General features: G+C 50.7%; 2 protein-coding genes and 2 long non-coding RNA genes across 9 annotated transcripts; 2 read left to right on the top strand and 2 right to left on the bottom strand.

Moving 5' to 3' along the window:
* Positions 1 to 9049: 9049 nt before the first annotated feature.
* Positions 9050 to 32549, top strand: PEDS1 (plasmanylethanolamine desaturase 1). 2 transcript variants are annotated; one of them, XM_072801406.1, is made up of 6 exons: positions 9050 to 9235; positions 16983 to 17102; positions 26131 to 26222; positions 27362 to 27506; positions 28839 to 29051; positions 31061 to 32549. In XM_072801406.1, exons 1-6 carry the CDS (start codon positions 9112 to 9114, stop codon positions 31180 to 31182), a joined length of 816 nt encoding a protein of 271 aa, XP_072657507.1. In that variant the 5' UTR covers positions 9050 to 9111; the 3' UTR covers positions 31183 to 32549. The 2 variants fall into 2 exon arrangements, with proteins under 2 accessions (XP_072657507.1, XP_072657508.1); XM_072801407.1 differs by lacking the exon at positions 9050 to 9235 and adding an exon at positions 12335 to 12466.
* Positions 22572 to 41318, bottom strand: LOC140618621 (uncharacterized). The gene is made up of 2 exons (XR_012018685.1): positions 38649 to 41318; positions 22572 to 26313 (listed from the first exon to the last, which is right to left on the bottom strand). It is a non-coding gene; the product is annotated as an uncharacterized lncRNA (long non-coding RNA).
* Positions 41319 to 41445: 127 nt separating this feature from the next.
* Positions 41446 to 72531, top strand: UBE2V1 (ubiquitin conjugating enzyme E2 V1). 4 transcript variants are annotated; one of them, XM_072801411.1, is made up of 5 exons: positions 41496 to 41552; positions 59322 to 59403; positions 60103 to 60251; positions 69354 to 69479; positions 70728 to 72531. In XM_072801411.1, exons 3-5 carry the CDS (start codon positions 60207 to 60209, stop codon positions 70872 to 70874), a joined length of 318 nt encoding a protein of 105 aa, XP_072657512.1. In that variant the 5' UTR covers positions 41496 to 41552; positions 59322 to 59403; positions 60103 to 60206; the 3' UTR covers positions 70875 to 72531. The 4 variants fall into 4 exon arrangements, with proteins under 4 accessions (XP_072657511.1, XP_072657512.1, XP_072657510.1 ...); XM_072801410.1 differs by lacking the exon at positions 59322 to 59403 and having other exon boundaries at positions 41446 to 41552; XM_072801409.1 differs by lacking the exons at positions 41496 to 41552; positions 59322 to 59403 and adding an exon at positions 41847 to 41977.
* An 8207-nt stretch (positions 72532 to 80738) lies between these two features.
* Positions 80739 to 90778, bottom strand: LOC140618615 (uncharacterized). Of its 2 annotated transcripts, none has more exons than XR_012018683.1 (4): positions 90381 to 90778; positions 89752 to 89922; positions 88537 to 88625; positions 80739 to 80843 (listed from the first exon to the last, which is right to left on the bottom strand). It is a non-coding gene; the product is annotated as an uncharacterized lncRNA (long non-coding RNA). The 2 variants fall into 2 exon arrangements; XR_012018682.1 differs by lacking the exon at positions 80739 to 80843 and adding an exon at positions 85920 to 87953.
* Between the last annotated feature and the right edge of the window lie 14471 nt (positions 90779 to 105249).

Below are 105249 nucleotides of genomic sequence, written 5' to 3'. Positions count from 1 at the left end.
CTTCAACTGGCAGCTTCCAACTCATGGCCCAATGTGGCTGCGCTACCACTACCATCACATCGACATTCCTGCCAGTGGGAAGTGGAGAAAAGGAAGCAGAAGTCGACCTCTTTAAGGGCACAAACCCAAATGTTTTGTGCCACTTCCACTCTCATTCGATTGGCCAGAATTCGTCACATGTCCTATACTGTTGTGCAGGAGGCCAGAACAGTAGTCAGTAGCTCACAGAGCTGGGCAGCTATGCTTTCTGCTAAATTCGGGGTCCAATAGCCAATGAATATATTGTCCACTCTGCCACCCATTCATTGCCTTTTTTTAAAATATTTTATTTATTTATTCATGAGAGACAGAGAGAGAGAGAGAGGCAGAAACACAGACAGAGGGAGAAACAGGCTCCATGCAGGGAGCCCAATGCAGGAGTCGATCCCGGAACTCCAGGATCATGCCCTGGGTCGAAGGTGGTGCTAAACCGCTGGGCCACCCGGGCTGCCCTCATTTTCTGAGCACCTAGCACGTATGAGAGAAGTTGCAGCAGGCTAGAAACAGCACAGACTTTGGAATTTGATTCATCTTGGGTTGAACCACAATTCTGTCTTCCCGAGCTATGTGTCCTGACCTCTCTGAGCCTTAGTGCCCTCTTGTATAAAACGGAGATAAGAAAGTGTGTTTGTGCCACACGAAAGCATGTGGACTTAGCATTGGGCCCAGTGTGCAAGTGGCACCAAAGGAAAGGTACCTGCTTTTACAATGAGCTAGACCCTGAGCTGAGCTCCCAGAGGCCAGGGGTGACTCAGCAGAGGCCCTGCCCTTGATTCCAATGGGGAGACATTCCAGGACAGCTTCCTGTAAATAAAAGCCCAGAGACCAGTCAGCACATAATCCCGATGCGTCCATCGTGCATGAGTCAGAAACAGTTATGCCCGTAGGTCATAAAGTAGCAGGTAGACCCAAGATAACTGGTATCCTTCCAATCCCACCCCCCTCGGCCCCGGCCCCGTTTTACAGAACAGCAAACGGAGCTGAGGGAAGAGCCGTGACCGCAGCATGACTACACAGTTTTATTTTATCAGTCTCCTCCTAATAGGACATGTGGGTTAGTTCCAGTTTGGAACGATCATAAATGGCCTTGGCTGCGCCTCCCTAGGCCTATAGGAGCAGGGGTTTTCCAGGGAAGCTGGGGAGAAATAGAATTGCTGGGGTGAATTGTAGACCTACAGGGTGCTCTGATGGCAGCAAAGGGAAATGTCTCTTCCCAATTTACTTTTCAGATCAGAGTTTCTCAACCCCAGCCCTATTGACATTTTGGGCCAGAGAATTCTCTGTTCTATGCGCGTAGGAAGTTTAGCAGCCTCCCCAGCTTCTCTAGCTGTGAGATGACAATCGCATATCACCATCCCCAGTTGTGACAACCACAAATGTCTCAAGACATTGCCAAACGTCCCGTAGAGGTCAAAAGTATCCCCAGTTGAAAACCACTGCTCGAGATATACAGAGCCTGCAAGTAGGATTTCCAAGAACAGATTCTCTAAGCAGATTTATGGATGTTAGTGATTTTTGTCCTTTTGGGGCAGGTACATGTTTTTTTCTCTTTGAAAGGGGTATGATGACCCAGATAGTCACTAAAGATATCAGGTTATTATTGGTACAGTTAGTGGCATGTGAATATGGTGAATATGACAATAGTGAATATGGACAAATAGAAATTATATCAGAACATTCTGTGGACATTAAATTTCCTGATGTTGAAACCTGTTTCGAGCCTATGGATGTGTGTGAGCATGTTCTTGTCCTCAGGAAACACACACTGAAGTATGTAGGGGTAAAAGGACATCATGTCTGTAACCAGCTCTCAGATGGTTCAGAAAAATCATATATGCAATAGAGAAAATGATCAATCAGGTGTAGTAAAATCTTGATAATTGGGGGATCTGAGGGAAGGAGATATGGAAGCTTACTACCCTGTTCTTACAACGCTTCTGGAAAATTAAAATTATCTTAGAAATTATTTTAAAAGGATTTTACCACAATCATCTATGTTTTGTTTTAGTTTTTAAAACATGGTTTCAGGGGCACCTGGATGACTCAGTGGTTGAGCGTCTGCCTTTGGCTCAGGTCCTGAGATCTCGGGGTCCTGAGATCGAGTTCCATATCCGGCTCCCCGCAGGGAGCCTCCTTCTCCCTCTGCCTGTGTCTCTGCCTCTCTCTGTGTCTCTCATGAATAAATAAATAAAATCTTTAAAAATGAATAAATAAAAAAAACATGGTCTTAATCTTATTGGACTCCAAATTCCTCTTGTCCCCTGAATAGTACACCAAGTACTTTTACACCACATGGCCCTTGATTTGTCACACCTACTGCCCAACATATCCTTCCTCACCTTTTCTCCCTAATTAAGTCTTACTCATCTTTGTTAAGTTAATTTTTCTAAGCCTCGTTTTTTTTTTCCCCATAAAATGAGGCCAAAGAGCAAGTGTAAGTAAAATATCCAGCACACAGAAACAGCCACCTTCAAACACCAGTCCCCACACCTTTCTCCCCAGTCCCACCCTGATCTTGATCCTTACACTCTATAAGAAAGAAGACAAAAAATAATAATAATAATAATAATAAAAGAAAAAAGAAAAAAAAAAGAGGATGTACTGGTTTCCTATAACTGCAAAGTCCAGAAGAAGATCACACACAGATCAGGTAAGGTTTGCTCTAGGTGTTTAATGCTAATAATAATAATCGCTAAAATTTATTGAGTGCTTCCAATGTGCCAGGCACTCTTCTAACCACAATATATTTATTAGCTTATCTTCACAACAACCCCATGAGGTAGGCATACGTTGATTATCCCCATTTTCCACATTAGGAAACTGACATCCTGAGACAATAAATTATTTGCCCCTGGTCACACGACACACAAGTGGTGAGGCTGAGACTTAAACCTAAGTCTGACTAGAAAGGGAGCACTACTTTCAGGTAAGGCTTGATCCAGCCAAACAAAGATCTCACCAAGGAGCTGGTTTCTCTTGCTCTTTCCTCCTTGCCTTCTCCAGGAGACTCTAAAGATGACCCCCTTGTGGCTGCCAGCAGATTCTGATGAGACTTGCTTTCTCATTTATGTCCAATGGGGAAAAAGTATCTATGTCTCAATTCCATGCCAGGATCCTGAAATTCACTCCGACTGGGCCATCTAAAGTCACACACCCATCTCTGAACCAAACACCATGTCCCAGATATCTGGACAATGTTGCCTGGCTTATGTTAAAGAGGTGGAGTCTGCTCCATACAAACTATAGGCTGAGAAAGCAGGCCACAGAGATTCCTCCAAAAAAGTCAGGGCATTATTTCCATGAAGGAGGGGGAATGGGTGTGGGCAACCAGAAACAAATGGCTACATCCCCATGACTCATACACACAATAAAACACTTTAACATGTAGAGAAGACGAAGGCTTAGTCTGAGGTTGGCTGTGCCATAGCCCAGGCACGCACCATCTGGGCAGTCTAGTCTGGCCATGACCCTCCACAGAAGGAGGATTTCCTGTCCATAGCCACACCCTGTGGTGGTAGCAGGGTCAAGAGGTAGGCGTTCAGGGTGTTGGCAGATGGCCTGCAGCAGGGCCAGAGCACAGCCTGGGCCACTTCCTTCCGGGTAAAAGGCCCTGCTGGGAACAGGGGAGATGGGAAGGAGGGGGTCCCACGGAATGACTTAGGGAGCAAGCAGCCCAGTTGGGCACACAGAGCCTCCAGGGGTAGCGGGCAGGGATACCTGGCATCCTGACATCACAGTGCCTCCCTCCTGTGCCTCCAAGACTTTTTTCACAATCAGGGAACGACCTGAACCTTTTAAGGTCCCGTAGGCCCCAAGCCCACTTTTTCTTAACAGTCTCCACATTCAGTCATTAAAAGCCAATAAGGCTCCTTCCCACCTCAGGGCTTTTGCACTGGCTTTTTGCTCTGTCTGGAACACTATTCCCCTACAGTCCCACATGGCTCCCTCCATCCCCTCTTTTGGTCTGCTCACCTACCTTTAGCCTATCACCTTCCCAGTGAGGCATTCCCTGGCTACCCTGGTTAACAACTCAACCTGCCCTCCATCCTCCCAGCTTCCAATCCTCCTTACCCTGCTTTGTGTGTGTGGTTTGTTTGTTTGTTTCCCAAAGCAGCCATCACCTCCTGGCATGTCAGCATAGTTTGGTACTTAGTGATCATTGCTCATCTGCCCCATCACTTCCCCAGGTATCAGCTCCAGGAGGCAGAGATATTTGTCTTTGTCTCCTTTCATTCCTGTTACGTTCCTAGGACCTAGAGCAGGTCCTGCTTCATAATACATGCTCAATAAATATTTGCTGAGTGAAAAAACGGATGGTAAAAATTAAAATTACAGTGAAACTCATTTTTGCAGTCAATTTGTGTTGTTTGGAGCCTAGGTGAATATGCATGAGGCAGGACTGTAAACATTCTCCTCATGGGGGGGAGGGGGGACTGTGTGTCACTAAGGAACATCTCTTGGGAATGAGACTCTGTCCCCCACAGGTCCGTCACCCCCCAGCACAGGGCCGGCTTGGAGCAGATACTGAAAATGTTCAGCCAGCATAAGCACAGTCAGATGGAGAAGTCTGCTGGCACAAGCCCCCATCACAGCCTCTCTGAGCCTCCAGCCCCCTCACGCATCATTCCTGTGGACCCTCCCTACTCATTGCACTGCCCTTCCCTCTAGGTTCACCTCATTCTCATCACCTCCTCTCAGCAGCTGACGGGACATTCTCAAAGCACAAATTGGAATCTCAACTCTGCGGGGCTCTCCGCTGCTGTCCTTGGAAAGGTCTAGATTCCTATGTAGGGCACCAAGCATGCTTTAAAATATAGGGAGGATGAAGGCTTAGTCTGAGGTTGGCTGTGCCATAGCCCAGGCATGCACCATCTGGGCAGTCTAGTTTGGCCATGACCCTCCATGGGAGGAGGACTTCCTGTCCATAGCCACACCCTGTGGTGGTAGCAGGGTCAAGAGGCAGGTAGATGTTCAAGGTGTTGACAGACAGCCTGCCCCCAGGAACTTCCATTTCTCTATAACTCTCCTCTCATGCTATACTCCAGCCTAGTTGATTGATTTTTTTCCTCAATTTGGTGAGTACAATAATCTCTCATCACTGGATCTGTGCACATGCTTTTCCTATGTTTGGAAGCCTCTCGTACCTCACCTGACTCCCTTTCCCCAGCCAGTTCTTACTTAACTTCAGATTTCAGCTCAGTGATCCCCTCTTCCAGGAAGCCCGCCCTGATTTCTCACCCTGAAGTAAGTAGTCTTTACGTATATATTCCCATAGCTGTTTGCCTCTTTCATTCACACATTAATTCAACGCTTATTTGGCTTAAATGGCACCAAATGAATGACCTGGGTCCTTCATATCTCTGATCCCACCTTCCCCCTTTTCTCCTCTCACCCTCTGCTCCAGCTCCATAAGCCTCCTTGCTGTCCTCTGAGCACACCAGGCATTCTCCTGCCTCAGGGCCTCTGCACTTCCTCTCTTCTGGGTATCTTCATGGCAGCCCCTTCACTTCCTTTAAGTCTCCACTCAAGTGCCACATCCTTAGAGAGGCCTTTCTGACACCTTCTCCTTCCCATCTGGTGAAGCACTCCCTGACATTCTCCACCCATCTCTGCAGCCTGCTTCATTTCTCCACATCATTGGTCCCTTCCTGAAATGAGATTATCTTTTTTTTAAGATTTTATTTATTTATAAGAGACAGAGAGAAAGAGAGAGAAGCAGAGACACAGGCAGAGGGAGAAGAGGCTCCATGCAGGGAGTCCGACATGGGACTCAAACCTGGGATTCCCCAGGGCTGAAGGCAGGCACCAAACCACCGAGCCACCAGGGTTGCCCCGAGATTATCTTTTTATCACACTCCTTGCCTGTCCTTCTTGCAACCCTGAGGGCAGGGCCCTTATGTGTCTTGTTTGCTGCTGTACTGTCAGCATTTGGCACAGGATCTGACCCACAGCAATTCCTGGTAAAAGATTTGATGACTAAATGAACAGAGCAATCCAGATCAACATTACTTGGGGCAAGCCAGTGGAGGCTCCAGGTCCCAACACTGTGACACCTTGAGGGTGTCTGTCTCGGGCAGCTTTGCAGCCTGAGTCTCAGAGCTGGGAAGAACCAGAGAACAGAGACCTGAAGGAGGAGAAGGGGCCAGCCACATGCCTCTCCAAGGAGATGGTTGGCCAGGAAATAGGTATAGCAAGTGCAAAGGCCCTGCAGCAAGTGGGAGATGTTGGGAGAAAAGGCTGGAGAGTCAGCAAGGCCCAGATCAGCAGGGCCTTGACTGTCAGATGAGGGTGTGGATCTTATCCCAACACTTTCAAGTCAAGTGTAACACACAGGGAGGTGATGAATGTTTCTGCAGTGTCTCCTGCCTGCCAGGTACTCTACCTCTTATTGTGCTCACTGTGAGCCTTACTAAAGCCTATGAAGCATTATCTTTCCATTTAATGAAGGAAAATGGACCTACATTAGCTTAGAAACAGAGCTGTGAGAGTTTCAAAGGCTGGGCTCCTTCCATTGCCCATCACTGCCTTTGACCTTAGCCCCTCCCACTCATCCCCATCTCAGGCAGGTGATTCCCACCTCTTCTCTCCTTCCTGGCCTTTCTCTAACTTGGTGATCAAAAGCACATGTCATTTTCTAGGCCAGAAAGACAACTTGATGCTCCCTCAACATCTCTGCTTGGAACATCCAGCATGCACCTCACATGCAATATGCCCAAAACAGAACTCCTGGTCTCCCCCCTCCCCAACATGCTCCCCAGCTCAGTCAACAGCACCTCCATCCTCCCAGTGGCTCAGGCCAGGGACCTGGGAGTCATCCTGGACTTCAATTTCCCTCACCCCCACATCTCCTCGACTAGCAAATGCAGGCCACTTCACCTTCAAAACACATCCAGAATCAACCATTTCTCCCACGTCCATGATCACCCTCGTCTGACCCTCCATCCGCTCCTTCCTGGGCTATCGCAGTCACCTCCTCCTACTGTCCTTCCTCTGCACAGTCCCTGAATCCATTCCCTGCAGGCAGCCAGGGAGACCCTATTAAAATGTAAAGCCCAGGTTACTGTACAACTCTTTGCCAGAACTGCCCAACAGAACCTTCTGTGAGGATGTACGTGTTCTACAGCTGTATTGTCCAATTCATTTGCCACCTGCCACATGGGCTACTGAAATGTCCTTAGTGTAACTGAAGGACTTATAATTTTTTAAAGATTTTGTTTATTTATTCATGAGAGACACACAGAGAGAGGTAGAGACACAGGCAGAGGGAGAAGCAGACTCCCTGTGGGGAGCCTGATGTAGGGCCCAATCCCAGGACCCTGGGATCATGACCCGAACTAAAGCCAGATGCTCAACTGAGCCACCCAGGTACCCCCAAAGGACTGAATCTTTAATCTTAAATAGCCATACTCTGTTGGGAAGACTATGGAAAACAAGCACTCTCGAACACAGCTGTGGGAATATAAATTAGCATGTGATTCTAATCCCAGTATCCACCTACCTCACGGTGGTTTGTCTGTTATCTTCCCAAATGACAAAGGCAGTTAACGTTTATTCCAGCGACCCCACTTCGAGTGTGGCCTCTTGATCTACCTTCACATGCAACCATGACATTACATAGAATGTTCACAACATCCAAAGACAGGAAACAATGCAAATGTCCATTCAATAGGCAACTGCAAAAAGTGAAAACACAACAAACTGAGAAATAAGACTTGCAAATCATGTATCTCATAAGAGGCCAGTGTCCAGAATACATAAGGAATTCTTACAGGGGTGCCTGGTGGCTCAGTGGGTTAAGTGTCTGCCTTCTGCTCAGGTCATGATCTCAGGGTCCTGTGATCAACCCTGCTAAGGGCTCCAGGCTCAGTGGGGAGTCAGCTTCTCCCTCTTCCTCTGCCCACCCCCCAGGTGCTCTCTCTCTCTCTCTCTCTCTTAAGTGAATAAAATCTTTTTTAAAAAGAACTCTTACAAAAAAAACAAAAAGAACTCTTACAATTCAACAATAAAAAGACAATCCAATTTTTAAATGGAAAAAAGATTTGAATGAAAGCATTGGGCTGCGCCGTAATTCAGTCAGCAAGCGTTTTACTGAGCTTCTACTCGGTGCCCTATGCTGACCCAGCCACGGGGATTCGGCTGTTTTTGAACAAAGCGAGTCCGGGTCCTCGGGAGCTGGTGGTTTTCTGGTGGGTGACACATGAACTGCAAGTTCACTGCCCGTGACAAGCGCTGTGAAGACAAAACGGGATGATGTCACAGTGACCGGAGGAGGGGGCAGCTTGGAGCAGGGAAGTCAGGAGGGCCCCTGAGGACACCGCGGGCAGAGGCTGCTGCTGGCTCTTGGCCCGGCGCCTCACGGGTACGAAGCGCTCACCAAATCTCACAGCGACGCTCAAGGTCCTCGTCACCAGTGTAGTGTCCTCTCCCTCGGGAGGGCGGGAGGTCCTGGGGGTCGGGCTCGGCACGCTCCACACCAGCCGGCGCACAGTAGGTGTACGCACGGCCCTCGGCACCTCTGCACGCGGGGGCTGGGGGAGCTCGCCCGGGGACCGCGGACCCAGCCGGCAAGCGCCCTGCGAAGTGCCCACCGCGCGCCGGCTCCCTGGCCCGCGCCCGGCGCCCTCCACTCGCGCCCGGGGCGCACAGGAGGCGCTTGACAGTGCGCGCCGAAGAGCCGCCCGTGTCTGGGTCCGGCGGCGCAGCACCTCGGCCCATTGCACAGGCCGGCACACCGAGCGCGAGGTGGGCGGGGCCGGGGCCCGCCGGGGGCCGCCCGCCGCGGGGAGGGCCGCGCCGCCGCCCCGCGCTTCCGTGCCCAGCTGCGCCCAGCTGCGCTCCTGCCCCCCGAGCGCCGCGGTTGGCTGCGGCTCGGCGGCCGCTGATTGGCCATCGCGACCCCGGCGCGGCCTCCGATTGGCTGTGACGCGCGGCCGGGCGAGGCCCCCGCCCGCGCCGCCGCCGCGCCCGGCGCTGAGCGGTCATTGGGCGGCGTGATCTCGCCGCGGTGCCGCGGCCCTGCCGCCGCCGCCGCCGCCGCTAGCAGAGCGCACCGGGCGGGCCCGGCGAGCGGCCATGGCGGGCGCCGAGGACGGGCCAGGTCAGCAGCCGGAGCTCGACGAGGATGAGGCGGCGTATTGCCGGCGCTGGGGCGCGCAGCACGCCGGGGCCCGCGAGCTGGCCGCGCTCTACTCTCCAGGTAAGACCTCCGGGCCCCCCCCCGGCCCCCGCTCCGGGCCTGCAGCCACCAGCCCGGGCTGCGGACAGCGACCCCGGGTCCCCCGATCTGAACCCCAGCCTCGGCTTCTCAACTTGTAAATAGCGCCCCCAAGTCCGGGGACCCCACCCCAGCGCCCCGTCCAAGCTCGAGCCGGAGCCCCAGCCACGGGGCTTTCTGGACGCACAGACAATCCCTATATCAGGGAACTGCCATATCAGCTCCCCGGGCCACGTACGGAGCTCCCATGGCACCCCCGGATCCGGATCCTAGCCTCAGAGCATCTGCGGCTGCAAAGAGAGCCCCTGGACTTAGGGACCCCCATCCAGGACCCTGTCCGAGCTGGAGGCAGCCCGTCAGCTACATGCACGCTCCCCCCTCCCCCCACGGCCTCTTAAAAGTCACATTCCATCCCAGGTCTCCCCGGTCCGGAATTCACAACCTAGGGCCCCATCTGTGCCCCAGCCAGGGCCCTGGGCAGCAAACAGTGACCTCACTCCCCCCCCCCAAAATCTGAGCACACCAGCCTCCCTGCTCTAGGAACCCCAACTCAAGGATCCCCTCGGCTACCTAGCGCCCCAAACGCCGCCCTTCCCCCAAGTCCCATTCTAGTTGTAGCTTCGGTGGCCACAGACCACCCCCTCCCCCAGCAGAGAGGAGCCTCATCTCTCACTCTATTCGGGAATCCCGATCGGTGAGGGCACTGTAAATCTTCCAGTTTAAGCTCCTCCCATATGCAAGCCCCAAGTCCAGCCCTTACTCCTTTCCCATTGCATATATTAGCCCCCTCCATTAGGACTTGGGGCCAGAGCCCCCCTCATTCTCCAAACCAGACCACAGTTTAGAGACCCTTACCCCCGTTCTGCCCTCAGACCATGATTCTTGGCTCCTTCGTGCTGTGCCTACTATTTATGCTCCAGCAAACACCAGCTTCCCCACGCCTCTCTGACTTCCAGTAGGGCCCAAGGGATCTCAATGCCTGGGCCCTCTGCCCCCAGGGGTTAAGGAAGTGCCGTTGAGAACTCCAGAGTCAGGTGACTGGAAGCTGCACAAGGCCCCTCTGCCTGGATGTCACCATCACATCAAGCTTTGTTTGTCAAATATTCTGACATCTTTCCTTATGCCGGGGGGACAGCCACCATACACAGCCCTTGGCCTGGAGTGGCCATGGGTTCACTGTCACCAGTGAGGCTTTCTACGCTGGCCAAGGTTTGCATACCATCTCTGCCATCACTGGATGTGTGACCTTGGACCATTTGCTTTCTTGTTGAATCTTAAGTCACCAGAGGCCTTTCTGGATTTGTAATTCTATGCTCTGGGTGTTATTATTTTCTTAAAAAAGACTTGGGCACCTAGCCCATGATGCTATGGTTTCTTTAGCCTATTCCCAAAACACCTAGCCTATGGACTTAAAACCTCCTACACTCCCTGGAACAGGCGGGACTTGGCATCCTGACTGCTTTTTGCTGCGTGACCTGGGCCAAGCCACTTTCCTTCTCTGCGCCTCAGTTTTCTCACCTCTCACATGGGCATAAAGTAAAGTTTACCTGTTCCTTAGTGTTTTGGGGAAGAGGAAACGAGTTCATCCACTTTGTTGCAGTGCCTGGCATATAGTAGGCACTCCGTATTGCTGACCCAATTGTCTGGTGTTTCCCTTGAGTCTTGGAGTAAGCTTTTCACCTCTCTGGTCCTCAGACTCACCACCTGAGGTTCCCAGACTGAAGAGTAAGAATTCAAAGGCCTCCTCCTTTGGTGTCCAGCTCTGCCCACCTGGGTAAACCTTACCCATTTTTAACCAATCATACTCAGTCCTTCTAAGCTCCCCCAGGAGACTCCCCTTTCTTCATTCCACCGTGATTGCATAGTGGTTCTGATTTCCCCAAATACCCTTCACCCTCTGAAGAACAGCCACGCAGGGATCTGAGGCTGCAGACAGCCTCCTGGATGCCCCAAGCGTTCAGTAAAGGCCTTACTTCTCTTGACTTGGGGCTGAGAGGAGGCCAGGAGGTGAGGAGTAAAGACTGGAGAAGCGGGAGGTTGGCCAGACTGATTTCTTCAAATTTCATAGGTCTCCCTTCCCCTGTCTCTCTTGCTCTCCTGTGTGGCCTTGCTGAAGTGCCTGGACCTCTCTGGACCCAACTTATGAAATGAGGAACCAGGCTCAATACATATGGAGCACCATCGTCATAGTCCCTGTTCTAGGCCCTGAGAGCAAAGCAGTGAATAAGACAGGAAACAAAAAACAAAAAACAAAAAAAAAACAGCTGGCATCTTACTAAACCCAGTAAATAAAGAAAATAGCTCACATGCCCAGTGGTGGCAAGCATTATGGAGCAAACACATAGCAGGAAAGGAGGAAGTGAAATGTTGCTGGAACAGTAACTTATTAGAGAGGGAACAGTTAGGGCCTCACTGAGTGAGTAATATTTGAACATAGATGTGAAGGGAGGGAGACCTGAAGATATTTCAGGAAGGATTGATTGCCCCAGACCAGGGACCCAGCAAGTGCAAAGGCCCTGAGGTGGGAGCATGCCCGGAGTGTTTGTAGAACACCAAAGAGTCCCATGGGCTGGAGAAAAATGAGCAAGGGGAGAGTAGGAGAAGCTTCTGTGTTCCAGGACTGAATTCTTGATATTCTTGGGGCCAGATGTGGATTGGCACCGTGACAGTTGGCAGCAATAACAAGGCAGTTAACATAGTTGACATTTACCAAGCACTGCCTGTGCTGCACATTCTCTTCAGATGCTCTCCTTTCATCTTCACTGCAGCTGTCTGAGGTGTCCCCTCAGTATTAACCCCATTGTCCCCACCCTGGCACCCGGAGTCTTCTCAGAGCCCAGCCCCTCCGTGTGTTCTTCCTCATGCTTGTCCTGTGTGAGATCAAGCTTGTATCTGCCCCTCCCAGAGGGTAGAGCAGTGAGGCCAGAGGCTGCCCTCGTGTGATTCGCCTGGCACTTCATGAACACCCTGTCCGTCTCGAAGAAATTTCCCGAGGCAGAGCAGAGTAGGCCCTTGCGCACAGTCACACAGCCGGTTAGCAGCAGAGCCAGAACCAGAACACTGGCGGAAGGAGGGGGATGTTCCAGGTTCCGTGTTCTTGGTCTTCACTGTGGAAGTGAGGCAGCCCTGGGTGGGTGTGCCAGAGGGGACCAATGTTCCAGGTCACTAGAGGGCCGGTGATAGAGAGAGCAGGCCTGGTGTCTGCAGGAAGCTGTGAGTAGCCTAATGGGCGCGGCACCGGGTGGTGGCACCAGCGAGGGCCACCAAGGGGGGTGGCCTCGGCCCATCCCTGGGGCCTGTGGGTCCCAGGAAGCCACGGAGGGTCCCACAGTCCACCGCACTCCGGGTTTGGGGTTTGCAGCCTGCCCCATGCCAGGATCTGTGAAGGACCTGGGGCGCTTGGTAGGCCTCTTGGGCCACCCCCGGGGTAAGACTGGCCTCTAGCTTCCCTGCGGGTACCAGCTGACACCTTGCAGTGTGCATGCGCCCGGGGCTCTGGGGGTGGCTCCAGGGAATCACTGGGGCCGGCTGTCCAAACCACCCTGGCTTGACTACGGGCACCTCTGGCCCCAGGGGACACAAGGATCTCTTAGCTTGGGGTCAGGGGAAAGTCCCTCAAAGTGGGCCCGACTGAAGCCAGAGACATGGGCCCCTTCCCTGGCCAGGCCTGGTCCCTGCCATTCCGGGCCGAGCTTTGTCCCTGTCTCCCACAGTCTCGTTCTTTTTCCACTTCTTTGTCTGTCCTCTCCGGCCATGCTCTTTGTCTTTTTTCTTTGTCTCCCTATAATCTCTTCGTGTCTCTGTTTTTCTCTCTTCCGGTCTCTCCATTTCTCATTTCTTCATGTCTCTGATTCCTGTTCTCTGTCTCTGATTATCTGTGTGTCTCTCTTCCTCTGTCTTCCTCTGGTTCCTGCCTTCTCTCCACTCCCGATGCCGGGAGCCATCAAAAGTACAGGTTATTCAGGGCTTGCCGGACCGAAACATGAAGAGGTGGGCCTGATGCCAGCCCTTGGCCGCTGTGGCCTACCCCCAGGAAAGCAAAGATGGCCGAGGCCTGGCGCCTGGCCTCCCTGACTCCTCCCAGCCCTCCACAACCACCGCACACAAGCCTGATCTCCCCAGGCCAGCAGGCATTCACTGCCATAACTCAGAGCCCAGATCATGGACCCAGGCCAGGCTGGGGGCCAGCTCCGGAAAACAAGGCCCAGCGCTCTGCCAGAGGTGGCCCGAGTGCTTGTGTCCTTCTCTCCCCCAGGCCTTAGTCTGCCCATCTGTAAAGTGACACCACTGAGACCATCTGACCCAGCAGACCCTGCCAGGCTGACTGTCCGTGCTGTGACTTTGGACCAGTCATTTCATCTCTCAGGCCTAGTCTCTCCCTCTGAAGGACAGGACAGATGGTCCCCAGCCCACGGTGTCTGGCAGGGGCTGGCTCAGCTCATCCCTGGCTTTATTCCTGGCCTACAGTAGATGCTCCACCAGAGACGTTGGGGGCCCCAGGGATGGGCCGAGTCCACCCCTGTTGGTGGCCCTCGCTGGTGCCACCACCCGGTGCAGCGCCCATCAGGCTACTCACACCTTCCCGCAGACACCAGGCCCACTCTGTCACCAGCCCTCCAGACAGATGCTCTAGTGAAACTCCAGATGCTTACTTCGTACCTGGCCTACAGTAGATGCTCACTTATTATACATGGATTTTTTATGGATCAAAGTTGAAGCACTTGGTCTGGGAAGGATCCAGATTCCAGAGGCCAACGACAGAAAGCATTTAGATGGGAAACTATTCCAATTTAGGGGACATTCTCCAAGACACGGGGAGAGAGTTGGGGGCTCTTTAGAACCAGGACACCTCAGAACATCCAGGCTAATGTGTCCCATTGACAAGCCCAGCATCCAAACCCAGCTCTTCATTTTCACCCACTGAGCCTCAATTTCCCCACCTGGGGAGTGAGATCATATAGCTCATCCCTGGAAGGATTGAGACTTAAATGAGGGACTGTGCTTCCAGCTCAAAAATGCAGATGACTGCAGGGCTGCCCCAAAGGTAGCCACCCAATAGGAGGTCGCAGGGGAAGTTGGGGACTCGGCTGAACCAGGAGCTCTCGCCCCATCCGGTGGGGGCAGGCAGCCACTGCTGCTCAGGCCTGGGGTGCCCAGAGCCTTCTCAAGGGAAGCAAGAAATTAGGAATTGTGTGTGTGTGTGTGTGTGTGTGTGTGTGTGTGTGTGTTTAAGCTGAGAGCAAAATGTGCCGGGAGCTGATCTGCGGCATCTCTGCTGTGGGCTATACCCCGCACCCCACTGTGCTAGGCCTTGGTGTGTGTCACCCCCACATATTGCTGGCTCTGCAGGCTAGGGGTCAGGCAGGCAGGCTGGCTTGAAGAATCACTTTTCCTTACCCCCCTACCTGTACCCTGCAGACTTCTGCTTCTGGGTCCTACGTCCGGGCCACAAACAGGAACCAGAAAGGGGAAGGCCGCGCTGGGCCAGATTACAGTGACCCCAGGTAGGGGACGCTGGAGCAACAGGGTCACGTGAACCAAGAGAAACAGCCACTGACCAAGAAGTGGGATGCAACAGGTTCTAGGCTCGCTGCTGCTGCTGTGTGACTGCTGCTGGGGCCCTTGCCCTTGCTGGACCTCAGTGTCCTCATCTGTGCAAAAGAGGGCCAAGGGTAGACAGCCCTGAACATGCCCCTTCTCCCCTCTGACCCTCGGTCTTTCATATGGCAAAGGGAAGACAGCTGTTCTGATTCCAGCCCAGGGCACAGTATGATAGCATGGCTATCATGATAGCATGTGTACGTCCTGGCTACGGCCCTTCCTTCTGAGGTGCTTTGGTGAGGGGCACCCAGAGACAAAGCCTGGCAGTTGTCCTCTAAGATGATGTTCAGGAATTTGTTCATTCTGTGGGCATTTATTGAGCACCAGCTGTGTGCCAGGGCCCTGGTAAACAAGCCAGACGTGGTCCTGGGCCTCCTGTGAGTTCACATTTGGGTAGGGGCAGATAGATATCATAGGGGCAGTGACAATCCCTCATGACGGGCCCCATGTTGGGCGAGTCCTAAGAGGAGGCATCATGGATGGCCTCCTGGAGGTAGAGGTTCCAGGCTGAGATCTGTAAGGGCATTGCCAGAGACACTCCAGGTGAGAATGGAGTGAAGGAAACCGAGAGGACAGACACAGGAGGAACCCTCTCCATTTGCCACGTCCCCTTCGGTGGTTAATCACACATAAGGACCTGCCTGGCCATAGGATCCTAGTGTGTCGCTGGCTAGCTCTGCAGCCTTAGGTTACTTACTTGCTTGGGACTACTCTGACCCGCCGATCTCTCGTCTGCAAAAAGGCATCGCCTCAGCAGATACCTGGCACATAGCAAGTGCTCAGTAGATGTTAAACACTAATGATAAGGAAATTATTATCATTAAAGGTCTTCCATGCCCTTGGGACCAGCTGCCTGGGAAAACATCCCCAGGGGCCCTGTAGCACATTCTGTGTCACCCACGCAATGTTTTCCTTCCCTTTCGTTTTTTTTAAGTGTTAATTTACAATTACAAGAAAAGATTTTTGATAGAGGAGTACATTCACAAATATTAAATTCCAAGGGGAGGAAGTGAAAGCCAGTCTTGACTAGATAGCTTTTTCCTTTCTTACATAAATGGCTGCTGTTAGCGCTTTGCTTTTTTGCACTTACCTGTATGTCCTGGACATCCTCCATGTGCACATATAAACAGCTGCCCAGGCTTTTTTTTTTTTCTTCCTGGCTGCAGAGATGCCGTGGACCAAATTAATTTGGCTGATCCCCCAGGCGTTGGATGCTTCCGTTTTTTCCAGTGTAGATACCCCAAAAGACACCTCAAACAGAGCTGCAGTGAGTGAATCAGCTTGTCTGAGCTCACATGCCTTTTAAAAATATGTGGCAGGAGATTTAAAAAGATTTCACACCCATGCCCAGATTTCTAGCTTCTCTTGGGAATGAGAAGCTTGAGCACCCTGGGCCTATACTCCCACCTGGCAGGAAGATGCTGGTGAGTGACCGTCCTTCCAAAGGGCTTGTGCTGCATCGCATGGCTCCCCACCCAGCTCACCTTACTCCACATCACCTGCCTGGCCCCCGGAGGCTTTGGGAGTTTGCAAACCTTCATCTGCACTGCCTCTTCTTTCCAGTGTCATGTTCCTTGACCCCCTGCTTCTGGCAGGAGCCCTAGAAGTAGTCATCAAGGCCCATTTCTCCTAAATCCCTGACTCGCTGGAGCCCTGCTTGCTGAAAGTTGGGCAGGATCTGTTCCTCTGGGGTTAAAAAGTGTTGGTAGCCTCCACCTCCAAATAACTACATACAAAAGGGGACAAGTGATGCCACCATGTCAGTTTAAAAAAAAGAAAGCACTCATTGAAGTTCCCTTGGGTGTCCCTGGAGTGAACCCACAAGAGCCCAGAAGACAAGTTCTGGTCCCGCCTGTCAAAGAATTAGCGTACGTAAGGCAAGCTTCATGGACCAGTGTCTTGGGCAGACTCCTCCCCTTCTTTGGGCTTCAGTGACATGATCTGTGAAATGGGTAGGCTGAAGCCTTTTCTACATGGCAGTCCCAGCGTTCAGCCTGTGGTTAGCACTTCAGACTCACTGAACACGGCGGAAGAGCTCGTCCTGGTCCAGCTCTGCCTGGCTTTGGTCCTCAGCCCCTTGGCCTTCGCCACCAGCCCTGCACTCACCTCTGGCCTCCTGTCCCCACAGGCAAGCGCTTCCAGGAGTGGTGCTGTGTGGTTTTGTGCTTTGGCCTCATTGCCCACAACGTGGCTCATCTCCTGCTGCTGGCCCGCTGGGAGCACACGCCCCTCGTCATGCTGGGTGTCGGTAAGTGCCTGTGGACCCTCTGCCTGCCTCGGTTTCCCCTGGGGTCAGGGACCTCCCTGGTGTCTGTGCCACCCTGATGGCAACTTGCACACATGTGTAATGGTGTGTGGCTGTGTGTGTGCATGCGTGTGCATGCGTCTCTGTGCACGTGTGAATCAAGTACATGCTGTGGGAACCCCGCCTCTGGTCCAGTGATGCCTCTCTTCTTCCTCTCACTTGGGCCAAAACCCTGGACATCATCCTCAGTTCCTTTTTCTTCTGTTCTACATCCAGACTCTCAGCAGGTGCCCTTGGCACTACTTTCAAAATGCACCCAGAATCCAAACATTACTCTCCACCTCGACTGTCCTCACTCTGGTCCGGCCACTGACTTCTCCTGCCCAGACTCTCGTGGGAGCCTCTTCCCTGGTCCCCACCTTCCCTTTGCCCCCACTGTCCATTCTTCGCTGGTAGCCAGAAGGATCCCATTAGATCCTTGATGAGGTCACACTATACCCCCATTCTCTGTATACATAGAATAAAACACCAACTCCTCGGTACAGCCTGGCCTCGGTTCCTCCTCAGACCTCATCTCCCTTCCCATCCTCTGGGGCCTCCACTCCCTCCACGCTGGCCTCTTCATTATGTCTCCACCATGTACTGTTAGACACACTCATATTTCAGGGCCTTTGCACATGCTGTTCCTGTGCCTGGAACTCTCTTCCCACAGATACCTGCCCAGTTCACTTCCTCCTCCAGGTCTCTACTTAGAGGTCACCTCCTCAGGGAAGCTCTCCCTGATGACCCCTCAAAAATGGCAGCCCTGCCACGTACCATCGCCTCAGCATACTCTGCTATACAATATATTTCTTTGCTCAGTATCTCTCCCTCCACTCAAATCTCAGATCCCTGAGAGTAGGCATGCTTTGTATTCACTGCTGCAGCCCCAGCCCCAAGCACGAGGCCTGGCACACAGTAGGTACTCAATTAATGTTTATTGAATCAGAGTGAATGAATGAGCAAGCTGTAACTACAGTACCCGCTGAGTGTTTCCCATTGGTCAGTCCTCCCCCATCCACAGCCAGGGAGGTGGGTGCTACACTGGTAATCATTTTCCAGATGAGCAAACTGAGGCTAATAGAAGGGCCAGCCAGTGTCCACCTCAAGCCAGAAGCACAACATAGTTCTTCATTCAGCATCTCCACTCCCAGGTCCCAGGGTGACTCCTTTTCTTCCTGTCCACGCACCAGCCTCCCCTCTGCCCTCGAACTCAGGCACTCATCACCTCCTCTGGCCCCAGGCTCCCAGGAGGAGGGGGCAGCTGTGCCCTTGGTCTGTCCGCCTGGGCCTCCCTAAGTGTTCAGCTCCCACAATCTCATTAAAAGCACTCTGGCCGCCTAAGCCAATAGTGCTCAGGCTGGCTAATAGAGCCATCTGGGTCTGCAGTGGGGTGGGCCTGTGGGGGGGGGGGCGGGGGCCGGGCCAGCTGGAGGAGAGGGAGTTAACCCATCCGATGCTGGGGAGCCTGGGCCCCATCTGAGGAGCCACATGTGCCCCCTCGCCCAGGCCTGAGCGGGTCCCCACCTGCAGTGTCTCTGCCTCAGAGCATCACATTCAAGGGCAGGAATGCGACCAGCCTGAGCCCTGTTCCCCCATCTGGGGGTGGTTACCGGCAACCCCTGGGTTCAGGTCCCAGCTCCACAAGCTCATGGCTTGTGGGGCCAAGGTTGTTGAGTTCCTCAGCCTTGTTTTTACACCTCTACAAATTGAGGCTGATTGTGAGGGCAAAATACAGGTGTGCGTAGCAGCTGAGGGGCCAGTGACCAAGTAGAGGTGGGGAGGAGGCCCCACCTGACGTGTGCCGCTCTGCTTCACCATGTTTCCCAAGTGCCTGCTATGCACCAAGCCACACGTTGGACACTTGTAACTCCTAGTGTCAACCTAGTGAGGAGGTTTTGATCACTATCCCCTGAGAGGCCGAGACACTTGCCCGTTGGCCCTCCCTGGTGCAGCAGCAGAGTCTGGAATCATACATCCAGACCTGCCAGCTCTCGAGCCAGACTCTCCCAGCAGGGCCCCGTACAGTCTCCAGTTAGCACTGCTAGGAGACTATGTCAGAGCTCAAGTGGGTGTTGTGTGACCCAGGAGGATGGGTGTCCCAGGCAGGTCACCACCTTCCTGCCCTGGTCGAGATTCGAGCTTCCAGTCCCTGGCTCAGGAACCCTCTAGTTGTCCAGTCACGGCGTGTGACACCACTTCCCCCATCCCACACCTCTGCCTCTGAGCTGATAAGAGCAGACAATCTCCTGATAGTGGTATTTGCACAGTCCCTAATCGATTTAAGTAGCCACCCTGATTTGTGTGTTAACACGCAGGAGGCCAGGCACCGTGCCAGTCTGCAGAGCCTACCTCTAGCCAGGCACTATCTCCCCAGAGGTTCCGGTGCCCCTGGCAGGCCCTGGAAACCAGGGGAGGCGGAAGCATGAAAAGGTGCCCAGTTAATAAACACGGACAGATGATGCAATGCTGGCAAGCAAAATCAAGATAAGCGAACAGGCAGGAAAGAGTGAAGAGGTCAGGGAAGGCTCTTCTGGAAAAGTGAAGAAGGTGAGAGAAGAGGCCAAGCAGATGTGTGGGGGAGGGGCAGCAGGGAACAGCAGGTACAGAGGCCCAGAGGCTGGCGTGTGCCCAGTGAACAGCCGGGAAGCCAGTGTGGCTGGAGCAGATTGATCAAAGGGGGTTGGGGGGCCTGGGTGGCTCAGTCGATTAAGTGTCTGCCTTCTGCTCAGGTCATGCTCCCAGGGTCTTGGGATCGAGCTCCATATCTGGCTCCTTGCTTGGCAGGGAGCCTGCCTCTCCCTCTCCTGCTCTCCCTGCGTGTATGTGCTGTCTCTCTCTCTGTCAAATAAAAAATTTTTTAAAGTTTTTTTTTTTTTTTTTAAAGAAGATTGATCAAAGGAAATAGCCGGTGGCAGCTCGAGAGGCAGTCCGAGAGGGGCGCAGCCTCTGCAGGACTGTGGTCTGGACTTGGGGTTTTGTTCTACAGTCCATGAGGGGGCCACTGGTGAGCTTCCTGCAGGGAGCTGCAGGCGGGGAAGGAAGGGGGCAGGGAGGACCAGAGAGGCTATGAGGATGGTGGCCCAGACCCGGTAAGGCGGTGGAGGTGGTGAAAAATCATTAGATTCTCGGTGAGCTGTGTGAGGCAGGCAGCCAGAGTATCCCATCAGGTCAGCTGTGGAGGTGAGAGAGGGCCTGTCAGTGGCACCTCTCAGGCTTTGATGCAAGGGGTGAGGTGGCCACTAACTGAGGTGGGAAGAGGTGGCTTGAGGGGGGATGCTTGAGCTGCCTGCCTGGGAGCCAGGGCGAGGTACCGTACCGAGCAGGAAATTGGAAATCTGAGTCTGGAGTCCAGGGAAGGCAGCTAGAGATAGAAATCTGGGAGTGTTCACAGTAGAAGAGGTATTTGAAGCTCAGATGCTGACGGAGCGCCCCCAGGGGCTGAGTGCAAGTTCAGAAGAGGCCACAGGCCCCTCTGCCTCCATGCTGGCCGGGAGGAAGGACCGCCAAGGGGTTGGGCGGGGTTGCAGAGGGCAGGAAGAGAATGTGTCCCCAGAAGACGTGGGGGTCAACTGGGAGTGGTCCCTGAGCAGACCAGCAGGATGGGGCAGCGAGGGGACCACTGGATTTGGCCACATGGAGGCCATCAGTGACCTTGACAAGGGCAGTGTTGTGGTCAAGGAAGGTGTGAAGAAGTAAGTGTGCCTGGGAGCCTTGGCTATTTGCTGTACTTGAGGAAAGTGCCTGTGAGTTAAGTTGACACTCAAGGAGTCCGTAGGAATTTTCTGGCAGACTGGTAGAGGGGAGGGTGTTCCAGACTAGGGAGCCCAGGGAATGCAAAGACTGGCGATGAGGATAGAGGTCACATGGCCTCAGGTCAGGTGAGGAGTCAAGCTGAAAGCTGGTAAAAGGTGGTAAAGCCAGGATTTGGCCCAGACCCCCATGGAGCAGCCTTCAGCAGATAGCTCCTGTCTTAGCTGCTCTCGGAATGGGAGGGGCCTTGGAATGGGAGGGGGCTAACAAGTCACAGCTGGGTGACCTATGGCCAGATGAAGGCCCCAGGGCGCCCAAGGACTATGTCAAGGTCACCGGTGGGTTACGGTAGCCTGGAGTGAGTTATTTACTGTCCCGTACCCTGTTCCAGTGTCCCGCACATGGGGTGCCCCCAGGATGAGCCCAGCCCCAGCTGCTGCCACCTGCCCTGGGACAAAGACGCCCTGTGTGCTAGCCTCTGCCACCCCCGCCACCCCCCCCACCCCCCCCACCCCCCCCCCACCCCCCCCGCCATGAAAGCCTCCTCAGGCAGCAGGCCAGGAGTCCTGGAGTCACTGCTCTAGAAACAGCTGCTTACAGAGGCCCAGGGATCACAGAGCCCAAGGAGGGGGGTGCTCCTTCTCTCCAAAAATAATTCTTGACATCTGTTCAAAGCACATATCCCTCCCTGTTCGGCAGCCTGCTAAGGCCAGGTGCTGGTCATTTGACAGATGATGGGACTGAGGCCTGGGGAGGGGGGTGATAGTTAAACTACTAACTGGAGCTCCCCCTGGGAGCACTCACTGTGTACCAGGGACTGACTTTATTAACCAGTTTATTAACCAGTTGTAAGGTAAGTGCTGTTAACATCCCCATTTCTCAAACCTGGACACAAAGGCTTGGTGTCAACGTGAACCAGCCTCACCATGGTCCCCAGCCCCACTTGCCAGCAGCCACGGCTGCCCTCACCATCTGAGTCTCATTCCTCCTCTGGAAAGTCGGCATATATGGGGACCCATCACTAGGGATGTGAAATAAGGTGATGCAGTTTTTCAAAAAGAGACTTTATTTACAGAAAACAAGCAGATAGTTCAGCGATTTCCCATCATATGTCCCCTGCCCCCACTTTCCCGTATTGTTAACGTCTTATATTTTACACTAGTGTCATACATTTGTTACAATCAATGAATGCACTGATATGGATACATTATTATAAATTAAAGTCCATAGTTTCTTCAGATTTCCTTAGTTTCTACCTAACATGTCCTTTTAATGCTCCCAGATCCCATCTAGGATCCCACTCACATTTATTTATCATGTTCCTTTAGGCTCCTCTTGGCTGTGACAGTTTCTCAGACTTTCCTTGTTTTTGGTGACCTTGACAATTTTGAGGAACCCTGGTATTTCATAGGATGCCCCTCTCTGGGAATTTGCCTGGGGTTGTTTTTTTTCTTCTTCTTCTTTTCTTTTCATTTTTTTTTCCCCAAAGATTTTTTAATTTATTAGAGAGAGAGAGCACAAACAAGGGGGAAGAACAGAAGGAAAGGGAGAAGCAGACTCACCACTGAGCAGGGAGCCAGAAATGGGGCTCAATCCCAGGACCCTGAGATCATGACCTGAGCCAAAATCAAGAGTCGGGCGCTTGAGCAACAGAGGCACCTAGGTGCTCCTTTCTGGTGCTTTTTTTTTTTTTTTTTAAGATTGTATTTATTTTATTCATGAGACACAGAAAGAGAAGCAGGTTCCCTGGAGGGATCCCAATGTGGGACTCGATCCCTGGACTCCAGGATCACGCCCTGAGCTGAAGGCAGGCACTAAACCACTAAGCCACCCAGGGATCCCTCTGGTGCTTTTCATAGACCACATTCTGTTTTGGGGAGAGGAAGAGCTCAGAGGTAAAATACCATTTCCATCACATCGTAGCTAGCGAATGTACTATCAACATGACTTAGACTGTGATGTTGACCTTGACCACTTGGCCCACGGAGTGTTTGTCAGCTTTCCCCACTGTAAAGTTACCCTCCTCCTCTTTCCATACAGTATCTTCCCTGGAAGGAAGTCATTGTGAAGAGTCCATATTTAAGGCATGGGAGTTATGTTCCCCAATAATGCATTTTTAACACCTTTTAACACCATGTGCCTGGCACATGGGAAGTGCTCCGTAACTGTTAACCACTATCATACATATTGTTTTTATTATCATTCTTGTCATCTACCAGGATTAACTGCTTAGGACGATTAAGGAGATAAGATGTGTAACCGGCTTAGGAATGGCCGTGGTACAGTTTAGGGATTAAGAGAGATAAAACATTTAAGGTGCTGGCACAAGGTCTGTTACCTTTAAGTGCTCAATAAATGTTGAGTGAGAACAAATAAATAGCTGTCATCTTTACCCAAAGGAAATGCAAGCATATGTCTGCCTACAGACTTGTGTGTGAATGTTCACAGTGGCTTGACTCCTAGCAGCTGCACCTGGAAACCACCCAGACATCCAACAGCTAAATTGATAAACACACCGTGGTACATCCAGACAATGGAATACTGCTCAGCAATAAAAAGGATATGCCATGATGGAGATAAAGCAGGGAGATGCTACCAAGAGCATCTGCCTGAGAGGATGGATGTGCCAGGGGTTTTGGGTGATGTTTGCCCTGAGCTGAGGAGGAGCTGGCCACTCAAGGATCTTCAGGGAGGGATAGAGTGCCAGGTAGAGGAACAGCAAGTGCAGAAGACGCCCCTTGGCTTGGGGCGTCTGGCTGGCTCACCAGTAAAGCAACTGCCTTAGTTGAGCTCAGGTCATGATCCCAGGGTCTTGGGATTGAGCCTTCCATTCGGGCTCCGTGCTTAGCAGGAAGGCTGCTTCTCCCTCTCCTTCTGCCCCTCCCCCCTGCTTGTGCTCTCTCGCTCACTCTCTAATAAATAAAATCTTTTTTTTTTTTTTTTTTTTTTTAGTTTTCATCCATTTATTTGAGAGATATGACTGAGTAGGGAATAAGATTCTGGGATCATGACCTGAGCCAAAGGCAGTCACTTAACTGACTGAGGCACCCATAAATAAAATCGTCTCCCCTGTTCCCCTAGCCCAGGTCCACTCTTCTAGCACTGTCACCGAGGGGCAGGACTCCCAGCCTGGTTAGCATCCAGGGGTTTTTTCTGCAGCCTACACAGTGTCCCAAGGCCCTGGTCCCCTGTCACCAAGGAGCTGAGGACCCCAGCAGAACACAAAGAATCCTTAAATGGCCCCAGCTGGGCCTCAGAAGATTTCACAGGGAGAAACAATCTGTGCAGGAGAAGGGAAAGGGTTTGCCTCAAGTCCTGGGACTCAGAAAACTGCACTCGAAACTGCTTTTGTAACCTGCATGGTTCACAGCCTGCCCCCACCCCATCCTATCACTCTGCCCTAGTGGACAGTGAGCTCAGTGTCTGCTGCATCTCTGGCTCTAGAGTTTGGCACCCAGTAGTCCTCACAGAATGTTGCTTGATTGACAAAATGACCCCAGAACAACAATAATACTGTGTACTGAGTGTTTGCTATGTGCCAAGCACTGTACTCAGTGGTTTACATTGATTAATTCAAGGAGTATTTATTGAATGCCTACTAAGTACCAGGAACTGGGATGCAGCCATAAACAAAAGATTAAAACCCCTGCCTTTGTGGAGCTGACACTCTTGAGTGGGGAGATCATGAGCAAACAAAAGTGAAGCCCGCTGCCTGTGCACCAGGATAGGTGCTTTGGAGAAAAAGAAAGACAGGAGACAGGAAATGCTGGAAGATGGGGGTGGTTTTAATTTTAGATCAGGTGTTCCCAGCAGATGTTTGAGCAAAGACCTGGAGGAAGTGAAGGAGTGAGCTGTGCTACATCTGGGGAAAGAATATTCTGGGCAGAGGGAACAGCAGATGCAGAGAGAGAGATGCAGAGGTGTGTGAGGGTGTACAGGGGAAAGGGAATAAGCCAGAAGGGCTGAGATGGCAGTGAGCAGGGGGACTGATGCCAGATAGCACTGGGGTGTTACCTTGCACAGGTAGCTGGCCACTCTGCCTCAGTTTCTCCACTGTACAGGGGTGGTGGCGCATCCTGCTGTGTTAGATTTGGACCTCCAGGCAGGTTAAGAGCCAGACTGTGCCACTTGCCATCTTTGTGGCCTCTGCCCTAGTCACCTCTGTTCTCCAGGCTTCCTATTTCCACCGCTATAAGGGGAGCATGAGGACGGTCCCAACTTGGAACAAACTGAAAATCCACTGAGCTCAAGTGTGGAAAGCACTTGTGTCTAGCACTGAAACTGCTCAATAAATGGCAGCTGCTTCCTGTAGCTGTTTCCCGTAATCACCATTCCCATCTACCTAGAAGAAATTAGGGCACAGAGAGGTTAAGTATTATGCCCAACGTCACACAGCTAGTGAGAGACACCTAGGATTTAAGTCCAGATCTAACAGCTCTCAGCCTCTGTCTTATACTGACCCCCTCAAGTGAGTGAATGGTGTTGGGGTCTTTGAGGGAACCTCAGCCCAGTTCAGAATACATTGGGAAAGTCAAGAAGGAAAAGGCTGCCAGAAACCAAATCATGACATTTATTGTGATAAAAGCTAGGTCGGGGCATGCCTGGATGGCTCCGCAGTTGAGTGTCTACCTTCGGCTCAGGCTGTGATCCTGGGGTCCTGGATCTAGTTCCACATTGGGCTCCTGGCAAGGAACCTGCTTCTCCCTCTGCCTGTGTCTCTGCCTCTCTCTGTGTGTCTCTCATGAATAAATAAATAAAATCTTAAAAAAAAAAAAAAAAAAAAGCTAGGTCAGGGAGGAAAGCTCCTGTCTGCACCAGAGGTATTTCCCAACACCAGACCCCAGAAGGACATTTCCATCTAGTCACTGGCATCAAGAGCGAGCTTCCCTCTGTGGAGTGCTTGGGGGCCAGAGAGAAGGGCACGGTCAGCTCCTAATGGGGAAAAGCTGAGTTGGTCTGTGCATGCCCAGTTTATTTCCTCCAGACCCACCGAACAGATGAGTCCCCACAAATCCCCTGGACAGAGCAAGTAGAGGGACAGGAGTGTTGTGCCTCAGGTTCCATTCACAGGGAAGCAAGCAACCCAGGTAGAGAAGGGACACCCCCACCTCCCATAACAAGTGAGTGAGTGAGCCAGCCAGCAGGCGAGGGAAGGCAGACGCCCTGCCTCGGGGTGGAGGGTGAGCAGGACCGCCCCCTCTGGGTCCCCCAGCCCCACCTCACCCTCTCTTGTCCACAGTTGCAGGCGCTCTCATTGTTGACTTCTTGTCTGGCCTGGTGCACTGGGGAGCTGACACTTGGGGCTCCGTGGAGCTGCCCATCGTGGGGAAGGTGCGTATGCTGACCCAGGCCTGCAGTCCAGCAGGAGCTTGGGCTGGCTCACCTCGGGTGAGCTCCCGTCCTCTCCGAGCTTCCTGCTGCCCTGTGCGAAAGAGGGAAACCATTGTTCCAGTCTGATGTCATCTCCCACCCCATCCGGGACCCAAACAGTCTAGAAAACCCCCTGGGACTTTCTGGACGCAAAAGCATCAGGCATGGGATAATCCGAAAGCTTTGAAGCCCTTGAACTTGGGGGCGACGCCTTGTTCTCCTTTGCCAGCCCTGCTGCGCCTCACTGTGCGCTTGAATCACACTTTACCTTCTGTCAGACTTCTTGGGAGGTGACAGAAAGCCCAGTACAAGCTGGCTCACCCAAACCCAGGTACTGGTTCATGAAACTGGAAAATTCAGAAGTAGAGCAGAGGTGAAGTGCGGCGGCGTCCGGCAGCACACATAGTCATACCACGTTCTCCTGACTCCCTCTGGTCTCTCTCCGTGTCTCCGTCTGCTTTCCTCTCTGTTGGCTCCACTGTCACGTAGGCTTCTCCTTCACCGTCCTGCCAGGTCGGCCCTGGCAGTGGAGAGCCAGCTCTCCTTTCCCACGGTGAGAGCCAAAGTCCCATGGCGCTCTCCCATTGGCCCGGCTCGGGTCATGTGCCCATCCCTGCCAGCCACTGGGGCAGAGAGAGGGCCTGATTGGCCCAGCCAGAGTCACGTGCTCACTTTAAACTAGCAGGAGGCGGTCCGCCCCAGAGGAACAACCTGTACCTACAGAAGAGGAAGAGGGGGGAGGCTGTTCCCAGGAGGGGTGGGGCACTGGGGAGAAAGAGAGAAGGCCCCATGCCACTGTGCAGGGCGTCTGCGGCTGTGTTAGGGTGGAGTGGGTCTCCAACTCCCCTCACACCCCTGATGGGGGGACTGCGGCCCCAAGTGGGGCAGTAGTATCCCGAGGTCCCCACCAAGTCATTTCGACTGGCTTCTGCTAGAGCTGCTTAGACTGGACCCTGAAGCCCCGTGGGCTCTGCATCAGTAGCCTGGTGGCTTCTGTCATCCCAGAGGCCGGGAGGCGGTGGAGAGAGGCTGGCCACACAGGCTGACTGGGCCGATGTATCCCTTCTCCTCCCCCACCCCCTACCCCTGCCCTCACCCAGGCTTTTATTCGACCCTTCCGGGAGCATCACATTGACCCCACAGCCATTACACGACATGACTTCATCGAAACCAACGGGGACAACTGCCTGGTGACGCTGCTGCCTCTGCTAAACATGGCCTACAAGTTCCGCACCCAGAGCCCTGGTGAGTGTGCCCACTGGTGGTGGGCTGCAAGGGGTCTGTGGGGGCAGAGTCCCCTCACAACGTCATAAAAAATGTTTTAGTTATCAACATGTAAAATTGGGCCATTTGACATAAAAATCTGTGCTCCCAGCTTCTCTTGAACCATCCAATCTGGCCATCCCAGGCCCTTGTTCCTATTTGGCTTCACTGGGCGGGAGCGGAGCTGCAGCCACCACCTTTAGGCAGTCCCCAATGCTCCCTGCTGCCCTGCACCTGGACCACCTTGTGCATCTGCATTACCTGCCTGGCCCTGAGGGCTGCTGGCTTGGCTGCCCTGGCTCAGGAGGAAGAATGCCGGCTGTGAACTCAGGAAGCTCTGAGTTCTGATCTCTGCCCTCCCTATCTTGGAGAAAAAGCAAGTCATTTCACCTCTGTGAGCCTCAGTTACCTTATCTGTCAAGTGGGCAGAAGATGGAGGATATGCATTTCCTCTGTACCAGGTCTTATTCTAACAACTTGACACCTCATTGATCCTGAAAGGAGCCCCGCTCTGGTTAGATGTGATGAGTTTCTGTGGTATCATGGGTGCTGCAGTACCCACCTATATCCTCTCACTCAGGTATGCACCCATCCCCTAGCTGCCGTGAGTGGTGGCTGCCAACTACTCCCAGCTGTCCCCTCTGAGAACTGCCAGAGCAGGTTCCACCTCTCCCCTTGGGATAAGCCCAAAGCCTAAGCCCAAAGTGAGAGGGAAAGTCTACAGAAGACCAGGCCTCTTACCTCTGGGTGGGATCAACTCTGTAGACCCACTAACCCTCCAGAGCTGCCCCCTGGATCAGGCTGAGACAAGACTCCCCCCAACCCCATCATTGCTTAGTTCTCCCACTGCTTCCCTCACTCCCTGAGATGTTTTACTGAACAGAGGATGCGCCCCCCCCCATTCTCCCACGGATAAATTATGAGCACATGAACCCTTGTCTCAGGCTCTGCTTCTAGGGAACCCAAAGACTTACTCCCATTTTACCGATGATGAAGTTGAGACTCAAAGAGGCAGAGGCACTGACCCAAGCTCATATAGCCAAGAAGTGTTAGAGCACAGACCTGAACCCTGCTCTGCCTGACTCCAGAGCCAACATTTATAACTATTTCTTATGCTTACTCCATTATCTGCACACTGCACAGAAGAGAAGACTGAGGCCCAGAAAGGAGTCTGAACTTGCCTAAGACCATGGGGGAGGGTGGAAGGAGGCCTGGGATCTGCCCAGGAACAAGTGGTGAGGGCCAGGCCTGCGGAGGCCCTGCCCTGTGACAACTTTGTGGCCCTGTGGGCACCACCCTCTCCCCACCCTGCAGAAGCCCTGGAGCAGCTGTACCCCTGGGAGTGCTTCGTCTTTTGCCTGATCATCTTCGGCACCTTCACCAACCAAATCCACAAGTGGTCACACACGTACTTTGGGCTGCCACGCTGGGTCACCCTCCTGCAGGACTGGCATATCATCCTGCCACGCAAACACCACCGCATCCACCATGTCTCTCCCCACGAGACCTACTTCTGCATCACCACAGGTTCGGCTACAGGGTGGCGTGGAACAGGCTGTCCCCACCTCCAGCTGTAGCTCCATCCTCAGGGTCATAGGGCAGAGGTCACAGTAGGAGGTCATGTAATCCTTGCCCTGCAAGAACATGCCCTTACAATACTCGTGGACCTACTATGTGTCAGGCATTCTCCTAGGTGCTGAGGACACAGCAGTACAAGGGAGACAACCTTTCCCACTCCCACTGCCCACATCACGGAGTTATGATTCCACCCACCCATCCAGCAGATGTTTTTTGAGCACCTACTGTGTGCCATGCACAGTCCTGGGCTTAGGACACAGCACTCAACAAACAGGCACAGATCTCTGCCTTTGTGGCATTCCCACTCTAATAGGGGACATTCCAGACAATACATGAGTAGTACATTTAACAATGCTAACTGCTGTGGAGCAAATGAGAGCAGAGGGTAGAAGGAAAAGGGGGGAGACTTTGCCCTTGAGATAAGGTGGTCACCAAAGGCCTCACTGAGAAGGTGACATGTGGACTGAGGGAGAAGGTAATGCAGATCTGAAGGAAGAGCCCTCCAGGCAACGGGAACAGCAGGTGCGAAGTCCCTGAAGGAGGAACACACGTGCCTGGTTGGTTTGAGGAACAGCAAGGAGGTTAGTGTGGCTGGAGTGAAGGGCATTAGGGGCAGAGTAGAGGGGAGATGACAAAGTCAAGATGTGAGAAATGTTATAGGGGACAAAGCAGGGTGAAGGGCAGAGAGTCCTGGAGTGGGAAGGCAGGAGTCACTGTTCATATAAGGAAGTCAGAAATCTAAAAAAAGAAAAGTGAAGGAGGCGCCCCATAGCCAAGTAAGGAAAGACCAGTTCAGACAAAGGGAACAGCAAGTGCAGAGGCCCCGAGGCAGGAACATGCCTGGTGTGACTGAGGAACTCTAAGGAGACCCACATGCCATTGGCAGTTAACGAACCAGTACCAAAAGTAAATGGAGGTTTTCCGGGGCCAGCTGGCATGAAAATTAAGTGTAGCAGAGGTGCCGACGACACTGACAGCAAGCTAGTCCAGCTTGTCCAACTGGCCTCTCTTCCACAGGGGCCTTTCGGGGTCTCAGACCTCGCTGGATGTCCTTTTTCTCCCCCAAGGAATGGGGCTGCAGCCGCCTCCTTACAGACCACCTCCCCAGGGCCAGGGTGTGAATAGCATGACGGCAGATGCAAATTGCTCGGCATGTAATATATACTTGATGAGTTACTGCCCCTGGTTTTTACAGGGGACAGAACTGAGAACCACAACAAATATTTTTTTTGTATGTCCTAAAGTCATGTTCTTTGAGGGCAGGTGGAGGGATGCGAATTTAGGCTGTTGAGGAGCTCAGCTAACTAACTGCTCAGCCAGGCCAAGGGTCAATCCTAGTTTGGCCACCCACTCATTGGGAGACTCCCATCCAAGCCTGTCTTCACCTCTGGAAAGTGGGACTCATAGTACCTACCTCATGATTTGGGGGAAAAGCTGTAACAGAGGAAAGAAGATTGTAAGCAATGTTAGTGAGCATCTACTATGTGCCGCAAGATCAACAGTAGAAAAACATGGGTTTGGTTGGGTGGAGCAGGACATTCTAGTTGGGCATTGGGGAGAAAAACTAACACAAAACAGGAAAGTGGTGGATTAATGAGAATGGTTACAGGTCATCATAAAGGTTATAATGAAACAAAAGTGAGTGATGGGGTCAAGGAAGGCTTCCTGGAAGAGGTGGCAGGTGAGCCCAATGATAAGAAATGCTGCCACCACGCCTGATGCATAGTAAGCCCTTGGTGGGAAAGTGAGTGAGTTAGGGTATGGAGACATGTGTGAACAGCCCCTAAGCCCATGGGTGGGAGGGCCCCATTCCCAGATCCTCAGTCCACCCTTGTCCCCTGCCCCATACAGACATACGTACCTGGTTGCTCCTGCCCCCAGCCAAGCCAGAACTTTCCTTCCATCTCCTCTATTACTGCTCTCCCATTCAACCCTCCGATGCCCTGTTTTTACTGCAGGCTGGCTCAACTACCCCCTGGAGAAGATAGGCTTCTGGCGACGCCTAGAGGACCTCATCCAGGGCCTGACTGGCGAGAAGCCTCGGGCAGATGACATGAAATGGGCCCAGAAGATCAAATAACTCCTCCGAGCCTGCCACCTTATTGCCAACCTTCCCCAGCCCCTGTACCCCCAAACCGAAGCCATCTGCCAAATTCCAGCCTCCTTGTGCTGGCCCCCTCCAGATGGAGAGGACGCCTCCTGGGCTGGGCCCGGGCACCCCCAGCCCACCCCCTCGTGACACAGAATACTTGAGCCACTGATTTTTTCATTTCCTCTTTTTCATTTTCTTTCCTGGGCCCCTTCCCAGCCACCTGAGCTGCTCTGTCTCCAAGCCTGACTGCAGAAAAAGGAGCCCCGCTGTGCCAGCCCTTCCTTGGGTAGAGGGGAAACTCACCCACTCCCTGCACCCCTACAGCCCACCCCTACCCCTTCCTCACCGGGCAGCCCTTCAGCGTGGCTGGCGTTGGGACCACTGAGTCGTCTTAGCTGTCTCTCCTTGCTTGCCCCCAGTGGTTGAGGAGCTCCCAGGCATATCGGAGTGTCCCTGGAGCATTGCCCTGCCATGGCCCTGTGAACTGACCCTGAAGGCCTGGATGGCTGGACAGCCCCAGGCACCACCTGCATCCTAACCTGTTCACCCAAGAATGGCAAAGTGCAGCAAGGGTCTGAGGGCAGCCGGCCAGAAGAGGCAGGAATCCCCCTCCCCAAGCCCGGACCCCCTCTCTCCTCCACCTCCCCATCTGCCCATGTGATTCCAGCCAGAGCTGATATCTCTAATCAGAGGACGTCTTCACAGAGTGCAGCCCCTGCAAAGGGTCGTGGTCATTTGGAAGGGGACATGGTGTCCCCTCTGGCTAGGGGAATGTCAGAGAAGGAAGAATGGGGCTTTTTTTTTTTTTTTTGGTTTTTTTTTTTTTTTAAAGGTGCTTGCTTGTTTAATGTAAATAATAGAAAGCCTTAATATCTTTTCTGTAACACGGAGTAATATTTTAATGTCATGTTTTGGATGTACATAATATATTTATAACAAAGCAGCAAGAGTCTACTTAACCTTGGCTGCCTGGTGTTTCCTGGTTGGCTGGTTGGGGGGTGGTTAAAGATCCTAGAGGATAAGGCCCCACCCCTACCCCATTCCTAGCTCCTCTCCTCCAGCCTTAGGCTCAAATGGGAGCTTTGTCACCTGAGACAGTGAATTAACGTTGCCGTCTGCTCCAAACACTTTTGGAGGGGACCCACAACTGGATGAGGAATGGTCTTCCTGCAGGAGATCATGATAGAGTGATGAAGGCAAATCCCTATTAGTGTATTCCTTCAGCAAATGTTACTGGCACCTGGTGTGTGCCAGGCTCCAACCTGGACATTGGGCACTGCAGTGAACAGACAGACAAAGACTTACCCTGGCGGAGCTGACCTCCTGAAGAGAGACAATAAATATAAATAAATGCACATGTACATTCAGATGGTGATTTGTAAAGAAGGTAAAAAATAATCACATTGGAAAAGCAGGGTGGTCAGGGAGGGTCTCTCTGAGAAGGGACATTTGACCTGAGACCCGTGGGAGGAGATGGAGCCAGCTGTGGGGAAGAGACCAGCAGACTGGACAGTAAATGCAAAGGCCCTGAGGCAGGAACAAGTCTGAGGTTAAAAGACAGTGGGGCTGAACTGAAGTGAACAGGGGAAAGTGGATGATATGGTTGGAAAATTAGAGGCTTGTTACAGGCTGAGGAAGTTGGGAGACACTGGACATTTTAGACAAATGAGTATGTTGTTCATTTATTCATTGAACAAGAAATTCTAGGGCACCTCCCATGTGCTGAATTTCCCATGAGATTCAGTAGTGAACATACAGACATTACAATCAATATCTAGTCTGGGCTAGATAGTTTCTGCAATACTAGCAAAAAGGGGGGGACAGAGAAATGATAAAATACTCTTTAGAGTGGTCACAGATAAAGCTTTTGTAAAAATGTGACCCATGACTTAATTTTCCTTAAAGTTTGCCCACCACTAGATTTGTAACTGTCCGAGGGGACCACAAAAGGGGAATTAGAGTTCAATTCGTAAGTGACAGAAAATGATAGCTTAAGTAAAAATAGCCAGAATGATTTAACTCCTATAACTGAAGAGTTGAGAGGAGGTGGCTGTGACTTAAGATTTGGCAGGACCCAGGGGTTCACATGATTCACCAGACCCTGGTCAGTCTAGTTCCGCTTTTCCCTGAGTTGAGACCTGACATTGGACAAGCTCTGCAATCTCAGTGGAAAAAGTTTCCCCTGCCTGTGGTTGCAGCAAATGCCCAAGGCAGGCTTCTCACTGGGACAAATTGGGTCTCGTGGTGGTGAATGGCTCTGGCTGGCCGGGTTTGAAACACACCAACCTGGAGTTTTAGGGGTGGGAATGATACTTCCCAAGCCACAGGACTGAGAGGAAGGAGAGATGGTTTGTTCCCAAAAAGAAAAAGTAAGGTGTTGTCAAAGAAGTCTACAACAGATGGGACAGACAGCCAAACTTCAGAAGGATCAGATAAGCAGCCTTGGAGCTACAGAGGTTGGGTTCCTGCTCATTGGCCCTGGTGGCGAGATTTTTTTTCCCAGGCCTCCCAACCTGTATTAATTACCCCCAAACAAGCAAAAAAAAAAAAAAAGAAAGAAAGAAAGAAAGAACCCAGTCTGAGTCCAGAGAGATGAACTGACTTGCCCAAGATATCATGGCTACTAAGACAGAGCCATACCTCACACGCAGAACTTGTCTCACTGCTCCTAAATCCCGGGGGCTGGAAAAACACTTTCAGAACCAGGAGTTATGCTTTGTGTCTGGGAGTGTTGGGGTCATTTGTGAGATGGAGGTATTGCAAAAAAAGTGCCTAGGAGGGCTGGGCAGGGGAAAATGCTCATATCCACTGAACGCTTACTCATGCCAAACTGCACAGAGCTCCATGCATTGAATCTGAGAGGTGAGTACATGCAGCCCCATTTGCACACAAGGACAAGGAGCTGGGTCATGGAACAGGCCCAGGGTCACATAGCTGATAGCTGTCACATAGCTGGAATCTAAGCCCTGATCTGACCCAAAGCCTTTATGCTTTAACACCTGCTGATAGCCCCAGTGGAGGGATGGAGGTAAGGAGGCAGGTGGCAAGTGAGAAATGTGTCCCTTACTACACTCAGGATGAGAAAAAGCAGCTGACACTGCGGACCCAGATGCCCTGGGGACATCAGGCCCAGAGGGCAGCTGCGGCTCACATCAGCTGATTGATTATAGAGGAACTAGAATTCCAGACTTTTTTTCTTTGTTAATGCTGGCTCCATTTTTTAAGCATATGGTAAGCAAAATAAAACAGGTGTACGGGCTGACTTCTGCCCTCAGCTTCCCAGCTGGTGCAGGGATGGCCCGCTTTTCAGTGGAGTCGTGCTGCTATCTGGTGGTAGAGTGGGGCAGGTAGCAGTGCAGGGCAAACATGTATTTCCAGTTTGTCTGGGAATATCACGCATCCTCCTCTGTGCTGGCTTCTTCCTAAAGGTGGTCTGGGTGGGGCACCTGCCCCCAGGGTCTCACATGATTCACCCCCTTTTGAAAAACCTAAAAATTTCAAGCTATCCTTTAAATATTTTTTCTTAGGATTTTATTTTTTCATTTACTTGAGAGAGACATGGGGCTTGATCTCATGATCCCGAGATCCTGACCTGAACAGAAATCAAGCTGGACGCTTAACTGACTGAGCCACCCAAGCGCCCCAAACATTTTTTAATAGGTAATCCATTCATAATGTAAAGAATAAGAATAAATACAAAAATGATCTAGAGCAGGGGTCAGCTGACTGCCACTAGTGAGCCAAATCTGGCCCAGCTGTTATTCTATGGCCCCATGAGCATTTTTTGTAAGTGGTTGCGGGGAGGAAAAAAAGTATCTCCAAAAACATAAAGTTCAAATTTCAGTGTGGTGGTAAAATTTTACTGGCACACAGCCACCCTTGTTCATTTGCATATTGTCTAATACAGTGGCAAAGTTGAGAGCCAAATGGTCCTCAAAGCATAAAATACTATCTGGCTCTTTACAAAACAAACAAACAAAAACTTTTCCAACTCCTGGTCTAGAGTGAAGACTAAACTGTTCCCACTGGAGTTCCTCCAAGCCCTCAGTTTCCCTTCTCAGAGGCCATTATTGCAACAAGACCCCTGCAAGTCCCTCCAACAGGCGGCAAGGCATCCCTGCACCTGCTTTCCCACCATAGGTAGAATATTCCATATGCAGTTCTGCACTTGCCCTTTTCACCTAGTGTATTTTGGAGACAGTATTATATCAATGCTTCCTTCCTCTTTTTGACAGTGGTGTAGCATTCCAACTACAAGTTCAGAATGGACTTTCGTGTTTTAACTAGTCTTTTGTTGGACATTGAAGTTGTGTTCAGTCTTGGATAATATGAACTGCTATTTGTGTGCACAGGAGAACCTAAGTCTTCACCCATGAGGACCAGGAGACCTGAGGGGTCAGATCATAGAAACCGAATTGTTGGGCCCAGGATGTCTGTGTTCCATTTGGATAGCTCACACCAAATTGCCTTCCAATTACCCATCTAAACTCACCACTTTCATCACTCCTCAGCCTTTTGGCTAAGATCAAGTGTAAACTCACCACTTTTGAGAGTGCCAGTTTCCTCACACTCTTGCCAATGCACTGTGTTATCAAGTGTTTTGTTCTTTGCCAATCTGATAGGTGGTTTTAATTTGCATTTCTCTTACTCTATTTCACTGAATCTAAGAAACCATTGATTGTGAGATGCGTCCTGATTCCAGAGATGTTTGAATGTGAAAATGTGCTTAGAATCACTGAACTGCAATATGTTGAGTGAGATCGGTATCTTACCTCATTTCCTTACTTCTTGGGAAGCAGGGTAGTAGTAGTTGAGAGCTTTGGGTTCAAATCCCAAAGCTTGTGACTTTGGCCAAGTTACTAAACCTCTCTGTGTCTCTTTTCCTCATCTATAAGAAGGGATAGTAATGCTATGACCTTATAGGGTAGTTGTGAAGATTAATTAATATATGCAAAAACCCTATGTTCCTGGAACATAGTAAACGCTGCATAAATGTTTGCTATGATTAACATCTTTGTTTTGGAGTGTTTATCACTTTTTCACAATGAGTTGCAAGGGCTCTTTAAAATTGAGGGAAACTCATCCTTTGGTTCCACCCACCCCACTGCCCCAGAGCTCTGGTTCTTATTTATTTTTCCCTGACCACAAAAGTAACAGATGGTACAAAATTCAGACATTACAGAAATAAGTCATAGGAAGAAGCCAATGGAAACATCTCATGTCCATCAAGAGAGAAGTGAGTAAATAAATTGTATCATGACCTCCCTACCCCACCCACTCCCATCCCTCTTGGGTTGTATACTTCAGCAACTTCATCAAATGTTAGATAAAACATCTTAATGCTAGGCTTCAGACACACCCCAGAGGGACATAATTCTATGTATGTGCCATGAAATGCCATTAGCAAGTGTGTCTCCCACACCCCATCATCCACAGACTCTTTCTCCACGCATTCTGTTCTCTGCCTTACCAGTGCCCATGACTCCTCTGTCAACAGCTTGTCAGTTTTACTTTCTGTAGTGTATTATAAAAAGCTATACCAGGAGGTTGGGGGGGGTGTGTTCTTAACTATAAATGGAAATATAAACATAAAATTACACAATGTTACCTACAAGCTTCCTACTCAAAGTATGGTCTGTGCATCCCCTAGGCACTTGTTAGAAATGCAGAATCTCAGCACAAACCACCCCCCTCCAAACACACACAGAGAATCAGAATCTGCATTTTTAACAAGCCTCCTGGTGATTTGGGGGCACATTTGAGTTTGAGGAGTATTACTCTAAAAAATAATACTATAGGCTTTATAAAAACTATATGGCACTTTTTACATTTTGAATATACTACTCATGCCTTTCACATCACAGAGATTCCCAAACTGCCCAGATGTTTTCCCACCTTATTGAGAAGTTTTTGTTTTGTTTTAACATTTTATTTATTTATTTGACAGCGCACACAAGCAGGGGGAGCAGTAGGCAGAAGGAGAGAAGCAAGCTTCCTGCTGAGCAGGGAGCCCAATGCACTGAGCAGGGAACCCAATGTGGGGTTCAATCCCAGCATGACCTGAGCTGAAGTTAGATGCTTAACCAACTTAGCCACCCAGGCACCCTGAGAATAGTTTTTGAATGAACACTATTGTGGAACAGTCTACATCTGTTTCTCTTCACTGGGGCACTGTGCCAGCTTCCTGTACCAATTACGTATGCTTTTGACCCTAGGTCACAAAAACCCACCTTTAAGAGCAGCTGAAGCAATAAAGACTTATTATTTCATGTCTTAGGAAACCCGTTTGTAAGTAGGGGCGCCTGGCTGGGTCAGTAGAAAAGCATGCCGCTGCTTATCTTGCGGTTGTGAGTTCGAGCCTCATGTTGGGCATAAAGAGTACTTAAAAATAATAAAATCTAGAAAGAAAGTAAAGAGGGGTGCCTGGGTGGCTCAGTCTGTTAAATGTCTGCCTTCAGCTCAGGTCATGATCCCAGGATCCTGGGATCAGAGCCCCATTGTCAGGCTCTCTGCTCAGCAGGGAGCCTGCTTCTCCCTTTCTCCCTGTCTGCAGCTCTGCCTACTTGTGCTCTCTCCCTCTGTCAAACAAATAAAATCTGAAAGAAAGAGACAGAGAGAGAGAGAGAGAGAGAGAGAGAGAGAGAAAGAAAGAAAGAAAGAAAGAAAGAAAGAAAGAAAGAAAAAAGAAAAGAAAGAAAAGAAGAAAAGAAAAGAAAAAAAGAAAAGAAAATACAAGAAAAAAGAAAAGAAAGAAAAGAAAAGAAAAGAAAAGAAAGAAAAGAAAAGAAAAGAAAAGAAAAAAGAAAAGAAAAGAAAAGAAGAAAAGAAAAAAAAAGAAAAGAAAATACTTGTAGGTAAACGGCCCCAGGGTTCTCTTCAGCAGCTCAACCACATCCTGGGAGGTCCTAGCTCTTGCCATCTTTCTGTGCTAGCACCTCCTTTCTGCAAATACCTATGGTGTAGTTCTAGGTTTTTTGGCCTCTGGATCGTCACAGCTCCAACCATCACAACCTCCTTTTACAGGAAAGAGGAAAGGGGGCCAAAAAAAGCTTTCTCCCCAGCTATTCTCAAGGGAGCGAAACTTTCCAATCACCCTCCTCAGCTCATTGGCCAGCAAAGAACTAGGTGACAGGCGCACCGCTGGACCAATCGCTGGCAAAAGGAAACGGCCCTGCCGGGGACGGGCTCAGATTCACACCTGGAACTGGACCTTCAGCCCCCTCATCAAAACCAGCTGCTGTGGGCACCCAAGGACCTGGTGCCTGCGGGCCGTCAACGGCGTCAGCACAAACCCTCTCCGGACTCCCCGCCTCCAATCTCGGTGCCGCCCAATTCAGTCTTTTCCAGGTAGTCAGGCTGCATTTTGCACAAAAAAAAGCAAACCCACCCACGCTTTGCTTCCAACCTCCCAAGCTCCACAGGTGCCCCGGGGGTAAGAGAACTGAATTCCAAACCTGATTTTACTCCTTCCTTGTTGCGTGATCCTGGGAAAGCATTCTAACGCTTCCAAGCCTCAGTTTCCTCATCTGACAAATAGAGATGATAAAAGCTACTTTGCGGGGGTCACTAAGGATTAAATAATAAGAAAAATAGTAGCTAATACTTATATAGCCCTCGCTCTTTTCTAAATTCTTTCGTTCCATTAACCATTTTAATCTTCCCAACGAGCCAATAAACAGGACTCTTATCCGCATCAGCTGAAACTACCAGGTCCAGCGCGAGGCAGAGATGCGGCGCAGGCACCGGAGGAATCCGGCTCTGGGGACCCGCTCTGACTTCCCAGACAGAGGGCGGAGCCTCTCCGAGGGAGCTTCGGCGGAGAGGACCACAACTCCCGGCAGGCTCCGCGACGCCGCGAAACTACAGTACCCAGCATGCCCCCGGGCGTCAGGCTTAACCTATTCTCCTGCGAGGTCCTCTGCACAGGAATTTGCTTTACTGTCAGTTTTGCTTGCCAGAAATTCCCTACGAGAACCAAGGAATCTATGCGAGCAAACGTTTAGGAGCATCGTGGATAAGTTGGCTTGTGTTTCCATCCTCACTCCTCCACCTGTTAGCTCTGAGTCTTTCTCATCCTTACCGTGCGGTTATCCCTAGAATTTGCTGCATCCAGCTGTTGTGATGAATAAAAACTGGATATGAAGGCTTGGCAAATATCAGCTGTTGTAGTGTCTCCTCCTCCCTGTGTGCTAGAAGGTTTTATCAAAGCATTTTATCTCTCCAGCAACTCTATGAGGTTGATACCATCATTCCTCTTTTCAGAAGGAGGGGATTGATGCCAAGAGAGATTCAAATCTCTTGCCTGAAGTCACACAGCAAAGAGTAGGTGAAGGAGCACTGGAATCCAGAAAATTTCACTTCAGAGGTGAGTTCACTTTAGGAGACCAAATGCTTCCCACTTGCTACTTGAGGCTTTATAACAACCCAAAGTCCAGGGCAAATATTTTCTGTATTTTTCAAGATAAATTTGAATCACGTGATACACAGACTATCAAGTCGATTCCCTATTGCCAGTGCTTTGAAGGAGACACACATGGGGCTTTAAGAGTCAATTATAGCTGAACTGGACCTGGAGAAATCAGGGAAAGCTTCCCTGAGGGGGTGATGCTGGATCTGAGAACTGAAGAGTGGGAACAGCACAGGCAAAAGCCCTGAGTAGGGAGGGGACATGTACTGCAGAGAGGTACAGGCAAGTCTCAGAGGTACCGGCTGTGCCAAGGATGAGGGTGAGAGGTACCCAGGGTGCAAATTTTAGGAAAGTATTCACTTGCAGGATCATGCAAGTGCAGAGCTGAGACCTAAGGTTAAAAGTCTCCTTAAATGAGGCTTGAGTGTAAGTCCTAGACACCTCAGTGGTCTCACTGGTCTCAGTGGTCTCACTGGTCTCACTGGACCCTAGGCGCATGGCCTTTGGTTAGGGTAGCCATCCACGGTGGTTTGCCCTGAAGAGTTCTGTTGTTCCGGCCAGATAATACTAGGTCTCCTTTTCATCTGATGATTGTCTTTGTTGGATGAGAATTCATGCAACTTGTAGAATCTGTATTTTATCACAAGGAAATGGAGAGCCACTGAAAGATTTAACTGAAAGGTATTTTGAGCAAATTTTGGCTGCCATACAGAGAATGGATCATGGGGGCAAGAATAAAGGCTACTGGGGTCACCCAGGTGGAAGACAAGGGCAGCTACCCTAAGTGGATGAAATAGATGGAGCTGAGAAATGCTTAGGAGGCACTACTGTCAAAACAAGGTAATGCACGGGATGTCCTGGATAAGGGCTTCCGGTTTCCTTGCTCCTCTGTACTGGAAGTCCTTGTCCTTCTTCTGCCAGTGTTTAGCTGTGTGACCTTGAGGCAGTCCCTTCACCTCTCTCAGCTTGTTTCTAAATCCACATCAGGACTTCTTAGACCGCTTATAATAAAAGATCAATCCCTTCTTGGATTTAACATACATTTGCAAATATGTGTCCATAGGACCTTTGCACATGCTGTTCCCTCTACCTCCTAATCAGTCTCTGCTGAATGTAACCACCTTAGGAGGCCCTCCCCGACCACCCCCTGCTGCCCCTTCCTAGGTTCAATCTCTATCCTATCATAGTTATATCTTTTCCTATTTCTTTGTTAACTAGCTCTCTGACTAGAATGTAAGCCTGTAAGAACAGGCTTCAGGGATGTATATCCATTCCCAGGACCTAGCACAGCGCCTGGCACATAGTAGGTCTTAGTTAAGTATTTCTTTGGATGAATAAATGGATGAATGAATGAATGAATGAATGAGTGGAATGCTTTCCTTGACACCTTAATGCCCCAAAACAAAGCTTCTCTGGCCCAGGACTCTGGCCGGGTTTCAAATTCTGATTCAGCCACCTAACCGCTAAGTTTAGATAAATCGCTGAACCTGCCCCTCAGTTTCATTTTTCACATTAATCCCGACCTGGTAGAGATATTGTGAGGATCCAACTAGACAAGGAAATGCACGAAGTAAAATAGGCTTTCTTTTTCTTTTTTTCTTTTTTAGCTTTCTTCTGTATCTTCCACAATCGCGTCCTCCCAAGTCTGATCACCCCTGCCTTTCTCACCAAACACCTCAGTATCTCCTTCGCACCCGAGCCTGGAGGAACATGCAGGTTGCCGGGCCCTCCCGCACGCACATCATGTTTCCTTCCTCTGAAAAGGCAGGGAAAAAAAAAAAAAAAAAAACCTTCCCGGCAACGGGTCGCGCGGTCCGCGGAGCGGGCGTCAGCAGCGGCGTCTGCGCAGGCGCGCACGCTTGCGCAGAACGGCCCGGGGACGGGCGGGGGGTGAAGAAGGGGCCGGCCTTCGAGCGACAGCGACGCAAGATGGCAGCCACCACGGGCTCGGGTGAGCTGGGGCGCCGGGCCCGGCTGGCCAAGGGGGCGCGGGCTTGGGCCGGGGACCGAGGACCCGCAAAGGTCCCGCGGCGGGACCAGGGCCTCTGCGTTACCTCTGTCCGCTTGGCTCCGCGGTGGCGAGCCGGGCGGCCTGAGGGGGGAGGAGGAGCAGGCGGTGGCCGGAAGCACGGGCGGGGGCCTGAGGGGCCTGTGGGCGGCGCGGCGGGGCCCACAGGCTCCCCCGGGCGACGTGAGGGCCCGGCTGAGAGGAAGGACCGGCCCCAAGGCACCGCTGAGCGGCCGGAGCTAGCGAGGGGCGAGCCCCGAGGCATTTCTGAGGAGACGGAGGCTGGCGGCTCGGCGGGGACCAGGAGGTCTCCTAGGGGATGAGAAGGCTCCCCGAAACGGATGAGAGTCCTTTACTGGGTGCTGGAGGTCCGAGCGACGGGGCAGCCCCGGGATGTCCGTGTGGCAGGGACTTGAGAAAAGCCCTTAGGGAGGACGGGAGGAGAAAACGGGGTCTCGGGGGGTGACCGAGGATCCTGCATTGGTTGAGGGGACGGCTTCAGCGTTAGTTTGGGGGATGGGGTCAGCTGAGGAAATCTCCGTGTTGGTCGGGAAGGGGGCGTCTTGAGGTGGCTTTTCTGGGGGAAGGGGTATCAAAGCGCATCCCAACGGGACAAGTGAGAAGGGAAAAACGATCTCTCAGGTTCCAAAGGGATATGATCCCGTCATCATCAGGCTTTTACTTGAGGAGGATCAACTGAAGGAAGCTCCATGCAGTGGGTGAGAGTGAGGAAAAAAGTCCTGTTTCAGAGATTTTTTTCTTTCTTTCTTTTTTTTGGGGGGGGGGGGGAGAAGCGTCCTCTAGAAGTGTCTGTTTTGTGGCCATTGTCACTCCCTAGCACTCCTTTGGATGTTGGTAAAAGATACGTGGGTTCAGCTCAGAGGTTCCCCATTTAGTGGATGGGCATGGGGAGAGGGACAAACGAAGACTCTGGATGACTTTGGGGCAGGAAAGCTGGACAAACCCCCATCTCCATGAAGCAGAAGAGGAAATAAAGGGAGCTGTACTTTGAGAGAGGGAGGTTCATCCAGTGCCTTGTGGTTTGAGGGAGGCAGCATTTATTCTGAGACTCGATTCCTTGTTCTGCACTCCTAGGATGGGCCGGAGGATCAAATCCTGAAGGGTCTGTTTCAGAGTTAACGTTCTACAAATGGACCTCAGGGGATGGACTCAGATGGCTTTCTCGAGGAGGAGGGGTAAAGATTGGCTGGGGGAGGTCCCCCAGAGGGGTTGATGAGGCAAGAAAGATTTTGGAAGTGCAGGATTTGGGGGAAGACTGAATGTCCCCCTATGGCGAGAGAGCTGTACCCTGAGGTACCAGGGATGTTGGCCAAGGAGGTCCTCACAGAGAGGGTGATGATGAGGGAAGCAAGCAGGGCCACGAGCCTGGGTACTCAAATCCTCTGGTTAGTTAAGGCCACAGCATCAGCACTGTTAAGAGAGGCTTGGTGACCTAAAGGAAACAGGGTGAAGGGAGTCCCTCTTTCCAGGGTGTTGCTCCTCTAGTACCCCCAAGAAACCATCCTTGTCTGTTACTGTAGCAATAGAGAGAATTGGCTCTAGGGGATCAGACTGAAATGACCTATCACAAGCTGCCTTTTATACTTAGAGCAGTGGGGTCCCCGATGAAGCATAGAGGAGACCACATATCCTTTTCCTAGATTTTGATTTTTAGCTGGAATAGTGCTGAGTCAACTCTTTTTTTTTTTTTTTTTTTAAAGATACTGCCACAGAAGAGAGAGGCTGAGTCAGGCCAGACTGCTGTGAGAAACTTCTCACCATAATAGCACCCCTGTCAGGTTGCTGTGAAGTGGGGGCTACAGTGTAACTGTGGCAGCCAGCATTATGGTCATATTGCAGCTCAGCCCAGTTTGCAGTCACTTGAGATTGGCTACCTACAATCTGGTTTAACAGCTACTTAATTCTAACTTCTTGAAGCCCTGCCAATTGATGAGTGCTTCATAAATGCTAATGCAGTCAGATAAAACATCGTCAACTCCTGTCTAGTGTCAAAAGCACTTGGCATGGTGTAGATAGCATAGAACAGGCTTTAAGGTGCTCTAAATAGTGGGCTTCCGAAAAGTCCTTTGTTTATTCAACACACATTTACTGAGGGCCTGTTATGTCCCACTGTGAATAGTGGACAAGATAGACATAGCCCCTGTCCTTGAGGAGCTTACATTCTAGTCAGGAGGAAAGCCATTCAAGGACTAAATAATTAAGCCAATTTCAGATAGCAGTGCTATGAAGGAAATTGTGTGATGTGATACAGAGTGATAAAAGTAGTATCAGGGAAGGCTTCTCTGAGACGATGGCATTTGAACTGATGTAAATGATGGAAGGAGCCAACCCTGCAGTGTATATCATAGGCAAGAGAGGTAGAGACAGTGAGTGCAAAGGTCTTGTGGCAGGACCAAGCCCGGTCTGTTGAAAGAACAGGTAAAAGGCCATAGTGTGCACAAGAGGCTTGTTAAGGAAATAAGTTGGGCAGATATGGCTTTAGGTTTTATTAAGTGTGAAGGGAAGCCCTCAAAGTGGCCAATATGAAGTAGCATTAGGTAAATACTCATTGAATGGATGAGTCTTAATGACAGGGTGCCTGGCTGACTCAGTTGTTAGAGCATGTGACATTCAAACTCAGGGCTGTGAGTTTGAGCCCCACATTGGGCAGGGAGCCCACTTTAAGAAAAAGAGAGGATTGACAGGATCTGACCTGTGCCTCTATGCAGTGAAGGAGTACAGAGTGCTGAGAGTGGAAGCAGAAGGGCCATAATTGGGTTAAATAAAAATGAATGTTCAGGCCTCTGCTTTCTAACCATGAGAAGTCTTTCAGGTTGTTCAGGGACCTTGAGGCCTTCCTTAGTCAGGTTTAGAAGAAGCCACTTGATTAATCTATGCCCCTAGTTGCCAGGAAACAGCCCTGAAGTCTTTGAGTTCAAGTTCCTGTAAAGGCCTGGCCTTCGTTTTTTGGTGGTGGTGGTGGTTTTGTTTTTTTTGGGTGGGGGGAGGGTTTTTTTTTTTTTTTTTTTTTTTTTATGATCAGTGCTTTCTACACTTTGCTGCAACACCTTGCCACCTCCCGTGGTTCTGCAGTGCATGAATTCTGCATAGATCCTAGAGCATGGTACTGTGAGGAGCCTATGAGAATCCCTCAAGATGCCAGTGCTGTGACAGGTGACTTCCTCCTGCCTTGGCCAGGATTGCAGAATCGCAAGCCCTTGGTTGGCAGGCCCTTCCTTTCACCCAGCATCCTACAGTCTTCCCTGACTGTTAACCAGAAACCTGAGTGCCAGAAGAATAAGCCCTGGCTGGGCCTAATTTTAAATTTGCATTCACTAGAGTGGCCTCCTCTACACACTTGGCGTATGCAACTTTACCCATATGGGCAGTGGAGGTTAAGTAGTCTTCCATTCCATTCATGGGTGTTCCCAGAGAGCTGATGATGGGATATGAGAACCTGTAGTCTGTGAAGTTGATCTTGTTCCTGTATGTCTCACTGTGTAAGTATCTTGTGCTGATTGTAGCCAGCTGCCTTTTATACAACGTGGGCCCTGTGTTCAAGAGAACTGCCTTGTGATACTTAGTGCTCAGCTGGAGCACTCTGCTCCGGTGATGGTTGGTCCAGTACAACCTATTACTCTGTTCAGGGTGTCCCAAGGTTAATTTTGATGGTTATGATTTTCCCCTTCATGGTAACTTTCAAACCATACTTTTCACTCTACCACATTCTCTTTCTCCCTCCCCTTGTCTCTCACCTGGATTGTAGCTACAGTGCTTTGATAAAAACGAAATACAGAATATGAAGTCAGGAATCCTCTGTTTAATTCCAAAAGGCCCCAGTGAAGTACAGAGCAGTACATTTGGTGAAGTAAACATGTAACACTCTAAAACACTTTGGAGGGATCCCTGGGTGGCGCAGCGGTTTGGCGCCTGCCTTTGGCCCAGGGCGCGATCCTGGAGACCCGGGATCGAATCCCACGTTGGGCTCCCTGCATGGAGCCTGCTTCTCCCTCTGCCTATGTCTGTGCTTCTCTCTCTCTCTCTCTGTGTGTGTGTGTGTGACTATCATAAATAAATAAATAAATAAATAAATAAATAAATAAATAAATAAATAATTAAAAAAAACAAAAACAAAAAAAACACTTTGGAGTTTCCAGGTAATTTGACTTACCTGTTATGTCATCTCATCCAACACTCCACAACCGCATGAACTAACCAGAGAAAATTTTGTCCCCACAGCATTACTGAGGGAAAAGGGTGGCTGAGTGATGGCACTCAGACTAGAGCCCAGGGGGTTTGGCTCCACCTCCCTCTCCAACCTGCTCCAGTACCATAGGAAAGAAATGGAAAGGCATGCATTTTTGGCGTGTTCTCTTCCTGGGTCTTGGAGTGTTTAATCTTGGTGAGAGAACGGGCTTTAATGAGAAGGATCTGACAGCTGTAGCAGGGACTTACAGCAGCCCTGGCCACTGTTTGTCCCATTCTGGGTAATCTGCTGTCCAATGAGTATGATGTCCATTTTTAAGGAAGCTCTTTCTTATACCTTATATTCTGCTCACCGGACTTGGAGCCCCTCATATCATTTACAAAGTAGGGCCTTGCTTTCATTTACACGCAAGGGCTTCAGACCTTTTTTTTTTTTTTTTTTTTAAGAAGGTAGGGAGGGTTAGAGGGAGAGAAAGAATCCTAAGCAGCCTCCATGCCCAGAGCGGAGCCTGACACAGGCTTGATCTCACAACCCTGAGATCATGACCTGAGCTGAAATCCAGAGTTGGACACCCAGTCAACTGAGCCACCCAGGCACCCCCAGACTAATTTTTGAAGTCCATTTCTAGGGTCTGCTGTGTACTAGACGTTGTATTAAATTCAGTCAAATTAAATGATCTCCTCACCATAGTCCTCTGAAACTGGTAACTGTCTTGAAGGTGAGAAATGGGCACAGATCCAGTGACTTGCAAAGCTAGGGTACAGAACCTGGTACCGTTCTGCTCCAGGGCATGTGCTCTTGGCCACATTATCATCCAGCCCCCATTGCCTTCTCTCCAGCTAGGCATCTCACATTTCTTCAGCCCCTGGCAGGTCTGTTGACACATTTCCAACTTGGCCAATTAGGGTTCTTTTATGGGTGGATAGTTGCCGCTCTCAGGGTCCTTTCCTTATTGTCCACCCATCACAAATGCAGTAGATATAACCCAACAAAAGATGCTAAATCTTCCTCTCTGTCTCCACTGTTGTCATTTCTGCCAAACCAGAACCATTTCTCACCTGGAAGACTGCAGAAGCCAGCTTCCAGTCTTAACCCTTTTCCAGTTCATTCTCTAGAGGAGGAACAGTGATCCTTTGCAGACTGAAAACAAAAACTGCCAGTCCACTGCAGAAAGCCTTAGAGTCTATAATCTCCCTACACTTTGAATCCAGTCATACTCTCTGGGGCCCAGAAGGCCCTCTTTGGTCTCAGTCCTGCCCACCCCCTGACCTCCTCTTGTGATATCACTCACACCTCTGCTCTTGCTCTAACCCCTTTGGAAAGTTCTGCCTCCTATTCTTCAGGTCTCCACTCTGCAGAAAGGCCATCCCTGACCACCGCATTCAGTACAGTCTTCTCAGTCATTATCACATCTCTCTTCTGTTCTCTTCTAAACCGCTCACCTTACCTGAAGTTCTCTTATTTGCATTCTTGCTTGTTTTCTGTGCTTTTCCACTAGGGTAGGATTCTAAACTGTTCTGAACTACTATGTTGTGGTACCCAGCATAGGCTCTGGCATAGTAGGTGCTCAGTATGTATTGACTGTTGCGGTGAATTAATCCAAGGTCTCACCTTGATATAGCCACATATGTAAATTTGATGTATTTGAAGAAACAATGTATCTGATAAGGCAGAAGCAAAAGTGACTCTTCAGCCTTTCAAAAAAGGAAAGCTCTTATCCTGATAAGTTGGTATTTCTAGGGGGACATTAGCATAGGCTTAACTTGGTCCTCTCCCGTAACTGTCCTGATACGCTTCCCACATCTTATTCTTTGTCTCCACCCCAGTCAGAGAAAATCTGGTCCTTGGTCACCCTAGTGTCAGAGAAACCCAATGCCTCGCATTTTGTCACCAGCTGTTTGTTGTCCCATTGTCTGGACTGTAAAGACAGATTGCCACCGTTCTTCCCCTAGATCAGCAGCTCTTAAACTAGCGTCCAGATCACCAGGATTACTTGTTCAATTGCGAGCCTCCACCCTTAGGGTTCCAGATATAGTACCTCTGTAGTGTGTTGTGGTGTTCTGGAATGGGGACTGCGAATTTACGTTTCTAATTAGTTCCCAAGTGATGTGTAGGCTGCAGGTCTGGGGACCATCCTTGGAGGACAGTTGCTGTAGAGGAGAGAAAGATTCTGCTCCTCTGGGCAGAGACTAAATAGGAGCCAGACTGCGCTCGCCACTGCTCAGGAATAAAAGTTACCTGCCCCTGACTTTATACCTACTTTTCAGGAACATTGAAGCTGGTACATCACTTTCCAGGCCTCCTTATTTTCCAAAACGGGAGCAGCACCAGACTCCTAGTTTAGTTCACTGTCTTCCTTAAATGGGCAACCAAACCAGTTTTAACTGGCAACTTTCTTTTTAAGAGAAAACCTATGAGGTCCTGCCAGGCAAGGGTTTTCCAGGACTGGCGTGCTACAGTAGCGGCTGCTTTGTGGTCGTGACTTTCCCAAAAGGTGTTTAAAGGGCTTCCCATCCATTTTGTACCACAAATACTTTACTATGTTGCTGTGTTTCAGAGTACTTCATTAAATGTTTTACTATGACATGGTGTAAAACCCTATCAAATATTCATGCTTTTTCAACCTGGTTGTTGTATTTTCTTTGTAATATCCTGCAGCTGCTGACTTTTCAGTTTATATTTAGCCAGGAGAATAACTGGCTGACTTTTGATACTGACACAGATCCAGGAAAAATCCTTCTGGAAGGAATTCTGAAGTAACAGGACAAATATTTTCTTTCAAGAAATCTTGGACTACTGTGGTATTTTAGCACCTTGGTGAAGTTATCTTAACATTTTCATAGTTAACTTTTTTAATAGCTTACTAAGATTAACATTAGTTCACTTTTACATCCTCTGTATTGTCTGTTACTTGAAGCTGCTTTTCCAGCTGCCTTTTGGTGTCAGATTCACACACAAATATTAGGAATCTTAAAATTGAGATTGATTCAGGGGATTAAAGTGCCATAGGAATTAAACGTACATTGGAGTATTCTTAAGTTTTTCTGATCTGTGATGCTTTTTGTTCTTTGGCATGTGTGGATTTAATTTTTAAATATATTCACTGAAATCTTTTGCTAAAATTAAGGTATCATGATTTTAAACCTATACTCTCTATTCAGAATGATATGAAGTCCTAACTTGTGACTGATATAAGATCTATAAGATCTCTGAAACTCCACGAGTCTATATATTTTTTTAAAGATTTTATTTTTATGTAATCTCTACACCCACCCTAGGGCTTAACTCCACAACCCCGAGATCAAGAGTCTCACACACTCCACCTACTGAATCAGCCAGGCGCCCCTGAACTCCACCAATATTTGGATTTGTCCCCGGACGTTCTAGCACTAGGGTGTAGTCAGGCCATTTGGAGTTAAATGTGCTTACTTTGTAGAAAATACTGATGTATTAACATTGTGTACAGTTTCTAAAGGGTGTAAAATATGAGTAACATGCTTTTATGTATATTTTATGAAACAGTTCATTTTGTAGTGAAGAATCCTTTGGCTTGTGTGATTTAGGTAAAAAAAAAAAACAAAAAAAGTTTTTCCTCATTAAAAAAAATGTAGGAAAAAAATAAAAATAAAAAAAAAATAAAAAATAAATGTAGGTTTCCCTAAAAGTCTCTATCATAGTTGATTTAAAAAATAAAACTTGTTACTCATTTTTAATTATCTCAAAAGACATTAGGTATCTCAGTTACATGGTATCATGATATCAGTGTTCAGTTTTTTTGGCCACAGTAGACCATGTTAGAGTTTATGGTAGCAAAGGAAGAGCTACTGCTGTTTCTTCAATCAGGAAACATTTATTGAGTACCATTGTATGCCAGGTAACATACCATATTCTGGGGAGGCAGGATTGAATGAGTCACAGCTCTAACTCGGGAAGCTCTGGGAGTGAGTCAGACCATAAAAAGGAAAGAAAATAAAATTTTAAGAAAAAAGAAAAGGTCCAGCACAGACATTGTGTGAGGAGGGTAAAGGGATATGAGTGAGGAGTGCTCTGAGAAGACCTCTGTAAACTGCCTGGCTTCAAAATTAAGATTTCTACTTCTCAAGATCTTTCAGAACTCAGTGTATAACTTACCTTCCGCTACTTAAAATCCATACTTTGATACTCTTTCTAATATTAAGACTTTCTTTTAATAGTGCTATGAATGTTTCCATGCTATATTTTCTGAAAGAAGATCCCTCGCTAACACCCAGCCACCCATTCATTCAGTCAACAAGCATTTGAGCACATACTCTGACACAGCACTCTTTGAGGGGTTGAAGATTTGGCAGTGAACAAAAAGATGAAGTTTTACTTTCATGGAGCTTATTTATATTCAGGTGGTGGGAGAGAGTAAACAACTAATGAAGGAGAAATGAATATATTTAAAATGTCAAGTGGTAACCATTGCTATGAAGAAAAACAAAGCAAGATAAGGGAATGGGAAATTAATTCAACCTTAGTGAGGAAGAGAGCCAGCCCACCAGCCATTCAGAGAATCCCCGGGGTGAGGCAAAGAGAGAGGGTGCCAGTTCTTTCAGGAATAGAGAGAAAGGTGGTGTGGCTGAAGGACAAGGAGCACGGGAGAGGGTGGTGGGAAATGCTGGGGATACAGGTGGTGCTCTGGAGGCAGGATAAGGCGTTCTGGTGAGTGCTAGGTGGGTGGAGGGCTGAGTAAGTGACTGGAGCGAACTTGTAAAAACTCACTGTGGCGACTAGAGGTCAGTAGGCTTAGCAACCAATTAGGATGCTGAAGGGGCCACAGACTATAGCGATCACAGTGAACAAGGCGAAAATGACCATATTTGGAATATATTTGGAAATGGATTGGGTATGGGATGTAAAGGAAAGCTTTCTCATCTTGACTCCAAGATGTTCGGCCAGAGCAATCTGGTAAATGTTTGTGCCATATACGGAGTTAGAGGAGTAGGTGGTTTTGGGGTTTTTTGGGGGAAGGGGGGGTGTTTTTGTTTTTGTTTTTTCTATTTCTTTTGAGGAGTACAAGGGAGTTCTATTTTGAAGTGTTTTTAAGTTGGAGAGGCCTCGTAGGCATCTAAACTGAGATTTCAGGGGGTCAGTTAATTGGAAATGTAAATTGTAAAGTCACCACCAGCCTCCTTAGTCTGGGTAAAATCTCTTGGCAGCCAGTATTTGGAGGTTAGGGAGGTGAGGCCTAGAAGCCAGTGAGGTAGGAAGAGAACCTGAGGCTCAGGGAAGCCCCTAGAGTTGCTGCTGGAGCTCTAGGAAGGGGGGTTAGGGGCTGAAATTCTGCCCAGGATTTGGCTAGAGGGTGCCTCTGGTGCCCCTGACCAAAGCGGTTTCGGTGAGTGGCTAGACAGCAAAGGCTGACTAGAGTAGGTGCAAGTAAGGTGAGGAATGGCAGACAAGGAGTCTAGATAACACTTTTGAGGTTTTTCTGCTAAGTAAGAAGAGACCAAGAAATGAGACGGTAGCAGAAAAGGGTATGGGATCAAGTGAGGGTTTTGGTCTTCGTTTTATGATGAATGATACAATGTGCTAATGAAAGTGATTCGATAGAAAAATTACTCTGCCAGATATTACACACAGCACTTTACAGGTTTTATCTCATCGATTCTTCTTGCCGCCCATAGAGACAGGAATGAAGGTGTCCCCATTGGTTGAGGCTCGAGGTAACTGCTATAGTCACACAGCTGGATTGCTAGGAAGCTGTGGAGCGAGGACTTGGTCCCAGGTCGTGTTCTTAAACCTCTGTGCAGAGATTATAGAATTGTCTCTAGAGTGTACTCTTAATTTTTTGTGTGTGTGGGGGGAGATAATTTAGCCGTTGCTCTGATGAACATTTAAAAAATAGAATGGTATGGGGCACCTGGCTGGCTCAAGTCAGTATAGCATGAGATTCTTGATCTTGGGGTTTTAAGTTCCCATGTTGGCTGTAGAGATTACTTAAAAATAGAACCTTAAAAAAAAAAAAAGAATGGTAGACCAAGTATCTTTGTGATTGTGTGTTTGTGACATCTAAAGATCTTTTATGTCAGTATACCATACAAGCATGGGTGACTTTTGTGCTTTGGGGGGGCAGGGCAGAACAAGAGTAAGGGTGAGGGCCAGAGCAAAAGAAAGAGAATCTTAAGCAGGTCCCACATGCACGGTGCAGAGCCAGATACAGGGCTTGATCTCAAGACCCTGAGATCATGAGCTGAGCTGAAATCAAGTCAGACACTTAACTGGCTGAGCCACACAGGTGCTCCTGTGCTTATTTATTTTAAATGGAGTTTGCATACCTTTTTAGCCTCACCTCCAACTCCAGTTTTGGATTTTTCAACAAGTACTTACGTAAACCCTGCTGTGTACAGGCTAGTTGTTGTTGTCACTTTGTGAAAATGAAAACTACCACCACAGTCATGCAAATATGCACTGCCTTAAATCTCTTAACATTCCTTCTGTTTCCCATACCCTGCGCCTATAAGAAGTTGATACAAGGGGGATCCCTGGGTGGCGCAGCGGTTTGGTGCCTGCCTTTGGCCCACGGTGCGATCCTGGAGACCCGGGATCAAGTCCCACATCAGGCTCCCGGTGCATGGAGCCTTGCTTCTCCCTCTGTCTCTGCCTATGTCTCTGCCTCTCTCTCTCTATGACTATCATAAATAAATAAAAATTGAAAAAAATTAAAAAAAAAAAGAAGTTGATACAATGTTCTGCCACAGTATTTGCTCTAAGCAAATGCTTCTGGCTTTGCATCCTGAGACATTTATGGTTGCATACCCCTAACCTGGCCTCTTATCCTTCCCAGCCCACCCTGAAGGTTACCCAGGAGATTGGTCTTATCTCTCCTCCTACTTGGAGCCTTCTGTGGCTCCCGCCTAGTGACCCTGGGGATTAATAAAGTCCAGCTTCTTGACGGTATGGCCCAACTTCTTTAGCTTTCGTCAAATTCAGAGGGGCCTAGGACCCCTACAAAGGCTAAGAAATATTGTCCTATGATAGGTTATATTTCTTATATCCGAAGTTTTGATACTGTTTTGTTTTATTGAGCTTTGTATGTATAGATCTTGCTTTCATAGTGAGATTTTATATTCCATTTGGGAGACTTCTGTTTTTATTTCTTTAATAGCTCCTCAAAGGTCTGGCATGGTACTGAATAAAAAGTTGGATATTATTGCACAGAAAGAAATTGTGTACATATATGTTACTGACAAATTTATATATGGAAATTTTGACAAGCAGATAAAAAGCCTAGCAAACTTTTTTTTTTAAATATTTTTAATTTTTATTTATTTATGATAGTCACAGAGAGAGAGAGAGAGAGAGAGAGAGAGAGAGGCAGAGACACAGGCAGAGGGAGAAGCAGGCTCCATGCACCGGGAGCCCGATGTGGGATTCGATCCCGGGTCTCCAGGATCGCGCCCTGGGCCAAAGGCAGGCGCCAAACCGCTGCGCCACCCAGGGATCCCCCTAGCAAACTTTTTAAATTGCAGTCCTTAAATGTGTGGATTTTTTGCTTGGAAGTGTGGAGTGAGCTCAGTTTTACTGCCATTAAACATGGTGAATCCCAGAATGGTACCTTACCAAGTAGAGTTCAGTAAACTAGTTAATCAGGTGCCAAGTAGCCACTTATGTGTAAATATCAGAAAAAAACTAAATGAACCACTCCATAATTTTATAATTCCTGATTTCTGCTAGCTGTTACTATTCCCCAGACTTTGCTGTTAGTCGGTTTTTGTTTTTGTTTTTTAAGATTTTATTTATTCATTCATGAGAGACACAGAGCGAGAGGCAGAGACAGACAGAAGGAGAAGCAGGCTCCCTGTGGGAAGCCCAATGCAGGACCCCATCCCAGGACCCTAGGATCACAACCTGAGCCAAAGGCAGATGCCCAACCATGAAGCCACCCAGGTGCCCTGTTAGTCAGTTTTTGAGTAAAAATGAAAGTTTATGTCTTAGTAAAAATGAATTCAAAGTGACAGTCCCTTTTAAAGCTATACAGTTTGTAGACTTAAACTCTTCAATATTTAGCTGTATAAAGGTTAACAGAGTACTTACCCACCCAATGCCAGATTAGGACAGTGTTTATCAATCTTTACTTTTCTAACAAAAGAAAGGGTTTAAAATATTCTCTGGGCTAAATCTAGGATGTTAAGGATCAAAGAGAATCTTGAGAACAATTAGGTGACCCCAAATGCATGGTGGTGGTCCATAAGCAGAACCTGACCCACAGACACTTGGCCAGACCAAAGGAGTGACTGTCCCCCTTGGACAGTTCTTAACACTCCTTGTTTTAAGTCAGACATTAAATTTGTAAAGCCATCCCACTCTTCTGATTTTCTTTTGTTCTTCGGAAACTGTAATTACTTCATAAGATATGTTATTTAATTCAACACGTGATGATTTATTGTGATTAGTTTTAAATGAATTAAATATTTTTTACATTTCTCAATTTTGATTTCTAATTTGACAGGTATCAATATCTATAACCCACATAAGCAAAGGCTCTTTGAAGTCTTCAGTAATTTTTAAGAGAGTATAAAGTAGTCTTGAGACCAGAAAAGCTTGAGAGCTGCTGTTCAAATGGAATGAATGCTTACTGTAATGAATCAATATATAGTACAATTATATTTATATGTATGTTCCAACTCTCGCTTGGAATGTTTTTTGACTACCTAATAGATACTAGCCAATCCAAAGTTTTTGATTTTTTTAAACTTTTATTTATTTATTTAAAGATTTTATTATTTATGAGACACACACACAGAGACAGAGACACAGGCAGAGGGAGAAGCAGGCTCCATGCAGGGAGCGTGACGTGGGATTCGATCCCAGGTCTCCAGGATCACACCCTGGGCTGAAGGCAGCACTAAACTGCTGAGCTAAAGCTAAACCGGGCTGCCCTAAACTTTTTTTTAAAAGTAGGCTCCACACCCATCATGGGACTTGAACACACAGCCCAGATATCAAGACATCAAGAGTTGGATGCTTAACTGACTGAGACACCCAGGCATCCCTTAAACTATTTCTGATGCCTGTTTTAGAACTTGAATCAAATTGAATGATCCTATAATGTCAGTACTGCAGTAACTGCACACTGCTTTGACCTGTGTGGTGCTCTGTGACTATTCCAAATGCTAACCTAAAATAAGTTGAACTGATTATTTCTTTGGTTCAGTTGTGTACATGGGCTTAAATTAAATGTCCAATCCTAGGGCAGCGCCGGTGGCGTAGCGGTTTAGTGCCGCCTGCAGCCTGGGGTGTGATCCTGGAGACCCAGGATCAAGTCCCATGTCAGGCTTCCTGTATGGAGCCTGCTTCTCCTCTGCCTGTGTCTCTGTCTCTATGAATAAATAAAATATATTTTTTTAAAAATGTCTAATCCTAATAGAAAGGTCTGTTGGAAGTATAGGATTAAATAATAGAATATTTTTACCTATTTCACAAGTAGAAATCAAACATCAGAAAAATAAAACTTGGGGGCACCTGGGTGGCTCAGTCTATTAAGCATCTGCCTTTGGCTCAGGTCATGATCCCAGGGTCCTGGGATCAAGTCTCATATTTGGCTCCTGCTCAGCAGGGAGTCTGCTTCTCCCTCTCCCTCTTGCCCTCCCCCTTCTCATGCTCTCTCTCTCTCTCTCTCTCTCTCTCAAATAAATAAAATCTTAAGGAAAAAAACATAACTTGAATTCAGTATTTGTTTGAAACTAGTACAATGAGCCTGTGATCTTTGGATTAAGATTCCCTAATCAGATCTGGTTGTTAATGAAGAGACATTTCTAGCCATAAAGTTTTTGTTAAAAATTTTTAAAAATATTTTATTTATTTATTCACGAGAGACACACAGAGAGAAGCAGAGACACAGGCAGAATCTGCATGGAGCCCGATGTAGGACTCAATCCCAGGACTCCTGGGATCATGCCCCCAGCCAAAGGCAGACGCTCAACCGCTGAGCCACCCAGCCATCCCATTTTTTTTTTAGACAGGCAGAGGGAGAAGCAGGCTCCATGCAGGGAGCCTGATTTGTTAAAGTGTATAAGAGAAATAGTTGTACTGGAAATAGTTAATCCTGCCTGATTGAAATACCTTACACAAAAAGGCACACATGTGTGAAATAGAGGTCACACACATAGCTTCCATTTAGTAATGAAGGGCTTAGCTATGGGAGCTGTTGTACTTTGCCATTGTTCATTTGTCTTAAACAAGTTTTAATAAAATTTGAAAACATGAACCACTTAAAATTAGTCACTTAGGAAAACCATTAAGTGAGATTCCTACCTCAGAGAATCCTTGATCTGTACTCTAATTAGGGGTCATATAACTGAGGCCCTGAGAAGATAAGGGAGCTTGATGGGTATCTAGGGGAACAGTGTTCCAGGCAGTGGGAACAGCAAATGTGAAAGCCCAAACGATGGCATTGTCTAGAGTATAGTTGGCATAGTTCCTAAATGTGTTTTGTTTGGCAAATAACAAGATCATCGTAAAAGAAATTAGAAAATACAGAAAGGTAGGGGATAGGAATTAAAGAGTGCACTTAAGATAAAAAAATAAAAACAATTAAAAAAATACAGGAAAGGAGTTGGAATCACCCATATACTTAGAGATAACCACTGTCACTGTCGGTCTCTCACCCATTCAACTTCTTTTTTTTTTTTTTTTTTTTTTAGATTTTATTTATTTATTCATGAAAGACAGAGAGAGGGGGGTGGATAGAGACATAGGCAGAGGGAGAAGCAGGCTCCCTGCAAGGAGCCCGATGCGGGACTTGATCCCGGATCCTGGGATCATGCCCTGAGCAGAAGGCAGATGCTTAACCGCTGAGCCACTCAAGCATCCCCCCCCATTCAACTTTCTTAAGCTTCTTGAAATATTACCTAGCATCTGTATTAGTTTTCTAGGTCTGATAAAACACCACCACACACTGAGTAGCTTATACAACAGGAATTTATTTGCTCATAGCTCTGGAGGCTAAAAGTCCAAGATCAAGGTGTCAACAGGTTCATTTCTTCTTAGGCCTCTCCCCTTGGCTTGCCAAGGGCTGCCCTTCCTGTGTCTACACAGTCTTTCCTCCATTCACTTGTGCATCCCTATTTCTTTGTGTGTCTAAATTTCCTCCTCTTTTAAGGACACCAAATTGGATTAGGGCTCATCCTAATGGACTCATTTTATTTTTCATTTATGTGTGTTTGTGTTGTTGGTGTTTTGTTTTGTTTTTGTTTTAAGAGAGTCTGTATGCTGGGTAGGGAGGAGGGGGGGAGAGAGAGAATTCTAAGCAGGCTCCCTGCCCAGTGAGGAGCCCATCAGATGGAGATGGGGCTCCATCTGATGACTCTGAGATCATTACCCAAGCCAAAATCAAGAGTTGGATGCTCAACCAACTGAGCCACCCAGGGGCCCCTTTTATTTATATTTTTTAAGAGATGTTATATGTTTTTTAAGTAAATTCCATCTCCAACATGGGGCTTGAACTCAGAACCCCAAGATCAACAGTCAAATGCTCTACCTTCTGAACCAGCTACATGCCCCAATGGACTCATTTTAACCTAATCACCTCTTTGAAGACTTTCATTTCCAAATACTGTCACATTCTGAGATGCTAGCAGTTAGGGCTTTAACTTGCAGGGACACAATTCAGCCTGTTACACCATTTGATATTTATCAGTCTTCCTATCTGTATGATTTTGTGTTCTTTTGGTATTCATTTTTGTGAGAATAGGCTTATACATTAAACAGTGGTAAAAGCAGTAGTTGAACATAGTGATCCCGCTCCCCGCTCTACTGCCCAGAGAAATGAAGATTACTGAAGATTCAGATTTAACTCTCTCTGGACAAAAGGCATTGTATTGTTTGGCTTTTTTTTTTTTTTTTTTTTTTTTTTGGCTTATAATGTCACAAACATCCTTTAGTTTTGTGTTTGCTAGAAAACACAATCCACTATAGTTGAATAATTCAGGTGACTATTTGGATTGAAAACACCTGGGTGGCTTAGCAGTTGAGCGTCTGCCTTCAACTCAGGGTGTGATCTTGGGGTCCCAGGATCAAGTCCCACATCAGGCTCCCTGCATGGAGCCTGCTTGCTTCTCCCTCTGCCTATGTCTCTGCCTCTCTCTGTGTCTCTCATGAATAAATAAAATATTTTTTTTAAATGCCAATGTTTTCCAAACGAACCATTCAAGTATACATTCCAGTTTATTCTGTTTACTTTCAGGTACTGTGTCGTTTATTTATTTATTTATTTATTTTATTTGTGTCATTTAAAACTACCTTCAAACAGCCAACTCTCTTGCTTACATTTATGTTAAGAAATTTCTTACCATCATTGTACATGGGAAATTTGTACATTACTTGCCTTAAATTATTCTTAAATACATAACTGTAAAATGAGGTGTTCATTTATGTGCCACTAGCAACTCCACCCTTCCACTTGCTTGGACAAAAGCCTAGAAGTCATAGGTAACTACTCTTTTTTCCTACTTCTCAAGCAATCTGACAGCAAATCTTACCAGTTTATACATAACTCCCAAATACCTGGAATTGTGCTGTTTCTCACTACCTTTACTGGTCCAAGCCAGTATTTTCTTTTGCTAAGATTATTGCCGTAGGCCCTAGCTCCCTTCATTTTATTCTGCACACAGCAGTCAGAGGATCCTATTTAAAAAAGCAAGTTAGATCCTGTCACTCCTCTGTTCAGAACTCCAGTGGCTTCTCAGGTCAGTAGTAGTTGGAGTCCTTAACGACCCACTGCTCTTCCATCTCACTGACTCAGTTTTAGCTGAATTAGGATCTTGCTGTTCTTTGACATCCCAGGCAAAGTCTTACCCAAGGGTCTTAGCACTTGCTGTTTCTTCATTGGAAGACCCCCCTGAGCTGTGCATAGGTCATGCTCCTTCATGTGAGGTCTTAGTCATGACATCTGGTCTCAGTAAGGCTTTCTGTGATCACTCCATTTAATGTTGTAGCTCTTCCCCCATTACTCCCTGCTCCAGAACTCCCAACAGCTGTCCTCCTATATATATATAGTTCGTATTTTTGTTTTGTCATTTTATGTTTCCCACTAGAAGGTAAGCTCCATGAGGACAGGCATTTTTGTTTTGTTCACTGCTTATTCCCCATTGCCTAGGAAAGTGCCTGACCTATAGTGGATTCTCGGGTATTTACTCCAGTTGAATGAATAGTAGCGGGAGTCCCACCTTAGAAAACACAAGGTATACTGGGAACACCTCCCAGTCTGGAGTCTCTCCAGTGGGTTTTCCTCCACGGTTACGTGGTAAGTGCTGCTCGCTTCATGGAGTTTGGCCAGTTGGGGGCTCAGCATTGAAGGCAAGAGAGAGCTTGTAACTTGTCTGAATCTGAGGGGTTTTTTCCCCCAGAGGTAATAGTTCAAATGCCAGGGAGGGAGGTGGGAGGAGGGGAGAGGCAGGCAGGATTGGTTGGGAGAGCATCCCTGGGAGAGTTACTTGGTGCCCAAGCACAGGAAGAAAATTGCTCTCCCTGCCCTCCCACAGCCTCGTCCCCTACCTGGCCCCAATGCCTCGGCTCTGTTCTGGAAAACACCCAGAAATGGCTCAAGCCTCAATCTGAACTCAGGTATAGTAGCTTGAACCTATGAGATGTGTTTGTGTGATTCCTTCCGTGAGCTACTTGCCAGGCTTTGGAATTTCAGAAACAAGTAAATCAGGGAACCAGCCACCCTCCTTTGGCTTTTTCATAAGAGAGAAACTGTTTTGAATAGTTGAAAATTTTATCCTTGGTGCCTTCAGTTGACTCTTAGCTGATCAAAAGGACACCATTTTTATTTTATGCAGCCCTGGCGGCTGTTCCTCCTGAGGTAGTTTGAGTGTCATTCCAACAAAATGCACACACACCCTTAACCTCAGAAATGTGTAATAAGAATGAAACAAAAGCAGTAGCCTCTTCTCTCCTGAGGCACTTAATCCTCATGATACCGATTTTGGTGGTTTTCATCTGTTCTGGACCCAAACTGATCAACATTTTGACATGTAAACTCTTGAAATTTATCAAAGCTGCGGGGCCGGGGGGTGGTGGTGGTCCTTCTAGGCTTGGTTCAGTGGTCACATCACCTGAAACAAAACCACGTGCCCCTTCCGTGTGGGTGTGCTGGTCGGTACTAGAAGCTCTGTAAGCAAGTTGGAGGGATGACAACTTTGAGCCATTTTTTGCATGTTAGCATCTTTATTTCCACGTAGTAATAATGAGCAGCTAGATCCAGGCTTACAGGTTCCCCTGGAGTTGCTAGTATCTTGAATTTCTTTCCATTTATTTTAGGAGTAAAAGTCCCTCGCAATTTTCGACTGTTGGAAGAACTGGAAGAAGGCCAGAAAGGAGTAGGAGATGGCACAGTTAGCTGGGGTCTAGAAGATGACGAAGACATGACACTTACAAGATGGACAGGGATGATAATTGGGCCTCCAAGAGTAAGCGTCGAGCTACGGCTATAAATGTCAATGTCTTAAATTCACTGTGCCTCCTTTTAAGAAATATTAGCCTTATCACGGAAAAAGCTCACCAATGGTATATTTTCTGAAATGTGGCTATTCTTTTTTGACCAGTTTCAGTTTATATATTTGAACCTCCTCTGATGCTGTTTAATCCCTCTCATGGTAAGCAAAAACCTGTTTAGACTCATAGTGTGAATTTACATAACATGTAGACAGGGAGGTGTGAGGTCATTACACCCTCACGGCTAGTTTAGAACAGACTCTTGGGCTTATCAAATAACAAGGCCCCAGATACAGTAGCCAGCGTTCCGAAGACAGCATCCAAACAAACTTTGGAACGCCTTCATGGTTGTGGTTTTCATTTACAGTTTCCCAGGTCTGCCACACACTCATGTCCTAATTCATCAGGCCATTCAGCAAAGGCTTATTGCCTGCCTGGTTGGCTCTGGTCTCTTCCAGGCACTATGAGACCCAGAGGCCTTTGCAAAGAAGACAGAGACAACAGGGATGAGAAAATTGACCTCTCTTTTAGAGCTTTGTGATTTGTGAGAGTTCCCAGGCTTTGTAGTACCAGCTAACTTTTTAGTGTACATAGTAAAACCTCCAAGAAATGTCATTGAATTCTCACAAGAACCTGTTGTTAAGAGCTACTATTGTGTTGTCACATCCAATTTTACAGGTGACAAAACAGAGAAGTAAAATTACTTGCCCAAAGTCACATAGCTGATAATTCCCAAAGGGGTTCTGAGTCTAGACCCTGTACTCTTAACCCTATGCTCCATTATCTCCTGTCTGTTTAGATTTTGAGTTTTCATGTGTTCCCATTATAGAATTTTCCAGAGTGTTAAGTAGTAATATGAGGTAGGAGTGAAGAAATAGATTCTCATAATGTGACACTTGTTTCAGACCATGGGAGATTCCGTCTGAATGTAACAGGACCTTTCCTGTGTGTGCTCAAAGATGGTGGCAGCCAGTCATTCTTTTCACTGTGTGCACAGGCTCTGCACCAACTCTGTGGGAAGGAGAAAGACATAGGATGTGGCCCTGGCTGAAACAAGGAAGAGGGTCATGTTCATTAGGTGTTAGGACAATCTACCGTTCATCTTGGACTATCGTAAATACACACAGTGAATGACTGGCTTTGCTATTTAACGTTGCTTCTTGAGTCATCTTTAACCCTGTGGTTTTGTTTTTTGGGTTTAAAAATATATATATTCAATTTACTGTTTTTTACTCATTTCTTTATCTTTTTAAAAAATCTCTGAAAACTAGGATTTATAAATCTATTAAATACTGAAGAAAACCTGATATAGAAAACTCGTTTCTTCATGGAGATCATTTCTTGCTGTTTCTGAAAGCCCACTGTATGGTGATGGCTTCCTTCACTGCATTTCTTCTTTTCCTAAGAATGGTTAGGTTTCTTGAGGGTGAAAACTATTCTTCCCTCCTCCTTGCTCTCCAGAGCACCTGGAAATGACTCGGAATGGGGCAGTTGTTCAATAGATTTGTTCATTAGCGGACTGATTTTCAGGTTCTAACAAATTAAGAATGGACCAGTGTACAACATTGCGAATACACTAAATACCACTGAATTATACACTTAAACAAATGAGCCACCAAATTCCATTGAAAATATTCTGTTCTACCTACAACACCTTAGGTTACCCTGCGTTTCAGTTTAACTCTTTCCACAGGGGGCTTGCTTAGTGAGTGGCTACAGTAGGCAGGATGCTTTCCACACAATCTCTTCATATACACATGACAGTCTTATCAAGATGTAATTCACATATCATAGAATTTGCTTACTGTAGAATACACCTGGAAAGTATACCGCTCCATGATTTTTATTATATTCAGAATTCTGCAGCTGTCACTAATTTCAGAACGTTTTCATTATACCAGAGAAAGACCTCTTTCCCCGTTAGCAGTTGCTCCCAACCTGTTCCCCACCCCTCTCCCTCACTAAGATAATCACTCATTTACTCTGCCCCTGTGGATTCGTCTCCTCTGTGCATTTCATATAAATGGAATCACACAACATGGGGTCTTTTGTGGTAGCTTTTACTAGCATGATGTTCTCAAGGTTCATACATGTTCTAGCACTTAACAGTAATTGAGTAGTTTATTCCTTTTGATAGCTGAATAATAGTCTCTTATGTGGATAGACCGTATTTTCTTTATCCTTTAACTGTTTGATAGACATTTGGATTTTTTTCCTTTTTTTTTTTTTTTTTTTTTTGCCTATTAGGAATAATGCTGCAGTGAATATCTGTGTGCAGGTTTTTTGTGGACATGTGTCTTCATTTTCTCTTAGGTGTATACCTAGGAGTGGAATCATTTGGATCATATGGTAACTTTATGTTTAACATTTTACATAACCACCAGACTGCTTTACAAAGTGGAAGCCGTTTTGCATTCCCACCAGCAGCTCCTGAGGGTTTCATTTTCTCTTTACCCTCACCAATGTTGTCAGTGATTGTTTTTTTACCCCTATATTTATACTTGCCCAGGCTCCCCAAGATTAAAAGCAGAGTTGTAAAAGGAACTGTCTGCCCTAGGTGCTTCCTGTGACCAGCCTACTAGCATACAAGGTATATGCTAGGCCTCTGGACTATCAACATAATCATTAAAGCATCCAAATAGAGCACTTGAGTAACTTATTTCCCTATTATATTTTTGTGACTATATAACTCAAAAGAAGATCCTCCATCAAAAGTGATCCAGCAATTCTAGGAATTTAGTTAGTTTTTTTTAATTTGTTGCCCAAAGGCCTACATATACAAAATTATGGAATGCAGCATTTTCAATTGTAGTGAAATATTGGAAGCCACCTCGGTGTCTTTCAGTAGACCATGTAGTAGGTACTGTTTAGCTATTGAAAAGGACGAGACATGATTTTTGTGTGCTGAAATGGAATTATTTCCATGATATTTAAGTGAAAAAAGGTACAAAGCCGTATAGAATATGCTGCTACTGGGGTGGTGAGGTGGGGAAGAGGAAAAAGTCGTACATATACCTGTGCCTCTGTGTGTTTATAGTACTTTTGGGGGAACATGAAAGAAGTTGTTGACAGTGGTTGCCTTCTTCAAAAGGGATCTAGCTGGCTAGGATCAGGGTAGAAAGGAGACTTATTTTTTATCATAGACTTTTTTGTACTCTGAGTTGCTTTAATTATGTGTGTTAGCTATTTGAATTTTTTATTTTTTTAAGAAAGCAACTTCTCCAAACCTAAAAGCAGAATTTCTCATGCGAGTGCCCTTTGCAGAATTCTGGCAAATGCCCAACTGTCCACAGCATTAGATGTGGATTATTTCACCTCTAACCACAGAGGTGCTAAGAATAGCTAGGTTACAGAGCAGTTTCTCAGCTTCAGTGCTATTGACATCTTGAGCTGGATCATTCTTTGTTGTGAGGCTGTCCTGTGCGTTGTAGGATTAGCAGTACCCCGGGTCTCTGCTCACTAGATGCTAGTAGCACCTCCCTCCCCAAGTTGTGACAACCATTAAGGTCTCCAGATGTTGCCTAAATCCCACTCCCTGTGGGGGTGGGGGATGGGGGTGGGCAGACATTGCCTTGGTTGAGAAACACTGTTTATGTCTTGAGTTGTCCAAGATAATGTTTTTATGTGCGGGCTGGAGCCTGGGTGTGTGTTTATACACGTACTTATCTAAAAATACTGTGTGCGTGCTTGAGAACAAAACATAATTACAGGAATGTGTGAGGTAAAAGGAAAGTAATCCTTCCCCCTTTTCATCATGTTGCCCACAGAATGAGTGTTTCTACTGACTTTTGCTTTGGGTACACACACATAAGTACATATCCTTTTTAATAAAAATGAGACCTTGCTATATATACACAATGGTTTGAAACTTCATTTTTTCACTTAACAGATGGTGGATGTCTTTCCATATCGGTGCATATTGGTTTGTCTTTTTTTTAAAAAAGCTTTATGTAGCATGTGTGATCCATGAATATATCCTCCTAAATATTCTCAGACAATACAGAGTATGTCAAATAAGAAGTTCACTTTGTTCTGCTTAACTCTTTGAGTCAGTCAGGGAAAGAGAAACCATGCCAGGTATTTCAACAGAGAGAATTTAATACAAGGAGTTGATCAAATTAGTGTTGGACTGAAAAGGCAGAGAAGATACACTGTGGGGCTACAGAGATAACAGTGGAGCAAACAGTAACTCTGCCCTGGGGCTTGGAGGACGTGGGAGGCAGAACCGAGCACCCAGAGGAGAGGTCCCAGGAGGCAGCAACAATATCGGGGACACCCAAAGACATTGGAAACTAGAGCAGCTCTCCCAGCCTGGATGGGGGGCACATGCGGGCTGACACGACAGGAACAGAAGGCAAAAGGATAAGTACGTGCCTTCTCCTTTGTAATTTAGATTAGGATTGTGTGGTTAATTGGACAATTTAGTTTTTAGGTTCTAGAATATTCTAAGTGGCACTAGCATTGACTTGGAGAAATGAATGGTTAATGTTGCCTGAAGATAGGTCCAGTAGCTCACTCAGCAGGATATTCTGACTTGTGGAAAGAGGTAGAGGCGCAGTACAGAGGAAAATTTTGTCTTGTCAGTGTCTGGAGGGATGTTGGCAGGTGCCAACTCAAGCTAGCCCATCTTTCTCAGCTCCACTTTTGGATACTGGGGCTGGGACTCTGCAGACTACATTTTTCCTTTGCCAGCTGGCACCCTATTAGCTTCCTCCAGTTGGGGACGCAGGACAGTGCCTGAAAGGCAAGGAGAAAGGACTTTTTCCTTGTTTACCTGTTCTGTATGCACCACTCTGGTAATGGCCCTTCATCTGGGCACCAGCTACTGGGGCTCCTCCCAGAGCCGGCTGGCTGCACCTCCTCCTCAGAGGTCGAATTCAGCTCTAGAGACCTCTGTCCCGGAGCCTCTAGGTCTGAAAAACCGCGGCTTATTCCCTTTATTCTCCCAGCCTCAAGGGGTACCACCTGCTTTCTGCAGGTTACCTCTGGTTAGCTCAGCTTCCCCTTTTATGTTTTCAGTCCAGTGACACCTGTTTAATAACAATTTCCCTGCGCTAAATTCTCTTAAAATTCTTAGTGCTGCATCTCATTTTCTGGCTTATCCTAACTGCCATATCCCCGCTCTCCAAATTCACTGTAAGCAGTGTTCAGTACATCTCCTTACACACCTCTTCCTATGTGGTTTCCTCCCTGTCCTCCTCCAGAGCCATATAGACCTTCTCACTTTTTGAAGGGCCCACCCCTCATTCTCACACAGCACATTGCCCACATTGTACATCACATATAACTTGCAGGTGCCTGTGTAAGATTTCAGTTGAGTACCAGTCATCTGGCTTGACCTGATTGACCTTTTTATATATTGAGATTTTGTGATTTGCTTGTTTTGCAACCAGTGCCTTTCCTTTTGTTCATATCTCCTGCATTTTCAAGATAAACTTATTTCACAATACTTTTAGACTTACAGAAAAGGTGTGAAGATAGTATGGAAAGTTCCAGGTGTACCTGGAAGCAGGGGGAACCCTGCTTCCCATGTCATTAGCATCTAATATTGGAATAGTACATTTGTCACCACCAGTGGCCCCATATTGATGCATTGCTATTAACTAAAGTCCATGTCTTATTCAGATGTTCTTAGTTTTTACCTTGTGTCTATTTTCTGTTCCAGACTCCTATCCAAGATACTACATTATGTTTTGTTGGCTCTTGACAGTTTTGAGGTGTACTGGTCAGGTGTTATGTAGAATGTCCATGTTGGAATTTATCTGCTGTTTTTCATCATGATTAAGCTGGGATTCTCTCATATATGTATTTTAGGCCCAGGGCCTGTGGTGTCTAGTGGATGAAACAACCCATGTGTACATTAGTGTAGTCTCAGCTAGAGGGAGGTGTTTGTCTGCTTCTACAGGCTATATATTCAGCAACTGGGCTGTATGGAAACCTACCTCTTAGCAGTCTTTCCATGTGGTCTTTCCATGTGCTTGTCTGGGCCTCAGCCTTTGAAAAGGCTACAAAGTATCTGATTTTTGGAATATGCCCTATTTGTTCAATCATTCCTTTGCAGGTGGACATTTAGATTGTTTGTAGTTATTTTTGCTATTGCAGACAGTGCTCCACTTTTTTTTTTTTTAATACTTCACATTTTTGTGCACAAATACAAGTCTGCCTGTAGGAAATTCCTAAAAATAGTCTTGCTGGTTTGAGCATGCCTGTTTCACATTTTGATAGGCACTACCATATTGCCCCATGAAGCTCAGGTCACATCCACAAAGTGGAAAGTGTTTCATGATCAAATAATGAATCTTAACCAGTGTTTCCTCATAGAATGTTCTAGCAGTTCTCCTTCAGGCATAATTCCTTTCATCAATGGAACCTTTTCAGCAGGTCTCTGGAGCACTAGTAAACAAAACAGAAAAAAAAACATAACCCTGTTTTCTACAAAAGTCTTTCTTTGTACTTTTTAATGATCCTTCAGGTGTCTCGATGTTCACTTGACTTGAGGCATTTATTAGTGTGTTCTAGGAAAGTTGCAAGTTGAACATCTATGGTCAGAAATTTAGTATTTCTTTTTGCTTTCTAAGAAAGTAATCATAGAATGCACATTTTTAGATTAGACTTCATAGTGTCAAGAGTAATAAGATTTAACACATGTAATAAACAGAATCCTGTTACCAGGCTGCTCACCTTCTTAACCATTTGATGCTGTTGTTAATAGGTAGAACGATTAGTGAAATCTTGTCAAGACTGATAAGCCACAAAACATACTAGCAGGTGAATAAATTGGTGCATCAGAACCTCCAAAATATGATATCAAATATTTTTTTAACTTATTTCGATATTTACCACAAGCGCATGCCTCCAGGGACTACTTTATGTAAGGAATTCTGTCTGAATTGTGTGACAAAACCATTGAGGATGAGCAGGCCAGACGTCCAGAGATGAACTTGGGATCCATGCAGTCAGCAGGTACTGTTCAGTGCATAGTTGCCAATGGAGATGGTGCTAGCCCCTGAGGATAGACCTTTTATCATATTTTCCACAAACCTCTGTTTGCTTCCCTTTTGTTGTATTGACTGAGTTAATTTTTGTCTTCCAAGGGAGCACCTTAGTTGCAACAAGCTCTTCATTTTATAAACTTGTAAAGAGCAATATTCAAGTCAAGAAACACTTGAGTACCAGTTCTGTGGAGGCCCCTGCCCTCCTTCATAGTTTATCCAGTCTGGCATGAGATGGGGAGTCAGGAGGACTTCTGCAAGGATGGTACCCTTGAGCCAAAGAGCTACAGGATGGACACAGAACAGCAAGTGGTGCCAGGACCCCAAGGGAGTCATAGTTTGGGGCTAGATGGAGAGGAAGAAGAATAAAAAGAGAGGAGGGCAGGGGTACACAGGGTCCCATCTGGGAATATGGTCTTCCTTTTTGGGTCACTCATAGCCATTAGAGGGTCAGGGCTGGTTCTTGATTTTGAAAGATCAGTCAGGCTGCTGTGTGGAGAACAGATTGTAGGAGGAGCAAGAGAAAACAGAGGCCTGGGGTGATTGAGACAAGGGGCCTGGTAAAGGGAAGTGGGTGGGTGTGGGATTACTCTTGGAGATGGAAGCTGAGATCTCCTTTTGATTGGAAGATAGTGGGTAAGAGAAAAGGGAATTGTGGCTGGCTGCCAGGTTTTGTTTTAACCAACTGCTAGATGGTGGTGCCATTTATAAGGGAAGAAGAGAGGAAGAGCAGGTTGAGGGTGGGTGGAAATACAGAATTGAGTTTAAGTTTGTCACAGTTTGGAGTCCCTGTTAAGTAGATGTGAAAGGTCTTTATGGGTACATTATGAATGTCTTCTGAATCTTAAAATATGTTCCAGTTTTTTTCTTAGGGATAGACCATTATTTAGACATAATCTTTTCAAGGATCTTCTGGAATTTAGTCCCCCCCCCCCGTCGTCCCCCCCCCCCCCCCCCCAGACAGCTAGATGTCGCTGTTTACACAGGAGTCATTATTTGGGCAGGAATTCCTGAGGAAGGCAGGAGCACTGGTGTCTGAGAAGGGGTCCCATTGGAGGGTGGGTGGCCTCTGCCTTCAAGGGGACCAGTCTAATGAGGAGATGTCCCCCTTAAGGGTGGCCTTTAGATGTTTAAATGAGGACATCACCACTTCATATAAGACAGAAAGCTGTGGACTAACTTAACCCGTATGATGACTGAGCCAGGTGACATTTGAGCAGATGATGTTTGAACTGGGTCTTCTTTTTTTTTTGAATTGGGTCTTAATGGGTGTATGGTAGATGGTAGATAGTTCAGGTTGGGGCAGGGCCCTCTAGGCAGATGGAAGCTAAGACAGCACATTTTGCTGCTCGTCAAGTGGAAGTTACAGTGAAAAGTTCATTGCCATGGGCGACTGGCATGACTGTGTTTTTCTACAGAGCCACGGTTGGTGTTTGAAGGACAGTCTTTTCTCCCTGTAGGCCTGGCATCCTCGGCTCCCCACCTCACCCACTAAATACCTGTAGTCTCTCAGATTGATGAAAAGTTTGCAGGGAGAGATGATGTTGCCCACCACCCCAAAGTGATGAGGAAATGGGAAAACAGTTCTTGTATCCGCACCCACACCCACTAACTTTTGTTTAATTTTGAAGTTCTCAAAGTTCTCAAAGCACCTTTTCAGTGCTTTGCACATGGTGGTATTTACTGCATTGGCTGATGACCCTGCTGTGAGTAGACCTTTAATGTGGCTTTCCAGAGTAAAGAATGCCTATTACACACCATTGCCCAGAGCACAGGACAGGTCTGCAAAGTAGAGAAATTAATATAAAAACAAGTCCATCTGATTGGATTTAAATAACACTAACTTGAAACTTCAGTGATACTATTTTAAATTTTCTGCCTTTTTATTCCCCCAAGACCAGAATTGATATACACTAGTGTGGGGACAAGTTACTACTAATTTAACAAATAACAAGTAGACTATGTATAAATATAGGAAGTAGATACACCAGTTCTGCAGGCAGGAATAAATGGGGTTTCAAAAGATCTGCCTTTTTGAGTTCATGGTGTGTAATTGCCTGACATCTCTGTACCTTTTTTTTCCAGACAATTTATGAAAACCGAATATACAGCCTTAAAATAGAATGTGGACCTAAATACCCAGAAGCACCCCCCTTTGTAAGATTTGTAACAAAAATTAATATGAATGGAGTTAATAGTTCTAATGGAGTGGTAAGTTGTTTTTCCTGCCCATATTGTTCCTTTGGGTTGAGAGATGCTTTTTGTACTCAAACACCAGGAGCACTGTGGCCCTAATTCTATATTGGTGATTTGATAATCTTGATGATCTTGGTGATTTGATGATGAAATATATTGCAGTATGAACATATGCAGACTTGGTGTAAGGGCCTATTCCTCAGCTGTGTTTAAATCATCATTCGTGTGACACTTACTCTGGGCCAACACTGTGCTGCTTGCTTTGAGATAGGAGCTCATTCTGTCTTCATGATACACCCTCATGAGGTAAAGATGAGGAGCCTGAGGCTTGGAGCTGCAAAGTCCTATCCGGGGTCATAATTGTACTTCCTGAGCCTTATTTACAGGACATGCTATTTTTTTCCCCTTTAATGGCTTGCTTTTTCACATTCATTTTTACTACCATAAATGGAAAACCAGCCTCTCTTGTCATAGAAGGCAGTAATGGCAACAGTAAATACTACAGAATCAAAGTGACATTAATAAATGCCCCATGTTTCTTGCCAAAGGCTTTGAGCCTTTGAGACCTGCTCAAAGGGGAGATCAGCAAGTGTTGAAGGGTTTTACGTGTTAGCATTATGTGAGTTAAGCCTTTGTTTTGAGACACTCAGAAGACTTGAAAGAAAAGCGAAAAGATATGGGCTTGTTGCTGTGTGTTCAGTGTTTAATGTTGTATCTGAGCTCCACCAAAGTCCTGAACCCAAAACTCAACTCACACTTTGGGAAATTTCTTTTGGGAATTACGGTACTAACATGAGAGAATGTGACTCAGAGGCAGGGCCTTGTCACCAGAGTGTGGATTTGGGCCACCAGTTGCCTTTGCTCCTTACTGCACTGAACATTGTTATCATCTACCACCTGGGTGTAGAGCCAAGAAAGGACAGCCTTGAGCAGAGGCAGCAGCCAGTGCATCCAGGAGAGCAGGTCACTGTTCTAGAGCCAGCTGGGTGGAGTCTTGCTAAGTGTCAGGGCCATTTCTCTGAAGGTAGCTTTACATATCCATAGTTTCCTTCTCCTAAACAGTGAGGGTTCGGACACAAACAGGAAAAAACAGACTGCCCAGAGGGAGGGAGTCATGCAGGTAATTCTACATGTCAGATATGGTGGTGTGATGGGCATGTTCCACTTGAGAAATGCACTTTACTCCTATCTGCAGTTTTACTCCAGCATATAGTGATTCATTTGTTGGAGAGCCTGACAGTTTTTTTGTTTGCCTTTCTGTAGGTGGACCCAAGAGCCATATCCGTGCTAGCAAAATGGCAGAATTCATATAGCATCAAAGTTGTCCTGCAAGAGCTCCGGCGCCTAATGATGTCTAAAGAAAACATGAAACTCCCTCAGCCACCCGAAGGACAGTGTTACAGCAATTAATCAAAAAGAGAAACCACAGGCCCCCTCTCCCCCCCCATTCGATTTAAGCAGTCATTTTCCACAGTAGTACATTTTCTAGATACGTCTTGTAGACCTCAAAAGTACTGGAAAGGAAGCTCCCATTCAAAGGCAATTTATCTTAAGATACTGTAAACGATACTAATTTTTTGTCCATTTGAAATATATAAGTTGTGCTATAACAAATCATCCTGTCAAGTGTAACCACTGTCCACATAGTTGAACTTCTGGGATCAAGAAAGTATATTTAAATTGATTCCCATCATAACCGGTGGGGCACATCTAACTCAACTGTGAAAAGACACATCACACAATCACCTTGCTGCTGATTACATGGCCTGGGGTCTCTGCCTTCTCCCCTTCTCCTCCTGCTGGCTCCCTCCCTCCCTCCCTCCCTCCCTCCCTACCTCCACCCACCCCTCTGTCCCTGCAACAGCCCTCCAGCTTGGGGTGGCTTGCTAGAATAGGCGTGAAGGTTTCAGGTCGCAGCCTGTGGGACTACTGCTGGGTGTGCAGGGGTGCTCCAGCTGCACCCCTGGTTTCCTTTTTTAAGTCTTAAATGATGCCCTCCCCCCTCCAAGCCATCATCCTTTCTCTTCCCATGACCACCCTCGGCCGAAGCATAGATTGTAACCCCCTCTGCTCCCCTCTGAAATTGGCCTTTGGTGAGGAATTCAGGGCTTTCCCCATATCTTCTCCCCCACCTTAATCGAGGGGTGCTGCTTTTTCCTTCCTCCTCAAGTCCCTTTTTGCACCATCACAACCCAATACTTCCTTGCTTTGGCCAGAAGCCATCAGGTAAGGTTGGAAAGAGTCTCTGACTTCCCTCGTTTAGTTTGGAACCACATTTACTCACTCTCCACCAGCCTGGGAATGAATATTGGGTCCTCAGCCCTGCCACCCTCTGCTGTCATCATCAGCTGATGCCGTTTTTTAGCTCAGGTTTTGATAAAGTGAAAAGAACAGTCACCAGGGGTATTCAGACCTGCCAGCTCTCAAAGTGCTTGGTGGTAAAACTTGGAGAAAGGCCACAGAAGACACTTGTAAGCACACACGATCCCTCTGAATGAATTGTTTTCTTTTCCTATAATTGCTTTTGCTTTTAACAATTGAAGAAGTTTTAAACAGGGTTCTCATGTGGTCATCTTACAATCCATTTGGGTCTAGTTTGGAATCTGACAACTGGAACGAAAAGAACCTTGGATTCGGTGCATACTTTGGTTTTGGTGCTGCTGCGTCTCATGGTCCTCAGCAGGGATCGAGAAAGAACTCAGTGTGCACAGCAGATCCCCGAAATTGGCGGGCTTGACTTCCTGGCAAATTGCTGCGTTTTTCCACTTTTCTGTTCAGGACCACTAAATGCTGAGATGTGGATGCATACCGAAATAAAAGCGATTCATTGTGTTCTAAAGATTTTTTTTTTTAATTTAGTGTTTGTATAAAACCACCTTTTGAAGCAGCAACTATCAAGTCTGAAAAGCAATCGATGTTTCCATTAATCTTTTTCTGGGGGATACCTTAGTTCTAAGGATTTAACATCCTGTAAGTAAAGTTGAACATAACAGTATTCCATAAGCAGCCTTTTTATTGTCAGACCATTGCCTGATTTTAATATAATAAAAAAGAAAGTGTGCGTTAATATTTAAGAAGCTGTGCCCTTCTTCCGCTTGGCATATAATTTAGGAATGGAATTTGACATCTTAAGATGCTTTGGGATTCAAATTGATGTCCTTAAATCAGGGGTCGGCAAACCTCCTTCTGCCAAGGGCCTACGTCAGTAAATACTTAAGCTTTGTGGGCCAAGAGACAAAATTGAAGGTACTGTGTAAATATTTATATGGTGAGAGAAAATGGATTTCCACAAAATTGGTTATTGATGAAATTCAAAATCTAGCAACTGAGTGCAGTTCTTTTCTAATGTTATAGGTCTAATGAGAAAAATTGAATTCTTTTTTTGGAGAGTAACATTTTGCTTCCTGGAATTTAAAGCTAGTATTCCTGATTTATCAAGTCTGTTGTAAATGTTCATCTGCAAAAATAGTTCTTCATCAAGGGACTGTACAGAAAGGCAATGGGCCAGATTTAGTCCATGGGCCACAGTTTGCCAACCCCTGTCTTACAAGATTATAGTGAGAAGGTTGGGGTGGTGGTGGCGGGTGATCTTTCCTTTAAGTAGCTTTGTGGGACTCTAGCTATTAAGCCCCCTCTAGCACCTAGTTACCAGCTGGATTTAGTAGTCTGTTGGGAAGGGAAAAATAAGGCTTTAACATGAATTTCTGGCATTTGAGACCAGAGTTTTGCCTGACAGTTGACAGTTTGTCTACTCCCTACACTGTAGGGAGTAGAAACGTGTCTGTGGCTGTTTTTATCCAGGATTTGAACTTCCTGCTGTGGTCCCAGCCACCAGCAGGCGTGACCTTGGTGTCCTGTGGCAGGAGCCAGGCCATTCTTCTGTGGCTGTTGGGGGCCAGGTCAGATATCAGAACCTGGTGCCTGGGTAGCGCCAAATTGTTCTTACTGGGTCACCCTTCAGAAAGCACTGCCCGATTTCTTCCAGATGGTCCCTAGGAGTCCTCCAGAGTGAATTACTGCCTTTCAGCTGTGGGTTCTTCACCTGTAGTACTTAGCTTCACCAAGGGAGGACAAGGACAGGAGATTTTTTTTTGGGGGGGGAAGGGAGATTCTAAAATTATTTCAAAATGCTGCTGGAAAACTCCAAGGCAAATGCAGAGCTAACTCTAAAGGTAGCAGCTCTCACATGCTTTGTGACCTCCAGAGAGAAGAGCCATCTGGAATCCTAGAGTGGGCACCTTTCCTTCTTCATGTACGACAGAACTGACCTCAGAGTTGGGGGAAATTGAGCTGGAACTTTCTGTGATAGCTGAGCCTCATCTGTGGTTATGTCCCACAGTCATGTGATTTGCTTCTCATTGTTGCTGATGGGTTTACAGGTGGTCTGCAGTTTGGGCCTAAATTTAGGGCAGAGAAGAAACGCTTGTGTAGGGGGGCTGAGTGCGCTGCTTCACCAGGTGCCTCTGCTCACACCTCCACATCCTCAGCTCCAGTCAGGTCTTTGCTCTTGAGAGAAGACACTCCTGTTACTTTTCATTGTGTAGAACTGCAGGGTGTGGGGGTGCACGGAGGTCTCCAATGATCTGACCAGGTGGAAGAGGACATGCACCCTCAGATACTTACCAACAGCAAACCAGTGGTGGGTCTCCACTACCCCATGACTTTTGACCATAATCTTGGGACGAGAGCAGGGTCTTGAGCTGTGTCTCAGCCCTGCCGAGACAGTTCCTGGAGCCCTTGGGTGGGGTCACCCTGCGGTACTAGTGCCTTTAGTTGTGATAGGGCAGCATGGATGGTGTCCAATAAATGGCACAGACTCCGCAGGTCCCTCCCCTGTCCACCCTGGCCATCAGGGCCCCCTGCTCAGCCTCTTGCCCTTTTGAATTCCCTCCTTGCCTCCAGGGAGCTAGTGGATACTCAGCCACATTCCCCTTCCTTACTTACTTGTGCCTGCTTCATATTACTCCATCGTCAACCCCATAAAAGACTGGGGCCTAGCGTTAGGGATTTCCCATTCCTTACTCAACAGAGGAGGAAATTCTAAGGAAGGGCAGCTTGTGAAAGCAGGTCATTTTTCCAGCTTGTGAGTCATCATCTGGGCTGGGGGCTGTACAGATAGTTCTGAGCTGTGTGCACAATAACTGGACTCACCTTGAAGGCATTCTTGGGATGACATGAGGTTACCTGCTTTTGCTTTTAGTCCAGGCTGCCTCACATTGCCTAGAGGTGACCTTGGAAGAGGTGTTAGTGCTAGAGCCAACCTCATTGCTGCTGCCAGACGACTTCTTACCATGAACAAGAAGGCACAGGCTGCGCATTGGCGTTCAGGTGTGAGCCTGATGCGGTGCAGGTGGGTGGGGACAGGGGCGTGGAGGTGCTACTCAGTGTTGGGGATGTGAGTTCAATGAATGCCACATCTTTGGTTCACAGGAGAAACTGCAGATATGTAATGTGAAATCTAACACTAGTGTCGACGGACCAGCTTCTCATTCTATGTATAAACAAAGTACCCCTACGACTTGCAGGCCATGGGAGAGTTCCGTGTGCATAAGGCTCTGTCACCGGTGGCACCTTGGCCCTCAGGATCATTACCATGGTGGCCTTTGACCCTGGGAGCTCTGCCCAAGGACATGTGGTGGGTCCTCCGAGCAGGGGCATAGGTAGAAGGTTCTAAGAAACCAGAATTGCTGCAGGATCCACAGGAGACAGACCCATGTTTCACTGAGCAGATGCAGTCCACTGACATGCCCCATTATTTTAGTGCCACCAAGAAAACATGCTCTCAGTCACAAGTGCAAGACACTACTTGTGTCTGACTATAAGGAACTGACTATATACTGACTATAAGGAACCCCCCAATCCAGAAATGTTAAGATGTGGAAATGTCCAGTTGGTGAGAAGCAGGGTGTACCGTCATGATAAGGACAGAGGAGGTGGCCACACTTGTGACAAAGGACGGACACCGCCTCACATCCCCTGCTAAAAACCCTAGTCTGCAAGCCTGTGATGGGCAAACCTGACTCCCATTTCTAAATTTACTAAAGAGAGAATACGTGGGCTTAGAAAGGACTTCAAACAGTAGAAAGCGAAGGGATGGAAGGTGCAGTCCTCTCCGGCTTCTCACCCCATCCTGTCCAGACAAGCACCCGTGCAGCGGGCTCCTGTGAGGTCCCGTGCGCACGTGCAAACCAGTGCTGGCCCCCTCCCCGCCTCTCCTTCCCACTGGGAATGTGGCCTCCACTTTGCTCTCCCCCTGGATGTTTTCTCCCCAACAGGACCTGTCAGGATCCCTGGGGAGCAGCACGGAGGGAACAGGCGCATAGTCTGAACAGCTGCTGGGCACCCAGGACCCAGTGCACCCCCACCCGGTGACCCGGCCCTGACGGGACGCTGAGGTGGTCTCGTGGTTGGCAGCACTCACCGGCCTCAAGGCACACGCACATTTGTGTGTGCACGCTCGTACGCGTGTGCAGGCGCACATCTGTGGCGTCAAGTCCTGGGAGTGGGCTCCTCCGTCCAAGGTCATGGGCACTTCATGTCATTTTCAAGCTGCCTTGCAAAGAAGTACCAACTCTCCCCCACCTTTATTTTAAGATAGTTATTTACCTAACAATTTATGTATTTATTTGAACACAAGCTGTGGGGAGGGGCAGAGGGAGAGAGAGAGGGAGAAGCAGGCTCCCCACTGAGCAGGGAGCCAGATGTGGGATCCGATCCCAGGACCCTGAGATCATAATGGGAGCTGAAGGCAGACGATCAGCCCCCGAGCCACCCAGGCGCCCCCGCCTCCCCTTCCGTCGACAGTAGGGCAGGTCCCCCCGCCGGTCTCTCTGATGGGACTTCCTTGCCTGCCCACCTTTGAGCTGAACGGCTGTCCCACAGTTTCCCGTGCCTGTTCTTACGTGTGAGGCTGCGTCTCCTCAAGCGGAGAAGTCCTGGTTTTCCCTCTCGACCACGGCCTGTTACCTTTTCCTGCTGATCTGTAAGCCTGCCTGGTCCTCACCGCCTGGGACGGTCACCCGAAGCATACACGAACGGGTCTGGTATACTCGGCTGCGTCGGTGATGGGTGGCCACCTTCACCAGCCATCAGGGGCCCTTCCCTCGTGGTCAGCTGGGGACACTTTCAGTCCCTTCCCCTTCCACCTCCTGGGCCTGTAAACGTACTGGGATGAAGACAGGCATGTGGCCAGCAGAGTGGCTTCCTGACACCACCCACAGCTTGCTGCCTGGCGTGGGTGTGTGTTCTGATGTGTCCTGCCCCCTGGCAGTGCTTGGGAAAGCACAGATCTCATGCCAACGAGTGGGTGCACTAAGAAACTTCGTGCTTCCAGAAGCCAGTTCTCAATCCACCACGACCTCCGCCGGCTCCCTGGGCTCTCGGCCTTGTCCCCATCTCCACACAGGCACAGCCAAGAGTGCGCTTCACTCCCTTCTCTGTGTGGCTGGCTCCCCGGCACCAGGACAGCCGCTCTTGTGTGTCCTCTTGAGAGAGACCTTCCCAGTCCCCGGGCCTTCTCTGTCCCTGTCACCTGTGTTTTGTACTAATACCTAACAATTGGATTTATTAGTTTAGTTATTCCCCTTTCTCTCACTAGAGTGGATCTCATGCAGGTGAGCGCCTCATCTGATTTATTCCTGGGCCTTCCCCTCCCGGCCGTGGACATTGATGGGCCCGGGGGGTGGGGGGGTTCTTGATGGCCTGTGAGGCCTCCGTCTGCCTCTGCCATGAACACTAAGTGACATTTGGGCAGCAGGCTGGGTGCGTGAGTGGGCCGAGGGATCCACTAACTTTGGCAGTTACAGGTGAAGCTTGTAAATGGTGAGTAGATGGAAGGACGCGCACACGAGTGCGTGAGTGGAGGGGAGATCTCCACGTCCTCTACCTGGCTCAGGTGGGCCGACCCTCACCCACCCCCCAGCTCATTCGTCTACCTGCTGTGCGGCCCTGGGGCCGGCTCCTTAGCCTCTCTCTGTGTCCACTCCACAGGGTTGTTCTAAGGATTTCCAGAGGTTTTACGTGTCGTGGGATTCTCACAGCCCTCGGCACATAGCAAACCCTCAGGAAACGTTAGTTACCTGCTGAACACTGAGCAGAACACAAGTTTCCCAGGTGCCCGGTTCCAGGCCCGGCCCCGCGCGCTGCCGCTACAGGCCAGCAGGGGGCGCCCGCGCGCTGCGGTCCGCTGCCGGGCACGCCTCGCTTCCCCAGGGCCGGCTCGGATGAGGCTCTCAGGTGGCTGCGCGTGCACTTGGCAAAGGGGGCCCTGCAGGGAGAGCCACCTCCTCCCCCACACCTGGACGAGCTCTACCCCGACTGCACCCCAGCTACACTCCAGCAGCGTCTGGCTGCAGGGGTCACAAACCCAAACGCCCCAGGTGTCACAGACACCAGCCACAGACCTGACCCGGGCCTCTGTGGACTGGAAACCTGGCCTATTTGCCCCTGGAACAGGGGCTCAGGACGGCCACATCTCTGGATTTTTCAAGAGAGAAGTCAGACATCAGGATTTAGTAAAATATCTCAATTTTTATGGTGGAAATGGATTAAAGGCTTTTTTTTTTTTTTTTTTTAACTTTTAACCACCAGTTGCCACCTCTGACCTACCTTTTAATGCTGCCTTGGAGGAAGACATTTTGAGATAAACCCATATCCCTCTGTTTCTGCACCTGCCCCCTCAGGTTCCCTCCAGGCCTCAGTTTGTAGGTCACCCCTGTCCTCTGGGTTGGGAGCCAACCCCCATCCCTGAACTTTCCCAGGAAAGCTTTTTTTTTTTTTTTTTTTTAAGATTTTATTTATTCATGAGAGACACACAGAGAGAGAGGCAGAGACCCGGGCAGAGGGAGAAGCAGGCTCCATGCAGGGAGCCCGACGTGGGACTCGATCCCTGGTCTCCCTGGTCTCCAGGACCAGGTCCTGGGCCAAAGGCAGGTGTTAAACCGCTGAACCACCCAGGCTCCCTCCCAGAAAAGCTTTTATTCACTGGTTTGTTCATTCATTCATCCAGCAAGCATTTACTAAGTGCTTTCTATATGTTGACCACTATGGTGGGACACTGTAGGGAACAAAACCCCTTGCCTTCATAGAGCTCATGTTTGAATGGAGGAAATGGACAAAAGACAATGTCATTTTCAAAGCATTAAGCACATACCCAAGTACATGAACAGGATGGAAGGGTAACAGCACTGGGCAGAGAGGGCCTCTCTGAGGACGGGACTCCCAAGTGTGTGGAGGCCCTGCTATGCCCAGAACCTGGCAGGGTGAATAGTTCCAGGTGAAAGAAACAACACGAGCAAAAGCCCTGGGGCAGGAAGACACATGTGACATCATCACTTTAGAAGTCCGCAGTGCCTGACCCATCGCAAGCATTCTGTGAATGGATGGATAAGTAGACACACGGATGTGCTGTGCCAGGCCCTGTGCTGGGCACAGAGGAGGGGATGCCTGGTGAAGAATGAATGAATGAACAGACCCAGCCCAGCTGCTCCTGCCCTGGCTTCATCAGCTTGATCCCAAGCCTCTCTCACTCATGCTCTGGTCTCATGCGCAGCCTGGCTGGGAGTGAGTTTCCAGTTCTACCTCTGGCTGCAAGGGCCCCAGACATCCCCCCACATCTGGCCTGAGCCCCCTTTTCTGTTTTACAAACCAGCTCGGGGTCCACATGGGCTTGTCAAGAAGCACGGGGTGGAGTGGGGAGCTGAGCTGACTTCCCCGGGCCCAAGTGGGCAGGGGGTTCCAGGAACCTCAGGCCTGTCCTCAGAGAGAGGCAGTGATCTGAGGGCCACAGAAACCCCACCCCCTGGATGAAATGAGACCCTTCCTGATTGGTAGCCTTGTTGGCCCGTCTAGTTGTGAGTGAGGCCCAGAGAAAGGACACGTCTGTCTGTCTGTTTGACACTTATTCATTCAACAAATATTGGGAGGGCTTCTTCTTGCCAGGCACCGAGGGTGCAGAAGAGGATAGAGCAGAAAAGTCCCTTGCCCGGACACTGCTGTCATTCCGGGCATGGGAGATACAGAGTAAGGAAATAATGAATATACAAGATAACAAATGGATCGGGGCAATAAAAACAGTACAGTGAGCTAATATGATGGGAGAAAGGGCAGGGAGCTGCCTTAGGTGGGGTGTCAGAGAAGACATTTAAGGAGGTGACATCTGAGCTGGGTGCTGATTATAGAAATAATTGGCAGAGGGAACAGCAGGTGCAAAGGTCCTGAGGTTGGCATGCGTTTGATGGGTTGACAGAACAGCAAGGAGGCCAGTGTGGCTGGAAGAGAGTGTATGAGGTTATGGGTGGTAGGAGTGAGATGGAGGCAGACCCCACAGGTCCTTGGGGAACTGCAGTGGCAGCATGGTGACTTCCTCATGAGGTGATGGGAGGGTAAAATGAGACAGTACAGGAAAGTCTCTGGAATACACTACGAGGCTCTATCATTGCTATTATCACCAACTTCAATCATTCTCCCTAGTTCTGGGCCTCGGGACCACCCTAGGAAGGACCATCAGGTCTTTGAGGCCTTAGCTGTGGCCTGTAGGGTCAGTAGCCCCCTCTGTGGACCCGGCTGCCCCCCCACCAGGGTCTGGGGGATGGGAGTGAACACAGGGCCCCGGGCTGCACGCCACCCTGCAGCAGTGGTCTCCTCTCCCCCGGAGCTGTGCCCTGGCTGCCGTGCCCCAGCCATTCACAATTTGGGGGCACCTCCCCCAGCTCTGCCCGAATCCTAGCCATGTTGGGTCACCCTGACCTGACCATTTGACCTCTGTGAGCCTCAGGCAGGGCCGCCACCTGCCCAGGCCGGCCCTGCCCCTCGCCTCCTCACCCCGCCCCCACAAGCGGTTGTGGCGCCCAAGCCATGGGTTCCTTGGAATGTGATTATTTTTCTTCCCAGATAATTCAGGCCAGAAGACTGGGCCAGCCACTTCCGGCCACACTGACCCCACTGCCTTCCTGATCTTTCTGTCCACAAACTTGACACTGTGGTCAGAGGCCTAAAGCCAGACCCTGGAGCCCCCATGCCTCCCCTTCTCGCCCTGGCCCCTGATCAGGACCCAGCTCTGGGAATCGGACTGTAAATACCAGGACCCTCAGCTGCCCCTTTCCCGCAAACCCCAGCTGAGAACATGCTGACCCAGCCGCGGTGTCTAGGGAGTACTGCACTTTACAGTTTACAGGGTGATTCCCAATCATAGAGCTCCCCAGGGCCTTACAGATAACCCAGGGATGTGTCAGCATCCACACCTCCATATTCATTCATTCAGCAAGTATTTAATGAGCACCTACTGTGTGCCAGGCTCTGCCCCAGGCCCAGGGAATGCAGCAAACCACGAAACAGACAGAAACACTTGTCGTCTTGAAGCTGATGTTCTGGGGGTGGTGACTGTGGAGGGGACAGGAAGAAACAAACAAGTAAGAACTCAATTATGTAGAATACTGGTTGCTGATAAATGCCATGGAGGGAAATAAAGCAGGGTAGGCAGAGGGGGGTGACAGGCATGGGGACAGGAAAGACCTGCTATTTAGAAGGTGGCATTTGAACAAAGACCTGAAGAAGATGAGGGAGTGAGTCATGTGGCTACCTGGGGGAAAAATACTCTGGGCAGAGGAAACAGCCAGTGCAAGGGCCCTGTGGCAGGAGCATGCCCAATTTGGTGGCAAAACAGCCAGGAGGCTGGTATGGCTGAAGCAGAGTGAGCGAGGAGATGAGGGAGAGGATGAGGTCCGAGCGACAAGGGACACCTCATGCGGGGCCTTATCAAGAATTTTCTCTGAGGGAGAAACCTACTTTTTCTCCGAGGGAACTAGAAACTGCAAAGGGGCCACAGGAGGTGACTCGGGGTTTCACAGAGTCCTAGCTGCACCAGGGGGACGGACAGTAGCGGGAAGGTGGAAGCAGGGGACGGGAGGTGGAGGAGATGGACCGTGGGGAGAGGACGGGGCTGCCACGGGCCTTCCCAGGGGACCAGGTGAGGCGTACCTGGGTGCTGGGCACCACCCTCCGCTGGTTCAAGGACGCGCGTTTGTATGTCACCCTGCACGTCTCTCCAATCATTTTCCAGGGCCTCTTAGATTCACAAAATGCAAAGTGATCAGAGAGCGAGCCCACGGAGTGGGTGCGGGGTGAGGGGATCAGAACCCAGACTCTTCCCCAGCGCTGGCCCAGCCCAGGGAGGCTAGAGTTGCCTTATCCTGCTGGGAGGAGCCCGTTTTGCAGTCGGGGGCGGGGGGGCAGCATTCATCACTGGGTATGTCACACGGTCCTGGACTCTAGACAGAGGGATCAAGGGGGCTGGTGGGTCCAGGCTGCGTGGAGGGCTGGGGCTGGGGCCAGACGCCGCAGTGGCCAGTGTCCATAGAAATGGAGTTTAAGGCTTGGGTGTGCACTTCCTGGGAGCAGCGCGGCTGGAGAGAAAAGGGCCTTCTGTTGCTCATGCCTTCAAATCAGGAACAGGTCCCCCTCCTTGCAGCCCTCTGCTGCAAGGCTCTGCGGCCTTCCAATGTTAACAGGACAAAACTGAGGCCCCGAGAGGCTGTGACTGGCCCAAGATCACACAGCACTGAGCCACAAAGCCAGGTTCACTCTGACCACACTGGCGTCTAAGCAGTCGCACTGCCCCAACTGCCTACCCTCCCACCCCCCACCCCACCACGAGGATTATCAGCATCTTGACCAGCCTGGCGAGGTCCATTTATTCAGCACAGATTCAATCCGGTGCACCGCACCGCACCCCCAACCCCCGACAGCACTTTCCTGTAACCCCCACTATCCTGTAACATTGTTGGTGTCCCCATTTTACAGATTAGAGCACCAAGTCAGAGAAGTTAAATCGCTAGTATAGGGCGGCGCACCAGACCTGGGATCGGAACCCAAACTCTTCGTCCAGAGCTTTCCCTCTGGGCCCTCGAGGGGGCAGAGGGAGCCAGGCGACCCAGTCTGATCTTAAGGAGCATCTTCTGCGTGCTGCGCACATCACAGAAACATCTTCCCCAGCCCTGAGAGGCAGGGACTATTTACCAAACCCATTCCACGGGAGAAGAAACCGAGACCTAAATGATTGTCAGGGGAAGTCCGCTGGCCCCTGCAGCTCCTGCTGCCCCCTCTGACCCCAACCTCCCCACGGGCCCCGAGGTCGTGAGAGAGGCCAGCCTGACCACAGACTGTGACTCAGAGCTCCGAGTGCCCCCCCCAACCCCCAAGAATTCAACCCTAGGAGGGAAACTCCAGCCCCCCTGCTCACCCCCGGCCCGGGACCAGATCTGCTGGGCTGACGCCCCAGGACGTTTCCCCCAAAGGCCAGAGCTTCCCATGAAATCATAGGTACATACCCAGGGCCCAGGGAGTCCCACCCCAGTTGGCCAGCTAGGGCTGAATCTGCATGGGCTGTGTTGCGGGGGGGTTTCTGCACCCCCCAAAGCTCTGTTCAGATAAATCACAGAACAGGCTCTGCTGCCTGGGCATTGGTTCAGTGGAAACAGCTCAGCCCCAGGCAGGGGGTGGAGACAGGGAGAGGGGAACCCCAGGGCACAGAGAGCCACACAACTGGCAAGTGGCTGATGGAGGCTCCCGGGGGTCCCAGGAGATGGGTGCTGGGTCCTTGAATCTGGGGAGGCGCTGAGACTGTGTGTGTGTGTGTGTGTGTGTGTGTCCAGCAGCTGTGTAACACAGCCGGTGGGGAGACATAGGCTCTGAAGCAGACAGCCTGGATTCAAACCCCAGCCCCCTGACACACTGCCCTGTGCATCTGGGCAAGCCACCTGACCTCTGGGCCTTGACTGTCCTTGCCTGGGAAATGGGAACAATAATGGACCCTCAGTGTAGGCTTCGCCACGTGAGGGACCTGTCGGCCCCGGGCCTCCCTCGGCACACAGCACAGGGGCTTTCGCACGGCAGAAGTTCAGGTGGCCGCAGATGGGGACAGTGGGTGCTGCGCCCGGCCTCGGGGCTCCGGGGCATCTCCCCCCATTTCCTTCTGTGTTCAGTGTCTTGATTCCTTCTCCTGGCCTCCGGAGGCTGGGATGGGTCCGAGGGGGTCCAGACGAGGGGATGCCCTGAGGAGCAGTGAGGGCCTGACCCGGAACCCCTGGAGGGACGCCCCCCAGATGTGAAGCCACATGTGGGTTCCAGAGGCTTGGAACTCTGAAGCTCTGGTCTCTCTCTGAGCCTCAGTGTCCCCCTTTCACTCCTCAGTGGCAAGAATGGTGCCTTTCAGTCCACCACGAGTTGGCCTGGAGTGTGGGATTAGGCTGGAGTCCTGCTGCCGAGAAAGGGGAATTCTGGAGGCCCAGGCTGAGCAGGAGAGTCAGGGCCCCGGTCGTGCACCACATGGGGTGCAGGGGGAGAGGCGCCCCACCCCAACTCCAGGCGTGGTCACGGTGGCCCGACAGAGGTCCCAGGGAGAGGCCTCAAGCACCCCCACAAGCCCGCCCCCACCATCCCTCCATCCCCTCCACCCCAGAATCCAGTCGGCTGTTGGCTGCACCTCACAGAGGTTCTAGGAGCGTGTGGGTTGAACACCTAGATGCTGAACTTTTGATTCGCTCAGCACCGCAAGATGCCCACGGCCCAGGCCAGCGGGCGGACACAGCCCCCCGGCTCGTGCTTAGGGGCAGAGTCACCCCATCCTTCAGGTACCTTCCGGCTCTCTCTCCTGAACCCCCTCCCAAGAAGCTGGATTTGCCAAAGCCAAGGGTGTGAGTGATCGTCACCCAGCTGTGTTTTTATGGGAAAAAATAGGACTTGGCTGAAATGCTCATCTACTTTTTGAAGCGTGTCTGTGCGTGTGCGTGTGCGTGTGCGTGTGCGTGTGCGTGTGTGTGCATGCGTGCATGCATAGCCGGGGAGGAAATGCTCCAACACCTAACACCCTCACTCCAGCCCTGCTGTCAGCCAGGGGCTGCGCCCTCCCTGGGACCCTTGGCCGTGCCTGGAGACATTATAGTTGTCACAACTCAGGGGTGCTGCTGCCATCTGGGGGGTAGGGCCCGGGGGTGCTGCTGAAGAGCCCGCACCGGGTGGCCCCACCACAGAGGCTGGTCCAGCTCAAGGGTGCCAGGTGGAGGAGGCCTGCCCCAGCCTGTGGGAACGCGGGGGGCTTCTCTCGCCTCCTTTTCACTCCTCAGATCTGAAGGAAGTGGTCAGGGGGACGACGGACGGTCGCGCAGCCAGAGGACCCGGAGCTGGAGCTGCACCAGCCGTGTGCCGGGGGGCGAGGCCTTCCCCTGGGTCACGGGCCGCGGCCTGGGGGTGCGCACGACACCCGCTCCAGCGACTGCGGGAAGATGCCGTGGACGGCCTGAGCGTACGTAGAGCAGCTCGTGTCTGTGTCGTTAGGAAAAATGACAGTGACAGTGTCAGCACCCTAGTGCCAACCAGGCCCCGGGGCTGGGCCCGCACGTCACACGCAATCACTCCAGTCACCCTCACCGCAACCCTTGGGGGGAGAGATCATTGTCTCCCATTTGGCGGGTGAGGAAATTGAGGCACAGAAAGGTTAGGCAAAGTGCCTGACATCACACAGCAAGTAAGTGGCAGAGGAGGGGTTACAGTCCTTGCTTCAGGGCCCACGCGCCGGCGCCCTTGCTGCCTCTGACACCAGCAGAGGGGCATCTCTCAGGCGAGTTGTCCCAATTGTCTTCTCTAAGGCTTGGCATGATCAACTGCTGGGACTCCGATGATCCCCAAAATGCAGCTGCCCCCTTGTACCTGGCCACTACCCTCCAGCCAGGGGCCCCCGTTCACGCCGGTTCCCAGAGAGGAGCCCAGACTGCTGGGGATTTCACGGCCCCTCCTGCCCTGAGCCAACTTCAAAACTCTCCGGGTCTCCAGCCCTGCTTTGATTTCAGGCATTTTAAGGGCATGAAATCCAAGGCTTGGTCCTTCTAAAGATATCGCGCTCCTTGGGGGTGGAGTGGCTTGTGGGGCCACCGGACAGGCCACCGGCCAGCGACTGGGGCTTTGAAAGGATCCGAGGCCAGGAAGCGCACACCCTCCTTAGGGTTCAGGGCTGTGTCCCAGGAGAGCGGGACCCTGGTGCTTAGTAAGCACCTCCAGGCCAGGTGCTCCACCAGCCCAGGACCAGCTTCGTCTCACCCACTCTCCACCGCAGCTTTCTGGAAGCCAGGTAACATCCTTCCCATTGCAGATAGGGCAACAGGCTCCGAGGGGAGTGGCCCTCACTCGGTCACTCAGCTCAGAGCCAGGGTCCAGCTTTCTCCCTCTGCATCCCGCTGCCGCCTGACCTCCAGAGGCCACAGCAGAGGGACCGAGGGCAGGACGGCCCCAGGCTCTAAGGAGGACAGTCACTTGGGTGGACATCCCGAGCAGCGCCTGTATTTGAGGATAGGTGCCAGCTGCTGCGAATCTGAAAGACCTCAGGAGGGGTGAGGTCCCCAGATGCTGGGCAGCTACACGGGGTATGGACATGGGCTCCTGGGGGTGGGGGTATAGGTGGGGGGGGGTGACGTCTATGCAACCTGATTTCCTTGTCACCTTAGCAGCTCCTCACAACCCCCCTCTCTGGACTGCCTCCAGCTTCCCCAGCTCTACCCCAGCACCCCAGAAAGCGAAACCAGTCATAGGGGGTGAGGGCAGTCACCTCGCCACACACAACAGGCTGGGAACAGCCACCAAAGCTGCTTCAGCTGATTCCTTCACTCACCTGTTGATCTGTGTGAGCAAACCTGGCGAATGTGCAGGAGCTGTTGTAACAAAGTGCCACAAACTTGGTGGCTTAAAGCAAGAGAGGCCAAGGTCAGTAGGGCCATGCCCACTGGGGGCTCCAGGGCAGAAGCTTCGCCCATCCCAGCACCCGGGGGCTTCCAGGGTCCCTTGGATCATAGACACATCACTCCTGTCTCTGTCTTCATCTCCCGAGACCTTCTGTGTGTCTGTGTGTCCTTCCCTGTCCTCATCAGGACACCAGTCACTGAGGCAGGGCCCACCCCTGATCCAGGAGGGTCTCATCTCAAGATCCTTAAACTAATGACATCTGTAAAGACTGATGTCCAAAGAGCCACATTCTGAGCTTCAGGGAGGACGTGAGTTTTGGTGCCTGCTGGGAGCTCCGGGCCCTGGGGGTGGACAGGTGGACGAGACAGAGTGGGCTTTGCCCTCACAGAGCTCCAGTGTAGCAGTGCTCCAGGCAGACAGAAGCATGATCACAGGAATGAGGCTGCAATGACTCCACCAAGAAACACTGGACCCAGGGACACACAGCGAGGGCCTGGTCCTCACCCTCTGGGCCGGGGGTGCTGGACCATCAAGACCCCAGCCCACCAGCTGCCTCCCGCAGGTCTGGGCAGCAGCCTCTCCCCCAAGGCTCTTTCTGCCCACACGTCCTGGGGCCTCTGCTCAGAACTCATTTCCTCCTAGAAGCCTCCCTTGGCCCCATAGCTCCCCACTTTGGGCTCCGAGGCCTCCTGAACTCCCAGCATCGGTAGGTGGTAGGGTTGTATTTTTCTTACTTGAGAATTCTTTGTTTATTTACAAAGATTGCTTTCTGGAATGCTTGGGTGGCTCAGTGGTTGAGCATCTGCCTTCGGCTCAGGTCGTGATCCTGGGATCCTGGGAGGGAGTCCTGCATTGGGCTCCCCACAGGGAGCCTGCTTCTGCCTCTACCTGAGTCTCTGCCTCTCTCTGTAAGCCTCTCATGAATAAATAAATAAAATCTTTTTAAGAAATCACTTTCTGTTTAAAAAAATTAAAATTAATTTTTCAACACAAAAATGTACTGACTTTCTCCCTCCCTAAATCCACTGTGCAGAATTTCTCTCTCCTGCAGGAAGGCACATTCTATGTAGCCACTGGGACACAGTAGGCCCTGAGGACACCAAGATGGTTAAGCCACCACCCCCCGCCTCTAGGAAATCACTGAGATACAATCTCTATGGTGCCCAGTCCAAGGTGGGGCATACAGTTGGTGCTCCATAAATGTTGGAAGTGGTTCAGGAGTTGCCCTTGGAGTCCCCTCTGTCTTTCCTGCTGTCCTTGGTGAGGGAAGCTTTGGTGTAATGAGGGCAGGACCTGAGTGAGGTGGCCCAGGGGGGCCGGGGGCATAGCTGCTGGGAGAGACTCAGGTGGGCTGCCCGGTGGAGGAAATTCCAGCCTGTGGCCTTGGGGACCTGCTCCTCCTTCCGGGCCCCCACCCCAGTGACCAGTTTTCAGCATCCGGATCCTCTGTCCCCAACTGACGCCCAGACCTCAGGACTTTGGAGGGTCCACCGTCCTTCCATAAGCATCTGCTGTGTGCCAGGGGCTGCTTTGCTGAAGACCAGCCCTCTCCCTCCCTCACGGAGCTGGTGTCTGGGTGGGGAGACCGGCAGACGGAGCAGTAGGACTCCAGGGCCCAGTGCCAGGGAGAAAGAAGGCAGCAAGTTTCAGGGAGTGGCACGTATGAAATAGGGAGTTCGGGGAGGCCTCCCAGAGGAAGTGACATTTGAGAGAGATGGTGGTGGGCGGTGGCAGGGAGGCTCTGAAGGAGGAGCTGGTGTCCTGGAGAGAGAGAGAGGGAGGATAGGGAGGCGACAGAGACAGCCTGCAGGGCCTCTCTGGTCGCTGTGAGGACTTGGCTCTTCTCTGTGCCGGGTGGGAGCCGTGGAAGGTCTGGGCACATGACCCGGGCCTAACGCGGGGTTGCCAGCCTGCGCACTATTGACATTGGAGCGGGGTCATTCCCTGTCCCGGGGCCAGCCTGGGCACACTAGAATGTTCAGCAGTGGCCTCCACCCACCAGATGCCAGCAGCACACCCCTCTGCCAGTGTGACAACCCAAAATGTCCCCAGAATTGCCACAAGTCCCTGGCGATGGGGTGCAAAATCTCCCTCTTAGCCTGTAAGGGACTGCAGGGCAGCAAGGCTGGAAAGGGGGAGACCAGTGAGGGCGAGGAGGGGGCTGTGACAGTGCAGCCGGAGCGGCTGGTGGTGGGCGGTGAGGTGGGCGGAAGCCTTATTTTCTAACTTGGAGATTTTCTGACTTTCCTAAACTTTCTGCAGTGGACATGCTTCTCTTTTGCAATCGGGATGAAATGAAGCCAAGAAAAAGATGTTTTAGTTTGTGTTTTTAGGAGAGACTCACGTGAAGCTATTTCTGCTCATCCTTAAGAACAGCCGAGTGTCGGTGCCTCAGTTTCCTTGTGGGACAATGCAGGACACAAGCCTCAGCATCTGGAGACAGGATCCGGGTGCTGAAAGTTGGCCACTAAATGCACTTATCCTGCAGTTCTAATTCTAAGAGGTGAGCATCCAGAAAACGCTCCCGAGCCCCCAGACCCAGGTACAGGGGTGGGGGAGGGCCCGCTGCAGGGTGGTCCACGGGAGTGGATGTGGGCTGCAGCCCGGGGGACTACTACACAGCCGTGAACAAGCACGGGGCAGCAGGAGGCCTCGGACAGACTGTCAGGTGAAAACAGCCAGCACCCCACAGTGTGCATTTGAATGCTGCTTGTAAAAGGAAAACAAAATAGGAAAGAGAATGTATGTGGATCCCCGTGTGGGTTCTCAAGCCGTTTCTAGAAGGTGTCGGAAGACAACTTCGGGGTAGGGCTGAGGGTCAGAAGCGGGAGGGGGTCTTCGTTTGTTCGAGTTCTTCTCCAGTTATTATTTATTAATGCAAAATAGTTCCGGCCACCAAAAACTATATACAGAAGGACCCCCCACACCCCACACCCCAAGAAAGGAGACCCAGGGCCGAGAACTAAGCCCTCCTCAGACTCCCCTCCCGCTAAGGGCAGCACCGTGCCAAATCTGCACTCCATCCTGCCCACGAGGGTCTTTCCTTTGACCGCTCACCTAGCACCCCTCGAGCTTTACTAATTTTTGGATTTTTTCATCCCATGTGGGTCACCTTTCCCCTCAGGGATGCAGGAAAATATATTTTTAAAAAGTTTTCTTGAACTGCCACCCCTCCAGATTGCTCCTCGAGCTCTGGTTTTCCAGAAAAGGGGGCTGCACCCCCCCGCCCCCCGGGGTGGGGGGTCCAAGGAGACCCGAGCGGCCGGGCCGTGGAGCCGACGAAGACCCAGGCACAAAAGCCCGCATGCGGCTCGCCTGGCTCCTGCAGGCCCGGGGCTCGGAGCCAGCAGGCTGGAGCCAGGCGGCCTCCCGGGCCTCCTCACAGCCGCTTTTGATAAAGCCCCTCTGTGCGTGGGGTGGGGGGGCCCGGCCGGCTGGAGCCAGCACACATCTGGAGGCCAGCACAGGCCCGGGGCAGCCGGCGCGGCTGACAGCGGCGCCACCCTGAGCCACACGCCCGGCCCTGGGTAAACACGCCCGCGCCCACCCAGCGGCTCACCTTTCGCCCACAAGGCTGCCTTTCTTCTCGGACCCGGGCCGAGGCCGCCACCAACATTCCTCCCCGTTCGGGGCAGAACGGGCCGCTGACCTCGAGGCTGGGCCGAAATGGGAATCCAGGCGCTGGGCGACGTGGAAGCGGGGCTGGAAGGGGGGAGGCCAGGGGTGCAACCTGTGGTTGAGAGTGTGCGCTCTGGAGCTAGAAGGCCTGGGTTCGAGGGCCAGCTCAGCTGTGTGATCTTGAGCAAGGCCGTCTCCCTCTCTGAGCCTCGTTTCCTCGTCTGTAAAGTGGGAATGATGGCAGGCCCTCCCCCGGTGGCTTAGGTGATTGTTAAAGTTGCCGAAGAGTGTGGGGCCTGTCAGGGCTGGGTAGTGTGACTGCTTGGTCACTCATCCAACCACGCTGAGCAGGGGGTGTCCTGTGCCATGCACGGGTTAAGAGGGTGACCGACAGGGCTCAGCTGAGCAGGGAGGCATGATGGCCAGGGGAGCCCCCAGCTTGTCCCGCAGCCTGCTCCCCTGGGCTCCAGGCTGCTGTGGGGACAGGCGGTCTGGCCAGGGCACCACACCCCTTCTCTGGGGGATCACAACCCAGAACCAACCAGGGCAACAGCCGGCCCGGGTCCTCACCTCCTGGCGCGACGTGGGCTCTCAGGTCGGTGGGCAGGGGTAGGAGAAGCAGCCGGGTCTCCTGACTCGGGCCCCGGTGCTGTGTGACCAGGAGAACCGGCTCCAGTGCACACTGGCTCCGCCTCTTCCTGGCGATGAGGTGCTCAGCACGTCCCGCTGCCTCTGTGACGTCCCATGTCTTCATGTACAGGGACAAGACGGCCGGGTACCACCTGGTCCTCCACCCCCCATCTGCCGAGGGTCCACAGCATGGGTTCCAGCGGGGCCACGGCGTTGGGGAGACTCCGTGAGAGAGGCCATGGGAAGGGCACAGGGCTTGGCACAAAGGGAGAGGTCTGAGTGGAAGTCAGGGCAGCTTCCTGGAGGAGGCCACTGTGCTCTGAGAAGTGGGGATCAAAGACATATCAGGGAGAGGATGGGAGACGGATCAATGTCTATGGCCCTCACACCCGCCCAGTAGTTCACAGGAGCCACATCACCGACTCTTCCAGCAATCTGCTGAAGTCGGAACTTTAGCCATCCCCATTTTACAGATGAAGAAACTAAGGCTCAGAGAGCAAAAATCATTTATTAGCTCAGGAAGTAAAACCCCAGAGCCAGAATCTGAATGTAGGAGGGCACTAATGCCTCCTGGTCTCCTCCCTCCCTCCCTCCTTCCATCTCTGCAGCCCCCCCTTCCCTCCTTGGGTCTTTACCATGCCCCTACCCTGTGCTGCTTTCAGAGACAAAGCAAACCCAGTGTCAACCTCAGAGGCCCCTTCCGCCAACCTTGAACCGTCCCTTGACCCTCTGGGCTTCAGTTTCCCTCCTCAGAGCAATGGGCTCAACTTCCCAGCCCGCCCCTCCCGGCCCTGTGTCCCTGACTCAGAACAGCATGGACGAGCGGCAGCCGAGGCCGGCTGCTTGGGGCCTCACTGCCCCAACAAGACGGGGTGGGGGTCCTCCACCTGCTGCCACCCCCCAGTCCCCCGTGAACCTGCTCGCCAGGCTGGAGCCAGCCACCATCTGGAGCAACGGGCTGTTTATGGAGCCAGGCGGCGGCGGCCCTGGCCCTGACCCGGCCAATCTGGAAGCGATTAGCAGCCTGGGCCGGGGAGCATTTGGAGTTCTCATCAGTGGGTCGGGACCCCCCTCCCCAACCCCCACACCCCGCGCCACCCGGAGCCGAGGCCGCTCTGGGGGTCTCCAAGGAGCCCCTTTTCTTGCAGGGCATTCCAGCTCGGACCTGCTCCAAGGCCTAGAGCTCTGAAAACCAGCAGCGGCGAGACTGGGCCACACACAGGCCAGGATGCGGGGGCGGGCTGGGGAGGGTGGGGGCGGGGGACCTGGGGCCTTCCCGAAGGAAACCTCTTGCAGAATTGCTTTCTGGTGTTTGGTTTTGAATATACATACAAGTGCATGGGGGAACACACACACACACACACACACACACACACACACACCTCCAACAGCACAGAGGATGGAAAGGGTGTGGAGTGAAAAGTCTGGGTCCCTACCCGCCTCCTCCCAGGTCTCTATTCCCTCTAACTGAAGAATTCGATGTTGCCAGCGTCTGGGGTCTCCTGCAACAGTGCAAGTATTTGCACACACACCATCCCCTTACTCTTCTGGCCTTTTTCTACAAGCAACAGCCCACTTTACACTCTGTCCTGCCCCTTCCTTTTCTCTCCCATGGATTAATCCATATTTCTGGCACAACTGCTGCCAATCACCATCATGTTAATAATAGCAGCAAGGGTTTCTGTATCTCTGACCTACTGTGTGCTGCACACAATTCCAGATGCCTTACACAGATTAATCAGCCGTAAGTTTCAAGTGATCCTATTAAGATGCTCTATTATTCTCATTGTAAATGGGGAAACCGAGGCACAGAGCAGCAAGGCATAGGCCTAGCACCACAGCAGTGACAGGCAGAGCTGGGAGTTAGGCCCAGGCTGTCAGGCTCCGAGGTCTGTGCTCCAAACCTCAGTACCATTTGCCTCTCCCAAGGCTCCAGAATATCCTGTCTGGATGGTTCCTGGTAAATTTGATGAGGCCTCCGGTGATGCATCATGGGATTGTTTTCATCTTGGGCTGGTGCCTACTGTGTGCAAACACTCTGGTGGGACGTCATGCTGCACAGGGTTTGGGGGGGTTCCTTTCCCCAAAGGGCCTGGCCCGTCACAGGGGTTAGCTGCCGGAGGGCCTAGGACCATTGCCCAACGGCTCTCGTGGTGGAGGTGTGCTGACGCCTGATCTGGTCCCCGGGGAGGACAGGGGAAGCCTCAGCAGCAGCCACATCCCGGGCCTGATTCCAGGGAAGCCCAGATCCGGGCCAGCACATCCAGGGTTTGCAGCTCCAGGGTCTGTCCAAAGCCTACCGGCCATCTCTTCTCTGATGGGTGGACAGGACTCCAGACTCCCTAGTGATCGTCCCACCTCCAGCCTCACCCCTCCAGTGCAGGCCACGTGCTGCAGCCACAGCAAACCTTGTAAAACCTAAATCGAGCCAGGCCTTTCCAGGCTCACTACCCACCTCTCAGGATAAGGTGCAACACCCTCTCCACTGCCCCCTCCCTCCATCCAGGCCAAGCCACAGACAGGTCCCCAGATTGCCACGCCCACCTCACCCTTTGCACAGTCCATCCATCTGGAACGTGCAGAGGGTTCTGCACCCTTCATCCGGCTAACTTCTTCTCACCTTCTGGTCTGAGCTCACTGCCTTCCCCAAACCCCCAGACTGGGTTAAGGAGATGCCTCCCCTGGCTCCTCCTGCCTGGCTCAGCAAATCTTAGCTTGGGTCACACTGTTGTCTAACAGTGTCCCCTGGCTGTGTCCCCTGACAGAATGTCAGCTCCAGGAAGGTAAAGATTTTTGCCTGTTTGATCCCTTTTGGTATCTTCTGATCCTAGAGCAGAGTCACTAGCAGATCCTAGTGCACAGCAGGTGCACACGCACACACAAATTTTTTTGTTGAAGGCATGCATGCAGAAATGAATGCATGAATGTATGAGTGCATGAATGAATGAGTCAGTGGAAAGCCTGGATCTTTCGACATAATGGCTGCCCTGAGGGCAGTGGGGTCCAGCACTAGCCCTGGGGACAGGAGGAGAGGGGGGCACAACGTTTACAAAGCACCTACTGCACATCAGGCATTTTCTCATTCCTATGATGAGACCCATCATACAGATGAGGAAACTGAGTCCCCTTCACTCACTCCACAAACCCATCCTGGGAGTCTCCAGAACCTGGGCTGGGAGCTGGGGTGACAGCAGAGAACAAGGCAGGCCCGGACTCTGGGTTTTCCGAGCTGATGAGGGAGATGAACCCAACAGGAAGTGGAGCAGAGTGAGCCAGAATTAGAGCCTGGGCACCTCACACATAGCCAGCTGCTGGTTCCTGGCACCACCACGAGAGAGCTTGTTTAAAGGTTACATTCTTGACACAATTGATGTCTGCTTCCCCCTTTGTGGGTGCTCCACCACATTAATGAGCTCACTATGCACCAGGCCCTCATCTACACACTTGACACAGATGAGCCAGTTCAATTCTCACAGGTCCTCTGAGTGGGGAGTATTACAGCCATCACACAGATAAGCAATCCCAGGCCCAGAGAGGGCAAGCGTCTTGCCCAGGGACGCACAGAGCAAACCCAGGAAAGTAACGTTATGAAATCACCCACCAGGTCACGCACGCCAAACCCAGGATGAAGTCACCGGAGGGCAGGGCGTGCACAGGGTCTTCCACGCTTTCTGCCACGTTGTCTTTCTCAGCGTGGGAACACAGACGCTCGGGTATGTTGAAAATGGTCAAGTGGCCGTGTGACCCCATGACGGAGTGACTAACTGTGGACACCGAGCAGGCTTGGCCTCCGCTCTGCGTGACTTGGGGCTGAAGCCAGCCTGGGCGTGGGGGCCCCTCCCCACCCCGCCCCCCTGGCCCTCCCGGCTCTCAGTGACGCAGCTGTGGTGGCATTTGGCAACCCCGGCTGCCCACAGTTACGACAGCCCCGCATCTGCCAGCTGGGGGCCGGGAACCCAGGGCCTGCCCCTGCCTCTGCCAGTTGCCACCCCCTCCCAGCAGCCCCCCACCCCACCGTAGCCCAAACACCCGCTCTGCAGCTCTTGCCTCACGGCACTTTCCACCACTGACATCACAATTGTTTGCAGCAACCAGAAAGTCCGTGCCTCGGGGGCAGGAATTGAGTCTGCGCCTGTCATGCTCTGGTCCCCAAACTCGCGTGCAGTCGGCCCTCAGTAAGAATTTGCTGGATGAACAAATAGAGCTGGATAAATAAACTGCAAGCTGTCCCTCCCTCCCTCCCTCCCTTCCTTCCTTCCTTCCTTCCTTCCTTCCTTCCTTCCTTCCGCAGATAGTAATTAAGCACCTGCTGTGGGCCAGGCCCTGTACTAGGTGCCGGGGACCCCCCAGTGCAGGGAACGGCGGAGAGCCCTGTCCTGGAAGCTCACGTTCCAGAGAGGACCATGCCCGCCAGCCAGCGATGCAGTCATCCCTCAGACGAAATGCAGAAGTGCAGCCACTGCGAGGAGGAGCGAGGTTCCAGCGGCTGCACCTGCAGTGGCGGAAGGGGGTGCCTCCCTCACGACATGGGGCCCTGCAGGGGCTCGTTCGCACCGGGATGGCGCACCCACTCAGCGCCAGGTAAAGCGGGGAGAGCAGGGGGCGGGGTAGGGACGGGGTTATAGAACAGGAAGGCCGCGGGCGCTGAGCAAGAGTTTTGGGGCGACCTCGCCCTCCCAGGCCCAAAGGGTCCCTGAGGAAGTGGCGCCCGAGTCACGCAGCGCCCCGCACCCTGGAGCCAGAGCGGCTGGGGAAGACTATTCCCGAAGGGGCACCAGCTGCTGCAAAGGCAGGAAGGCAGCCACACCCCAGGAAGCTGGCGCCTCTGCCCAGGAATGCCCTTCTCTGGCCTCACTTTCTCTTTTGTGCAAAGGGAGTGGTGCCCCCACCCACCCCCACAGCGATGCTGGAAGGTTCTCTGGGAGACTGCTAGGGGCGGGACAAGACACTTGCTTTATGTCCTGCAGGGACCTTCCTGCTAGGCCATGAGCCCTAGGGGAGAGGGCCCAGCACGGCTGCACACAGTAGGCGCTCAGGCCGTGTCTGTGGATGCGATGAGCCCAGGGGTCTCAGTTTCCTCATCTGCGTGATGGGGATGATGCTGATGTGGCCGCAGGGCAGGAACAAGCCGCTCCCCGCCTCCCGGGGGCAGGCCTCTGGGGGGCCCTGGAGTCGTGGATGAAGACTCCTGGCGCTGGGGCAGGAGGACAGGGGCGGGTGGATGGAGCTGTCATCCAGCTGCAGACTCTGAAGAGGACCCCGAGGTGCCAACGAGGAAGTGACCCGCGGCCTCCATACAATGGAAGGAAACTGAGGTACGGGAACAACAATAGTGCCGTCATCGCTGACGCTCCCTGAGCACTCACTCCAAGCGGGCACCATGCGAGACCCGGGCCTCGAGTCCTGTCCTTTGGTCCTTCCCAGGACATCACGACACCACGACATCACGGAGGAAGCGGACCCTGCTGCTGGGGAGGGGAGTGAGGACCAGGCCACCGGGTCGGGCACCTGGGAGGGGTGGAGGGTCTGGCTCCAGAACCCACATCATAAGCCTGGCACTTCCTGTGGGGGGGGGTGGGATGGAGAGGTGAAGATAAGCCCTTATCTGGGAGATGGAGGGGTGTGTGTGGAATAAATACTTGCAAGAATGAGCGGAGGGGGTCCCCTGGGCACCTGGTCTGGAAAGCCTGTGTCTCTCAATCTTGGATTTGTGAGTTCAAGCCCCACATTGGGATAAATAAATAAATAAATAAATAAATAAATAAATAAATAAAATCTTAGAAAAAGAAAAAAAGAATGAGCAGTCTCCCAGGACAGTCCTATGTTCTCCCTACCTTGGACCGCCCAGGACAGCTTGGAGAAGCCCCAGTCCCCAATCCACCCCAGCAATCACAATGTATTCTGCTTCATTCATTCACTCATTCACTCATTCATTCATTCATTCATTCATTCAGATAAGTAATAGAAAACAGAAGAGAGGAAGAAATGAGACCAAACATATCCATGTAAACAATAAATGTAAATGGATTGAAGGGGTCTATTAAAAAACAAAGACTCTTACGTTGGATCGGAAATCAAAATTCACTCATTTATTTATAGGACAAATACTTACTCCATGCCTAAAATATTCTAGGTCCTGTTTTAGATTCTAATGATAGAACCTAAAAATAAAATCTCGGTTAAAGAAGGGGAAATATGGGGAAAAAGGAATCCAGGGAGAGAGACCTGTAGGTGCAAAGCCCCTGGGGCTGGAGTGAGCTTGGAGAAAGAGAGGAGCAAAAAGTTTGCACTAGCAAAAGAGCGTGGTCGGGGTGTGGCAGGAAAAGTCAGCAGCGCCAAGTCCCTGAGAGCATAGGAAAGGGCAGCAGCTGCGGCCAGCACATCAGCACAGGGAGGGTTGAGCGGCAGAGGAGCCGGATCTTGTTTACATAGAGCAGAGGGTCAGTGACCAGCCACACGAGCTGGACTCTTGACCCTTTCCAGCCAGGGGCCCTTCCTGCCCCAAATGGAACCAGGATGGCCCAGCATAGCCTCCCCTCTGGGAAGAAGACCTACCACGAATTGAAGGTCGACTGGGTGCCAGGCTCTCCCATTAGTGGTTTACATGCTTAATTAGTTCAAAAGTAATGCCTGGTTAATTTTCTCCCCCTTTTGCAGAAGAGAAAACTGAGTGTCAGAGAGGTAGGGTGACCTGCCTGAGGCCACACAGTGAGTCGCAGAGCCAGGCTTTGAACCCAGGGTATCGGACTAGCATGTGCCTTCCTGACACTGTATCAATACTTCCTGGGAAGTGGCAGGGGGTGCCCTCTGTGGGCTGTGTCCTTCTGTGGATCCCCTCACCTTGACTACCTCAGTTCCCCATCTGGGAACTGGCATCAGGTCAGTGTCAGGACCTTGATGACTCCCTCCCTTGGGGCTGCGGAGTTCCCAAAGTGCTGAGCTGGCATTCCCCATTCTACCCTCACCATGACTCCACTTGACAGAAGAGGAAACTGAGGCTCAGAAGGGGGAAGTGATTCTCCAAGTTCGTGACCTTGGGGTCTCCTGAGGGCCAGGGACTTTGGCTGAGTCTACTCATTGGATGGTAAGAAGGGGACACCCAAGGACACAGAGACTTTGAGGTGGTGTTGTGGGGGGAACAGGGCAAGGACACACAAACAAGGAGGGAGAGGAGGCCTGGGAGCCAAGACACTGGCCTCCAGCCTCTGCATCCCCAGGGGATGCTGGGGGCTTGGCCTCTCAGTCTGGTTATTGCCTGAGAGTGAGGAGGGGCCATGGGAAGTCCCCCCACAGCTCCTCACTCAGGTCCTGCCCTAAGTCCTGCCCAAACAAACAGGAAATGCCAGGCAGTGCCGCCACCTACACCCCCCACCCCCATCCCCCCACCCCCGGCCGGCCGTGGGAAGGCTCTGCCTGAGGCTCTGGTGCCTCAGCACCAGCCCAGCCTCAGTGGGGCTCCAGGCCTCTCAGGGCAGCATGACCCTGGACAAGACTGTCTCCTCTTGGGGCCTCAGTTTCCCCCTCCATAGTCACAGGCTCAGAATCAGCCCTCTCCTGGCTGTGGGGCCTACGGCAGGTGGCTCTCATCTCTGAAGCCCAGCAACTCCTTCTGTAAGATGGGGGACTGTGCACACGCACCTGCTCCCTCAACAGACCCACGATTACATGACCCCAGGCAGGGGTGTGACAGGGGAGGCTGGCCTCCAGAGAGGTCCCCGGGGCCCTCTGGGAAGGATGTCCTGGCTTCCTAGGACTCAGGGCCAGTCCAGGTGCCTCTCTGAACCTCAACTTCCCAATCCGTAAGAGCTGGGATGCTGGCTGTTTGGCAGGGAGTGAATGACAGGAGAAGGGATCACCCCGTAGGCAGCATCGGGAGAAGGGAGCATGGAGTGGATTCAAGACAGGTGCCACCAAGGGCTTTGGGAGCCAAAGAATGTAGCCCCCTTGTGCCTTGGTTTTCTCTCCTTGTGATAAAGGGTGGGCCAGAATAGGTCGGGTGGGACGAGCCCCATCTCTTGGGGGCTTGCAGAGTGCTAACAGGGGAGAGGAGGGTGAGAGAAACAGGCCTGGGCAGGGGTGAAGGTGGCTCTGTCCCCTCCCCCTGGTCCTTCCAGGCAGAAGGCAGGTGTTTTCAGGTGCCGGGCTTCTATAAGTACTTCTCACTACTCCCCAGACCCTGGCTCCAGATCCCAGCCCAGAGCCTTCTCAGCAAGCTGTGACTCCATGGACTCAATAGAGCCTGGCAGCTCAGAGAGGCAGAGCAGCTGGCCTGAGGTCACACAGCAGAGTTGCCAGTACTTCTTCAGCTTCCCCCCTACTTCCCTACCCAGAGACAGTGGGAGACCCAAGTCCGAATGGGAAAGAAGCCACCTGCCAGTTCCATGCGGAGAAGGCGGGGGGGAGAGGAGCCCCAGACTACGGACACTGGGGGAACTAAGGTACCAGGAAGGATCCCCTGACATTGAGGCACCAAGTGTGCAATGGCTTCTATATTTGGGTCTGTTCACCACCCAGGGCAGACGTGTCCTGGAACAGAAGCTGGGAAATGAGCTCAAGCTTCTTCATCCCGTCCTACCACAGATACTAAGTTGCTTCTCAGAGGTTTCTTTACTGTAAAGGATAATAAAAGACGTGGTAAAGGTGAGAGATAGTGGATGTAAAGCCAGTGTCCAGAGCACCGCTCAGTAAACCGGGCTTGTTGTTAGAGCTGTTATTATTGGATTAGTTGTTTTAGTTGTTTAATCCCTCTGAGCCTTGGTTTCCTCATCCGTGAAATGGGTGTAACAGTCCCCTCCTCTACGGAGACTCCCTCTGAGGATCCCAAGAATATTGCCTATAAAGCACTTACTATGTGCCTGGCTTTATTTTTTCCACTTCTCTTCCAACACCCATCACAGGGCCTGGCACACAGTAGGTGCTCAATATACGGCTTGGCTGCGATTATTCCTGTTACTATGACCCTGACTTTCCCACTCCCCAGCTGTCTGAGATCTTGGGCAACTCACCAACTTGCTGTCTTGCTCAACCTCACTTTCTTCCTTCATATACTGAAATAACAATAGTGCCTATTTCCGGGAGCTGGGTGAGGATCCATTCATGCATTCCACAAATACTTATCAAGCACCTACTGTTTGGGGCGGGGGGAGCGGGTGTACAGCTAAGAACAAAACAGAAAAAAAACAAAACAAAACAAAACCAGCACCGCCCTTCAGAAGCGGCTATTTGTGGGGGAGACAGACAGGGAGCATCTGTATTTTACGCAGCCTGTTGGAGATGGAGAAGACCAGAGAAAGGCAGTCGTGTGGAGCGGGTTTGGTGGAAGGGGGGGTGTGTCGGAGAGTGTGATGGGGAGTGTGCCCTGTGGTCCTGGAGCCCCCCACCCCAGGGCCCTGCGGCCTGGGAAGGACTGCCTCCCCCGGGGCCCTGGGCTTGGGGCTTTGCCCGGACAAGCCTCCACCTGGCCTGGAAATCCTCACCTCCAGGGCCTCTCCTCCCCAGACTTGTGCAATCGAAGTGCCTGGACTCTGGCCTTGTGCTCCACGAACCTCGGCCACTCCTGCTGCCTGTGACTCGGCTTCGGCACCGGGATGCCCGAGGAGAACTACCATTGTCATTAGATAAGCAATCAACTATAATTATAAATGATATGATAACACCCCACAGCCCAGGGGCTTTGCGGTAGATACTATCAGTAGCCCCATTTGAGAGCTGAGGACAGTCTGGTGTGTGTGTGTGGGGGGGTCACCACCTGAGGTCACACAGTGGCAGCCCTGGGATTTGAACTCCCAGACCTGTGGTTCCAGAGGCCAGGCTCTTGCCAGAGCTGGAGAACAAGACAGGCCGTCCAGAGGTTCTACTCAGCCCCCTTGTGAGGCCAGTGGGAAAACCGAGGTGTGGGCAGGCTCGGGGAGCTGCTTCCAGCCACACAGAGACCCCCGAGCATGTCCGAGAGGCCCCTTCCCACGAGCTAGGGGGCTCTGGGCCCTGCAGGAAGTGGCCGGGCTCGGACAGGCCGCTTTGATCTGCTTTACGAGCCCCGGCTGTTTATGGAGGCGCAGGCCCCCGCCCCCTGCCACCCGGGGCTGGGTCTCGTCACCGGCACTCGGGAATATTAGCAGTCCCCCGAGAGGCTGCTGGCCTGGGGCTGGGCCCCACTTCCTCCAGCCTGGCCCTTGCCCTGCCCCCTGGCCTCAGCCCCTGGGAACAGGGCACGAGGGTCCCCCCTCCCCGGCCAGACCCCCTCACGGAGGGACCTCCTTGCAGTTCCTCTGTAAGAGCAGAGCCAGCCCGGCCCCCCGCAGGGCCTGTGCCCTGGCGGTGCCAGCTGCCCCCAGCCCACCCCCCAGCTCTGTCCCTGCCCACTGCCCCTCCTCCAGGTCACTCCCGTCACCTCCGCCAACAGGCCTCCCTGACCTCCCCGGCTCAAGTAGCTCCCACCCTCGTCACCCTCTAGCACCTCAGTTTAATTCTTCGGCACTTGTGCTGCTGTCTGAAATTTTCTGGTTCATTCTTTTTCCCATGGATTGTCTGCCTTCTCCCTGGGACAGGAACCACACTTGTCCCCCTCCTGTGGCCCCGGTGCCTGGCACGCTTCTGGAACACAGGAGGTGCCCCATAAATGTTTCTTGAGTGAAAGAATGATAAAATCTTTGGGGAGGGGGTGAGCTGTGAGCTCCCAAAGCATTTCTCAGAGGCCCCCACCCCCCATGCCTCACATGTGCCTGGAAGATTCACGGAAGGGGGTTGCAGCCCCATTTTGTGGATAAGGAAACAGGTTCGGAGAAATGAAGTGACTTGCCCAGTGTCCCCAGCCTGACCGAGTAGGGCTGGGATTCTATCCCAGGTCCCTCTGCCCAGACCCCCGCGCCCCCCTCCTCCCCCAGGGCCTGGCTCATGCCTGTGATGGCTCCTGACAAGAAGCAGCTGGGGACAGGTGTCTGACCAGCCAGGCCGGTTCCAGGGCATGTTTGGGGGGCATCCCCGCCCCACCCCTCCCTCCTGCCGGGTAATGCTGAGGGATTACCACCTGCTCCCACACCTGCCCCTGCCTCCTCACCCTCATTCAGGCCCTGAGAAGCCCCCACCACCCACAAGGCCACAATGGATGGTTTGTCCTTGGAGACCCCAGGATGCCTGCTCCCCACCCCCTCGGCTCCCTGCCTGTGCTCTGTGACCTGGGGCAGGTGCACCCTGCTTTGGCTTGGGGAGGCGGCGGCAGCAGGCAGGAGTCTCCATCCTTCTGCACAGACACCATTGGCTACTGCCTCCCCGCTCACCCTGGCCAGCTGGGGAACCTCCAGGCACAGAGGCTGGGGGAGGGGAGTGCGTGGGCACCTGCTGGGGACGGGCTGGTTCCGGTTTTTATAGAATTCACTAGGTTTCCCAGCAACCCTGGAGGCAGGCCCTGCGGTCCTCCCTTCTCCTGGCTGAGGTGATAGAGGCCCAGAGACAGAGGGCAGCGCACTCGCCCAAGGTCACACAGCAGGCAGATCCAGAACCCGAAGGTTTTTTCCTATTCCTTCACCACGTCCCTCCTTGAGCCATCATTGTCGCTACAGCCTTTGCCGAAAACCAGCTCTGTGCCAGGCATTTAGCCAGGCCCAAATTCGTGGAGAACCCTTGTTCAGCAGGTAGGGATTTACCAAGAGAATCACTTCATTGTCAAAACACCCTATGAGGCTGTTACTCAGAGTAGGCCCCGCGCACAGACGAGGAAACAGGTGCAGAGAGAAGTGACTTGTCTGGGGACTCAGAGACAGGTCAGGGCTTCTGTAATTTACTCAACAAAGATTTGCTGAGCACCTACTGTGTGCCAGGCCAAAGTAGATGAGGAGGGATCAAAACAGACACACTCAGCTTGCACGACCTTCACAGTCCCCCCGCAGAGACAGACACGGAACCACTCAAGAAGTGATACGCACCAAGCTTTGCAGACAGGTCTGGGTTGTCACTTGCTAGCTGTGCGACCTTGGGTAAATTACTTAACCTCTCTGTGCCTGTTTCCTCCTGGGAGGCAATAATAACCCCTACCTCAGAGGGTTGGTTACAGTTCTCAGCATAGGGAAATGGCTCTCCAAAGCTCTTGTTTTCTCTTCTTTCATTGTACAAAAACTTATTGAGTGCCTACTGTGTACCAGACTCTAATCTGGGAGCTCAGGACACAGAGGGACCAAGATGATATAGTCACTGCCCTTTAGGGGGTCTGGGTGGAGCCATAGTGTCCTGACACCCAAGCCAGCAGCCACAGAACTACTTCCAGCCCCACTCCCTCCTCCAGGAAGCCTTCCGTAATGACCCTGTCCCGAGGGAACTCTGGGACTCCGTAGGCTGAAGGACACCGACCCCCTCCATCCGGGTGCCCAGAGTCACTCATCCTGAGCTGGCGCCCATCTCAGGATGGAACGGGAAGCTTAGGCACTGGCAGGATGTTTTATCCATTAAGGTCCCGGCGGACGCCAGGAGACAGGCAGGGTGGAGATGGGAGTGAGAAATGACTTTTGCAGGCAGGACAGCGCCTCCTCTCTCTGTCCAGGTCTGGCTCCTCCCCAGAGGCCCGGCTCTCAAGCCTGTGGGTCCTCCCCCTGCCTGGGCCACAAGAAAACTGAATGCAGAGATGCCTGGGACTTCTCTAGGGCACCAGCAAGCGTCCAGCCTCTGGCCTCGGCCGGCGGGCTGACATCACAAACTGGGGGCTCAAGGGCCCACCCAGACCCACCGAGGGACAGAGGAGTCGATGTGGCCCCCTGGGGTTCGAAACAACTGGAGTTCCTTGCCCATGGATTTCCGTCAAAATCCAGACTTCTCGTGTTCCCAGGGCACCGGGCCCCCTTTTCTACGGGACAATGAATCCCACCCACCGCAGTCCCCACCAAACCCTATTGCCCGGTCCCTGCTCATTCAGGTACCTGCCGGGCACCTAGGAGCCATCTACCCCTTGTGTGAAGCAGGGGAAAGAACAACTGTGACATTTAGGTAGGGGTCAGGGGAGGAAGGGTTTGGGCTCCCCAGAGCAGCCCGTGCAGGCACCAGAATCCGCAATCCCTGCTGGGAAGGAGCAGCCCTCCGATCTTTCCAGGTGCTGCTGACCCCGGGGCCCTCCTGTAGCCAGGGCCCTGCCTGTGAGTGTGCGCAGAGCCTGGGGCTTCTTTCAAGTGAATCTGTGAGCTCAGCGTGCACATTTTGCAGACGGGTGTGTGTTTGTGGGCACAGGAAATTTTGTCGGCTTCTAATCTTGGATCTGCCATTTCCTGGCTGTGTGGTCCTGGGCAAGGGCCGCACCCTCTCTGGGCCCAGTTTTCTCATCTGGAAAATGAACCCAGGGCTGGTGCCAGAGAGGAGGGAGAGGTCTTTAGTATCTGATGTAAAACCAAGTGCTTGGCATGTTCTAAGGGGTGAGGAGACCAAGGACCAGAGAGGTGGAGCCCACGGCCCAGAGCCACTGGCCAGGAAGGGCAGGAGGAGGATTCAAAGCCAGGCCTCCCGGCTCCTGGGGCCACGTGCTGACGCCCCCAACACACGGAGAATATTGCTCTGGGTACAATTCTCGCTCTTCTCATTCCATTGTTGCTGTCGAGGGACACACGTCATCCTCAGGGGCTCCTGGGCCCACTGGGGCCCAGTGTGCATGCGTCAGTGGTAGCCTGGGCCTCGCTCGCATGGACACGCGTGTGTGTGTCTATGTGCATGGTGGGCATGTGTGTGCAGGGGGCTCTCTGGGACCCATGGAGGCCAGAGCTCTCCCAGCTGCTCAAGCTCCCTCACCCTCTGGCCTGCGAATGTCCACTGTCCCCCCGCCCCCACACTTCACTTCTCCTCTGGGGGCTCCTAACCCCACAGGGACCTTGCAAGACCTAGAAAGAATGGTGAGCTGAATCCCCACCCTCCCTCCACACCTGATCCTCCTGCTGCTGTGGAGTTGCTCCGGTGATGTGAAGGGGGGTACTCGTGGCGGGGACTCAGCCTCCTGCCCTGGGTAGCACTCCCCCCTGACCCCCAGATCCATCCGCTACGATACGGAGGCACTGCTGCCGGCTGGTGTGTGTGCAGGAAGGGTCCTCCCATGCCCCCGCACCCACAGGAACCCAGACACTTGTCACAGACCACATCACAGGCACAGGAACATGGACACTCCTACCACACACGCGCACACACACCCCCAAATACACAGCAGACACACACAACACCCTCCACATACACAGTAGCACTCACTGGGCACCTGATGGAAACACCAGACCCATAGCACACACTGACCTGCACACTTACAATCACGCGAAATCCCAGACACACAACACACGCACCAAATGCACACACTCTTGGTGGGGGGGCGCCTACAGACACAGAAGCACAAACAGCCCCAAATCCGACACACAGTGCAGATGCACAGACAGACACACATAGAAACACGGACACACATCCGCAGGCACCCACGTCACGGACACACAACGCACATTTACCTTCCATTCGAAGCTGCCCCAGCCGGCTGGCACCACGACTCCCACTCTGGACGATGACCTGCCTGCCCAGGGGACATCACCTCCCATCCCTCCCTGCCCTCCACCCCACCAAGCGGTGGCTATTCAGGCTGGGCCCGCAGCGATTTATCAGTTTTCTAAAAATCGCTTCCTACCTAATAACAGCATAAACCTGTCAATGAGCCCCCCTCCTCCATGCATGAGGACCAGCCCCAGTGGGGTACACCAGAGGGCGGGGCCTAAGCCAACACCTGAGGAATAAAGCCTGGCTCCGCCATCCTGCCCCTTCCTCCCCTGTGCCTCCCCTTCCCCGTCTGTGAAATGGGAGCAGTAACCGA

The sequence above is a fragment of the Canis lupus genome, chromosome 26 (assembly GCF_048164855.1).
Source record: "Canis lupus baileyi chromosome 26, mCanLup2.hap1, whole genome shotgun sequence".
Classification (NCBI taxonomy): Eukaryota; Metazoa; Chordata; class Mammalia; order Carnivora; family Canidae; genus Canis; species Canis lupus.
This window is presented reverse-complemented; position numbering and strand designations above follow the sequence as displayed.

Excerpts from the sequence above, each read along its gene's own strand:
- PEDS1 (XM_072801406.1), top strand. The coding sequence starts at position 9,112 with ATGGCGGGCGCCGAGGACGGGCCAGGTCAGCAGCCGGAGCTCGACGAG. Across the intron at positions 27,507-28,838 it reads GTTCCGCACCCAGAGCCCTG|AAGCCCTGGAGCAGCTGTAC; the intron begins GTGAGTGTGCCC and ends CCCACCCTGCAG. Across the intron at positions 29,052-31,060 it reads CTACTTCTGCATCACCACAG|GCTGGCTCAACTACCCCCTG; the intron begins GTTCGGCTACAG and ends TTTTTACTGCAG.
- UBE2V1 (XM_072801409.1), top strand. The coding sequence starts at position 41,929 with ATGAGAAGGCTCCCCGAAACGGATGAGAGTCCTTTACTGGGTGCTGGA. Across the intron at positions 41,978-60,102 it reads TCCTTTACTGGGTGCTGGAG|GAGTAAAAGTCCCTCGCAAT; the intron begins GTCCGAGCGACG and ends CATTTATTTTAG. Across the intron at positions 60,252-69,353 it reads TGATAATTGGGCCTCCAAGA|ACAATTTATGAAAACCGAAT; the intron begins GTAAGCGTCGAG and ends TTTTTTTTCCAG.